General features: G+C 39.3%; 1 protein-coding gene across 2 annotated transcripts; it reads right to left on the reverse strand.

Annotated features, from left to right (window-relative positions):
* Positions 1-6,891: 6,891 nt before the first annotated feature.
* PIWIL2 (piwi like RNA-mediated gene silencing 2) lies at positions 6,892-103,352 on the reverse strand. Of its 2 annotated transcripts, XM_058550560.1 has the most exons (22): positions 103,059-103,352; positions 101,787-101,874; positions 101,506-101,644; positions 100,813-101,019; positions 100,102-100,212; positions 97,220-97,337; positions 96,626-96,750; positions 95,432-95,512; positions 95,012-95,125; positions 63,430-63,618; positions 62,591-62,675; positions 61,765-61,854; positions 60,166-60,306; positions 54,174-54,287; positions 52,720-52,908; positions 50,553-50,654; positions 49,866-49,982; positions 48,978-49,066; positions 47,956-48,061; positions 8,924-9,177; positions 8,371-8,478; positions 6,892-7,740 (listed from the first exon to the last, which is right to left on the reverse strand). In XM_058550560.1, the coding sequence occupies exons 1-22, from the start codon at positions 103,311-103,313 to the stop codon at positions 7,584-7,586; spliced, it is 2,979 nt and encodes a 992-aa protein (XP_058406543.1). In that variant the 5' UTR covers positions 103,314-103,352; the 3' UTR covers positions 6,892-7,583. The 2 variants fall into 2 exon arrangements, with proteins under 2 accessions (XP_058406543.1, XP_058406544.1); XM_058550561.1 differs by lacking the exon at positions 52,720-52,908.
* Between the last annotated feature and the right edge of the window lie 15,105 nt (positions 103,353-118,457).

A 118,457-nucleotide genomic window follows, 5' to 3' on the forward strand; every position in this document is an offset into this window, starting at 1 on the left:
AGCTAGTACCCAAGTCCCTGTTCTAGCTCAGTGACTGGTGCCCAGCTGGCACGAAGTGTCTCTGTGAATTTGCACAGGGAAGGGGGACGACATCCCACTCTGCAAGTCCTGGGGAGAGGAGCACCCATGATGGCAATGCCAATGATGAAAGGAGAGGCGACAGTCTCTGCAGCAGGCCGCAGGAAGAATCCGGGGCTCAATGGCAGCTTGTTCTGAAGGACTGGGTAGAGGGAAAAAGAGAGAGCACTGATACAAAGCCAGAGCCAGCCAGACTGTTTATGCCACTCTTGAAGAGACTAGCTGGGCCCTGGGTTTTTCTAAAATTCAATTATCCTCAACCTGCAATTACAGTGCTCCAGTTCGGTATGGGGTGGGGTGATAGTCCTCTCATTCCAAGTGATTTCGAAGTAGTGCTATTTCTTGCAGAATATCCCTCAGAGCCCCTTCATCTTTGTAATAACCCTTTATATTTGTCTTTCATGGTTAAACTCGGAGTATTTTTCAGACATTATGTCATCCATTGGGGACTCTTACTCCCATCTCCAGTGGGCTGTCAGAAAAGGCCCAGTTTCTACCACTCCTTCCTTCCCTTGAAGTTCTGGAAAAGGAATGAGAAACTCACTCAGAAATTAAGGAAAACAAGCATGCTTCTAACACATAGAGCTCTGAAAATTATGAAGTCTGTAAATACACATTACAAAGGGGTGTTAATCTCGTCATAAAACTGAGGTCAAAGCAATCCCATGGCTTCTCCAGGCAAGATGTCAATACTGCACACAGGGAAAAAAGGCACCTGTCAGAAACAGCAGGGGAGGCCGGGCAAAACACCGCGCCACAGGGCCTATCACAGCATTCTCGCTTGTTTGCAACCAGACCAAGGGTAGAGCTGCCAAAGTCCACCAGAGCTGATAAGCTATCAGTATCCATTAGGGGAAGACAATTAATTATTAACACAGCTCAAAATCAAAAGGTCTTACCTCTCCACATCCGCCTACACACAAAATTCTTTAGATATACCTAAGTCCTACCTTGTCGCTGAGTAGTACTGTCCTTCATGCCTCATACCAGGTATGGGGCCCCAATTCTGTCTCTACCTAATATGCCCTTTTTTCCTCTTATTATCCCATTTCCACTTGTCAAAATTCTAACTCTTCAAAGCCACTTCCCTTCAGAAAGCTTCTTGATTCTTCTGAAGCATATTTATCTACCCTTTCAAACTGACTTGTAACCCGCTTAAAAAATATTTTACACTGCAACTCCAGTAAAAATAACAATATAGCGAACAAAAATTTTACAAAATTTCCTTAGTATATGCAATGTACTGATATTTATATTCTATTTCAATTTTTTAAAAAGTAGTAATAAACCCACTAAATTGATTTCATGACCCATTATTGGGTTGCGATCCACAGAATTAAAACATTTTATATGGTTTATGGTACTTGAATTTTCCCCTTAAAATTATTTCATTTCTATCTCTAACCTCCTTGTTGGATCTTAATCTATCTTGATTATCAAAGATTTCTGTATATACCTCCACCCCCAAATATAACATTTGCACGTAACAGAGTCTCAATAAATATTTGTTGGATGAATGAATAGACTAGCTCACTAAAAGTCTGATGTTGGGCAATATTTAGGAAACTAAGCACAAAAATCTGGCATTTTCTTGACTGTTTCCCTTCTGACAAGATACTACAGCTATCTGCCAAAAGATATGCAGACAGATTTCCTGTAACTGAAGTGAGTGGAAAAGCCTTGGGAAAGAAGCCAGAGAAATGAGACCCCAGCCCTGAGTGTGTAAAGGGTAGGACTGGGGACTCAGAAAACCACAGCCCCTCTATAGTTTGTGTTGACAAGGTAGGCAACTTGTTCAGCAGGGTGGGCCAAAGATCCCCTTTCCACTCCCCAGCTACTGGGCCAGCTTGAGAGAGGCTGAACAGAGAAACCAATGACCAGGTTTCTATGATACTTTCAAGGGAAAAATGAATTTTCCATGTTTTGGCATGGCTTAATGAATTTAAGAGGATCAGAGTTCTGGAACGTGAAGGTTCTAGTTTACCCAAAATCATGTCAGAGGACTAGCACCCCACACTGGGTCAGGCAAGAGTTAGAACACCTTTAGAAGTCTCAGTCATTTCTGTTATCATCTGATGGTTTCGGCAGACAAAAAAGACCAATGGGAAAAATAACAGTTGGTTCAGTAGCAAGTTATCTTTACGAATTTGTCCATTTCATCTAAGATACCTAATTTGTTGGCATATAATTGTTCATAGTGTTCCCCTATAATTCTTTTTATTTCTGTAAGGTCGGTAGTCCCCTCTTTCATTCCTGATTTTAGTAATTTGAGTCTTCTTTTCCCTTGGCCAATCTAACTAAAGGTTTGCCCATTTTGTTAATCTTTTCCAAGAACCAACTTTTGGTTTTGTTGATTTTCTCGATTTCATTAATTTCTGCTATGATCTTTATTGGAAAAATCATTAATTTAAATGAACGTTTGGCTGGGAACAGAACTCCAAGTTGACACTGTATGTTTAAGTTATTATTCCTTTTGTCTTTTTTTTTTAATTTTTTTTTTTTTTATTTCTTTTTCCCCCAAAGCCCCAGTAGATAGTTGTATGTCATAGATGCACATCCTTCTAGTTGCTGTATGTGGGACGCGGCCTCAGCATGGCCGGAGAAGCGGTGCATAGGTGCGCGCCCGGGATCCGAACCCCAGGCCGCTAGCAGCAGAGTGCACACACTTAACCGCTAAGCCACTGGGCCGGCCCTATTCCTTTTGTCTTAAGCATCTGTTGTGGTTGATGACATCTGCTGCTAGTCTGACTACCTTTCTTTGTAAGCAATCTCTTTCACCACTGGTTGTTTTTAAAAGTCTCTGTCTTTGGTGTTCTGTAGTTTCACTACAGTACATCTAGGAGTGGATGTGCTTTTCTTTATCCTCAATGAATTTCTTCAGGTAGAAGATTCATATTTGTCTCTAATTCTGGAAAATTCTGTTTTTATATCTTCCACATTGTGTCGCTCATTCTTTCTATTTTAACCTGCAGGAACTCCTATTAGACAGATGTTGAACCTTCTTCTCTCCTCTCTCTTCTCCTCCATAGTTCCCATTTATACTTCTCTGTGCTGCAATCCAATTGACTTTGCCTTTGTTTCTGCAGGGCTCAGGGCTCTCACCAGTCTGGGCCGATCTTCATGGTAATTTTTCAGCTTGTGGTCCTTCCACGTGCTCGTAATATAAATTCAGACTACACACACCTGTATGTGGCCCAGGCTTGGGGATTTCTTGTGAATGCCTTTTTATCCCTAAGTTTCCTTGCTGCTACCCCCCAGATGGTTGGCAGGACTTTTTACTCCCCTTCCAGGTTCCAGCTCTCTTCATCCAGGAGGCTTCTCTCTAGCAATCCTGCACCTTATAGGGTCTGAGGTCACTTCTTCTATCCTTACCTGGAGTGAAAAACCGAAGTGCTCTTGCCCCTGCATTCTGTGCGTAACTCTGTGAGCTGTGCTGGCATCAACTATTACCTCTGGCTTCCCTTTCTTTCTTGTACCTTGATATTTTCCTTCCTCCCTCCCTCCTTCCCTCCATTCCTTCCCTGGTTCCATTTCCCTCAAATTCAGCTACTTAACAAGAATTTTTTTTTCTATTTTGGCCAATATTTGTCAGTATGGTCAGCTCAGTCTGCCATGGTGCCAGAAGACTCCCTAGTTTACTCATTAAAAAAAAAATAGATTTTATTTTTTAGAGCCGTTTTAGGTTCACAGCAAAAGTGAGCGAAAGGTAGAGATTTCCCATATACACACAGCCTCCTCCACTATCAAAATCCCCCACCAGAATGGTACATGTGTTAGAACTGATGAACCCACATTGTCACATCATAATCACCCGAAGTCCATAGTTCACATGAGGGTTCATGCTTAGTGTTTCACATTCTATGAGTTTGGAAAAATATATAATGACATGTGTCCTCCATTACAATATCATACAAAATAGTTTCCTTGCCCTAAAAATCCTCTGTGCTCTGCCTATTCATCCCTCCCTCTCCCCTGACCCCTGATCCTTTTCTTGTTGCCCTAGTTTTTGCCTTTTCCAGAAGGTCTTATAGTTAGAATAATACAGTATGTAGCCTTTTCAGATTGACTTCTTTCACTCAGTAATATACATTTAAAGTTTCCTCCAGGTCTTTTCATGGCTTGATAGCTCATTTCTTTTTAGCACTGAATAATGTTTCATTGTCTGGATGTACCACAGTTTACTTATCCATTCACCTACTGAAGGACATCTTGGTTGCTTCCAAGTTTTGGCAATTATAGATAAAGCTGCTGTAAACATCCGTATACAGGTTTTTGTATGGACATAAGTTTTTAACTCATTTGGGCAAATACCAAGGAGTGTGATTGTGATAAGAGTATGTTTAGTTTTGTAAGAAACTGCCAAACTGTTTTCCAAAGTGGCTGCACCATTTAGCATTCCCACCAGCAAAGAATGGGAGTGCCTGTTGCTCCACATCCTCACCAGCATTTGGTGGTGTCAGTGTTTTGATTTTGGCCACTCTAATAGGTGTGTAGTGGTATCCTGTTTTAATTTGTAATTGTTTAATGACGTATGATGTTGAGCATCTTTTCGTATGCGTATTTGCCATGTGTATATGTTCTTTGGTAAGATGTCTGTTCACGTCCTTTGCCCAATTTTTTTTTTTTTGTGAGGAAGATCGGCCCTGAGCTAACATCTGCCAACCCTCCTCTTTTTGCTGAGGAAGACTGCCCCTGGGCTAACATCCATGCCCATCTTCCTCCACTTTATATGGGACGCCGCCACAGCATGGCTTGACAAACGGTGCGTTGGTGTGCACCGGGATCCGAACCAGCGAACCCCGGGCCACTGCAGCGGAGCGCGTGCACTTAACCGCTTGCGCCACCGGGCCGGCCCCTTTTGCCCAATTTTTAATCAGGTTGTTTGTTTTCTTATTGTTGAGTTTCAAGAGTTCTTTGTGTATTTTGGGTAATAGTCTTTTATCAGATGTTTCTTTTGCAAAAATTTTCTCCCAAGGTATGGCTTGTTTTCTCATTTTCTTGATTTTCCTCATTTTTTTTAAAGAAAGAAAATAAGTCCAGGCAGGAAAAGTTACTAAGAAACTCAAATAAAGCTAAGTATAGAGCTACAAAGAGAAAGTAAGGTCTTCTCCAATAATCCCACATCAATGAGAAATTTCAGGCACAAATTTTTAACATTTTCAATATAAAGAACTAGTCATTTATAAAACTGCTTCCTTTTTCACACCATTCAACAAAATGTTGCCCAAGTAAAAAGGGCCCTGTAACACTGTATAGAAATTAGGTTCTTTCTAGAATGAGTTCAAGACGTACTGCATCATTTAAGAATGGAGTTTCTGAATAAATAGAAAGGGATCTAGTGGTGAAGCAAGCAGCCAGGGTGGTTTGGGAAGGTATTTTTAAGGGTTATAGACACACCGTGAAGTATATGCAAAGAAGGGCAAGCATCAGAAAAAGGAGAGGACCATCCCTGGGAGCTGGTTCTCACGCAGGCTAATAGAAATTGTCTGATGGGAAAAGAGATTTTAAAAAATGAGACAAAACACACACACACATACACACACACACACACACACACACCTCATTTGTCCCAGAAGTAAGACTGTTAGTGTCTTTTTCAAGAAATCTTACCACCCAGGTCACAGTGAAATTACCTAGCTACTAATACTGGAGCTGCACCTTGCATGCCAAGTAGTAAAATCAATAATTCTAACAAGTGTTGCAGCTCTGTGAAGGAAAAGAATCATATCAATATATCAACGAAACTATTTCAAACACAACTACACATTTATACAAATTTGTTTTTATTTCCCACCCCATGACCCAATAATTTCGCATTAAGACTGAAAAAGAAGGCAAGAAAACCAGGAATAAAAAGTGAAGAAATTTTTGTATTATATTCAAGTATTTGTCTTTTCTGATTATATAAAAGAAAATGAATATTAGGAAATTCAGCTTCAAAAGAGAAATTCAAAATGCTTCCAAAGAGAATCAGAAAACCGGTCTGTTAAGCCAGAGAGCAGTGATCCACTTTGTCCGATTCAGTGGTTGTTGAATTCCAGGTCTGAGCCCTGCCCTGTGTCCCCCCGCTGAACCAGAAGTGCCCCTAGGACCTCAGCACTCAGAGGCCCTTGGCCTCGGCAGGCGCTGCGACAAACTGAAAACCTGCTGCCTTTCTTCTTCTAAGGAGTTTTAAGCTCAAGTTTCTCTTCTCACACATTGTTATATAAAATGGGAATTTCTGCTTCGTCCCCTCCCTGCCATCACACCAAAAAATAAATATATAAATACAAATTTGAAAAAGTTAAATAAAACTGGCTTTTAAAACCCAGTTAAAGCAAGATAAGACTGAATTAACCCTGAAGGGACTGGGAGAAGATTTTTAAAATGGGGAAAAATAAACTCAAAAAACCAGTGCCTCCTCAAAACACTGAAACCCACAGGCATCGTGACAACTTTCTAAACTGAAATGTCTGGACTTTGGAAGGGGTGTTACATTTTCCAACGCTGACTTTGGAAATCTTAACCTGGATTCAGAAAAATTCCAAACAAAATGAGCCAACAGCCGGGAAGAGGTGATTGAGCAAGGGAAATGAATGATTCAATTTACAAACATACATCAAGAGAAAAGAAGGCCACACACCTGGGAGAAAGAGTCGAGAAAAACTCACACCCATTCATGAACTTTCCTAGCTGTTGGATTTCACATGTTGTGATTCTTAATCTAAAAATTGAAACTTACTAAAGATCAGTAACAAAGAGCAAAGGGGTGTGTATGTGAGTGTGCGTGCATGTTTGTTGGGGGGGGGGATTGGACGAAACCAATATGGTATACTGTAAAGCAACTGAAATAAAGAGAAAAAACTGCATCTGACCTCTCTCAGGAGGCCAAGGAATAGCTAAAAACCCCTTTCAAAGCCAGCTCAAGTCAACAGGTGTCACAAACTCAATCCCCAAAGATTCGGGCAGCACGGGCCTGATTACACCACTAGCTAGTTTTACTACACGCTTTTCACACTTGCCAGCAATAGCAATATCTTAAAAACTTTGCCTCACGGGCCTTTTTATTACCTTTCCCACTTGCCCATGTAAAGTAACTCTACTTTAAGAAACTTCCAGTGACTTCATTCATCATCACCTCTGGTGCCAGAGATGGGAACTGCATAGTAAGCAGAGCTTACAGGTGTAATTGCTGCTTCTGCAGATTTCTACAGCTCCTGTTGGCTTGGGAGGCTCTTCAAGGTTCTCCTGTATTCACCCACTACACCTAAGCAGTGGCAGTACTACCCCCATTTGCTCTACAAAGGCAACAAGGCAATTTCCAGCTCATACTTAGGATGGAACTTGCTTCTTGGTGATATCATGTATAAAAGAGAAAAAAAAGAAAAAAAGATATCTTATTCTACTGGGTTGGCAAAAGGGAAAACACCAACACAAAACCCCTTTAGTTTCTTTTGATCCCGCATGAGTCACAGCTGAGTCCAGAAGTCCGCTTTCTCTGACCAGCCCATATCCTGGTTGTCCAGTCACAGAAAGAACAGGTTCTCACACAGCTGCATGGCTGGTTCATGATGCAATATTTGTCCTGACAGAAAAGCTAGCTTGTGGGCATACTTGCAAGGAGCTGGAACTCTGATGGTACCAGGCCAATTCCAGTACATGTGGCACAGTTTGAAAGTCAACCTGTCGGCCAAGAATAAAATATGACCCTTATTACTCTCCTCCTCCAATCTGGGGCATGATTATGTATTTAATAGGAGTGTGACACACAGCAAACTTCCCAGCAAAGTGGGAGACTGAGGAATACATGATGCAACTTTTGGAATCTTTGTTTTTAAGTGGAATTGTTTCTATTTCCACTATTGGTCAAGAGGACATGGGTCAATTCCCTCACTTTAGGTCCCCCTGTTTTTACAGTGAAACAAGGAAAACAACAAGGAGAACATTTTTTTTTTGCCTCAAGAAAAGGCTGCAGAAGGTTAAGTACCCCAGGAAAGTATTCATATAATCTGAGCTCAAGGGCGCTGGGTCTCAAATCTGGTTGTATGTCATAATCATCGGGAACAGTTTTTAAACATACAAATGCCTCAGAATGCTTGGGGGTGAAATCTGGGTGTATTTTTCTGAAAGCTTTTCAAGTAATTTTAATGTACATCAAGGGTTACCAATCTCTCCTCAAAAAGATACTATTATTGTGAAAGACATGAAGACACTCAAGGGGTAGCTATTCCTGGGAGTGGGCAGTGACTCCACCTTAGCTAGCTGGCCAGAATTATTTACGAGTGAGAAAGAGTAAGTTACTGGTCAGCTCACCTCTGCATATGATCAGGGCTCAGGTTTGCAGTGTTGAGAATACAGACATAATGGGTAGGAATGCCACAACCCTGCCGTACATGGTGAGCAAGAAGGTAGAAGTCCACCCTAGTAAGGAAACAGCACAAAGTAAAGATACGGTCAGATCTGGCCAGGTAGAGCTGGAAAAGATCCTGGAGATCACCTAAGGCTCAGAGAAGTCAAATGACTGAATTAAGCACACACAGGGACCAAACCAGGATTAGAACTCAGGTCTCCTGACTCAATAGGCTATTTAAGAACGGTGGTAGAAACTACTGTATCTGTATGCAGAAGGTTAAGCATGCACAATCTTAGGAAAAGAAGGCAGGTTCAATATTTTATACTTAAGAGGTAAAAGCTTTATTGTCGGTTTGTTATTTAAATAGTTTTTTTAAGCTTTATTTTTTTAACAGTAAAATCGCTGAGGATTCCATTCCACATCCCTCCAGGCTACCTCCCCAATTCTAATACCCAGGGAACAGATAACTTCTCCAACCTATTCTTATTGAAATATCGTGTTTTGTGCACTTACCACTCACAGCTTGTTATTGTATGATCCACCACAGTCCCAGGGGAGGGTGTCACAAAGTGCTCAGTGGCAGCCAGGTACAGATTAGTGCTGATTTTCTTCTGAACTACAAATACCACCATCTTGGGCTGATAATTCTCAAAAGCTTCAAAACACTTCTGTAGCTGAGGAATCTCATAGTTGGCGACGGTCTTTAGTTGGCCATCAGACACTCCATCACGGTACACCACAATTTTCTCTGGGAGACAGTGGTTTACCTGAAACGGCACCGTCCTGAGGTAAATGGTGGGGCCCTGGGGCAAACGACCACAGGCACTGAGAGGCTCACTCAGTGCGTGACCTGGACACACAGCAGTAGGTCCCTCTGACAAGATAATAAGCCCAAAGTCCCCCTGTGGAAAGGGCAGGGGGAAAAAGCTTCTAGTCATTTCTAGACTTCCTCAGCCTGGTAAAACAGGCCTGGTACAGCAAATGTGTTATAAAATATGAAAGCAAAATAAGCAAGTTATGAGTCACATACATAAGGCTTATACTGAAATGGTGTGAACAAAGTTAAAAGGAATGTTAGGAAAATTATGGGCTGAATCAATCTTCCTTCTACTTGGATTAACACTAATTACTGTCTAGGCAAAGAACAAGATGAACGGTTAGAGAAATGCTAACTTGACCACACATCACATAGACCATCATCCTCACATTTTCATGTACAGTAACATTCAAAGTTGCTAACAAGTGAAAGGCTCCTTTACTGAATATTATCCTACAATCAGCTATAGGGTGAAACATTTTTACTATAACTAAGTAATTAGCAAACAGTCATGGTAAATTGTCCATGGATCCAAATCAAATTAAACGTCAGCCTGAATCAGTTTGAAGAATAATTTATTCTCCATTTGGAGAATATAATTATGTTCTAGTTGTGTTCAACTTCAATAGTTTAAGAGAATATCTGTTTCATTTTAAACTAAAAGTTCCCTTAAAAGCGTTTAGTTTAATTCACATTTAGTAAGTTACAGTTTGAGTCTAATTGAGTGTAGTTCATTCTAGGTTTTTGTTCACAATTCCCCTCAAAAACCTAAATTATCACTGAATTAAATATGCATATCCTATACATTCTCTCTCTCTCTCTTTTTTTAAAGTGTCCTTGTTGCTCCTTTACAGTGAAGTTTCCTTTTTTTAAATTTTTTTGTGAGGAAGATCAGCCCTGAGCTAACATCCATGCCAATCCTCCTCTTGTACTGAGGAAGACTGGCCCTGGGCTAACATCCATGCCCATCTTCCTCCACTTTATGTGGGACGCCACCACAGGATGGCTTGACAAGCGGTATGTCAGTGAGCGCCCAGGATCTGAACCCGGGCCGCCAGCAGCGGAGTGTGTGCACTTAACCGCTACACCACGGGGCCGGCCCCTATACATTCTTTATAGTAGTTACTCTACATGAACACCTAAGTTTCATTTCAAAGAACTCTTTTTTAAAATACTATAAATAATCACCTAGACTCTTTCTGGAGTTTAAGTCAGAATTGCAAATATTTTATACATGTCCCTTTTTTATGAAACACCTCACCTTATATTTACAAACATGTAATTCATCTTCACATTCCAAGATTGAAATTATTGCCCCAGTCTGTAGTACTTTTGTTTTTGTGTTGTTTTTCACTGTCTAGCATCTATTCCACCTTTTTTGGTAAGAGCATTTTAGTGTCCACTTGCCTCCAACAGGGTACAGTCTGGTGGGACTATTAATTGAGGTGCCTTCCCCTAAACCAGGGTTTCTCAACCTCAGCCCTACCGACATGTGGGGCCGGTTAATTCTTTGTTATTGGGAGCTGACACTATAGGATGTTGCCAGTAGGAATCTCCCCCAGTTATAACCAAAAATGTCTCCAGGGAAGACAAAACTGTCCCCAGCTGAGACTCACTGGACTAACCACAGGACACAGAGATGATTCAAGCCATACCAACAGAAAGTTCTTCCTTCACTCTGAATCTTGAGCAGAGAATGAAAACACCTGGATTTTGGTCCCTCTATAGTGGTGCCTCTTCAGGTCCCTGCTCCTGGAACTCCAGGAGCTACCCTGGGTCTCTCCATTTCCCAGGTTGGCACTCAACCTTCTCACCAATCCTCTGAGACTCTTCATCATCTTACCAATTAATTCCCATTTTGCTAAAGTTAGCACATTTCCGTGACTTTCCAAAGATCCCTAACTGATACACTGTGTTCAAGTGTGGTAACACAGGTATTTAAATCTGGAAGAAACCCTCATTTCATAGGTGAGGAAACAGAGAGGAAGTACACTGGATCTGAGGTCAGGAGACATGGGACTGAGTCCGACTCTGCTGCTCCTCAGCTATGATCTTGAAGATTCAGTTTCCTCAGTTGAAAAATGGAGGTAAATGACCACCTTACCCTTTTAGGGTGGTTAGGAGGGATGAAGTAAATATATACATATAATTTTTTTAAAGCTATACATAAAAGTTGAGAATGAGCTAGATCAAAGAAATACAGATATTCCCAAGCACAGAAAAGGGACATAACGAGATCAATGGAGCAAAAAATAGAATCAAATTCATATGAAGTATCCACTGATGTCACCTCTTACTGTAAAATTTGCTAACCAGCCACTGAGTGTGAGATACTATACTTGGCCCTATGTAAGCTTCCAGGAGAAGTGAAAGACATGATTCCTGTTATCAAGGAGCTTAAATATCTAGTAATAGTCAACAGTGGAAACTTTTCGGGATCATCTGGTCCATTCTCCTCATTTCATAAATGATGAGTATAGTTTAGGGAGGGGTCAGGATATAAGATAAATCACAATATTGAAACATAAATGTTAAATGTATATTATCAAACCACTTCAGTACCAGGGTAAATGCATGAAACAATAAATTAATGAGCACCTTGAAAGCAGGATTGTGCTTATTCAGCTTGCTATCCCCAGCACTGAGTACAGTGGTGAGGGTCAAGTAGAAAATAATTATATCTACTGCAAGTTTGAGCTGTTCTTTTATGTGTGGTTCCATTCATTCATAGAACAAACACTTAACACCCACTAGATACGAGATGTTGTGCTAGTCTAAGAAAATTAAAAAACTATTTTGATACCTTACAAATATTCATGGAACTTAAATTAGAACTGGGAAGACAGACACATAAAGCAAATGCTCTCAATACATTATAAATAAGATGATAAAGGTCTAAGGAAAATGCTATAAGAATGGAGAAGTATGACACGGGTTCTCTGGAGGGAGAAGGAAACATTATGTCTCAGGAAAAGACATGACAAAACAATTAGCAGACAATTCAGTCAGCAAAGAAGGGTAAAAGGACTCCAGGTAGAACATGAGCAAAGGCCCAGACTGTGGCTGGACAAGAGGTAAGAAAATGACTGGAGACCAACCTATATGTTCAGTCTCGTGTTTAAAGGACTACTCTGGCAACCATCTACAAGACACACTGAAGAAGATTAAGAATGGATATTAGGAGATCACTTCCAGTTCAGGATGTCAGAAGACAGAGAAAACCTTCATTCCCATGGTAACACCAGAAAAATAAAGATAATATAAAAATCACACATATATATGGGACTATCAAAGACCAGCAGATGCAAGAAAGCTTTGATAAACTAATTTCCAGAGAGATGAGCCTTCACAGGTGAGCAGTAAATTTCTGAAGCTTCCAAGGGACAAATGCCAGGAGTGAGTGTGGGCAGCAGGAAGAAGAGGCCTGAGGTCTGAGAAATTTTACCAGGTTGAGAAGAAGCCAGACAGATAGAATTCTGAGGGACAAAAGTGGCACATACTCCACCAGGAATCTGCCTCCCCACCTAGATAACAACTGCACTGGCGCAGTGTCTGATGATTACAAAATAATGTAACTATTTTGGAATTCTGGAGTTTGTTGAAGGCTTGCAACTTCTAAGGGAAGACTTGGACAGTAAATTGCAGTTAATTTCAGCTCTTAGCACCACAGCAGCTCCCCATCCCCCACCCTCAGCCACACCACAGGACCAGGTCTTACAAATATTGGCATCTGTGCTTTTTTTTGTTTGTTTATTGTGGTTACATTGGTTTATAACATTGTATAAATTTCAGGTGTACATCATTATACTTCTATTTCTGCATGGATTACATCATGTTCTTATATTCACCACCCAAATACTAATTACAATCCATCACCACACACATGTGCCTAATTATCCCCTTCAACCTCCTCCCTCCCCCCTTCCCCTCTGGTAACCACCAATCCAATCTCTGTCTCTATGTGCTTGTTTGTTGTTGTTATTATCTACTACTTAACGAGTGAGATCATACAGTATTTGACCTTCTCCCTCTGACTTATTTCACTTTGCATTATACCCTCAATGTCCATCCATGTTGTCACAAATGGCTGGATTTCATCATTTCTTATGGCTGAGTAGTATTCCATTGTGTATATATACCACAGCTTCTTTATCCATTCGTCCCTTGATGGGCACTTAGGTTGCTTCCATGTCTTGGCTATTGTGAATAACGCTGCAATGAACACACGGGTGCATGGATCTTCACACACTGGTGTTTTCAAGTGCTTTGGATAAATACCCAACAGTGGAATAGCTGGATCATATGGTAGTTCTATCCTTGATTTTTTGAGGAATCTCCATACTGTTTTCCATAGTGCCTGCACCAGTTTGCACTCCCACCAGCAGTGTATAAGAGTTCCCTTCTCTCCACATCCTCTCCAACACTTGTTGTTTCCTGTCTTGTTAATTATAACCATTCTGACGGGTGTGAGGTGATATCTCATTGTAGTTTTGATTTGCATTTCCCTGATAGTTAATGATTTTGAACATCTTTTCATGTGCCTGTTGGCCATCTGCATATCTTTTTTTTTTTTTTTAAAGATTTTATTTATTTATTTATTTTCCCCCAAAGCCATAGTAGACAGTTGTATGTCACAGCCGCACATCCTTCCAGCCGCTGTATGTGGGACGCGGCCCCAGCATGGCCAGAGAAGCAGTGCGTCAGTGCGCTCCCGGGATCCGAACCGCGGCCGCCAGCAGCTGAGCGTGCACACTCAACCGCCAAGCCACGGGGCCGGCCCATCTGTATATCATCTTTGGAGAAATGTCTGTTCAGGTCTTTTGCCCATTTTTTAATTGGGTTGTTAGTTTTTTTGTTGTTGAGATGAATGAGTTCTTTATATATTTTAGAGATTAATCCCTTATCAGATGTATGGTTTGTAAATATCTTCTCCCAATTGTTAGGTTGTCTTTTTGTTTTGTTGATGGTTTCCTTTGCTGTGCAGAAGCTTTTTAGTTTGACGTAGTCCCATTTGTTTATTTTTTCTATAGTTTCTCTTGCCCGGTCAGACATGGTGCTTGAAAATATGTTGCTAAGACCGATGTCGAAGAGCATACTGCCTATGTTTTCTTCTAGAAGTTTCATTGTTTCAGGTCTTACATTCAAGTCTTTAATCCATTTTGTGTTAATTTTTGTGTATGGTGTAAGGTAGGGGTCTATTTTCATTTTTTTGCATGTGGCTGTCCAGTTTTCCCAACTCCATTTGTTGAAGAGACTTTCCTTTCTCCATTGTACGTTCTTGGCTCCTTTGTTGAAGACTGGCTGTCCATACATGTGTGGGTTTATTTCTGGGCTTTCGATTCTACTCCATTGATCTGTGTGTCTGTTTTTGTGCCAATACTATGCTGTTTTGGTTACTATAGCTTTGTAGAATATTTTGAAATCAGGGAGTGTGATACCTTCAGCTTTGTTCTTTTTTCTCAGGATTCCTTTAACTATTTGGGGTCTTTTGTTGTTACACATAAATTTTTGGATTCTTTGTTCTATTTCTGTGAAAAGTGTTGTTGGAACTTTGATAGGTATTGCATTGAATCTATAGATTACTTTAGGAAGTATGGACATCTTAATTATGTTAATTTTTCCGATCCAAGAGCATGGAATATCTTTCCATTTCTTTGTGTTTTCTTCAATTTCTTTCAGCAATATTTTATAGTTTTCCGTGTACAGCTCTTTCACCTCTTTGGTTAAGTTTATTCCTAGGTATTTTATTCTTTTTGTTGCAATTGTAAATGGGATTGTATTCTTAATTTCTCTTTCTACTACTTTGTTGTTAGTGTATAGAAATGCAACTGATTTTTGTATGTTGATTTTGTATCCTGCAACTTTACCATATTTGTTTATTACTTCTAAAAGTTTTTTGGTGGATTCTTTAGGGTTTTCTATATATAAAATCATTTCGTCTGCAAATAGTGACAGTTTCACTTCTTCCTTTCCAATTTGGATCCCTTTTATTTCTTTTTCTTGCCTGATTGCTCTCATTAGGACTTCCAATACTGTCAAATAGGAGTGGTGAGAGTGGGCATCCCTGTCTGGTTCCTGTTCTTAGAGGGATAGCTTTCAGTTTTTCACCACTGAGGATGATATTAGCTGTGGGTTTGTCATATACGGTCTTTATTATGTTGAGGTACTTTCCTTCTGTACTCATTTTAGAGTTTTTATCATAAATGGATGCTGTATCTTGTCAAATGCTTTCTCTGCATCTATTGAGATAATCATGTGATTTTTATTCTTCATTTTATTAATGTAGGTGTATCACGTTGATTGATTTGCGAATGTTGAACCATCCCTGCATCCCTGGAATAAATCCCACCTGATCATGGTGTATAATCTTTTTAATATACAGTTGTATGCGATTTGCTAGTATTTTGTTGAGGATTTTTGCATCGATGTTCATCAGTGATATTGGCCTGTAATTTTCTTTTTTTGTGTTGTCCTTGTCTGGTTTTGGTATCAGGGTAATGTCGGCTTCGTAGAATGAGTTAGGGAGCTTCCCCCCTCCTCAATTTTTTGGAAGAGTTTTGAGAAGGATAGGTATTAAGTCTTTGAATGTTTGGTAGAATTCACCAGGGAAGCCGTCTGGTCCTGGACTTTCATTTTTGGGGAGGTTTTTGATTACTGTTTCGATCTCCTTACTGGTGATTGGTCTATTCAAATTCTCTATTTCTTCTTGGTCTAGTTTTGGAAGGTTGTATGATTCTAAGAATTTATCCATTCCTTCCAGATTGTCAAATTGATTGGCATATATAGCTTTTCATAGTATTCTCTTATAATCTTTTGTATTTCTAAGGTGTCCATTGTAATTTCTCCTCTTTCATTTCTGATTTTACTTATTTGAGCCTTCTCTCTTTTTTTCTTGGTGAGTCTAGCTAAAGGTCTGTCAATTTTGTTTATCTTTTGAAAGAACTACCTCTTGGTTTTAATAATTTTTTCTATTGTTTTTTTTTAGTCTCTATTTCATTTGTTTCTGCTCTGATTTTTATTATTTCCCTTCTTCTACTGATTTTGGGCTTTGTTTGTTCTTCTTTTTCTAGTTCCTTTAGGTGCATTGTTAGATTATTTGAGATTTTTCTTGTTTGTTGAGATAGGCCTGTATTGCTATAAACTTCCCTCTTAGAACTGCTTTTCCTGTATCCCATAAATTCTGGCATGTCGTATTTTCATTTGTCTCCAAGAATTTTTTGACTTCTCCTTTGATTTCTTCGTTGACCCAATCGTTGCTCAGTAGAATTTTGTTTAATCTCCACATATTTGTGGCTTCTCTGATTTTCTTCCTATAGTTGACTTCTAGTTTCATACCGTTGTTGTCAGAAAAGATGCTTGGTATTATTTCAATCTTCTTAAATTTATGGAGACTTGTTTTGTGGCCTAATATGTGATCAATCCTGGAGAATGTTCCATGTGCATTTGAAAAGAATGTGTATTCTTCAGTTTTTGTATGGAATGTTCTGTATATATCTACTAGGTCCATCTCTTCTAGTGTGTCATTTAAGGCCAGTGTTTCCTTATTGATCTTCTGTTTGGATGATCTATCCATTGGTGTAAGTGGAGTGTTAAAGTCCCCTACTATTATGTGTTACTGTCTATTTGTCTTTTTATGTCTGTTAATAATTGCTTTATATATTTAGGTGCTCCTGAGTTGGGTGCATAGATATTTACAAGTGTTATGTCCTCTTGCTGGACTGTTCCCTTGATCATTATGTAGTGCCCTTCTTTGTCTCTTTCTACAGTTTTTGTTTTAAAGTCTATTTTGTCTGATATCAGTATTGCTACTCCAGCTTTCTTTTCATTGCATTAGCATGCAGTATCTTTTTCCATCCCTTCACTTTCAGTTTCTGAGTGTCTTTAGGTCTGAAATGTGTCTCTTGTATGCAGCATATATATGGGTCTTGTTTTTTTATCCAATCAGCCACCCTATGCCTTTTAATTGGAGCATTTAGTCCATTAACGTTTAAAGTAGCAATTGATAAGTATGTACTTACTGCCATTTTTTAACTTTTTTTTCTTGGTGTTTTAGGAGTTCTTCTCTGTTCCTTTCTTCTTCTCTTGGTCTCTTCCCTTGTGGTTTGATGGCTTTCTTTAGTATTATGTTTGGGTTCCTTTCTCTTAGTTTTTGTGTATTTATTATAGGTTTCTGGTTTGTGATTACCATGGGGTTCATATATAGTAACCTACGTATATAGCAGTCTATATTAAGTTGATAGTCTCTTTAATTTGACCTCTGTCTGAAAGCTCTCCTCTTTAATTCCCCTCCTCCCACATTTTATGTTTTTGATACCATATCTAACCTCTTTTTTGTGCATTTGTATCCATTACCCTCTTATCATGGAAATAGATAATTTTTCCTATTTGTGGTCTTCCCTTTTCCCCTTAAATAAGTCCCCTTAGCATTTCTTGTAGTACTGGTTTTTTGGTGACAAACTCCTTTAATTTTCACTTGTCTGGAAAACTTTTTTCTCTCCTTCCATTTTGAATGATAACCTTGCTGCGTATTCTTGGCTGTAGGTTTTTTCCTTTTAGCACTTTAAATATATCATGCCACTCTCTCTTCTAGCCTATAAGGTTTATGCTGAGAAGACAGCTGATAGCCTTATGGGGTTTCCTTTGTATGTAACTTGGTGACTTTCTCTTGCGGCTTTTAGGATTCTCTCTTTATCTTTAATTCTGGACATTTTAATTATGATGTGTCTTGGCGTGGGCCTCTTTGGGTTTATCTTGTTTGGTGCTCTTTGTGCTTCCTGTACCTGGACGTCTGTTTCCCTCCTCATGTTAGGGAAATTTTCAGCAATTATTTCTTCAAATAGATTCTCTGCCCCTTTGTCTCGCTCTTCTCCTTCTGAGATACCTGTAACATGGATGTTAGTGTGCCTGATGTTGTCCCAGAGGTCTCTTAGACTATCTTCACTCTTTTTAATTCTTTTTTCTTTTACCTGTTCAGCTTGGGTGATTTCTTCTAGTCTTTTGTCCAGCTCGCTGATCCGTTCTTCTGTATCCTCTACTCTGCTTTTGAGTCCCTCTAGAGAATTTTTCATTTCTGGTACTGTATTCTTCATTTCTTATTGGTTCTTTTTTATATCTTCCATTTCTTTGTTGATGTTCTCACTGAGTTCATCCATTCTTCTCCCAAGATCAGTGAGCATCATTAACACTCTTTGTTTGAACTCTCTGTTGCGTAGGCTGCTCATTTCTGTTTCGCTTAGTTCCTTTTCTGGGTTTTGTCCTGTTCCCTGACTTGGAACATATTCCTTTGCCTCCTCATTTTGCCTCTTTCCCTGTGCTTGTGTCTATGTATTAGGTAGGTCGGCTACATCTCCTGCTCTCAGAGAGGTGACCTTATATAAGTGATGCCTTAAGAGGTCTGGCAGTGTGCTTCCCTCTCCTCTTCAGTTGCAAATGTTTCAGAAGTGACCCATGTGTGGGCTACGTGTGTCCTTCTGTTGTGGCAGGGTTGTTCTTCCCGTAGGTGCCCAGGGAGGCTGAGCTACGCCCCAGGCCAGCTGTTGTAATGCTCAGCTGCGTGTAGTTGTTGTGGGCCCTTCAGTCTCTTTATCTGGTGTGGGGTGTCCCAGCACAGTTGGCTGCAAGGTCTAATAGCACATTCCTGTTGCTGTATTTCTATTAAGTGAGTAGGCCCCCAGTGTGGCAGATTGTTAGGCTCATGGGCTTACAATTGCTATAAGCTTCTAGCTTTTAGGCCCCTTGTCAACTCTCTGAGGACTGCAGCCTGGTGGGGCTGGCCTCAGGCACGGGAGCACTCAATTGTTTCAGGCTTTGGAAGGTGGGGCCAACCCTCTATGTCACTCTTTGAGAAGCACAAGTCTTCTGCAGCTGACAAGTCCCACCGCCTATAGGTCCACACACACAGTCAACACAGTCCTGCCCCGTGCGCACACCCCAACCTCCTGAAGTGGACCCAGTCTCTCCAAGGTGGGACCCCCACACTCTCCACCACCACCCCACACTCTCCACCCACTCTTTGCACACATCCTGGCCTAGAGAGGCAGACCTAGTCACCAGGCTGTGGAGAATCCAGGCAGCTCCCTTAGCAGGCCCACAAGTTGCCCGAGGGCTTGTTGTTGGGTGGGGCTGGTCCCTAGGGTGGGCTGCTTGCCCTGGCTGAGCTGGATTAAATCGGTGCTATAGTGGGTGGAGCAGACCCTGGGCTAGCAGGCCCCAGGGAGAACTCCAATGGCGTCTGCCAGCATCTGTGTCAGCACGCCCACATCAGGCCACCACAACGGCCGCTGCCAATATCCTAGTCCCTGGAGAGGTCTCACCTCTCACCGAGATGCATTCAGAGCCTATCAGGTGAGTCTCTTTGAGTTTGTGCGTGGGCCCTTTAAAAGCCGGTTTTAATTTCTTTGTGAACCAGCTTTTCTGGGGGTACTCCCCAATGTTTTAGTAGCAGGCAAAGTCAGATATTATGCCACTCATCTCGATTGTGCTGGGTCCAAAAAATGCCTACAGTGGGGGCACTCCCCAGCTCAGGGCCCCACTCCTCCAGGGAGGGCTGTGTACCTTTGGGCTGCTCACAGGCAGCCATGAAGTGTTGTGGCTTGTGAAGGTGGCGTTTTTTTCTCTCCAGAAGGGAATTTCTGCCTCTTCCACCTCAAATAGGATTGTCGTTTGTTGCAGGAGGTCCTCATATCCGGTTTTCGGTTCTCTCTCAGGGGTAATTTTTCCAAGAGTAGTTGTAAATTGGCTGTGTCCATAGGAGGAGGTGAGTTCAGAGTCTGCCTACGCCACCATCTTGACTTCTCCTGGGATCTGTGCTCTGATTGCTGATTGCTGCTTCTGATCACAGAAGTGCAGACCAAGAGGCTTGTGGCCATTGTTGTTGCACCTCCCTCTTTGTCTGAAGTGATTTCCAGGTGACTTAACAGGCCAGTGTCACTCCACCACCACATTTTTCCTCTTTCAGGAATCAGACATTAAAGACTAGGACATTCAAAAACAACTGCACATACGGGGAAAATTAGAAAGTGACCACACATGCCCAGGGAAAGGCTCAGAAAATACCTGAGAAGACCTTAAGTATACACTGTAGGCTGAGCCCCAGCACAGACACAGCCTACAACAACCAAAAAAACAAAACAAAACCACACACAAAAACAAAAAAAACAGCAAACTCTGGGGAAAGGGGAAAATCTGATTTACAAAGTTAACGCATTATTAGCTTCAAATGTCCAGTTTTCAACAAAAAGCCACAAGATATACAAAGAAACAGGAAAGTATGACCCATTCAGAGGGAAAAATTAAATCAACAGAAACTGTTACTGAAAAAGACCTGATGGCAGATATACTAATCAAAGACTTCAATCATCTTAAAGATGCTCAAAGAACTAAAGAAAGATATGGAGAAAGTAAAGCAAACAATGTATGAAAAAATGGAAACATCAATAAAGAGAAAACCTAGAAAGTAACCAAAAAAGAAATTCTGGAGCTGAAAAGTACAACAGCTGAAATAAAAAATTCACTAGATGGGTTCAGAAGCAGATTTGAGCAGGCAGAAGAATCACTGAACTTGAAGATAGGACAATGGAAATTATTGAGTCTGAGGAACAGAAAGGAAAAAGATTGAAGAAAAGGGAAGAGAGCCTAAGAGACCTGTGGGTCACCATCCAGTGGATCAATATATGCATTGTGGGAGTCTCAGGAGAAGAGAAAAAGGGGCAGAGAATATTTGAAGAAATAACAGCTGAAAACTTCCCCAATTTGATGAAAGACACGAATACAAACATTCAAGATGCTCAATGAACTCCTGGCAAGAAGAATTCAAAGATGGGCCAGCACCGTGGCTTAGCGGTTAAGTGCGCGTGCTCCACTCCTGGCGGCCTGGGTTTGGATCCCAGGCACGCACTGACGCACCGCTTGTCCAGCCATGCTGAGGCGGTGGCCCACATACAGCAACTAGCAGGATGTGCAACTACGACATACAACTATCTACTCAGGCTTTGGGGAGAAAAAAGGGAAAAAAAGGAGGAGGATTGGCAATAGATGTTAGCTCAGGGCCAGTCTTCCTCAGCAAAAAGAGGAGGATTGGCATGGATGTTAGCTCAGGGCTGATCTTCCTCACAAAAAATAAAAAAAAGAATTCAAAGAGACCCACATTGAGACACATTATAACCAAATCTTCAAAAGACAAACAGAAAATCTTGATAGCAGCAATCTAGAAGGAAATCATCACATACAAGGGATCCTCAATAAGATTATCAGCAGATGGTTCATCAGAAATTCTGAAGGCTACTTTTCCTTCTAAAGTGAGGAAGAGGGGCTGGCCTGGTGGTGCAAGTGGTTAAGTGCACGTGCTCTGCTGCAGCGACCTCGGGTTCGCCAGTTCAGATCCCAGGAGTGCACCGACGCACTGCTTGGCAAGCCATGCTGTGGTGGCATCCCATTTAAGTGGAGGAAGATGGGCACAGATGTTAGCCCAGGGCCAGTCTTCATCAGCGAAAAAAAACAGAGGAGGATTGGCAGATGTTAGCACAGGGCTGATCTTCCTCACCAAAAAAATAAATAAATAAAGTGAGGAAGAGATTAAGACATTCCCAGATAAATATAACCTGAGGGAGTTTGTTACCAAGAGACATGCCATGCAAGGGAGTCCTGTAGGATGAAGGAGCACTAGACAGTGATGTGAAACCATGGGGAGAAATAAAGATCTCAATAAAGGTAAATACATGGGCAATTATAAAAGCTAGTATTATTGTAACAATCGTTTGTAACTATACTTTTTGTTTTCTTTTTTTTAAGATCTTTTTATTTTATTTTATTTTATTATTTATGTATTTTTTTTCACCCAAAGCCCTAGTAGATAGTTGTACGTCATAGCTGCACATCCTTCTAGTTGCTGTATGTGGGACGCAGCCTTAGCATGGCCGGAGAAGCGGTGTGTTGGTGCGCGCCCGGGATCTGAACCCAGGCCGCCAGCAGCAGAGCGCGCACGCTTAACCGCTAAGCCATGGGGCTGGCCCTACTTCTTGTTTTCTATATGATTTAAGTGACTAGTACATTTAAAGAAAAAAACAATTACTAGTCTAAAACATAGTATTACTGTAACTTTGGTTTGTAACTCCAAATCTTGTTTTTTACATAATATAAGAGACAAATGCATTTAAAAGAATTATTAGTGTATGTTTTGAGGCATATAATGTATAAAGATGTAATTCTGTGACATCAACAACTGAAAGGGGTAGGGATGGACTTGTAAAGGAGCAGAGTTTTGTATGTTACTGAAGTTAAACTGCTATAAATTCAAATTAGAGTGCTGTAACTTTAGGATGTTAAATTTAATCCCCATGGTAACTACAAAGAAAATAGCTAGTGAACATACATAAAAGGAAATGAGAAAGGAATTTAATAATTTCACTACAAAAAATCAACTAAACACAAAAGAAAACAGTGATGCAATAAATGAGGAACAAAAAAGGTATAAGGCATATAGAAAACAAACAGCAAAATGATAGAAGTCCCTCCTTATCAGTAATTACTTTAAATGTAAATGGATTAAAGTTTCCAGTCAAAAGACAGAGATTGGCAGAATGGATAAAAACACATGATCCAACTACAGGATGTCCACAAGAGACTCACTTTAGATCCAAAGACATAAATAGGTTGAAATTGAAAGAGTGGAAAAAGATATGCCATGCAAATAGTAATGAAAAGAAAGCAGGGGTGGCTATACTAATATCAGACAGATTAGACTTTAAATCAAAAAAGGTTACGAGAGACAAAGAAAGAAGGACATTATACGTTAATAAAAGGTTCAATACAGCAAGAAGTAACAATTATGAATATTTACACAGGGCCGGCCCCGGGGATTAGCGGTTAAGTGCCTGTGCTCCGCTACTGGTGGCCCGGGTTCGGATCCCGGGCGCGCACCGATGCACCGCTTCTCCGTCCATGCTGAGGCCGCGTCCCACATACAGCAACTAGAAGGATGTGCAACTATGACATACAACTATCTACTGGGGCTTTGGGGGAAAAAAAAAAAAGGAGGAGGATTGGCAATAGATGTTAGCTCAGAGCCGGTCTTCCTCAGCAAAAAGAGGAGGATTAGCATGGATGTTAGCTCAGGGCTGATCTTCCTCACACACACACACAAAAAATTTACACAGCTCATGACATTTTGCTTCAAAATATATGAAGCAAAAACAGACAGAATTTAGGGGAGAATCATGAAGGAAATGCAAATCAAAACTACAATGAGATACCACCTCACACCCATCAGGATGTCTAATATAAAAAAAAAAGAAACAGAAAACAAGTGTTAGCAAGGATGTGGAGAAACTGGAACCCTTGTACACTGTTGGTGGGAATGTAAAACAGTATAGCCGCTGCGGAAAAATTTGAGGCAGTTCCTCAAAAAATTAAAAATAGACTTATCATATGATTGAGCAATTCCACTTCTGGATATATACCCTAAAGAATTGAAAGCAGGGTCTCAAAGAGATATTTGTACACCCATGTTCACAGCAGCATTATTCACAACAGCTAAAACATGGAAGCAACCGAAGTGTCCATCAACAGATGAATGGATAAGCAAAATGTGGTATATACACATAATAGAATATTATTCAGCCTTAAAAAGGGAGGAAATTCTGTAATATACTACAACATGGATAAACTTTGAAGACATTATGCTAAGCAAAACAAGCCAGTCACAAAGACAAATACTGTCTTACATGATTCCACTTATATGAGGTACATAGACTAGTCAAAATCATAGAGACAGAAAGAAGGGTGGTGGCCAGCGGTTGGGGGGAGGGGATAAGGGGAAATTACTGTTTAATAGGTATAGAGTTTCAGTTTTACAAGATGAAAAGAGTTACGAAGATGAATGTGGTCATAATTGCACAACATTATGAACATATTTAATACCACTGAACTGTATACTTAAAAATAGTTAAGAGGGTAAATTTTATGTTATATGTATTTTACTCAATGAAATAAAAATTGGAAAAAAAATGAAAGAAGAGACCAGGCAAGCTATTGGCAATGGTGGGTGCAGAAAGGGCAGGCTGAAGTCTGGAAAATTTCCCCAAATAATCACTTGCTCAAGATAATTCTTCACCCCAATCTCCTCCAATTGTGCCGAGAAAAGGGAAGTAAAGGTGGAACTGAAAGCATAAAGAATTCATACACTCACACACTCTACAGCTGCCTGCAACTTCTGATTTCAAAAGCAATACCTTAGCCCACTCCCTTCCGGCTCTAGGGTCAAACACTAGTCAACACCAGCCTAGCCCTATGTAGTCACAGCTGCAGCAACAGCCACGTCAGCAGCAAAAATTGTTGAAGTAACCAGGGCTGAGTTCAATCTTCCTAAAGCTCAGGGCTAGTATCAGATGAACTCAACATCTGGTGATTACTCATCACGACAGAGAAAACTGAGGCAAGTGCCAAGAACATCAAGAACGTAGCTTGGTTTTGATTTTCACACCTGAGTGGAAGGAAACCCTGGCACTCAGACTCTCGTGTTAGGTTTCAGTGGCCCATGAGACATCCAAGCACAGAGACCAAGCAGAAGTTGGAGATGTGTCTAGGAGCTCTGACAAACGGTATGAACTAGAGCAGTGTGTGTCCCCGCAATGTGTGCTCAGGGGTCCCATCCTTCCCCACCCAGGGGTCCCTGAGACATTTTAGGGAGTCCACAAGGTCAAAACTATTTTAATAATATTACTACTACATCACTTGCCATTTTCATTCTAATTCTCTCACAAATAAACGGTAGAATTTTCGAGAGAGTAAATGATGTGCAACATTGTAACAAACTAAATGTAGAATACTTACCTTTTACTGGCCCAAACATTAAACCCACTTGCCAAATTGTAAAACAATGGCCCTCCTCTCACTTCTCATTTCTTCACACATTTTGGAAGTAGTTATCTTTAATTAAAAATGTTATTTATGTTATTAACATGTACTGAGTTTATTATTTTTAGGTAAATTAAAAAACGTTAAGGGCCGGCCCCATGGCCTAGCGGTTAAGTGCGCGCCTAGAGCTTCTCCAGCCATGCTGAGGCCGTGTCCCACATACAGCAACTAGAAGGATGTGCAACTATTACATACAACTATCCACTGGGGCTTTGGGGAGAAAAAGGAGGAGGATTGGCAATAGGTGTTAGCTCAGAGCCGGTCTTCCTCAGCAAAAAGAGGAGGATTAGCATGGATGTTAGCTCAGGGCTGATCTTCCTCAAAAAAAAAAAAAATTAAAAATTTTCTCAGTTTTAACTTCTAATATGGTAATTATCAATAGATATATACCCATATAAACAAAAACTCAATAATATTTAAGAATTTTAATAAAGGGTTCTTTAGGCCAAAATATCTAAGAACTGCTGGACTAGAGACACAACTCTAAATACAGATATTAAATAAAGCCATAGATGAGATTGGAAAAGTTGGACAAAATATAAAAACACCTAGGTAAAGGCCTTAGATCCAGGCAGCATCAGAGGAAGAAGGCAGTTTTTTTTTTTTTTTTAATAATTTTATTTATTTATTTATTTTTACCCCCAAAGCCCCAGTAGATAGTTGTATGTCATAGCTGCACATCCCTCTAGTTGCTGTATGTGGGACGCGGCCTCAGCATGGCCAGAGAAGCAGTGCGTTGGTGCGCGACCGGGATCGGAACGTGGGCCGCCAGCAGTGGAGCGCGCGCACTTAACCCCTAAGCCACGGGGCCGGCCTGAAGGCAGCCTTTTGAATCTTTTTTTCCCTTGGCAGCATTTGCTGATTTTGCTGATTCCCCAAGGGTACCTAAAAGGCTAGGCGGTTCAGGACTGAATTTTTTTTTTTTTTGAACAGCTTTATGGAGATATAATTTGCTTTACCATAAAAGCCACCTTTTTAAGGTATAAAATTCAAAGTATTTAACATTTATAGAATTTTGCAACCATCACAACTTTCTAATTTTAGAACACATTCATCACCCCCAAAGGTAATCTCACACTCATTAGCAGTCACTCCCTATTCCCCCGCCCAGAACACACTAATGTACTTTGTTTCTTTGGAGTGGCCTATTCCAGACAAACAGAACCACATAATATGCAGTCTTGTGACTAAACAATTTCACTTAGCATAATGTTTTCACAGTTCAGCCATGTTGCAGCATGTATCAGTCCTTCATTCCTTTATGTTGCCAAATAACATTCCATTACAGGATATGTCACATTTTGTTTGTCCATTCATCAGTTCATTCACACTTGGATTGTTTCCATTTCGTGCTATTATGAATTAACACTGCTATGAACATTTGTGTACAAGTTTTTGTGTGGATATGTTTCCAACTGTCTTGGGTATATACCTCGAATTGCTGGGTCATATGGTAACTCTATGTTTAACATCCTGAGGAACTGCCAAACTGTTTTCCAAAGTAGCTCCTCCATTTTATAATCGCTCAAGCAATATATGAGGGTTTTCGATTTATCCACATCCTCAACAACACTCATCTTTTTTATTTTAGCCATCCTAGTGTCTCATTGTTTTTATGTTTTTAAATTAAGAGACTTGATTTTTTAGACCAGTTTTAAGTTTACAAACAAATTGAGGTGATAGAGTTCCCATATACCCGCTGCCCACCAGCCTACACACATACAGTAGTTTCTCCATCATTAGTATATTACATTAGTGTGGTACATTTGTTACAAGTGATGAGCAAACATTGATAATTATTAACCAAGGTCCACAGTTTATATTAGGGCTCACTCTTCGTGTTGTACATTCTATAGGCTTTGACACATGCACCATTACAGTATCATATATAAGTTTCACAGCCCTAAAAATCCCCTGTGCTCCACCTATTTACCCTTCTCTTCCTCACCTTCCCAAACCTCTGGCCACAACTGATCTTTTTACTGACTCCATAATTTTGCCTTTTCCAGAAAGTCCTATAGTTGTAATCATACAGTATGCATATTTTTCAGATTGGCTTCTTTCACTTATTTAATATACATTTAATGTCTTTTCATGGCTTGATAGGTCATTTCTTTTTACTGCTGAATATTTCATTGTCTGGATGTACCAGAGTTTATTTTTCCATTCAGCCACTGAAGGACATCTTGGTTGCCTCCAAGTTTTGGCAATTTTGGATAAAGCTGCTATAAACATCTTGGTGCAGGTTTTTGCATGGACATAAGTTTTCAACTCATTTGGGTAAACACTGAGCTGGATCCTATGTATAAGAGTACATTTAGTTTTGTAAGAAACTGCCAAACTGTCTTCCAAACTGGCTGTACCATTTTGTACTCCTTCAAGCAATGATGAACGAGAGTTCCTGTTGCTCCACATTCTTACCAGCTTTTGGTGGTGTCGGTGTTTCGGCTTTTGGCCATTCTAGTAGATGTGAAGTTGTATCTCGTTATTTTAATTTGCAATTCTCTTATGTTATATTGAGTATCATTTCATATGCTTATTTGTCATCTGTATATCTTTTTTGGTGAGATGTCTGTTGAAGTCTTTTGTCCACCTTTTAATCAGGTTATTTTCTTATTGAGTTTTAAGAGTTCTTTGTATATTTTCGATAACAGTACTTTACAGATATGTCTTGCAAATATTTTTTCGCAGTCTGTAGCTTGTTCTCATTCTCTTAGAGTCTTTCACAGAGCAGAAGTTTTTAATTTTAAGTCCAGCTTATCAGTTCTTTCTTTCATGGATCATGCTCTTGTATCCAAAAAGTCATCACCAAACCCAAGATCACCTAGATTTTCTCCTGTTATTTTCTTGAAGTTTTATAGTTTTGCATTTTAAATATAGGTTTGCAATACATTTTGAGTTAATTTTTGTGAAAGGTATAAGGTCTGTGTATAGATTCACTTTTTTTTTTTTTTTTCAATGTGGATAGCCAGTTGTTTCAGCACCATTTGTTGAAAAGACTATCCTTTTTCCAATGAAGTGCCTACATTCTTTTAACAAAGATCACTGGACTCCATTTGTATAGGTCTATTTCTGGGGTCTCTATTCTACTACATTGTCATGTCTATTCTTTTTCCAATATCACACCACCTGGATTACTGTACCTTTATAGTAACTCTTTGAATGATATAAATCCTCTGATTCTGTTCTTCTTCAGTATTGTGTTGGTGATCCTGTGTCAAATTTTTCCTTTCCATTTAAACTTCACAATCAGTTTGTAGATATCCACAAAATTACTTGCTGGGATTTTGACTGGGATTGCTTTGAATCTACAGAACAAGTTGGGAAGAACTGACATCTTAATTATATTGAGTCTTCCTATCAATGAACATGGAGTAACTCTTCATTTATTTAGATATTGATTTTTTTCATTACAGTTTTATAGTTTTCCTAATGTAGATCTTCTACAAACTTTGTTAGATTTGTATCTTATTATTTCACTTTTTGGTGCTAAATGGTGTTGTTTTTAACTTCAAATTCCAATTGTTCCCTGCTGGTATACAGGAAAGGAACTGACTTTTTTTTTCAAGCAATTGACTTTTCTATACTAACCTTGTATCCTGCAGACTTGTAATTCTCACTTAGTTCTAGCAGGTTTTCTGTTGTTGATTCCTTGAGATTTTCTACATAGACATCATGCCATCTGCTAACAAAGATAGTTTTATTTCCTCTTTTCCAATTTGTATACCTTTTCTTTTCTTTTTAGGTTTTTTTTGCATTGGCTAGGAGTTCCAGGATGATGTTGAACAGGAATAGTGAGAAGAAAAATACTTGTCTTGTTCCTGATCTTAGGGGAAAAGAATCTAGTTTCTCACAATTAAGTATAATGTTAGCTGTAGGCTTTTTGTAGATGTTCTGTGTTAAGTTTATGAAGTTCCCCTTCTGTTGCTAGTTTGCTGGGAGTTGTTTTTTTTTTTTTTTTTTTAACCATGAATGGGAGTTTAATTCTGTCAAGTGCTTTTTCTGCATGTATTGATGTGATATGATTTTTCTTCTTTAGTCTGCTGATGTGATGGACTACACTGACTGATTTTCAATCACTCAATCAGTATACAGCCAGGCTTGCATAACTGGAATACAACCCACTTGGTGGTTGTATTCTTTTCCAAGGGTTGCTGTAACAAAGAACCATAAACCAGGTGGCTTAGAACAACAGAATTTACTCTCTAACAGTTCTGAAGGGTAGAACTCCAAAATCAGGGTATTGGCAGGGCCGTGCTTCCCCCAAAAGCTCTAGAAAGAATCCTTCCTTGCCTCTTACAGATTCTGGTGGTTGCTGGCAATCTTTGGTGTTTCTTGGTTGGTAGATACATCACTCCAATCTCTGCCTCCACCTTCACAGTGCCTTCTCTCTTGTGTGTCTGTGTCTCCACTTCTTCCAAGTGGAAGACTTGACTCTGTGAGCAAATTTCCCTCTTCTTATAAGAATACTAATCATTGGATTAGGGCTGACCCTAATCCTGTCTGAACTCATCTCAACTTGATTACATCTACAAAGACCCTATTTCCAAATAAGGTCACATTCACAGGTTCTTCCAGGTGGACATGAATTTGGAGGGGCAATATTCACCATGGCACAGTCACAGTGTATAATTTTTATACAGTTAGATTTGCTTTGCTAATATTTTGTTGGTTTTTGCAACTATGTTCATGAGAAATATTGGTCTGTAGCTTTCTTTATTGTTAATGCCTTTATCTGGTTTTGGTGTGAAGTGGTATCTCATTGTGATTTAGATTTCCATTTTTCATTTACTTCTTTGTCTATTTCTATATGCTCTTCGGAGAAATGTCTATTCAAATGTTTTCCCATTTTTAAATTGGGTTATTTGTTTCTTCGTTGAGTTGTAAGACTTCTTCATAGATTCTGGAAACTAGACCTTTACCAATAGATAAATGATTTGTTCCATTCCATGGGCTGTCTTTTCACTTTGATAGTGTCCTTTGAAGCACAAAAGATTTCAATATTGATGAAGTCAAATTTATCTGTTTTTCATTACTTGCTTTTGCTTTCAATGTGCTATCTAATAAACTATTGTCTAATACATGGTCACAAAGATTTACACCTATGTTATCATCTAAAGTTTTGTAGTCTTAGCTCCTACATTTAGGTCTTTGACCCATCTGGAGTTAATTTTGTATATTGTGTGAGGCAAGGATCCAACTTTATTCTTTTGCATGTGGATATTCAGTAATCCCTGCACCATTTCTTGAAGACTATTCCTTTCCTCACTGAATAGCGCCCTCGTAGAAAATCAGTTTACCATGAGCACACCGGTTTATTTCTGGACTCTCATTTCTACTCCATTGATCTCTAAGTCTATTTCTATGTCAGGACCAGACTGTCTTGCTTACTCTAGCTTTGTAGTAAGTTTTGAATTCAGAAAGTGTGAGTCTTTCAACTTTGTTCTTCTTTTTCAAAATTGTTTTTGCCTCTTCTGAACTTTTTTGCATTTCCAGATGAATTTGAAAATCAACTTGTCCATTCCTGCAAAAAAATAATGTTAGACTTTTGATATGGATTTCACTAAATCTGTAGATTAACTTGCGGAGTACTGCCATTTTAACAATATTAAGTCTTCCAATCCATGAATATGGGATGTCTTTCCTTTTATGTAGGTCATCTTCAATTTCTTTCAACAATGTTCTGCAGTGTTCAGTATATGTCTTGCACCTCTTTTGTTAAATTTTGCCTACATACATTATTCTTTTTTATGCTGTTGTAAATGGAATTGTTTTAATTTCATTTTTGAGTTGATCACTGCCAATATATAGAAATATAACTCATTACTGTATATCAATCTTGTATCCTCAACTTGCTGAACTCAATTATTAGCTATAATAGTTTTGTGTGTGTGTGAGTGTATTCTTTAGGATTTTCTATATATAAGATAATGTCATGTAGAAATAGACATATTTTTCCTTCTTTTCCTGTCTGGATTCCTTCTGCAGTTTTCTTGTGATATTTTTGTCTAGCTTTAGTATCAGGATAATATTGGCCTCATAGTATGAATTGGGAAGTGTTCTTTTCTTTCCTATATCTTGGAGGAGTTTGAAAGATTCTTTAAGTGTTTGGTATAACTAAAAAGTTTTGGTAATTTGTGTCTTTCTTGGAGTCTGTCCATTTCATTTAGGTAATGTAATTTCTTGGCATATAGTTATTCACAGTATTTTCTTATAACCCTTTTTATTTCTGTAAGGTCAGTAGTGACATTTCCTTTTGCAGACCCAATTTTAGTAATCTGATTCTTCTATTTTTCAAGAGTGGTCTAGCTAAAGGTTTGTCAATTTTGTTGATCTTCTCAAATAATCAACTTTTTCAGAATGGCTATAATTAATAAGATAAGATGACAAGTGTTGGAGAGGATGTGGAGAAAAGGGAACCTGCAAATAATCAACTTTTGGTTTCAATGATTTTCCCTATTGTTTTTCAATTCTCTGTTTCCTTTATTTTTGCTACAATCTCTATTATTTCCTTCCTTCTCTTTGCTTTGAGTTTAGTTTGCTCTTCTTTCTCTAGCTTCTCAAGGTGGAGGCTGGGTTGTTTTGAGATCTTTTTTCTTTTTAAAAATAAGTGTTTTCTGCTATAAATTTCCCTCTAAGCACTGCTTTACCTACATCAACAAGTTTTGGTATGTTGTGTCTTTGTTTTCATTTATCTCAAAGTATTTTCTAATTTCCCTTTTGATTTCTTCTTTGACCCCTTGGTATTGAGGAATACTATTTACTTTCCACATTTTTGTGAGTTTCTCAAATTTATCTTTCTCATTAATTTCTAATTTCATTCCATTGTGTTTTGAGGACACATATTGTATGAATTTAATCCTTTTAAATTTGAGTCTTGTTTTATAGTCTGCCATATGGTCTATCATGGAGAATGTGCCATAACACTTGAGAAAAATGTGTATTCTGTTATTGGATGGAGTCTTCTGTAGATATGTTAGGTTTAGTTGGATCATAGTGTTGTTCAAATCTATTTCCTTGTTGATCTTATTTCTAATTATTCTATCCATTATTGAAAATGGAGTTTTGAAGTCTCCAACTACTATTGTTGAATTATCTATGTCTCCCTTCAATTATGTTAGATTTTGTTTCATGTATTTTGGAGTCTATGTTGTTAGGGTCACATACCTTTATATTTTATGTCTTCTTATGGATTGACCCTTTTGCCATCATAAACTGTCCTTGTTTTTAGTAACAATAGTTATCTTAAAGTCTATTTTGCCTGATATTAGTATTTCTACTTCAGCTCTCTTTTGCTTACTATTTGCATGGTATATCTTGATCCATCCTTTTACTTTGAACCTACTGTGTCTTTGAAACTAAAATGTGTCACTTGTGGAAAGCACACCTACATACTTTTCACTTAATCCATTCTGCTAATCTCTACCTTTTGAATGGAATATTTAATCCATTTACACTTAATGTATTACCAACAAGGTAAGATTTACATCTGACATTTTACTATTTGTTTTCCACATGACTTATATCTTTTTTGTCTCTCTATTCTTCCATGACTACCTTATTTTATATTAGATATTTTCTAGTTGCCATTTTAATTCTCTTGTTGTTCCTTTTATTTTTCAAAGTTATTTTCTTAGTGTTTCCCCTGGGGATTACAATTAACATATTAACTTACAACAATTTCATTTGGTTAATTAATACAAAATTAACTTTGGCAATATTCAAAACCTTTGCTCCCATATGGTTCCATTCCCTATGCTCTCTTTTGTGCCTTTATTGTCATACAAATTACATCTTTATATATTATATGCACATCCACTCAGATTTATAATTACTGCTTTATGCTGCTGTATGTTAAATCATAGAGTAGAAAAAAAGTTACAAACAAAAATATATTTTTGCTCTCTTTTATATTTATCTATATAGGTACCTTTTCCAGTGGTGCTTATTTCTTCAAGTGGATACGAGTTACTGTCTAGTGTCATTTCATTTTCACCTGAAGGATTCCCTTTAGTATTTCTTGTAGGGCAGGTCTACTAGTGACAAATTCTTCCAGTTTTTATCTGAGAATGTCATAATTTCTCCATTTTTTAAAAAAAAAATGAGATGTAAATCACATACCATAAAACTCACCATTTTAAAGTGTACAATTCAGTGTTTTTTAGTATGTTCACAAAGTTATGCACCTATCCACACTATTTAATTCTATAATATTTTCATCATCCCAAAAAGAATCCTGTATCAATTAGCAGTTACTCCCTGTTCCTGCCCACATCCTCATTCTCTGGAAACCAGTAATCTCTTTTCAGTCTCTATGGATTTGCCCATTCTGCACATTTCCTAGAAATGGAATAATATAATATGTGGCTTTTTATGTCTGGCTTCTTTCACTGAGCATAATATTGTCAAGGTTTCTCCTTCATATTTGTATAGTAGCTTTCCTATAGAATTTTTATGCAATCTTCTTTTTCTTCATCATTTTGAATGTCACCCTACTGCCTTCTGGCCTCCATGACTTCTGATGAGAAGATAGCTCTTATCCTTATTGAAGATGCCTTGAACATAATGAGTCGCTTTTTCTTGGTGCTTTCAAGATGGTTTCTTTGCCTTTCAGCAGTTTTACTGTGATGTGTCTAGGTGTGAGTCTTCCTTACTTAGTGTTCATTGGGCTTCTTGGATAAGTTGGTTACTGTTTTTTCATCAAACTTGGGAATTTTTGGCTATTATTCCTTCCAATGTTCTTTCTTCTCCATTCTCTCTCTTTACTCTCCTTCTGGGAATCACATTATGTTTATGCTGATATGGCTAATGGTGTCCCACAGACATCTGAGTCTCTATTCATTTTTCTTCTTCCTTTTTCTCATTGGATAATCTCAATTGACCTAACTTCAAGTTTACTGGTTATTGCCTTCTTTTATTATTTTTTTTATTGATGTCATAATAGTTTATAACATTGTGAAATTCTAGTTGTACATTATTATTTGTCCTCACCATATAAATGCAGGTCTTCACCCCTTGTGCCCATCCCCGAACCCCCTTCCCTCTGGTAACCACCAAACTGTTCTCTCACTCCATGTGTTAAGTTTATATTCCACATATGAGTGAAGTCATACAGTGTTTGTCTTTCTCTGTCTGGCTTATTTCACTTAACATAATACCCTCCATGTTGTTGCAAATGAGATGATTTTGTCTTTTTTTATGGCTGAGTAGTATTCCATTGTATATATATATATATCACATCTTTATCCAATCATCAATCAAGGGACACTTGAGTTGCTTCCACTTCTTGGCTATAGTGAATAACGTTGCAATGAACACAGGGGTGCATAACCCTCTTTGGATTGTTGATTTCAAGTTCTTTGGATAAATACCCAGAAGTGGGATAGCTGGATCATAAGGTATTTATATTTTTAATTTTTTGAGGAATCTCCCTACTGTTTTCCACAGAGGCTGCACCAGTTTGCATTCCCACCAGCAGTGATTGAGGGTTCCCTTTTCTCCACATCCTCTCCAACATTTGTTATTTTTTGTCTGGGTGATTATAGCCATTCTAACGGGTATAAGGTTATATCTTAGTGTAGTTTTGGCTTGCATTTCCCTGATGATTAGTGATGTTGAACATCTTTTCCTGTGCCTATTGGCCATCTGTATGTCTTCCTTGGAAAAATGTCTGTTCATATCCTCTGCCCGTTTTTTGATCGGGTTGTTTTTTTATTGTTCAGTTGTGTGAGTTCTTTATATATTATGGACACTAACCCCTTGTCGGATATATGATTTGCAAATATCTTCTCTCAGCTGGTGGGTTGTATTTTCATTTTGATCCTAGTCTCCTTTGCCTTGCAGAAGCTCTTTAGTCTGATGAAATCCCACTTATTTTTTCTTTTGTTTCTCTTGCCTGAGTAGACATGGAATTCCAAAAGAAAGACCAATGTCAAAGAGTGTTCTGCCTGTATTTTCTTCTAGGAGTTTTATAGTTTCAGGTCTTATCTTCAAGTCTTCGATCTATTTTGAGTTAATTTTTGTGTATGGCAAAAGATAATGGTCTACTTTCATTCTTTTGCATGTGGCTGTCCAGTTTTCCCAGCACCATTCATTGAAGAGACTTTCCTTTCTCCGTTCTATGTTCTTAGCTCCTTTGTCAAAGATTAGCTGTCCATCTATTGTGGTTTTATTTCTGGACTTTCAATTCTGTTCCATTGATCTGTATGTCTGTTTCTGTACCAGTACCATGCTGTTTTGATTATTATAGCTATGTAGTATATTTTGAAGTCAGGGATTGTGATGCCTCCAGCTTTGTTCTTTTTTCTCAGGAATGCTTTAGCTATTTGGTGTCTTTTGTTGCCCCATTGAATTTTAGGATTCTTTGTTCTATTTCTGTGAAGAGCGTCACTGGGATTGTGATTGCGATTGCAATGAATCTGTCGATTGCTTTAAGTAGTATGGACATTTTAACTATGTTTATTCTTCCAATCTGTGTGCATGGGTATCTTTCTATTTGTCTATGTCATCACGGATTTCACTCAATGTCTTATACTTTTCATTACATAGGTCTTTCACTTCCTTGGTTAAATTTATTCCTAGATATTTTATTCTTTTTGTTGTGATTGTAAATGGGATTGTCTTCTTGAGTTCTCTTTCTGTTAGTTCATTATTACAGTATAGAAATGCAACTGATTTTTGTAAGCTGATTTTGTACCCTGCAACTTTGCTGTAGTTGTTATTTCTAATAGTTTTCGGATGGATTCTTTAGCATTTTCTATATATAAAATCATGTTGTCTGCAAACAGCGAGAGTTTCACTTCTTCATTGCCTATTTGCATTCCTTTTATTCCTTTTTCTTGCCTAATTGCTCTGGGCAGAACCTCCAGTACTGTGTTGAATAACAGTGGCAAGAGTAGCACCCTTGTCTTGTTCCTGTTCTCAGAGGGATGGCTTTCAGTTTTTCCCCATTGAGTATGATGTAAGCTGTGGGTTTGTCATATATGCTCTTTATCATGTTGAGGTACTTTCCTTCTATACCCATTTTGTTGAGGGTTTTTATCATATATGGATGTTGGATCTTGACAAATGCTTTCTCTGCATCTATTGAGATGATCATGTGGTTTTTATTCCTCCTTTTGTTAATTTGTATCACATTGATTGATTTGCATATGTTGAACTATCCCTGTGTCCCTGGTATAAATCCCACTTGCTTACTTATGTATTGCTGTATTTGGTTTGCCAATATTTTGTTGAGGATTTTTGCATCTATGTTGCTCAAGGATACTGGGCTGTAATTTTCCTTCTTTGTATTGTCCTTATCTGGCTTTGGTATCAAAGTGATGTTGGCCTCAAAGAATGTGTTGGGAAGTGTTCCATCTTCCTCTATTTTTTGGAATAGTTTGAGAAGGATCGGTATTAAATCTTCTTTGAATGTTTGGTAAAATTCTCCAGAGAAGCCATCTGGTCCTGGACTTCTATTTTCTGGGAGGTTGATTATTGTTTCAATCTCTTTACTTGTGATTGGTCTATTCAGATCCTCTATTTCTTCTTGATTCAGTTTTGGGAGGTTGTAGGAGTCTAAGAATTTATCCATTTCTTCTAGATTGTCCAATTTGTTAGCATATATTTTTTCATAGTATTCTCTTATAATCTTTTTTATTTCTGTGGTATCCATTGTGATTTCTCCTTTTTCATTTCTAATTTTACTTATTTGAGCCTTCTCTCTTTTTCCTTCGTGAGTCTGGGTAAGGGTTGTCAATTCTGTTTATCTTCTCAAAGAACCAGCTTTTTGTTTCATTGATCCTTTCTACTATTTTTTTTATTTCAATTTATTTCTGCTCTAATTTTTATTATTCCCCTCTTTCTGCTGACTTTGGGCTTTCTTTGTTCTTTTTCTAATTCTGTGAGGTATAGTTTAAGATTGCTTATTTGGGATTTTCCTTGTTTGTTAATGTGGGCCCGTATTGCTATGAATTTCCCTCTCAGGACTGCTTTTGCTACATCCCATATGAGTTGGCATGGTGTATTTTCATTTTCATTTGTCGCCAGATATTCTCTGATTTCTCCTTTAATTTCTTCAATGATCCATTGGTTGTTCAGTAGCATGCTTCTTAGTCTCCACATCTTTGTCACTTTCCCAGCTTTTTTCTTGTATGTTGGTTATTTCTTTTACCTAATCAAATTTGATGTTAGGCTCCTCTAGTGAAACTTTCATTTACTATATTTTACGACTCCAGAATTTCTATATGGTTCTTTAAAAAATTTTTTTTGAATATCTTTATTGAGATATAAATCACATACCATACAATTCACCAATTTAAAGTGTAAAATTCAATGGCTTTTAGTATATTCACAGATATGTACAACCATCACGACAATCAATTTTATAACATTTTCATCACCTCACACAGAAACCCCATACTCTTCAGCTATCACCACTGTACCCACCCTCCTATTTCCTCCCCACCTCAGCCCTAAGCAACCACTAATCTATCTTCTGTCTCTCTATATTTCCCTGTTCTGAACATTTCTCATAAATAGAATCATATAATATGTGGTCTTTTGTGACTGGCTTCTTTCACTTAGCATAACATTTTCCATGTTCAACTACTGTTTCTGTTTGTCTCACCTGTTCCACACTCTTTTTTTTTTTCCTTCCTTAAAAAAATTTTTTTTAAATTATTTTCTCTTCTTTCATCTTGATAGTTATATATTCTTTTATAATTCTTTTAGTGGCTACTCTAGAAATTACATAATTTATCTTTAGCATATCAAACTGTAATATGAATTAGTACTTTCATCTTTTCACCAACAATTCAAGGAACTGAAAGCATCAAAATTTCATTTACTTCCTCCTGACATATGTCTTTTGTTGTCATTAATTTGAAACTTATACACACATACACAAATATATATCCACTCACAACATTATATTTTTATCTTAGATGGTATGTATTCATTTAAATTTACCTCTATATCTGCCACTTTTATTCCTATAACTATTTCTAGGCTTCTCTCTGGAATAACTTGCCTTCTAGCTGAAGAACGCTCTTCAGTATTTTCCTTCAGTGTAAATCTGCTGGTGACAGAGTCTCTCAATTTTTTATTTGCCATGGAATGTCTTTATTTAACCTTATTAAAAGTTATTTTTTAGTGGACATTAGATTCTATTTGGCAGTTATTTTATTTCAGCACTTTGTAGCTATTATTTTATTATTTGTGGCTTATACTGCTTATTTTGACAAGTTAGCTATTAGTCCATTTGTTGCTCCTTTGAGATTTTATTTATTTATTTATTTTCCCCCCAAAGCCCCAGTAGATAGTTGTACGTCATAGCTGCACATCCTTCTAGCTGCTGTATGTGGGACGCAGCCCCAGCATGGCGGGAGAAGCGGTGCGTCGGTGCGCACCCGGGATCCGAACCCGGGCCGCCAGCAGTGGAGCGCGCGCACTTAACCGCTAAGCCACGGGGCCGGCCCTGTTGCTCCTTTGAAAGTAACCTCTCTTTTTATTTTCCTTTGACTGGTCTTAATATGTATATATATATTTGTCTTTCAAATAAAACTTTCAAAAGTTTTATTATAATCTGCCTAAGTGCACTTTTCTTTTCACATATACTGCTTGGGATTTGGTGGATTTCTTGTATCTGTGCCTTCATGTCTTCTACCATTTTTGAAATATTCTTCACCATTGTCTTTTCAGTTATTTCTTCTGTCCTCTCTAACCTCCTTCTGGGCCTCTTATTATATGCATATATTATATTTTAACCCCATATATCCCATGTCTGTTGCCCTGTTATATTTTCTAACCTTTTACATCTCAATACTTCAGTTTGATTTTCTTATCTTTCAGCTGACTCTTTACTTCCTCAGTTAAGTCTAAACTACTGTTACCCATTGTTATATGTGCAGTTGTTTCCCCAAAATTTGTATGTTGAAGTCCTAACCCCCAGTATCACAGAATGTGACTGTATTTGGAGATAGGGTCTTTAAAGTGATTATTAAGTTTAAAGGAGGTTAATGGGGTGGGCCCTAATCAAATACGACTGTCTTTATAAGAAGAGGAGATTAGAACACAGACACACACAGGGTGAAGACCACGTGACACAGAGAGAAGACAGTTATTTGTAAGACAAGGAGAGAGGTCTCAGGAGAATCTGACCCTGCCAGCACCTTGATCTTGGACTTCCCATCCTCCAGAATTATGAGAAAATAACTTTTTGTTGTTTAAGCTACCCAGTCTATGGTATGTTGTTATGGCAGCCCTAGCAACCTAATACACCCATCCATTGAGTATTTAATTTTGGTTAGCATAATTTTCAGTTCTAGAAATTCTGTTTTTTTCAGTTTCCAATTTTGTTAAAATTAATGTTGTCTTTTACCTCTTTGAACATGTTAAGTGTAGCTATTTTTAAATGTGTCTGACTACTCAATTATCTGAATCCTCTGTGGATCAGGATTGATGATCTGTTGTTGGTTTTCAGTCCCTTCACTTTCTCTCCTTGTGTTCTTAGTTATTATTATTGATTGCTAGACATCATAGAAACACTGTAGAATTTAATGCCTAGGACAATGTTATCTTCCTTCAGAGGATTTGTTTTTGCTTCTGGCAAGTGGGCAGTGAAACTAGCTGTCAGAGTTCACTTAAATCCATATTCAGGGACTGAAATGATTCAGAGTCAGTCTACCTACAATTCTTCTTTACTCCTAGTTTGTAGCCCTTTAGATTCATAGGCCAAAGAGCAAGGCGTATACTCAGGACCACCACTGATTTGGGGGCCCTGGCCTTCAGTTTTGATCCCTAAAAACTTCAAAAGTGCTACATAGCTTTTCCACCTTTCAGCTGTCTCTTCCAGAATCAGCATATGTCCCCAGGGGAAAAGAATCCAAATACAGCCCTCATCATCTCTCTGGGTTCCTGTCTTTTTCTGTCTTGGCTTTCTTAGTCTTCTATGCTTTATTAAATCTTCAATTAAACTCAAGTAGATTACATATATACACACACACGTATATACATGTATATACGTGTGTGTATATGTATGAATGTATACATATGTATGTATATGTGTATGTGTATATATATACATACCTATATATACATACAAATATGTACACATACACATGTATACATTATGTATAATATATACATATTCCTTTCTAAAAATTGAGCGCCAAACACAGTAGTTACAATATTGTTAATAGAAATAATGTGGTGGCTGGAGTGATTTGTGTGTGCATGTGTGTGCGCGTGAGGAAGATTAGCCCTGAGCTAACATCTGATGCCAATCCTCCTCTTTTTCCTTTTTGCTGAGGAAGATTGGCCCTGGGCTAACATCCATGCCCATCTTCCTCTACTTTATAGGGAACGCCGCCACAGCACGGCTTGACAAGTGGACAAGTGGTGTGTCGGTGTGTGCCCAGGATCCGAACCTGCGAACCCCAGGCTGCCGAAGCGGAGCATGTGCACTTAACCACTGCACCACCGGGCCAGCCCCTGGAATGATGTTTTTCATACAGAGAAGATTTAAGTTTGTTTCTTCCAAGTGTCTGGAGTATTAGCACTATGAGAAACTTGGGAACACTAGCACTCCAGGTCATCATATCTCATTTTTAGAATTGAAATAATTCAAAGATGAGCTGTACTTTGCTCTAAAGGCTTATATCCCTCTCAATCACCCTTATTGCTAGGATGTAGCCCTTTGTGGCTCCAAACCAAAATGATGGAGGTTTCCTAGCGCCATCTACCTTTAGTGAGTTCTAGACTCCAACCACTGTCCACCTAGAAAACTATAAGATTGTCAAAAGCACTCCTCAGGAAATACTTCTTGCATGAGAAAGTAGGGACCCCCCAAAATCTGTTCCTCCATAAAAGCAACAAGTACACTGCAAAAATGGTCAACATCAACTTTTTTTAGAACTGTTGAAACTAACCAGAGGCTTGCAACAATCTGAACAGCATTCTGGGTGTGGAGATCTGATTTGCAAATTGCCAACATTAGATTAAAAATGTCTAATTTTCAATAAAAAATTATGAGACATGCCAAGAAATACTAAAGTATGGCCCACTGCATGTGAAAAAAAGTAGTCAATAGAAACTGTCCTGGGGAAAGCCCAGACATTGGTTCTACTCACCAAGGACTTTAAACTAACTATTTTAAATACTGTTCAAAGAACTAAAGGAAACTACATCTAAAGACCTTAAAGAAAGCATGAGAATGTGTTTCACCAAATAAAGACTATCAATAAAGATATAAAAATTATAAGAAAGAACCAAATAGAAATTTTGGAGTTGCAAAGTATAATAATTAAAATGAAAAGTTCACCAGAAGTGTTTAATAGCAGATTTGGTCAGGCAGAAGAAATAATCAGCAAACTAGGAGACAGGTCAATCGAGATTACCCAGCATGAGAAAAAGATAGAAAAAAATGAAGGACGAAAAAAATGAATGCAGCCGCTGAGAATGTGAGACACCATTAAGCATACCAACATACAAATAATTGGAGTCTGAGTAGGAAAGGAGAGAGAGAAAGGGCAAAAAGAATATTTGAAAAAATAGTGGACCCAAAACTCCCAAATTTGATGAAAAAATTGACTGACATTCAAGAAGCCTAAAGAACACCAAGTAGGATAAACTCAAACTTGATCTGCAACAACAGTTCTTCCCTGGGTCTCCAGCCTGCTGGCCCACCATGCAAATTTTGCCCTTTCCAGCCTCCATAAATCACATGAGGCAATTCCTAAGTAAGTAAACACACACAAAACACACACACACACACACACACACCCTATTGGTTCTGTCTTTCTGGAGAACCCTCATATAGAATTAGCACAAAGAAAGAGGAAGAGAATAGAACTGTATGGGAAGAAAGTTTTTGTATACTATTGAAATTACTTTGGTATTAATATGAACCAGACTGTCATAAATATGCAGAAAAAGCATTTGATAAAATCCAACACACTTTCATTATTAAAAAAACTCAGCAAATTAGGAATAGAAGGAAACTTCCTTAACATGATAAAGGGAGTTTATGAAAAACCCACAGCTAGCATCATACTCAATGATGAAAGACTTTATCCCCCTAAGAGCAGGAAAAAGACAAAAATGCCTGTTTTCACCACTGTTATTTAACATTGTACTGGAAGTTCCAGCCAGAGCAAGTAAGCAAGAAAAATAAATAAAAGGCATCCAAATTGAAAAGGAAGAAGTATAACTATCTCTATTTGCAGATGACATGATTCTATATATAGAAAATATCAAAGAATTAAAAAAAAACCTACTAAAGCTATTAAATTCAGAACAGTTGCAGGAGTAAAGATTAACACACAAAACCCAGTTATGTTTTTATATAGGAGCAAGGAACAATCCAAAAATAAAATTAAGAACACTACTCCATTTAGCATCCAAAAGAATAAAATACCTAAGAATAAATTCAACCAAGAAGGTGAAATACTTGTACATGAAAACTACAAAACATTGCTAAAAGAAATTAAGGAAGACCTAAATAAATGGAGATATCCTGCGTCCATATATTGCAAGACTAAATATTATTAAGATAGCAATACTTGCAAAGCAATGTACAAATTCAACATAATCTCTATCAAAAGTCCCATGGCCTTTTTTGCAGAAATGGAAATACCTATTCTCAAATTCAAATGGAATTCCCAGGGACCCTAAATAGCCAAAACAATATTGAAAAAGAAAAACAAAACTGGAAGACTCACACTTCCCAATTTCAAAACTAATTAAAAAGAAAGAGTAATCAAAACAGTGTTGTACTGACATAAGGATGATATACAGACCAATGGGATAGAATTGAGAGTTCAGAAAGAAACCTAAACCTCTATGGCTAAATGATTTTTAACAAGAGTGCCAATACCATTCTACGGAGAAAGAATATAATCTCTTCAAATGGTGCTGGGACAAGTGGACAACCGCATGCAAAAGAGTAAAGTTGGACCCCTACCTCACTCCATATACAAAATATAATGCAAAATGGATTAACGACCTAAATATAAGAGCTAAAGCTATAAAACTGTTAGAAGAAAACATAGACGTAAACCTTCATGACCTCAGATTTGGTAACAGGTTCTTAAGATTTGACACCAAAGCACAAGGAACAAAAGAAAAAATAGACAAATTGGACTTGATCAAAATTTAAAACTTCTGTGCACCAAATAACTATCAAGAAAGTGAAGATGCCCTACATAATGGAAGAAAATATTTTTACAAATCATATATCAGACAAGGGTTCTGTATCCAGAATATGTAAAAACACTCTTGCAACTCTTACAACAAAAAGACAGATAAATTAAAAAATGAGGAAAGTACTGGAAAGGACTTCTCCTAAGGAGATATACAAATGGACAATAAGCATATGAAAAGACGTTCAACATCACTAGTCATTAAAGAAATGTAAGCTAAAACCACAATGAGATACCACTTCACAATGGCTATAATTAAAAAAACGGAAAATAAATGTGTTGGCAAGGACGTGGAGAAATTGGAACCCTCCTACATTACTGGTAAGAATGTAAACTGGTGCAAAGCTCTGGAAAATAGTTTGTGGTTCCTTAAAAAAAACATAGAATTACCATATGACCCATCAATTTCACTCCTAGGTCTATACCCAAAAGAAGTGAAAACAGGTACTTAAACAAATACACATACAATCATGTTCATAGCAGCATTATTCACGATAATCAAAAGGTGGCAACAGTCTACACATCTATCAATGATGAATGGATAAAGTGTGGAATAAACATAAAATGGAATATTATTCATCCATAAAAAAGAACAAAGTAGTGATATATGCTACAACTTGGATGAACCTTAAAAACATGCTCAATTAAAGAAGCCAGACACAAAAGGTCACATATTTTATGATTACCTCTATATAACATATCCAAAATAGGCAAGTCCATAGAGACATAAAGCAGATTAGATTGTTACTAGGAAGCAGGGGGAAGGGTGAACAGGGAATTACCCCCTTCCAGGATCAGAAAGTGGTGGGAACCAGCAAGCGGATATCCTGGTGTGCTTGCTCGAGTGGCAACTGGGTCCATGAAAACCAGTGGACATCGGGGGCTGCAGCAATGCAGAAATGGGCTGAATCTAGACATAAATTTCTCTTGCACCCTCTGAAGTGCAAAATGCCAACAAGAACTGTTTTGTCTGCCAAGAGGAGAGACAGACCGCAGACAGCCCTGGGGCAGATCCCTGAGAGGAAGGCTCTGCACACAGCTGGCACATTGAACTGGTGGCTACAAATAGTTCCTGACAGAAACAGACACCTACTCTGGACTGGGCTTTGCAGACCTTCTGACAGATGCAAATGCTCAAAATACTATAAAAGGACTAAAACAGAAGGCACTGTACCAATTTGGACTGCTCAGTCACATTTCTTCACACCAAGGAACACACTCTCATCCTCAGAGTAACAGTCTGATAGAGAACTAGAATGGGCAACTAAAACATTTATTGTCTAAAATCGAGGGAATAAAGGCATGAGGGGCTGGCTTACACACTTTCATGAGTGTATACTCACACTCAACATGACCTGGGCCAAGGGAATGTCCCCACTAGGTAAATTCTTCCACTTCTCTGGGGGATCTACAGAAAAGGGGGTGGGGGAGGATGCTGGTATAACAATACCCTTTTTGTTTTCCCCCACGTGACTTCAACACTCTTTTTTTCCTACCTGATGCAGTGGGTCTCGGACCAGAGCTGCACCTGCAAGTGCCAGAGCTCGGATGAACCATGTATTCATTTGCTAGAGCTGCCATAACAAAGCACCATTAACTGAGTGGCTTAAACAACAGAAGTCTATTGTTTCACAGTGCTGGAGTTTAGAAGTCCAAAAGAAGGTTTTGGGAGGGTTGTTTCTTTCTGAGGGCTGTGAGAGAGAATCTGTTCCATGATTCCCTCCTAGTTTCGGGTAGCCTCAGGCATTCCTTGGCTTATAGATGGCAATTTCCCAAGGTCTTCACATTGTCTGTCCTCTGTGTCTGTCTCTGTGCCCAAATCTTCACTTCTCATAAGGACACGGCCATACTGGATTAGGGCCCACTCTAATGAACTCATCTTAACTTGATCATCTGCAAAAACTCTATTTCCAAACAGGGTCACATTCACTGTTACTGGTAGTTAGGACTTCAACATCTTTTTGGGGGCGCAATTCAACCCATAACAATCCCTAAGCAAGAAACTGTAACTATGTTTTAAACATTTATGTTAGAGTTCCTAAGGGCCTGACGGGGTGGACCGTGCTTTCACCCCTCTGGCAAAATTAAGGTTCATAGGAAATGCAGCTAGACGGCCTAGTGGTCGAGATAGCCCACTAGTTCTGTACTTATGTAAGCCCACCCTGTATGAACGGGAGTGGACTAAGGGGGAAGCACTTGCTACAACAGTATTGCTGTCAGCAACCTAGAACCAGCACAGTGGCCAAACCTAACGTCCCTCCCAAAGGCAGAAAAGTTCAGGTATAAATAGAGAGAAAGAAGAATGGTAGCTGATGGCTGAGGATAAAGGAAGGATAAATGGTTACGCAATGAGGGAAATCCAATATTACATCGGTCCCTAAAAAAAAGGCTCAAGGTGGGACCGGCCACGTGGCATAGTGGTTAAGTTTTGTGCATTCTGCTTCGGTGACCCAGGTTCGTGGGTTTGGATCCCGGGCGCAGACATACATCACTCATCAGCCATGCTGTGGCAGTGACCCACATATAAAAAAAGTAGAGGAAGATTGGCATGGATGTTAGCTCAGGGCTAATCTTCCTCAAGCAAAAAATGAGGAAGACTGGCAACAGATATTAGCTCAGGGCTAATCTTCCTCAGGAAAAAAAAAAAAAAGGCTCAGAGCAAGAGATGATGTTGTCTGTTAGCTCAAGTATACCGGATGCCTGAAGTGGTGAAGCCACGTTACTGAAACCATTCCTGCTTTTGGAAACTGACAATGTCTAATGGAAGCCTACAAACTTAAGTGGCATAGCACTGGGAAACATTTTGGTCATATAACATGATGATGAATTGGACTAATTATTCATGCCTAAGTGGGACTCTAAATGTGCCAGTATCTTCTGACTCATGTTTCAGCTTATATCTATCACCATACTGCAATGTAGCATGACACTAACCTTGTTGGTAAGATTCAACTATATCATGTAATCAAGTCTTATGATAATACTGATATTGATAATCAAATATATTGGAAAACTGGGTTAAAACCCCCTGAGGATGTAAAACTGATGGAAAAACGACTGGCCTGAGCAAGAACTGGATTAACTAACCACCAGCTAACTTCTACGCTAAAGAGTACTGCACAAGTTTATTGTAAGGTACAAATAGTGGTAGATCAAGAGGGAAGAGTAATTAAATTAGTACAAAAACATGAAAATGTATGTAATGGCTTTTTTAGAGCAGGTTAGTTGTTTCTTTAAATCTAACCATCTCCCACACTGGCTCCTCCAAACGTCAAGGCATATTGAGAATGATGCTACTTGACACACAGCACGCAGTGGAAATGATAATGCGTGACTTTCAAGGCTGAGGTATAAGAGGCAGCATGTCTTCCACTTGGCTTTCTAAGTCTCTTGGAACTCTCATGCTCTGAACCCAGCCACCAAGCTGTGAGGAAGCCCAAACCAGCTCATGTGGAAAGAGCACATGAGGAGGCCCACACCGAGAGAACCAGAGCCCACTGTGCCCTAACCAACCTCACAACTACAACCATCATAAATGCTCACTGCATGCCACTAAGTTTTAGGGGAATTTGTTACACAGCCATCAATAACCAGACAGTGCTTAAGTAATTTACAACACAGAGGGAGAGATAAATAAGGATACAAATATCTAATATAAGGCAGGATGTGATAACCACTACACAGAATATAAACAAAGGGTCCTGAGAGAAGAACATAAAGAAATAAGTCCAGCTAAGGGATAGAGCAGTGGGGGGAAAAATGGGAAAGGCTTCACAGAAGTCATCTTTGGGCTAGGGCCTAAAAGACAGATGGAACTTTGAGGTAAAACAATAGTAACAACAACAAGAGAAAGGAAGGTGTGGTAAACTGGGTGACAAAGTAGCGTATCACATGGACCTCCTTAGAGACAAAAATTCAACTTCTTTTTTACATAATCTCTAATACTGAAACAGTATCAAAGTATTTGAAGGACACTGTAGGAAACGTCTTTCTAAAAAGAAACAAGGTGGAGTTCTAGAGACTGACTTCAATCATACAAAATTATTAAATTTCTTGCAGTTTAATCTCTATGCAAAGGGCTAACTCTGACCCTAAGAAACGAAAGCCACTTATCAGTGCTTCCTTTGATGTACTGGCCAAGGTAAAACCAGTACCTTGCTTGCTCATTGTTCCAGACCCAATATCAGCTTAATGACAGCAATTCCCCATGGTTAGCATTCTGTGGAGTTCTAGGGGTGATTTACAGGGAGGCATCCTGAACCAAAATGAATGCCTAATGACAAGCCATAAAAAGCTGAGTAAATTCATAAGCTGCTTTAATTGCTGTAATTTACCCCCAACTTCCCTGGTAAGGCCATGAAGACTACGTCTATAGGGGTCAGGCTGACAACCTGGGAAATAACCATTACTTACCAAACGCAATCAAAGCATTTAGCTCTTTAAGCTGCTCTGTACGAGGAGAAGTCTGAAAGCGGTCCCTGTGAGCTGCCATTCAGCCACGACTAACTTTCCAGTCTGTTTAGCAGCCTCACCTTCAATTTGGGGTCCCTCCCACTAAATCAGACTTCCTCTCAATGTGGTCAGGTAGGCAGTCCTTAAAAATCCTGAAACTTTAGAATTTCTGTTCTCCTCACCTCATAAAACTTTTTTAAGGAGCCCACCAGGCACAGCTTCAGGCTATCCACAATCTCCTGATGAGGCATCTGGAACACCACTCGTGAATACCATTTTGTGAGAGTGCTGGGGTAGAGGCAGTAAAGAGAGAGAGATGAGGACACACTCACAGAGGAAGACCCACAGTCTGACTGGCAGCACACATGGGCTTCTCTGTGCACCAATCCCACAAGTACCTAGTAAATGCATTTACGTTACATGTAAAAACACACAGAGATGGGGGGGAAGATATATGTAAGCCGTATACAGAATGTAAAAATACAGGCATAATTGTGGATATTTGCTACAAAACTGCCTCCAATTGAAAAAATTTAACAACCTAGATATCCACCAACAGAGGATTAGTTAAATAAATAGTGCCGCAGCATATGATAAATTCCACGCAGCAGTTAAAAAGAACCGTTTGAGATTTATTTGTATTGATATGCGAAAATGTCCAAAATATATAATTTAAATACATAAAACAAACTGAGAATCAGTATACATAGTAATATGCCATTTATGTATGTATACATATACACAAACACGTATATGTGTTAACATATACATAAAATAGAATCTGAAAGTATATATACATCAAACCTTTGTGGTGGTTAACAAAAGATGGGCCATGAAAAACTTTCACCTTCTAAATTTATGCAGATATTTGCATGAGCATGCCTTATTTTTACAACCAGAACAAACAACAAAAAACCCGTCATTTCTGGGGGAAAAAACACCACCACCAAGACAGCCCCCATTCCAAAGGAGATTACACTGCAGCCAGGGAACAAACGCACACGTGACAAATTTGATATATAGATTCCATAAATATCACAGGGAGATGGAGGAAGGAGTTTAGTATACACTTATTTATTAAATAAAAGTATACTGTTTTGAGTATTATAGTATACAAAATACTCAAAAAAATACTTGCTGGATTTATAAGATTAGGCATTAAAATGAGATAACCAAACAAAATGGAACTCTGAATAGTACTTACAGATTGATGCTCGCAACAAAGCCAACCACGGACCGCATGCCCCTGCTGGGGTCATGGTAGACATCCATTCCGATCACCATTAATTGTTTCTGGGTGAGAAAACAAAAAAACACACCAAAAAACCCCAAGCAATCCATCACCCCATCTTTAATTATTATCTGAACCCTAAAACAATATATGAAAATAAGTTCTAGGAAAGGAAGAGAAAGACTGAAATCCATTTGACCTTTTTGTTGTTTTTTTGTTTTTTGTTTTTTGGTGAGGAAGATTGTCCCTGAGCTAACATGTGTGCCAATCTTCCTCTATTTTGCATGTGGGACGCCACCACAGCATGGCTTGATGAGCGGTATGTAGGTCCGCACCTGGGATCGGAACCTGCGAACTCTGGGTGGCCAAAGCAGAGCTTGTGAGCCCAACCACTACAACACCAGGCCAGCCCCTCCATTTGACCTTTTTAAAACACTATGAACAAAAGCCAGAGATCTGAACCAAGGGACAGCAAACTCTCTGTGAAGGACTAAAGAGTAAACATCTTAGGCTTTCTGAGTCACACATTCTCTGTAGCAACCATTCAATCCTGCCACTGCAGCAGGAAAGCAGCCACAGACGGTACATACTGGAATAAGCCTATGTTTCAATAAAATTTCCTTTAAGGACAATGAAAACTAAATTTCATACAATTTTTCATGTGTCAAGAAATATTAGTCTTATTTTTATTTTTTAAATCATTTAAAAACGTAAAAACTGTTCTTAGCTTGTAGGTAACAAACCATTTAGACTACTACACTTTGCGAATAAGGATAACTATATGAGGAAAACTAGGAAAATAGCTGGGTAGGATTCTCTGGAGAGTTGAATTGAATGAAGGCATATCTCAGCATCACTCACCAGGGGAATATCCACTCCCCAGAGCTCACCACCCAATTTACAGTTAATCTGAAGTAAAATCTTCTGGGCCACACTCCGAAGCCTGGCGGGCTGACCAATGGTTCGGACATTGATGACCTATAACGAAGGGACCAAAAAGATATGGGGAAAGAGGATACTATCAGCCTCTCAGACAACGTAAACAATTCTAAAGTGAATACTACATTTGTTTAAGAAACTCCAGTTAGCAGATAATACATTTTGCATTAATAGTTCTAACTCTAGGGTTTCTAGGCAGGCGCATGCATGCACACACACATACCAAAACACCATACGAAAAAACAACCAACAAACCAAAACTTTCAAAAGGATCCTATGCAGAGTAAAATTTTTTTTAACCTCCACAGGAACACCAGCTTTCCCCTTTCAGAGTGAAGCCTATACTCTCCGAGCCCATCATATGAAACCACCTGGCGACTCAGCCTCTGAACAGCAAAAGTGCTCATTTGGGAATACAAAGGCGGCATTTATGAAGAGCACCTGCTGTTCATCAGGCTACTCTAATAAAGGGAATGTTTCACCAGAAGGGTCTACACACGGTGGCTTCTAATAGTTACTTTAGCCTTTTTGAACATATGTACCCCTCTCTTCCAAGCCTCAAGGGAGGCTAGGGTTTCCATCTGTGCCTCCTGCCCAGCTCCCACTCACCTGCGAAGGCACAGGAGCCTGCACACAGCATAGCTTTTTAATGGCCCCATAGAGATCCTCACGTGTGCCCATGATGATGCAAACAACCATCTGTATCTTCCCCTGAGAAGATAAAGCATATATAAGTCAGGCTTTGGAACCTTTGGGGGACCTTGATAGAGATCCAGTCGGGGGCAGTTTGAGAGTCTGCAAAGCCACGGGACCTTTAAGGTAGAGAGGGGACTGAAACAAACACGGTGGACATGCCAACACAGGAAAAGGTCCTTGAACCTGAATGAGCATTTGTTGGGTCCAGGGCTTCTTTGCACAGATACATAATATATTACCATAAATTATAGAGCTGGTTCTGATTACTACCTGATTTATTTATGAGACTTAAGATGCCTAGAAAAGGACCAGGCTTGAAAATATGCAAGGGTTACTTATTATCTGCTGCTTTCAATTCCCTATAATGTTTTTTACCACTCTCTTTAGTAAACTAAGCACCCTATTACATTCATACTACAGAACTTTAACTGAGGAAACATGGAATGCAATACCACAAGAAGGAGTTCAGAGCCAAATGCAGAAGCAAATGAAGCTACTGGCAGATCTAGTAAGTAGCTTTCTCTAACTTGCTAGTTAGGAGAGAGAATGATATTGCCAGCAGTATATCTCGTATCAGCATCCTCTACCCTCACTGCTTAAGAGAGCCAATATTAAAAGCAGAGAATCTTTTAAAGTCTGAATAAAGAAAAGCAGCACTCAAGTGAAATAAAGTTGCCAACGCTTTACGCCAGAAACTGCTATAAATGGTAAATCAATGGTGTACTACTCCAAATCAAGATTAGCATTAGATTAAGACTTCTCAGAGGACACACATTACAGCAATCACATCAAAGAACTTCCAAAGTCACGTAGAACATAGGCTGCACACTGGAAGCCTACGGGCTGGATCTAGCAAACAGATGTGGTATTTTAGGCCTATAATGATTTACAAGGTTTTTTTTTTTGAATTAACATTTGAACATAGGCTGGTGCACACATATGCAAATCTAGATTTTTGGCTTCTATTGAAAAACAAATTAAAAATCAATTTGACAATGCTGGGCTTTTATCTGCAGTCATGGAGCCTACTCTCTTTAGTTCACTACAGTCCCCTCCTGGCCCACCTCCCCTGGTTGTTACTCATCTGGCTCCCACAGACATCTGAGTCTGTGACCCCCTAACAAAGAGAATAATAAAACAGAATGCCCTAAAGATAACAGAGCAACACCAATATGAGTGAGGTTTGGTAAACACTATGGATGAAACTCATATCCATGCTGCATAAAAACTGTTGGCAGTACACTCTCATAAAAAGAACATGAGAAGCTGTGAAATGGGGGAGTTGATGTACTACACTGGGTTATTCTTTTGAAAGCAGAGCAGAACTGATCGATGATCAGGCCCAGGGGAAGCCCATGGCAGAGTATGATAGGCATGGGAAGTCAGGAGCAAACTACAAAGAGAGAACATGAGCATGCTGCTATGAGTGGTGGATCAAAAGAGAAAACTATGATGCCAAGACAATCCAATTCTAGTATTGATCCCACAAGAACCGACTCTTCAATTTAAGGACTAATTATTTCCAAAACCGTTTTCTCCGCTTTTGTTCCCTCCCTAGTCTTCTTCCTCTGTTTTATGTACAAACAGATAAGAACTGCAGGCCTGAACTAGTGAGTAGTGAGGGCTCTGGCCTGCTCAGCTCCACTGGCCCTGATCAGCTACGAGGGCCCAGCTGATGGCCATCTGCCAAGTTCATCGCCAGAGCAATGTGAATCTTGAGCCAGACCAGACTGTGACAGCTCAGTACTGAATCGTGCAAGACAGCACCTGGCCCAGGAAGTTGCTTTCTGAGCACAACATGTTCTATATAGATAACAAACTAAAGTTAAGTCAACTATTCCCTCAGTCAATTACGTGAGGAACAGAACACTAGAGTGAATGCCAACACATAATGAGAGAAGCAAAATTAACCAAAGGGCATAAAGACTATTTCCTTAGTTCAATCTTTTATGTGCACATGAGTAAAATGCAGCTTCCTGGACATCACTGACAGCAGACTAATGACTAAGATAATTTAAAATCAAGAATTCAGGTATTTTACATTAGGCATTCTACAAATTTACTCAAATTAATTTATTACCTCAACTCCCAGCATGGATTGAATGGTTCTGATATAGGTCTCTATTCGATCATCCTTCAGTTCAACCCAGGCTGGTGGGCTCATGTGCATGCCAATGGGGCCAGCTATCTTCTCTAACATGTTAACCAGTTCTCGGGCCTGATCCACTGCTCTCTTTGGGTAAAACAGTGCCCAGAAATGCATGGGGACCTAGGAACAACCACAAGCTATTTTCAGTACTTTCCACAACTTGAACACTCCAAACTCACACCCAGGAAACATTATTCTAGAGAATAAATTGCTTTTCACTCTCTCTTCTTGAGTCCTATCTTATCTAATTCCTATTACTAACAAAGATGTGTGTGATAAGTAAATGGTGGCATAAAGTCAATGGAATACCACACGGCAACAGAAGAACTACAGCCATACCTAACAATATGGATGAGACTCACCTATGTAAGGCTGAAGAAATGAAGCAGACATAAAACATATACTGTGTGGTTTCATGTAAAAATCAAGTACAAGAAAGTTGAAGTGAATCTATGCTGTCAGAAGGCAGGATAGTGACTATTCTTGGGGTGTGTAAGGGTGAGAGGTAGGTAGTAACCAGGAGCATGGGGCACTGGGAAAGTTCTGTTTCCTAACCCTTGATGTTGATTACGTAGGTCTATTTAACTTGTGAAAAATCATCAAGCTATACACTTGTAAGTGTACTTTTTTTTTAAATATATTATATTTCAATAAAAAGTTTTAGAAACAGATGTGAGTACTTTATGCATGGCCATAAAGACCAGGTTAGCCAAAAACAACTAAAAATAATTATATACCATTTTGTTCTTTGGTTGCTTTGGTGGGAGACTGCTTTTTTTTTTTTTTTTGTGAGGAAGATCAGCCCGGAGCTAACATCCAATGCCAATCCTCCTCTTTTTTTGCTGAGGAAGACTTGCTCTGGGCTAACATCTGTGCCCATCTTCCTCTACTTTATATGGGACGCCACCACAGCATGGTTTTTAACAAGCGGTGCGTAGGTGCACACCCGGGATCCGAACTGGCGAACCCCGGGCCACCGAGGTGGAGCGCACGCACTTAACTGCTATGCCACCCGGGCCGGCCCGAGACTGCTTTAATTTTACCTTTTTCATGGATAAAAACACCTTCCAGGAACCCCTAGGGAAAAAGAGGGGGAAAGAGAAAGAAAGAAGGAAGAAAAAAGGGAGAGTGGGTAATAGGCTGGCACTATATGGATTACCATAGCAACTTAGTTCCTCTTCCTCAGTCTATGGTCAAGTAAAGGGCTTACCTCTAACAACTAGTCAACTTGTTCTGTCTGAAGGATCCCTGTTTAGGAGATAATTCAGGATGGGAACTTAGTTGGTACTTTCTCTCAAAAAGAGGACACCAAATCATTCTTGCCACCTAATTTCCACACTTTTAAAAATACTGGTCCTCTCTTTAAAACCTCAAAAATCACTTACAGTCAAGATGGAAAGGTCTCTGGTTACTTCTTTAATCCAGTTTAGTTCCTGAGATGTGACAAATGAAGTATTTCTTAAGTTAATTCTTTCCATTGGCAGAACACGTCCTTCAATCTAAACAGAAAATAAAATATCTCAGACATGAGCCATCTGCAAACATTATTTGGAAAAACACTGATACTATTCTCTGTGAGGACTGGTTAGTTCCACTACACAAACTTGTCCTGTTATAACTTCTGGGAATGGCAGAAAAATGAAACTGCTAGCAGTGATAGTGGATGTCAGTAACACCCTGAACATATACATACAGGTAAAATTTTTATAGGCACTGCTTTTTAATTATCAAAGATTCCAACAGGGTCTCCCAAGAAAGGGATTAAAAAACATTGTCTCTTTCAACCCCCCAGCTGGGAGAAAATATTTGCAAACCATATATCCAACAAGGGGTTAATCTCCATAATATATAAAGAACTCACACAATTGAACAAAAAAAAAACAAACAACCCAATCAAAAAACAGGCAGAGGATATGAACAGACATTTCCCAAGGAAGATACACAGATGGCCAAGAGGCACATGAAAAGATGTTCAACATCACTAATCATCAGGGAAATGCAAATCAAAACTACACTAAAATATCATCTTATACCCATTAGAATGGCTATAATCACCAAGACAAAAAATAACAAATATTGGCGAGGTTGTGGAGAAATGGGAACCCTAATTTACTGCTGACGGGAATGCAAACTGGTGTAGCCTCTATGGAAAACAGGATGGAGATTTCTCAAAAAATTAAAAATAAAAATACCTTACGATCCAGCTACCCCAATACTGGGTATTTACCCAAAGAACCTGAAATCAACAATCCAAAGAGGCCTATGCACCCCTGTGTTCAGTGCAGCATTATTCACTATAGCCAAGAAGTGGAAGCAACCCAAGTGTCCCTCGACTTATGACTGGACAAAGAATATGTGGTATATATATACAATGGAATACTACTCAGCCATAAAAAAAAGACAAAATCATCCCATTTGCAACAACATGGATGGACCTGGAGGGTATTATGTTAAGTGAAATAAACCAGACAGAGAAAGACAAACACTGTATGACTTCACTCATATGTGGAAGATAAACTAACACAAGGACTGAGAGAACAGTTTGGTAGTTACCAGGGGGAAGTGGCTGGGGGGTGGGCACAAGGGGTGAAGGGAGGCATTTATATGGTGACTGACAAACAATAATGTACAACTAAAATTTCACAATGTTATAAACTACTACGACATCAATTAAAAAAACATTGTCTCTTTAGAATCAGAGAATGCATGTCAAACAACTATAATTTCAAGATGAACAGGAGTACACCGAAAACTATAAAACATTTCTGAAAGAAACTGAAGAAGACACAAAGAAATGGAAAGATATTCCGTGCTCTTGGATTGGAAGAATTAACATACTTAAGATGTCCATACTTCCTAAAGCAATCTATAGATTCAATGCAATCCCTATCAAAGTCCCAACAACATTTTTCACAGAAATAGAACAAAGAATCCTAAAGTTTATATGGAACAACAAAAGACCCCGAATAGCTAAAGGAATCCTGAGAAAAAAGAACAAAGCTGGAGGTATCACACTCCCTGGTTTCAAAATATACTACAAAGCTATAGTAACGAAAACAGCATGGTACTGGCACAAAAACAGACACACAGATCAATGGAATAGAATCGAAAGCTCAGAAATAAACCCACACATCTATGGACAGCTAATCTTTTTTTTTTTAATCTTTTTTTTTTTTAATTTTATTTATTTATTTTTTCCCCCAAAGCCCCAGTAGATAGTTGTACATCATAGCTGCACATCTTTCTAGTTGCTGTATGTGGGACACGGCCTCAGCGTGGCCGGAGAAGCGGTGCGTTGGTGCACGCCCGGGATCGAACCCAAGCCGCCAGCATCGGAGCGCACGCACTTAACCGCTAAGCCATGGCGCCGGCCCATGGACAGCTAATCTTTGACAAAGGAGCCAAGAACATGCAATGGGGAAAAGACAGTCTCTTTAACAAATGGTGTTGGGAAAACTGGACAGTCACATGCAAAAAAATGAAAGTAGACCCTTACCTTACACCATACACAAAAATTAACTCCAAATGGATTAAAGACTTGAATGTAAGACCTGAAACTGTGAAACTTCTAGAAGAAAACATAGGCAGTACGCTCTTTGACATCGGTCTTAGCAACATCTTTTCAAACACCATGTCTCGGGCCGGCCCCGTGGCTTAGCAGTTAGGTGTGCGCGCTCCGCTGCTGGTGGCCCAGGTTCGGATCCTGGGCGCGCAGCGACGCACCTCTTCTCTGGCCATGCTGAGGCCGCGTCCCACATACAGCAACTAGAAGGATGTGCAGCTATGACATACAACTATCTACTGGGGCTTTGGGGGAAAAAAATAAATAAATAAAATTATTAAAACAAAAAAAACAAACACCATGTCTGACCCGGCAAGAGAAACAATAGAAAAAATAAACAAATGGGACTACATCAAACTAAAAAGCTTCTGCACAGCAAAGGAAACCATCAACAAAACGAAAAGACAACCTAACAACTGGGAGAAGATAATTGCAAACCATACATCTGATAAGGGCTTAATCTCCAAAATATATAAAGAACTCATGCATCTCAACAACAAAAAAACTACCAACCCAATTAAAAAATGGGCAAAAGACCTGAACAGACATTTCTCCAAAGAAGATATACAGATGGCCAACAGACACATGAAAAGATGTTCAAAATCACTATCAGGGAAATGCAAATCAAAACTACAATGAGATATCACCTCACGCCCATCAGAATGGCTATAATTAACAAGACAGGAAACAACATGTGTTGGAGAGGATGTGGAGAGAAGGGAACTCTCATACACTGCTGGTGGGAGTGCAAACTGGTGCACCCACTATGGAAAACAGTATGGTGATTCCTCAAAAAATCAAGGACAGAACTACCATATGATCCAGCTATTCCACTGTTGGGTATTTATCCAAAGAACCTGAAAACACCGATTTGTAAAGGTACATGCACCCCTGTGTTCACTGCAGTGTTATTCACAATAGCCAAGACTTGGAAGCAACCTAAGTGCCCATCAAGGGACGAATGGATAAAGAAGATGTGGTATATATACACAATGGAATACTACTCAGCCATAAGAAACGATGAAATCTAGCCATTTGTGACAACATGGATGGACATTGAGGGTATAATGCAAAGTGAAATAAGTCAGAGGGAGAAGGTCAAATACCGTATGATTTCCTTCATTAAGTAGTAGATAATAACAACAATAAACAAACACATAGGGACAGAGATTGGATTGGTGGTTACCAGAGGGGAAGGGGGGAGGGAGGAGGGTGAAAGGGATAATTCGGTACATGTGTGTGGTGATGGGTTGCAATTAGTATTTTGGTGGTGAACATGATGTAATCTATGCAGAAATAGAAGTATAATGATGTACACCTGAAATTTTTACAATGTTTATAAACCAACGTTACTGCAATAAACAAAAAATTAAAAAAAAAAAAGATGAACAGGAAAATAATCTTTAAAAATATTTTAAGGGAAAAATTTAAAGTATAAAATAAAAGGTAAAATTTCTCAATAAGGCTGAACATAAACTACTATTATACTTTATATAAAAGAAAAGCTGGAAGAAAAAGGCATAAGTATAATTAAAAAACAAATTAAAGTTAAGAATGATAAATCAATTAGATCTAAATATCCAAAAATAGGAAGATAACTAAGCTGATGATATACCAATATGATGCACTTGTTGCAATCATTAAAATCACTTTCTAACTACATATAACATGATCCTGCTTTTGCAAAAAATAAATAGCAATGTATGTATCATAAAAACTGAATGAGTCCATACCTAGTAATGATTATCTCTGGGGGAAGTGTCATTATGGAGGATTTTTACTCTCTATGACCTCTACTGTTTGCTTTTTTAAAAAAATAACAAATAGAGCCAGCCCTGATGGCCTAGTGGTTAAAGTTTGGCGCACTCCACTTCGGCAGCCCGGGTTCAGTTCCTGGGCACAGAACCACACCACTCATCCGTCAGTAGCCATGCTGTAGTGGTGGCTCACATAGAAGAACTAGAAGGACTTATAATTAGAATACACAACTGTGTACTGGGGCTTTGGGGAAGAAGAAAAAATAAATATTTTATCTATAATCAAAAAAATGTTTTAATAATTTTCTCGATATTATAAAAGTCTAACAAAAAATAACAATACCCATATTGGCAAGAGTGTAAGGAATCAGATTCATCTTATGCTTATGAAAGTAAAAAATTGTTGAACCTTTGCAGAAGATAATTGGCAATATATAATAAAAGTACTAAAAACATAAATGTTCCCTGACCTAATAATTTAATTTCCATAAATTTGACTATGAAAATAATGTGCAAAGATTTAGTTACAAGGATGTTCACTGAATCACTAGTTATAATAGGAAAATACTAAATTCCATTTGAATGTAAAAGAATAGGAAATTAATAAAATGAAATACCCAGCAGCCATTAAAAATATTTAGAAAAATATTAAATGACATGGAAAAACATTCTAAATATACTGAGGGAAAAAAGGAAACCATATGAATACATACTATATGTGTGCGTGCACACATACACGTGGATGTATACGTACAAAACACTGAAGGATATGTACCAAAATGTTAACAGTAGTTATTTTGATACAGCAAGATTATGGATGAACTTTTTCTTCTTTTGCTTAAGTTTTCCACATCTTCAAATAATATTTAATAACATGAAAACATGTTCAAGATATAATAGTAAATGAAAAAGAAGATGCAAAACCATATACAGTATAATCACAATTTTATAAGAAAAAGATTTCTTTTCACAGGAAAAACATTTAGGGGAAGGAAATACATTCAAATGTTATCCTTTATATGTGTCTAAAATAAATCATTGAGCTCTTATTTTTGGGTGATGAAATTACTGATGTTTTTATTTTCTTTATATTTTCTGAAGTTTCCATATTTTCCTTATTGACTATCCATTACTTTTACATAAAAAAGAAAAACAGAAACAATTTTTAACAAGGAGTCAATCCAGAGTGCAAGAGAACTGGAGAACAGATAGAATTAATTGTTTTGGTATAACCTTGAAAGAAAGGTAAAAAGTAGTAATAGCTAATATTTACTGAGCACTTGCTCTGTGTCAGATACTATGCTAAAGATTTTACCATTTAATTCTTTTAACTCAATTATTATCCTCATTTTACAGATAAAGAAACTAAGACATGCTAAGTAATCTGCTCAAAGTAACTAACGCAGCTAGTGGCAGACCTGAGATTCAGAGCCACGTAAGCTGACAGCAAGGGCCAAGGAGGTTACCACCACCTCACACTGCCTCTGCACCACGGATCACACCGCAGAAAAGACAACACGGCGGACTCGGGCAGACTGCAGGCAGAAAGGGCCACAGAAAATTAGACTGTACAAGTCTGAGACTCCTTATGTCCATGGAAAGAATGACAGACTATATTCAAAGAAACACACGTTAATTATTGGGAAAGAAAAAAAAAAACTTGGGAAGAATGAAAAACAAAAGGAAAAAGATGTACAGACCTTTAAAAATAATGTGGATTAGAAAACTGAAAATGAGGTAAAAGATGTATAGACCTTTAAAAATAATGTGGATTAGAAAACTGAAAATGAGGTAAATTTTAAGTCAATATTCCTTTTGCTATCTGTTTGACTGGAAATTAACAGCTTGGATCCCTGGGAAATAGAGGAAAAATCTGTAAGAGATATTAGAAAATTAAATCAAGGATATTAAAGTATTATGACTGAGAACAAAAAAAGAGTATAAAAATCAAGCAAGACTCCAAAATAAAGACAAGCTAAGAAGTTATCACCCAGTCTCACACAGCTCTAACACCTTCGGTTAATGCTGTTTCCTATCCCATCCCGTTCCCTGGCTTACCTTATGCACATCTTTCTGCAAACAGAGTCCCCAGCGGGTCAGTTCCTTGCTGGCTGTCTCATTCTTTGAAATTCTCTGTAGCAAGCATTCCAATGCATTATGGTGCTGTTTGGGGCTCAAGTTGATCTGCTGGGTCAGATCCTAAACAGAATTAAAATGGAAATAATGTTGTAAGTATTACTTTCACCAATATGAGGTTTAAAAAACCTCAATGTGTCTAAAATATTTCTGTAAGAAACCCCCTTCCCATTGAAATCTGTAGAAATTTTCATCTCTCTCCAAGGACTTTAATAAACATCTCTCAGGAGTGTGAAAAAGGTATAACATTAAAATTTTAATCATAAAAGTAAGAATTTTAAATGTTATTGTTTCTTTCTCCCTCATGACAGCTAAATCTTCTCTCTTTCTCAAAGCTATGTTCTGAATTTAAAATTCCTAAGAGATTCTATGAAATAGGAGCAGGAGGGGGCTTGATTACACCTATATAATATTTAGGAAAAATAGAGGGAAAAAATGCCCTGTGCCAGGCACAGAGCCAAACATAACAGAATGGAAAACCATAGCCAGTCTTATACTTTATGTCATACTGTACGAGCCACTTAATGTTACCATAAGACTTTTTTATCCAGTATTTGGCCCATAACAGGTGCTTTCTAAATATCTATTGTTGAATGAATACCTAACAGGTGTGTATCAAGATTCTGAATCACATAAGTGAGTTCTTTCTTCATTCTTCTGGGACTAATGAATTGTACAACTGTTGTTCCCTGCGAGGCAATCAGGGTCAGTGAGTCTATGGGGCTATATATGCAGCTCTGTGATCATAAAGTCATTAGGCAACTGGGAGTTGTAAGGAAGGAGCCTTGACCTACATATTAAAAACAGAAGTATCAGAAGATAAACATGAAAGAAATCTCTTACAGGAATTTTGAGCTTTACTTCAGGCTCTTTATGATTTTACTAAAAACAATATGTGGCATCTGAGACAAGCATGGGTCCAGGGATAGGACAGCAAGGCCTGGAAAAGTGAGGCAGCAGAGTGGCTCAAGTGTGGAGTCAGAGTGTGGAGGCAAAGCACTCAGGGTCCGGCCTCACGGTGCCGCACACACCCCTGCTTCTCAGCTATCTCCTATGGGAACGGAGCCCAACACTGCCAGGGCACTCTGAGCTCCCTAAGATAAACTTCTACCCTTTTACCTCACCCTCTGACTTGCTGACTTTTTGCTGCATTATCTCCTCCACCCCTTCAAGTAAACTAAAGGCTTACAGAAATGTTAAAAACCAATCAGTGCTCTCAAACAATCTCATTTATGATCATATGACCAGTTTATAGTCATCTATCTGATTGGTGAGGGTGAAGACAGAATTATTTGTTTCCCTTTACCTTATAATCCAGTTGGTCTACTCTTCTAACAACCTTCAAAAGGAAGCTCTGATTGGCTTTTTCACAGAGTGTGGGAAGGGACCTGGATCATGTTTCACAGAAAGGAAAACTGGAGCCTGGAAGAAGGGACCCACCCAGGTAAAGACGCAGGCCTGGCCTGGTTCCACTCAATCTGCTATCAAAAAGGTCTTCCGTTCAAAGCAGGCAGTTCTCACCTTCATGGCTCTGAAGTCCTTCTTCATCTTCTCAGGGATTCCGGTCATGAAGGAAAGCTCAGGCAGCAGCAGGATTTCACCTTTTAGCAGCTTTGAAGAGAGAATGGAGAGGGAGAATGGAGAGGAAAAGTAAGGCAGTAAAAGAGGATCCTGTTCCCCCGGACTTGTACAGACAAGCCATCCCCAGGGCTAGTCCTGCATGCATATAAGTGGGACACTAAGGAATATAAAACCCCAGAGAAGAGGGCAGAGAAACACTACAAGTATTTTACCCTTTTTCCTCTCAGTCACAATACATATAGCCTGTTGTATTAGGCAAAGGAAAAAATATTCAAACTGTCAGAAGAGAGGAAAAACTAGAAAAACAAAACAATTCTGTCCCTCTTGGGCTTCCAGACAAGCTAAGACAACACATCCTATCCAACTGGTGCCTCCATCTCATCTTAGACTGTCGCTCTTCAGTCTTCACACTTAAGACTGAGGAGTCAGGCGTCGACGCACCTTCCCCTGGCCCCTAGCCCTATTAAAATGTCTATAACTTCCCTAATGGATCCAGTGTTTTAATCTTCTTTAGCAGCAAATTCTCCTTACTCCTTAACCTAACTTGCTCAAATGGATATTGAGCTCTTCATGATGGGGACTTCAAAAGCAAATCCTACAGTGTGAAGTGACACCTCTGGCTAGAGGAGACAGACAAAACCTTGCACAGCTTTCCCCAACCACGCTATAATCATTGTCCATGGTTCCCAGAGCTGTGAAGAAGGCAAGAGCAGCTGACGGGATAAAGAACTGAAGCTGGAAGTATAAGCCTGACACCCCGACTTACCATCCCTCGGTCATTCTGTCTCTCACTGGGCCTGTGGATCAGCAGTGGCTGGTCCTCTTCCTTAATTGTGATTCCATAGTTTTTGCTAGAGCAGGGCAGAGGCAGGAAAAAATTTCAGAAGCATATCACTACTCTTATAGCAACATAATCTGAGTCTCCTAACCAGGACTGAGGTACAAAATTTGCATAACACCCTTGTCCAGGATCCATCGGAAACTCACCATAGCATACTCATAACTGGAAAAAGCAGGCTCAAGTTAACGTTGCGAGTAAATGGAAGAGAAACAGGCTAATGGTCCAGGAAAGAATTTATTTAAAACTGCATCAGGCTAAAGGGCTTAGGCAACTAGGAATGCAAAATGATAGTCAAATGATTAATGACTTTCATTTTCTGCTCAATTCTAAAGCTGCAAATGGTATTGGAATCGCCTATAATACAAAATAACAGGACAAACTTACTTTTTAGTATCTATTTGGTGATACAGCAATTAAATACACAGCAATTAAAAAGTCCATATATACATAAAAAAAATGATTAATGACTTTGATTTAACCTCTCCAACCAGACTTCTAACCCAACCAGCAAAGGAAATATGATTCAAAGCCCTGAGACTAATTTATGAAGTAATTTCCAAAAGTACTAAAAGGAATGAAGTTGTAAGGGTAGCATATTCTGGTCAAATCCCACAAACCAGCCCATTCAATCTTAGGCGCATTACAAATCCACTTATTTTTGAAGTCTCCCATCGTATGCTACTATGGAACTCAACATCCTGTTGGAGAATGGTAGACTACGTCCCACCCTCGCCACAGGTTCAAGTCCAGCCTCTTCTTTCTACCTGTAGTATTCCAAGAATGTCATCTCCTTTCCATCAGACATTGTGAAGCTATCTTTTGGAGTCTTATTCCAATCCACATCATCAATACGATAGGTACGATTGTTGTATCGAGTTATAACAATATTGCCAACCAGATGCTTAGTACACTCATCCTGAAAGTTTTCTTTGTTCTGCTGATACATGGCATGCCTTTGGAAAGAGAAAAAAGATTTCTGGATCATATTTCTATACACAGAGCAATATGCAAGGGATAGGGGATGCAGATAAGTACTCTAGAGGTATGATCACAGCTACACAGCACTGGAAAGCTCCAGTTGTCTCAAGAGATGAGACTTTCATCTATTTCCTTTTTAATATTACCAAAAACAAAAAAATCAACAAAAAATAATGAAAGGACAAAAATCAAAAACAGTAACTACAAATTAATACAATTCACTGTATTCCTTAAAATAAGGGACTTTAATCATCAAAATAATTATTATTTTGTATCATCATTATTAAGATAGAGTCTACAGAGAAACAATAAAACATTCTTTAAACTATATTTGCCCTCTCTAGCTGAAGGAAGAAATTACAAGTACCTATCAGAAGACAGCACGGTGAAGATGCTAAAGATGCAGAGATGAAAAGACTCACCGTAGACAAATGTACTATCGTGGTAACCTCTAAAACGGTGCTGTGAACAAGGCAACACGGGAAACTCACAGAAAGCATGTCTGAATATGCCCAGGGGGTCAAGGAAAGTTTGCAGAGGCAGCTGATCCTTGAAGGAGCAATCTGCCAGGCAGAAACATCAGGGCAGGGGGATGAGTGATGCTCTAGACAGAGGCAGCAGTACACAGAGGACAAGCAGGGACCTGGGATTGGTGACAGTGAGGAGGTGAAAGAGGAACAGAAGTTGGTAAGCACAGACTGAAGACAGGCGGGACCAGATATGAATTCTCTTGTACGTCAAGGATTAGAGCTTGGGCTTTTTTCTGTGGGCCAACGTCACCCAGGTATATTCAGGAACACTGGTCCCTTGAGAGATTGTGAGGGGGTGAAAAAGGTTCCACCACCAAGAGTCAAGTCCATTCTGCACATTATAACCCCTTAGAGATGCACAACATACAATTACCACATCAGATTGCTAAAGGACGGAAACATATTGAGCTTTATTTATCTCCAATTTATTTAACCACAGACGACTCCTGCCTTTTTCATTTTTACCTCACCAAATGTCTATAACCATTCTGGGCAATTAGTATCCTGCAGAACTTGCCTTAAAGAAAGACTACAATAAGTCATGAAAAACCATCAGAGACTTGAAACAGTTCAACACTGACTGTAGACCCTGGAGCCAAAATGCCTGGATTCAAATCTTGGCTCTGCTACTTACTAGCCTGTGAGACTTGGAGCAAGTTACTTAACCTCTTTGTGCCTCAGTTTCCTCATGTGAAAGCAGGCTCAGTAAAAGCACCTTATTCATAGTGTTGTTGAGAGAACTCAATGACTTTATATACAAGAAACACTCAGAACTGTGTTTGCAAATACCATCTCCATCATCATCATTGGTGCTTAACACACACCAGATGCTACAGTGTATGTGTGTGTGTGTCTGACGTTGCTAAGTGAATGGATCACCAGAGCTGGAGCAACAAAGGCCACGGAAACACATGGCCTTACTCTGGCAGCTAGTCTGAATACAGAGGAGAGATGGCTATAAAGATAGTTCACAATATATACATGTAGTTGTGCAAGTCAAAAGCAACCACTACTGTGGAATCCACATTTAAACACTTCTCAAGTTGTAATTTATTTTCAGACCCCTTATGACAATTTTCAATTTTCTCTCACCAAATCCTTTTCCCCTAATTATTGTCTTCTGCAACAAAAAAGGGAGGTCGAGGAGGAGGGTAGAGGAAGGCACAATCAACAAAAAGCTAAAAAGGGAGGGAGGATCACAGGAGATAGAGAATATAGTCCCATATCTTGTTACTCCAATATTCAACACTGGAGAGTAGATAAAAATCAATGATTTTTAACAGCATCTATTTCACTTTGACTTCCAAAAAATATAAGTGGGGTTTTCTGACAAAATGTTATTTGCTTAAACATCTCATATATTTTTCATTCAAAGAATGCCAAAACACAAATGTTTCACCAAACAGCAATAATGCTTTTTTCTGGGTGGTAGGATTATGGGTAACTTATTTTAGTCTTTGGTCTTGTTTGTTTTTTAAAAATTTTCTGTAATAAGCATACATATAAATTTTGAAATAAAATTATCAAAGCAGACATCATTGGGAGGTACTGTAAATAGTTATAGAGCTTCTGTATGGGATGATGAAAAAGTTCTGGAAATGGATAGTGGTGATGGTTGCACAACACTGTGAATGCACTTAATGCCACTGAACTGTACACTTAAAAATGGTTAAAATGGTAAATTTTGTATTATGTATATAACGTAATTTTTAAAAATTTTAAACGCACACAACTTTTAAAAATTTAAAAAGAGACATCATTGACAAAATCTATTTTTTCTAAAGTGACAAAATTAAGTATATATAACTTGTCAAAAATTTTTTCTAAATCAGTTATGCACTACGATTAATTTATTGCCAATAATTGTAAGTATTAAAATTATGATATATGACGTTTATTATAGAACACCTAACATGAAGAAATTAAACACTACTGGGAGAATTATTCAAACACACATTACATACAGAAGCAGTAAGGACATAAAGTTGCTTTTTAAAATAAGGTTAGAGATTTTATTCCAGATTGTTTTATGAATTTTTGCTTTCTATTTACATAGTTTTACTCATCTGTACACATTTTATGTTTATGTCTAACTCACCACTGTATATAAAATGCATGCAGTGTTGTAGAAAAATAAGTTAAAAGTATTTTTTAATCAAATCCTTCAACTATGTTAATGGTTGCATAATACTATTTCACTGAGTGGAGGGTACCTTAATTTACTGGTCCATTACTTTCTTTTTTTTTTTTTTTTTTAATTTTATTTATTTTATTTTTTCCCCCCAAAGCCCCAGTAGATAGTTGTGTGTCATAGCTGCACACCCTTCTAGTTGCTGTATGTGGGACTCGGCCTCAGGATGGATGGAGAAGTGGTGCCTCGATGCGCACCCGGGATCCGAACCCGGGCCGCCAGCATCGCAGCTCGCGCACTTAACCACCAAGCCACAGGGCCGGCCAGTCCATTACTTTCTGAGTAATGTTCTAGGAACATTCTTACAAATTCTGGATGAACATCTTTTATAAGGATTCTTCTATGTTTATAATTGCTTCTTTGAGATGGATTTCCTAGAAGTGGAATTACTATAGTAACAGGTTAGAACTTGACGGTTTTTGTGATGCTTGGCCTAGCAGCATTAAAAATTATCTTTATTTTTTCTTATTTCTTACTTTGAAATAATTATAAAATCAAAGCAAGTTGCAAAATTTGTACATAGAATCTCATGTATGGAATTGACATTGGTACAACATTGTTAACTATAGGCCTTATTCGGTTTTCAACATTTTTTGCATACATTGATTTGTGTGTGTGTGTAGTTCTACGCAATTTTATCTCATTTATAGGTTTGCGTAGCTACTACCACAATCAGCCCCAGGAATGTTCCACATCACCAGAAAGGAACTATCTCCTGCTACCTCATCAGAGTCACACTCCTCCCCTTTCCCTATCACCTGACAACCACTAATCTGTTCTCTCTCTCTACAGTTTTGTCCTTTTGAGAATGCTATATAAATGGAACTTTATTATACCACCTTTTGAGACTGACATTTGTCACTAAGCATAATGTCCCTGAGATCCTCGCACGTTGTTATGTGCATCAACAGCTCATTTGTTCCTATTGCTGACTAGTATTCCACGGCATGGAGATACCAGACTTTGTTTAACCATTCACCTATTGAAGGACATTTTGGTTGTTTCCACTTTTTTGCTATTACAATTTAACCTGCTACTAACATTTGTGTACCAGTTTTTGTGTGAACCTAGGTGTTCATTTTTCTGGGAAAAATGCCCAAGAGTGTGACTCTGAGGTCATATGGTTAACTGCATACTTAGTTCAAAAGAAACTACCAAAAAATTCTCTAGAGTGGCTGAAGCACTTTACATTCCCATCCACAGTATATAAGGAACAGTTTCTCTACATCCTTACCAGCATTTGGTATTTTCACTATTTTTCATTTGAGTCACTCTAATAGTGTGTACTGATATCCCACTGCAGTTATGATTTGCATTTCCCTAATGGCTAATGATGTTGAACATCTTTTCATGTACTTATTTACCTTCCATATCAACTCTTTGGTGAAATGTCTCTTCATATCTTTTGCCCATTTTCTTATTGTATTGTTGTTTTTCTTTAATCTTTACTACAGTTTTGCTTAAAAAGTGTTACATGCTCATCGTAAAATAAAAACAAAAACACAACTATAAAACAGAGAAATTGAACACGGTTTGTAATCCATTCTTGATAGAGACCCACTTTCCCTCATCTTTCCTTAAATTTGTGAATATAAATAATTTCCAAAAAGTGTGTAATCATACCACGTACACTGTTTTGCAAGTTGTTTTTTAACTTAATAATACAGTTTGGATAATCTTCCATGTTAAAACAAATACATAAGGTTCCTAGAACAAAAGACTACTTTCAAACAAGTAACTGAACTTTGCCAGCTTTGGTTTTCATTTATGAAGAGAACCTGGTACAAGAAAAACTTATGGGTATACCAATGTAGTAATGATCATAAGGAATTAAAAATTTAGGGGCAATAATGACATTATGGTTATGCTTTAAAATGAGAATCAATTTAGGAGATATATACTGAAATATCTGTGAAAAAAAAAAAGATGTTGTCTGGATTTGCTTCAAAATAATTCAGTTTGGTGAGGGAAAATTGTAGAAGACCAGATGAAACAAGGCTGTTCATTAATTGATAACTGTTGAATCTAAAAAATAGGAATAAAGAGGCTTTTTATACTATTCTACTTTTGCAAATGTTTTAAATTTTTCATATTAACTAAACTCTTTTAAAAATAAAAAAATATATAATAATTAAAACATAAATACAAACACTCTGGAAAGAGAGGGAAAAATAAAGAAACCTAACACTAAGTTTTCTAATTCTAGAAAAAAAAAGTTAGCATATATAAAATAGAAAATATTATAACTCCGTAATTTTTATTTTCAATGCTTTTCAAAAGATTACTGAATCTATGAAAGGATAATAATTTGAGAGCAGAGATTACTTTAAGGAAAAATAAAGCATGACCACAAACTTTTAGAAATCTTAGCAAAGATAATGAAGGCAGCAAATCTCAGCCCGGATAATCAAATTTATGACTTAAAAACGGGTTTAAGAAACTGTTTTAATACTCTGAGGAAATAAAGAGATGAGTATGAAAAAATAAAAGATAACCAGACACAGAAGACAAGTCCAAGAGATAAAAGATATATAAAAATAATTTACAGAAGAGAAATAATCAAAGAAATAAAAAAAAATAATTAAGCTGAATAGTTGGGTCCAACTGAAAGAGCTCAAAAAACAATTGGCAGATTAATGAAAAAGGACCTGAATCTGAAAGTTTTGAAAAAACTTACATTTCAAATATAAAAAGGCGTAATGAGTTAGGGGGTTCTCTTTGGGGTAATGAAAATGTTCTGGAATTAGTGACTTTATTTAGCTTTCACCATTTTTTACATGCAATGATCTATGTATGTTCTAAAAACCAGTGAATTACACACTTAAAAATAGTGAATTTTGGGGGCTGGCCCAGTGGTGTAGCAGTTAAGTTCTCGTGTTCCACTTTGGCTGCCCGGGGTTCAAAGGTTCGGACCCCAGGTGCAGACCCACTCACTGCTCATCAAGGAATGCTGAGGTGGCGTCCCATACAGAACAGCTGCAACCCTACAACTATGATACACAACTATGTACTGGGGCTTTGGGTAGGAAAAAAAATAAAGAGGAATATTGACAACAGATGTTAGCACACGGCCAATCTTCATCAAAAAAAAAAAATAGTCAATTTTATGGCATGTTAATTATATCTTAGTAATAAAAATTTAAATTAAAAAAATAAAGGATTTCTCATTATGCAGCATGAAGATATCAGCGATTCCTCTCTACAAAAGTCAAGCATAAAACTAGACAAAGTTGTCAAAAACAACCATTTTAGGATGCTGGAAATCAACCAAAGGCAGACAACAAACTGAGAAGCATTCATTTTTCAACAACTGCTCAAGTTTCTGGTAAGAACAGCAGGAGTTTGTGACCTTGCCTGGGGTGGTCCCCATCTTCTCCTGCCCACCCCTTCAGTCACTAAGAATGATAGTTTTACTGGCCAGAGTGGGAAATACTATCTGAGGGAAGGGATGGGAATGCATGGTAAGCCAGCTACAAATGGCAATGGGGAAAAAACCAAAGTTTTGCTAGCCTGAGGTTATAGTCCAGGTTGGAGCAAGCAGGAAACTAGCTGGAAATTTAACAAGTAGATTCTGGAAATCAGAAAGCTAGAGAAGGGCTTAAGATAAGCCTACCAAACATCCTCGGCTAACTGGGAAACTTACAGATGCTCAGGAGAAAGTCAAGAGAAATGGCTAAAAGTGAAAGCCAAGACAGATGTGAGAACTACATGTAACTCTGAATGAGTTCTTCAACCCATACACAGAGTCATCAGCAGCAGATGGATGCCTTATGGTCTCAACCCAGAAGGTACAATGTCTACTCTAATCACTGCCTGAACCACTAAGCTATAACAAAGGTGTGGTCCCAGGGAAGCTAAGCTAAAATATGAAAATCAGAACAGAAAATTGAGCAGAAATAGCAGCAGCTGCACATCACCAAGGTTAGAGAGTCCACAGTTTAAGTGTGGACAAGTCAGAATTTTTAAAAACTCAAAAAAATAAAGCAGAAGCCAGACTTGCTACAATATTATTAACTGAAATGTTTAGTTTTCAACTACAAATTACCAGACATGCAAAGAAACAGGAAAATGTGACTAATAATGAAAAAAAGCAGTCAAAAGAAACTTATTCTAACAGGGCTAAGATGTTGGACTTTGGCACAAAGAACTCAAAGCAGCTATTATAAATATGTTCAAATAACTAAAGGAAAATGTGATGACAATGAGTCAATAAATAGGGAATCTCAACAAAGAAATAGAAACTAAAAAGCAAAGCAAAACAAACAGAAATTGTAAAGTTGGAAAGTACAATAACGAAAATGAAAAACTAATAAGATGAGCACACCAGCAGACTTGAAACAGCAGAATAAATAACCATTGACATAAAGATAGATTAAGAGAAGGTATCCGATCCAAAGATGGGAGAGAAAAAGATGAAAGACAAATGAAAAGTCTCAGAATCCTGTGACACAATATCAAGATACATGTAACGAGAATCCCAGAAGGAGGACAGGACACAAAAGAAAACTATTAAAAAATGGTCTAAAAGTTCCCAAATTTGATAAAAAACATTAACCTATATATCCAATAATCTCAATGAATACCAAGTACAATAAACACAATGGCAACCACACTTAGACACATCATGGACAAAGTGCCAAAATCCAAAGCCAAAGAGAAAATCTTTTGATAGTAATAAGAGAAAAACAACATCATATACAGGAGAGAACAACAATATGGTTAACGACCTACTTCTCATCAGAAACAACGGAGGCCAGAAAGCAGTGTAATGACATGCTCAAAGTGCGGAAAAAAAATAAACTGTCAAGCAAAAAATCTATATCCAGTGAAACTATCCTTCAAAAATGAAAATGGAGTGACATCAGCATCATGGTGGAGTGAGCTTAACACATTGCACTCTCCCCCTCTAAGACACAACTAAAAGGACATTCATATTCCAACAGAAGCTATTCACACAACACAAGGGACGTCTGAGGCACCTGGCAGCCATACACCCAAGGACTGAGGTGCTGGAATCCTCAGAGTAAATGGAGGGAGGTAAGAGGAGCTCCCTTCCTTCCCAAGGACTGCGACCCTGAGACTGAGAACACATGGCTCTCAGAGTAGGGCCTCTCTGCGGGAAAACTGGTGCTCTCCAAGACCCCTCACAGCCCATGGGGAATCCCCCTACAGAGGGAGCAGAACTGTTGTGTGAGTACTTTCGACAAGCTAGCCTCCCAGAAGAGCACAGAGCGAGAGTGAGGCAAGAGACTTCTGAGAGAGGGGCGGCTAAAGTAAGCGCCCCTCCCCCATCTGGGCCACCCGCCCGGCGCATCAGCACAGTGGCGCTTCAGCGCAGCCCCACCCCAAGAGGCAGCGGCCCTGAGGTGCCTGGGCACCACCAGCAGTGCAGCATGCCCATGCCCCACACCCAGAGGCAGCAGCCCCCAGGCGCCCGTGCCCCACCAGCAGTGTGGCATGCCCATGTCCACGCGCCTCTTGTCCACACACCAGAGGCGGTGGCAGCTCAAGCCCCACCGAGCCACAGACCCAGCTGCTCCACCTGGATCGCTACATGGCCCCAGCTGCCCTGGCTCCACTGCACCACGGCCCCAGTTCCTTTGGCTCAACTGTGCCCGGGCCCCAGCTGCATCAGCTCGACTGTGCCCGCCCCCAGCTCCTTTGCCTCAACTGCTCTGCAGGCTCCAGCTGCTTTGGCCTAGCTGTGCTCAGGCTCCGGCTGACTTGGTGCCAACAACTTTGGCCCAGCTGCACTCCAGTTCCAGCTTCTTCGGCCCAGCAGTGCTCCAGCTCCTGCTTCTTCAGCCCAGCCACACTTCAGCTGTAGCTGCTTCAGCCCACCCACACCTGAGCACCAGCTGCTTCGGCCTAGCTGCACTCCCGCCCCAGCTGTTCCCACACTCCAGCTCCAGCTGTTCCCACCCCCAGCAGCCTCCACTCAGCCGTGCTACAGATCAGCCATGCTTCAGCTCATCCATGCCTCAGCTCAGCCAGGGGGCGACCAGAAGGTTCATGGATCGAGGCGGGCCACAATACACAGCCCTTGACCCCCACCCAGCAGTGGCAAGAGGAAACTGCAACCATATATTTTCACTATGAGGAAAAATAAGCCAACACAGACAGGCACTATGCAAAAACATATTAAATTTCCAGACAAAAACGAAAATGACAAGCACCCAGAAGTCAACCCAGAAAGCACAGAAATGTATAAACTTAATGACAGAGAATTCAAAATAGCCAACATAAAATAAGCTTAATGAAATACAAGAAAACACAGACAAACAATTCAATGGAATCATGAGTTTCTTCACAAAAGAGATTGAAACTATAAAGAAAAACCAATGAGAAATCTTAGAGATGAAAAACACAATAGAGGAAATAAAGACAAATCTGGAAGTCGTAAGCGTCAGGGCTGACAACTTTTTATGGAGGAAAGAATTAGCAATATTGAGGACAGCAATGCAGAAATGCTCCAGATGGAGGAGGAAAGAGAGCTAAGACTAAAAAGACATGAAGAAACTCTCTGAGAAATATCTGACTCAATTAGGAAATCCAACATAAGGATTATAGGTATTCCAGAGGGAGAAAAGAGGGGAAAAGGAGCAGAGAACTTATTAGAAGAAATAATAGCTGAGAACTTCCCAAACCTGAGGAAGAAGCTGGAAATACCACTGAATGAAATAAACAGATCTCCTAAATACATCAACATGAAAAGACCCTCGCCAAGGCATATAGTAGTAAAGCTGGCAAAAGTCAACAAAAAAGAAAAAATCTTAAGGGCAGCTAGACAAAAAAAAAAAATAACGTACAAAGGATTTTCTATCAGGCTCTCAGAGGATTTCTCGACAGAAACTTTACAGGCTAAGAGAGACTGGAACGATATATTCAAAATTCTGAAGGACAAAAACTTTCAGCCAAGAATACTCTATACAGCGAAAATATCCTTCAGATATGATGGAGAAATAATAAGTATCCCACATAAACAAAAGCTAAGAGAGTTCATTGCCACAAGATCCCCACTACAAGAAGTGATCGAGAAGGCCCTCATGCCTGATAAAAAACAGAGAAAGGGGATTCAAAATTTTGAACAAGGAGGAAAATAGGTCGACAAAACCAGAAAAATCGCAGCTCTCTATCAGAACAGATTAGCAAACACTTAATTCTAAAACCAAAGATCAAGGGAAAGTAAGCACAAAAAATAAATATAACCTCATCAGGTTAAACACAATAAGGAATCAGATGAGACAACAACAACTTAGAAGGGGAGAAGGAAAGGGATTGAATCGACTTAGTCTAAGGGAATAAGAGGCCATCAAAAAATGGACTAGTGCATCCACAAGGTTTTTATACAAACCTCATGGTAACCACTAACCAAATAATCAGAACAGTCACACATGATAAAGAAAGAGAAAACTAAGAGAATCCCCATACGGAACAACCAAACTGAATTGGTAGTCAGAAACACATGGGACGGGAAACAAAAGAAACGCAAATAACCAGAAAAAGAGTGATAAAATAGTAACAATAAGCCCTCGTATATCAATAATTACCCTAAATGTAAATGGACTGAACTCTCCAATCAAACACAGAGTAGTGGGATGGATTAAAAAACAAGACCCAACAACATGCTGCCTCCAGGAAACACATCTCAGCTCTAAAGACAAACACAGGCTCAGAGTAAAAGGATGGAAGACAATACTCCAAGCTAATGGCAAACAAAAGAAAGCGGGTGTAGCCATCTTTATATCAGACAAAGTAGACTTCAAGATGAAACAGGTAATAAGAGACAAAGAGGGGCAATATATAATGATAAAAGGGACACCCCCACCAAGAAGACATATCACTTTTAAATATATATGCACCCAATACAGGAGCACCAAGATACATAAAGCAACTATTAACAAACCTAAAAGGAGATATTAACAACAACACAATAATAGTAGGGGATCTTAACACCCCACTCTCATCAATGGACAGATCATCCAGACAGCAAATCAATAAGGAAATAACGGACTTAAACAAAAAACTTGATGAGATGGACTTAGAGATATAGAGAGCACTCCATGCAAACACAGCAGGTTACACATTCTTCTCAAGTGTGCATGGAACATTCTCAAGAATAGACCATATGTTGGGAAACAAGGCATGCTTCTATAAATTTAAGAAGATTGAAATCATAACAAGCATCTTTTCCAACCATAACACCATGAAGCTAGAAATCAACTATAAAAAAAAAACTGGGAAAGTGACAAAGCTGTGAAGACTCAACAACATGCTACTAAACAACCAATGGATCACTGATGAAATTAAAGGAGAAATAAAATCACATCTGGAGACAAATGAAAACGAAAATACACCATACCAACTCATATGGGATGCAGCAAAAGTGGTCCTGAGAGGGAAACTCACAGCAATACAGGCCCACCTTAACAGACAAGAAAAAGCCCAAATAAGCAACCTCAAACCATGCCTAAGAGAATTACAAAAAGAACAAACAGAACCCAAAGTCAGCAGAAGGAGAGAAATAATAAAAATTAGAGCAGAAATAAATGAAATTGAAACAAACAAAAAAAAACAGTAGAAAGGATCAATGAAACAAAGAGCTGGTTCTTTGAGAAGATAAACAAAATTGACAAACCCTTAGCCAGACTCACCAAGAAAAAGAGAGAGAAAGCTCAAATAAATAAAATTAGAAATGAAAATGGAGAAATTACAACAGATACCACAGAAATACTAAAGATTATAAGAGAATACTATGAAAAACTATATGCCAACAAATTGGACAATCTAGAAGAAATGGATAACTTCTTAGACTCATACAATCTCCCAAAACTGAATCAAGAAGAAATAGAGAACCTGAATAGACCAATTACAAGTAAAGAGATTTAAACAGTAATCAAAAACCTCCCAAAAAATAAAAGTCCAGGACCAGATGGCTTCTCTGGAGAATTTTACCAAACCTTCAAAGAAGACTTAATACCTATCCTTCTCAAACTATTCCAAAAAATAGAGGAAGATGGAACACTTCCCAACACATTCTACGAGGCCAACATCACCCTGATACCAAAGCCAGACAAAGACAATACTAAGAAGGAAAAATACAGACCAATATCCCTGATGAACACAGATGCAAAAATCCTCAACAAAATATTGGCAAACTGAATACAGCAATACATTAAAAAGATCATACACCATGATCAAGTGGGATTCATACCAGGGACAGAGGGATGGTTCAACATCTGCACATCAATCAATGTGATATACCACATTAACAAAATGGGGAATAAAAACCATATGATCATCTCAATAGACACAGAGAAGGCATCTGACAAGATCCAACATCAATTTATGATAAAAACTCTCAACAAAGTGGGTATAGAAGGAAAGTACCTCAACATAATAAAGGCCATATATGACAAACCCACAGCCAACATCATACTCAACGGGGGAAAAACTGAAAGCCATCCCTCTGAAAACAGGAACAAGACAAGGGTGCCCACTCTCGCCACTCTTATTCAACACAGTACTGGAGGTTCTGGCCAGAGCAATTAGGCAAGAAAAAGGAATAAAAGGAATCCAGATAGGCGACAAAGAAGTGAAACTCTCGCTGTCTGCAAATGACATGATCTCATACAGAGAAAACCCTAAAGAATCCATTGGAAAACTATTAGAAATAATCAACAACTACAGCAAAGTTGCAAGGTGCAAAATCAACTTGGAGAAACCAGTTGCATTTCTATATACCGACAATGAACTAACAGAAAGAGAACTCAAGAAGACAATCCCATTTACAATTGCAAGAAAAAGAAGAAAATATCTAGGAATAAACTTAACCAAGGAGGTGAAACACCTATACAATGAAAACTATGAGACATTATTGAGTGAAATCAACAATGACATAAAGAAATGGAAAAATATTCCATGCACTTGGATTGGAAGAATAAACACAGTTAAAATGTCCATATTACCTAAAGCAATCTACAGATTCAATGCAATCCCAATCAGAATCCCAAGGACATTCTTCACAGAAATAGAACAAAGAACATTAACATTCATATGGGGCATCAAAAGACCCCAAATAGCTAAAGCAATTCTGAGAAAAATGAACAAAGCGGGAGGCATCACAATGCCTGACTTCAAAATATACTACAAAGCAACAGTAATTAAAACAGCATGGTATTGGTACAAAAACAGACACACAGATCAAAGGAACAGACTTGAAAGTCCAGAAATAAAACCTCAATCTACGGGCAGCTAATCTTTGACAAAGGAGCTAAGAACATACAATGGAGAAAGGAAAGTCTCTTCAATAAATGGTGTTGGGAAAACTGGACAGCCACTTGCAAAAGAATGAAAGGAGACCATCTTCTTTCACCATACACAAAAAGTAACTCAAAATGGATCAAAGACCTGAAGGTGAGACCTGAAACTATAAAACTCCTGGAGGAAAATATAGGTAGTACACTATTTGTCATTGTCCGTAAAGGGATCTTTTCGAATTTCATGTCTACTCAGACAAGGCAAATAAAAGAAAAAATAAACAAGTGGGACTTCATCAGATTAAAGACCTTCTACAAGGCAAATGAAACCAGGATCAAAATGAACAGGCAACCCACCAACTGGGAAAAAATATTTGTAAACCATGTATCCAGTAAGGGATTAATCTCCATAATATATAAAGAACTCATGCAACTGAACAACAAAAAAGCAAACAACCCGATCAAAAAATGGGCAGAGGTCAGGGCCAGCCCGGTGGTGCAAGTGGTTAACTGCGCGCGTGCTCCGCTGTGGTGGCCCGGGGTTCGCCGGTTCGGATCCTGGGCATGCACCGACACACTGCTTGGTAAGCCATGCTGTGGCGGCGTCCCATATAAAGTGGAGGAAGGGGGGCACAGATGTTAGCCCAGGGCCAGTCTTCCTCAGCAAAAATAGAGGAGGATTGGCAGATGTTAGCTCAGGGCTGATCTCCTCACAAAAAAAAAAAAAAAAAGACAAAATCATCCCATTTGCAACAACGTGGATGGACCTGGAGGGTATTATGTTAAGTGAAATAAGCCAGAAAGAGAAAGACAAACACTGCATGATTTCACCCATATGTGGAAGATAAACCAACACATGGACACACAGAACTGTTCGGTGGTTTCCAGGGGCAAGTGGGGTCGGGGGTGGGCACAAGGGGTGGAGGGATGCATTTATATGGTGACTGACAAACAATAATGTACAACAAATATTTCACAATAAAAAAAATGAAAATGAAGAAGCCAGTCAGAAAGGAGCACATATTGTATGATTCCATTTTTATGAAATGTCCAAAACAGGTAAATCTATACAGATAAAAAGCAGGTTAGTGGTTGCCTAGAGCTGGGGAGAGGAGTTTGGTGTCTGGGGGGGACAGGTGGTAACAGCTAAGGCATGTAGGGTTTCTTTTTGGGGTAATGGAAATATTCTAAAATTGATCGTGGTGATGGATGCCTAACTCTGAATATACTAAAAGCCACTAATGGTATACTTTAAATGGCTGAATTGTATGGTATATGATTTAAGCTGCTAAAAAAAATTAAGGTGACATAAAGTCATTCCCACGTAAACAAAAACTGAGAGAATTTGTTGCTGAAAGACCTGCTCCAGAGGAAATACTAAAGGAAGTCCTTCAGGCTAAAGGAAAAATGATACCAGATGGCAACTTAAATCCACAGAAGGGAAGAATAATGGAAATGATACATATGTGGGTAAATGTAAAAGATTGTATATATTTTTTTTCTTACCTTCATTTCTTTAAAAATCATAAGATGGATTAAAACACTGTATTGTTGGATTTATAACATATAGAGAAAGATAAATATACATACACATACATATATATATATCAGAACAAAGGAGGAGAGAGCTATGCCGGAGCAAAATTTCTATATTTTACTGGAATTAAGTATGTATTAACCTAAAGTAGATTATGATATGTGAAGGACGCTTACTGAAATCCTTAGAACGAACACACACACACACACACAAAATCAACAGATGAATTTAAATGATACACTAAAAAATATTTTAACACAGAAGAAGGAAAAAAAGAAGGAATAAAGGGAAAAAAAGACATGAGATATATAGAAAACAAACAGCAAAATAGCACATATAGCCACCAATATAAATACTGACATTTAATATGAATGGATTAAACATGCCAATCAAAAGGCAGTGATTGTCAGACTGGATAAAAAACCCCAAGATCTAGCTATATGCTGTCTACAAGACACACATTTTATATTCAAAGACACAAAGAGATTGAAAATAGAATAACGGAACAATATATACCAAGCAAACAGTAACAATAAAAAAGCTGGATTGGCTACACTAATGTCAGACAAAACAGACTTTCAGACAAGATTATTACTACAGACAGAGACACATTTCATAAGGATAAAAGCTTAACACATCAGGAAGACATTCATGTAAATATAAATATGTGTGTGTGTCTAAAGGAAAATATCTGAAGGAAAAACTGACCGAATTGAAAGAGGTAACAAACAATTTGACAATTACAGTTGGAGATTTCAATGTTCCTTTCTTAGTAATTGATAGAACAAGTAGAAAATCAGGAAGAACATTATTGAACAACATTATTGAACAACATCACTACACCAACTGAACTGAACTGATGTATATAAAACACTACATCCAGGAGCCGGTCCCGTGGCTTAGCAGTTAAGTGCACACGCTCTGCTAAGGTTCGGATCCTGGGCGCACACTGACGCACCACTTGTCCGGCCATGCTGAGGTGGCGTCCCACATACAGCAACTAGAAGGATGTGCAACTATGACATACAACTATCTACTGGGGCTTTAGGAAGAACAGGGGGAAAAATAAAAAAGGAGGATTGGCAATAGATGTTAGCTCAGCGCCGGTATTCCTCAGCAAAAAGAGGAGGATTGGCATGGATGTTAACTCAGGGCTGACCTTCCTCACAAAAAAAAAATAAATAAATTTCAAAAAAAAAAAAAAGAAACAGATGAAATTAGAACACTCCATCTAACAGCAGCAAAATGCACATCCTTTTTGAGTAACATGGAACTTCCTCCAGGACAGAGTCTGTACTAGGATAAAAACAAGTCTCAATAAAATTAGAAGACTTAAAATAATACAAAATATGTTCTCCAACCACATCAGGATAAGACTAGAAACCAAAAACAGAAAGAAAAATAGGAAATATTCAAGTACTTGGAAATTAAACAGCACACTCTAAATAACCCAAAGAAGAAAGCAAAAGCGAAATTGGAAAATATCTTGAAAGAAAATAAAACCAGTATATTAAAAAATTAGATGTAGCTAAAGCAGAGGTCAGAGGGAAATTTATAGCTTTAAATTATATGAGAAAGAAAGACAGAAATAAACTCAGACATTTATGACAAAGATGTCAAGGTACATCAGTAAAAAAGGACAGCCTTTTCAAGAAATGTTGTTGTGATAATTGGATATTCATATGCAACAAAATGAACTTAGATCATTACCTCATATTGTCCACAAAGGTTGACTTAAAATAGATCACAGACCTAAATGTGAGAGCCAAAACTACAGACCTCCTAAAAACAAACATAGAAAATTTGACTTTGAGTCAGGCAACAATTTCTTAGCTGCGACACCAACACACAATCCATGAAAGAAGAAACTGATACCTTAGACTTCATAAAAGTAAAAATGGTTGCTCCTTAAAAGACACCATTAATAAAAATGAAAGATAAGCCTCACACTGGGAGAAAATATTTGCAAATCATGTATCTGATAAAGGATTTATATTTCTTATGTATAAAAAATTCTTGCACAACTCAATGAAAAGATAACAATTCAAGTTAAAAAAATAGGCAAAAGATTTGAATAGGCACTTGACCAAAGTAGATACATGAATGGCAAATAAGCCCAGGAAAAGCAGCTCAACATCAGTAGTTATTAGGAAAATGCAAATTAAAACCACAACAGGATACCACTATACACTGATTAAAATTTCTAAAATTAAAAAGACTGACTATACCAAGTGTTGGTGAGAATATGGAGCAAACTGAAATCTCAGACATCGCTGGTGGGAACGTAAAACAGTACAGCCACTTCGGAAAACAGTTTCTTATAAAGTTAAACACATAACCTACCATGCGACCCACCACCCCATTCCCAGGTATTTACTAACTAAGGGAAATGAAAGTATATATCCCTAGAAAGACTTGTACACTAATATTTACAGCAGCTTTATATGTAATAGCCAACAAGCAAGTGGAAATAATCTGGAAACAAGTGAATAGATTAAAAAAACTGTGGTATATTCATACAATGGAATACTACTCAGCAATAAAAAGGAACGAAGTTTTGATACATACGACTACGTGAATGACTTCAAAATAATCATGCTGAGTGACAGAAGCCAGATTGAAAAACAAAAAAACAAAAATGAGTATATAGTCGGCCATCCATATCCACGGGTTCTGCCTCCGTGGATTCAAGCAACCTCAGCAGGAAAAGCCTACAACGGTTCCGTCTGTACTCAACATGTATGGACTTTTTTTTCTTGTCATTATTCCCTAAAGAGTATAACAACTATTTACATAGAATTTACATTGTATGAGGTAGTGTAAGTAACCTAGAGATGATTTACAGTACATGGGAGGATGCACGTAGGTTATATGCAAATACTACATACACCATTTTATATAAGGACCTTGAGCATCTGCAGATTGTGGTATCCACGGTAGGTCCTGAAACCAAACTCGGCAGATACCAAGGTACAACTATATACTATATGATTCCATTTATATAAAATTCCAGAAAATGCAAACTAACCCCTACTGACAGAAAGCAGATCAGCGTTCACTGCCCATAGAGGACAGAAGAGAAACAGAGGTGGGAAGAGGTTTCAAAGAGACATGAGTAAATTTTGGGAGAGCAATGGATATGTTCATTTTCTTCACTGTGATGTTTTATAGGCATGTAAGTATGTCAAAACTCATCAAATTGCATACTTCAAATGTGCATGGTTTATTGTGTGTCAATTGTGCCTTAACAAATCTGAAAAAAGAAAAAAATTAACAGATTAGAATAAAAGATCCAGAACTAGACTGAAATACAGATTAGGACTGAATGTACAGTAATTACTGGTGGCATTTCAAATTAGTGGGAAAAGGATTATTAAAAAATGGACAGGATAACTTGCTAAACATTTAAAAAATAAATTCCTTAAGAATTTAAGATGAATATGTAAGAAATTAAACAATAAAACTAGATGAAAACATAAACATTCATACACCCCTGGGAATACAAAAAATCCCCACAAACTTTGGAAAAGATGGATGGTACAGTAGCCATGGTAACAAGTAGCCATAAGAACTAGTTCTAAACCTGTTTAATCAACCTACATTAACTCACCTCAGCAAAGAGCACTTTTGCAAGCCAACCAACCAGTGTCATTCCCTTGTTTATGAAAATCAGCCAGTCAGGGAATGGCTTAATCCAATCAACATCCTGCTGAGTGTTAATCAGTCAACAACAGTCTCACCCGAGCAACCATGCTTCTAGAGATGATGTTGACCTACTTGCCCCTCTGCAAGTCTACAGTCCTGAAGTACACACTTCTCAAATACTCTATATCAGATCAGCAGACTCTTACTGTAGCAAGCAGTAAATCAGCTTTCTCTTTACTTCAGATACAATTAGAGGGCTCATAAATCTTTGACAATTCTGGAGGTCTCACCAAGATAACTGTGGAAAGTCTTCCTAGGCAACATTCCAGGGGGTCTCAGACCAACAGATGCACTCATCGGGCTTAAGTCCATCTGTCCTTCAGATCTGCTGCCTAGTGAGTCAGTCCCAAACACCAACCGAGGTCTGACTAGTTTCATTAGGCTCTAGCTGCTTGTATAAAATTCACCTTTTGTTTAGAAATGCATTATTTGCTATATAATTAGACCCTGGTCTTTGTACAAGGTCTTTGGGCTTTTTGTTCTGAAGGTAAACCATTTGAAAATACTGTTGCCATTAACGTGATCATTCTTCATTTGATTACTTTGCTTTTGCTGTTATTTGTCTATATGCATAAAGTCTTCTTTCATATATTTCTGTTTTGTCTTGGATGTCCTTGTCTCTGTTAAATGTACAAAGGAGTGTTCTATAGAGAACAGATGGAGGCATAAGCCAGGTGAGTCTCCAAACCAAGCCAACCTGCTCCTGAGAGATCATGATTGGCGGTCCATTAGACTAGCGACCAATTTGTAAAAAAGCATTTGGTCAAAAATCATGCAGGCACTCCTTATCTTGTCAAGAAGATCACTTTGTTTATTTAGTAAAAATTCCAGGGTCAGTGATAGTTGGATTGCTGATCTCATGGCCCCTTCCTATCTGTGGTTGGAACCTGAGATACCATTCATAAGCACACATCCTTAGATGACCTTAGTACTTCTCTTTCTTGTTTGTCATGGGTTTGCCTATGTCAAAGTCTCAACCTCTCCCTGGAAAAAATTTCTGCTTCTGATATAAAGGCACACTATAATCCTAACTCTTGCACTTTCCTTGGTAAACAGCAAAAAAATTTTTGAGTTAAAATTACAATTCCCAGGGGCCGGCCCCGTGGTGTAGCGGTTAAGTGCAACCGCTCCGCTGCTGGCAGCCTGGGTTCGGATCCCAGGCGCGCACCGAAGCACCGCTTGTCAGGCCATGCTGTGGTGGCGTCCCATATAAAGTAGAGGAAGATTGGCACAGATGTTAGCTCAGGGCCAGTCTTCCTCAGCAAAAATAAGAGGATTGACATGGATGTTAGCTCAGGGCTGATCTTCCTCACACACACACAAAAAAATTACAATGCCCAAAGTGCACATGGAACATCTTCCAGTTTAGATCATATGCTAGGTCATAAAACAAACCTCAAAATAAATATAAAGGATAGAAATAATACACAGTAAGTCCTCAGACTGCAACAGAATGAAATTAGAAATCAATAACAGAAAGAAATTGGGGAAACTCACAAATATGTGGAAATTAAACAACACATTTCCCTAAATAATCAATGGGTCAACAAGAATTCACAAGGGAAATTAGAAAATACTTTGAGTTAGATGAAAATGAAGACACAACATACGAAAACTTATGGGATACAGCTAAAGCAATAATAGAAATTTATCAGTATAAATGCCTATATTGAAAAGCAAAAAAATCTTGGGGCCAGCCCTGTGGTGTAGTGGTTAAGTGCACGCGCTCTACTGCTGGCGGCCCGGGTTCGGATTCTGGGCGCACAAGGATACACCGCTTGTCAGGCCATGCTGTGGCGCCGTCCCACATAAAGTGGAGGAAGATAGGCATGGATGTTAGCTCAGGGCGAGTCTTCCTCAGCAAAAAAAAAAAAGAGGAGGAGGGGCCGGCCCTGTGGCGTAGGGGTTAAGTGCTCGCGCTCCACTGCTGGAGGCCCGGGTTCGGATTCCAGGCGCGAACTGATCTAGGTGCTTGTCAAGCCATGCTCTGGTAGCATCCCATATAAAGTGGAGGAAGATGGGCACGGATGTTAGCCCAGGGCCAGTCCTCCTCAGCAAAAAAAGAGGAGGATTGGCATGGACGTTAGCTCAGGGCTGATCTTCCTCACAAAAAAAAAAAAAGAAAGAAAGAAAAAAATCTCAAATAAATAACCTAACCTTCCACCTTAAAACAATGGAAAAAGAAGAGTAAACTTTATAAACCTAAAGCAGGCAGAAGGAAGGAAATGATAAATGAAAGAATGGAAATTAATGAAACAGAGAACAGAAAAATAACAGAGAAAATTAGCAAAACCAAACATTGGTTTTTTTGAGGTCAACAACGCTGACAAACCTGTAGCTAGACCACCTATGAACAAAAGGAGACTCAGATTACTAAAATCAGGAATGAAAGAGGGGACATCACTACCGGCCTCACAGAAATAAAAAGGATCATAAGGGAACACTGAATAGCAGTATGCCAACAAATCAGATAACCTAAATGAAATGGACAAATTCCTAGAAAGACACTAACTACCAAACATGACCCAAGAAGAAATAGAAAATCTGAATAAACCTCTAACAAGTAGAGGAACTGAATCAGTAATTTAAAAGCTGCACACAAAGAAAAACGTAAGCCCAGATGGCTTCACTGTTGAATTTCTACCAAACATTCAAAGAAAAATGAATACCAATCCTTCACAAACTCTTCCAAAAAACAGAAGAGGGAAGGAATACTTCCCAACTCTTTCTAGAAAGCTAGTATTACCCAGATATCAAAACCAAACAAAGTCATCATAAGAAAAGCACAGATCAATATCTCTTGTGAACAGACACAAAAGTCCTCAACAAAAGACAAGCAAACCAAATCCAGCAACATATAAAAAGAATTATACACCACGACCAAGTGAAATTTGTCCCAGGAATGCAAGGTCAATTTAACATCCAAAAATCAATTTAAAAATCAGATAGGATGTTTTTTAAAAAGATGATCATCTCAATAGACACAGAAAAAGAAATCGACAAAATCCAATAGCCTTTTATGATAAAAACACTCAACAAACTAGGAATAGAACAGAACTTCTTCAACTCGATAAAGGGCATCTACAAAAAATCACAGCTAACATCACACTTAATCATCAAAGACTGGATGCTTTCCCCCTACAATCAGGAACAGGACAATGATGTCCACTCTCACCGCTTCTACTCAACACTGTACTACTAGAGGTCCTAGCAGGGCAATTCAGCAATAAAAAGAAATAAAAGACATCCAGATTGGCAAGGAAGAAGTAAAAGTATCTCTATTTGCAGATGACATGATCTCCTATATAGAAAATCCCAAAGGATCCATGAAAAAACTATTAGAACCAATAGATGAGTTCACAAGGGTTGCAGGATACAAGATCAATATACAAAAATCAATTGTATTTCTATACACTTGCAAAGAACAATCCAAAATGAATTTTTTTTTTTCTGGGAAAGATTCACCCTGAACTAACATCTGTTGCCAATCTTCCTCTCTCTTTTTTTTTTTCTCCCCAAAGCCCCAGTACATAGGTGTATATTCTAGTTGTAAGTTCTTCTAGTTCTTCTATGTGAGCCGCCGCCACAGCATGGCTACTGACAGATGAGTGGTATGGTTACGCACCCGAGAATTGAACCTGGGCCTCTGAACCAGAGTGTGCCAAACTTTAACCACTAGGCCATCCTGGCTCTGAAATGAAATTTTAAAAACTTCCATTTATAAAAGCATCAAAAACTAATAAAATACTTAGGAATAAATGCAAAACTTATACTCTAAAATCTATAACACTTTGTTGAAAGGAATTAAAGAAGATCTAAACAAATGGAAAAAATCTTTTCTTCATAGATCAGAAGATTTAATATTGTTAAGATGGCAATACTCTTCAAATTAATCTACAGATTCAACATATATCCGTATCAGAATACCAGCTGGCTTCTTGGTAGAAATTAACAAGTCAATTCTAAAACTGATATGGAGTTGCAGGGAATCCAGAATAGCCAAAACAATCCTGAAAAAGAAAACAAGGTTGGAAGACTCATATTTCCCAATTTTGAAACTTACTACAAAGCAACAGTAATAAGACAGTGTAGCACTAGCTTAAGGACAGTCATATAGACCAATGGAACAGAAGTGAAAGTCTAGAAATAAACCCATGTGTCTATGATCAACTGATTTTCAACAAGGGTGCCAAGACCATTCAATGGGGAAAGAAGAGTCTTTTCAATCAATGGTGTTGAGATAACGGGGATATCCACATGCAAAACTATGAAGTTGGACCTTACCTCATACCACATAACAAAAACTAATTCAAAATGGATCAAATACCTAAATGTAATAGCTAAAACTATAAAACTCTTAGAAGAAAACATAGTGGTAAATCTTTGTGACCTCAGATTTTGCAATATATTTTTATATAACACTAAAAGCACAAGCAATAAAAGAAAAAACAGATAAGATGGGCTTCATCAAAATTAAAAACTTCTGTGCTTCAAATGACACTATCAAGACAGTGAAGAAAACCCATAGGATGAAAGAAAATTTCCGAATCATATATATATCTCATAAGATACTTCTATCTTGAATATATAAAGAAATCTTACAACTCCATAATAAAAAGACAAATGACCCAATTTAAAAAGTGGGCACAGGATCTAAACAGACATTTCTTCAAAGAAGATATACAAATGGCCAATAAGATAAAAAGATTTTCAACATCATTAATCATCAGGGAAATGCAAATCAAAATCACACCACTTCCCATCCACTTGGAGGCCAGAATCACAAATAAAGATAGTAACGAGTGTTGGTGAAAATGCGGACAAATCAGAAACCTCACACTGCTGGTGGGAATGTAAAACGGTATGACTGCTTTGGAAAACAGTGTGGCAGTTCCTCAAATGGTTAAACATAAAGCTACCATTTGATGCAGCAATTCCACTCATATGTACCTATACAAGAGAAATGAAAACATACGTCCACAAAAAAACTTGTACACAAATGGTTATGGCAATGTTATTTGTAACAACCCAAAGGTGAAAATAACCCAAATGTCTGTCAACTGATGAATGGATAAACAAAATAAGATACAACCATTCAATGGAATATTATTCATCATTAAAAAGGAATGAAGTACTGATACATTCTACAACATGGATGAACCCTGAAAACATGCCAAGTGAAAGATTATTATACATGTATTATGCGATTCCATTTATATGAAATGCTCAGAATAAGCCAATCTATAAATATAGAAAGCATATTAGTGGTTGCCTAGGTCTAGGGGAGGATGAGGGGATTGGGAAGTGATGGCTAAGGGCTGAGGGTTTCTTTTTAAGGTGATGAAAATGTTCTAAAATTGACTGTAATGATGGATGTACGACTCTCAATACGTTAACCTACACTCATAATGGGTGAATTGTATGGTGTGTGAATTGTATCTCAATAAAGCTGAGATACATGTTTATTATCTCTCAGTTTGTGTGGGTCAGGAATTCAAGTGTGGCTTGGTTGGGTGCCTCTGGTTTGGGGTCTTTCATAAGGAAAGTAAGGAAGTGTCAGCCAGGGCTGCAGACATCTCAAAGCTCAAGTGATGGAGGACCTGGTTCTAAGCTCATTTTAGTGCAGCTGGCTTCCCCTTGAGTGAGCGATTTAAGAGACAACAAGAGAGAGAACTCAAGATGGAAGCCATAATCTTTTTATAATCTCCTCTCGGAAGTGACAACCCTGGAGACCAAAAGCAAAGGTAATAAAAACAAAAATAAACAAGTGGGACTACATCAAACTCAAAAGTTTCTGCACAGCAAAGGTCTATCAACAAAATGAAAAGGCAATCTACTGAATGGGAGGAAATATTTGCAAATCATAAAGCTGATAAGGGGTTACTATCCAAAATATGTAAAGAAATCATACAACTCAACAGCAAAAAAACAAACAATTCAATTAAAAAATGGGCAAAGGCTATGAACATTTTTCCAAAGAAGACACACAGATGGCCAACAAGTACATGAAGAGGTGCTCAACATCACTAATCATCAGGGAAGCGCAAATCAAAACCACAATGAGATATCACGTCACACCTGTCAGAACGGCTATTATCAAAAAGACAAGAAATAACAAGTGCTGGCAAGGATGTGGAGAAAAGGGAACCCTTGTGCACTGTTGGTGGGAATGTAAATTGGTGCAGCAACTACAGAAAACAATATGGCAGTTCTTCAAAAAATTAAAAATAGAATTTCCATATTATCTAGCAATTCCACACCTGGGTATTTATCTGAAGGAAATGAAAACACTAACTTGAAAAGATATATGCACACTCATGTTCACTGCAGCATTATTTTTTATTTATTTTTTGTGTGTGTGAGGTAGATCAGCCCTGAGCTAACATCCAATGCCAATCCTCCTCTTTTTTGCTGAGGAAGATTGGCCCTAGGCTAACATCCGTGCCCTTCTTCCCCTACTCTATATGGGACGCCGCCACTGCATGGCTTCGCAAGTTCAGATCCTGCGAACTCCAGGCTGCCAAAGCAGAGCATGTGCACTTAACCACTGTACCACCAGGCTGGCCCCAGTGCAGCCTTATTTACAAGAGCCAAGACATGGAAACAATCTAAGTGTCCATCAACAGATAAATGGATTTAAAATATGTGGTATGTATGTATATATAAAAATATATATATAGGGTGTATATATATAAAGATATTAAGCCCTCATATATCAATAATCACTCTAAATGTAAACAGATTAAATTCTCCAATCAAAAACACAGAGTGGCTGGATGGATCAAAAAACAAGATCCAACAATATGCTGCCTCCATGAAGCACATCTCAGCTCTAAAGACAAACACAGACTCAGTGAAGGGATGGAAGACAATATTCCAAGCAAATGGCAAGCAAAAGAAAGCAGGTGTTGCCATACTTATATCAGACAAAGCAGACTTCAAGATAAAAAAGGCAGTGAGCAATAAAGAGGGGCACCATACAATGATAAAAGGGACATTTCACCAAGAGGACATAACACTTATGAATATATATGTACCCAACACAGGAGCACCAAAGTATATAAAACTATTAATAGACATAAGGGAGAAATGAACAGCAACACAATAATAGTAGGGGACCTCAACACCCCACTTACATCCTTACAAGGAAACAGTGGAGTTAAATGAAAAACTAGACCAGATGCACTTAATAGATATATATAGAACATTCCATCCAAAAAGAGCAGAATACACATTCTTCTCAAGAGCACATGGAACATTCTCAAAGATAGACCATATGTTGGGAAACAAGGCAAGTCTCAATAAATTTAAGAAGACTGAAATAATATCAAGCATCTTTTCTGACCACAATGCTATGAAACTAGAAAACAACTACAAGAAAAAAGCTGAGAAAGTCACAAATATATGGAAACTAAACAACATGCTACTGAACAACCATTGGATCAATGAAGAATCAAAGGAGAAATAAAAAAATAGGAGACAAATGAAAATGAAAATACATCACACCAACTCTTACAGAATGCAGCAAAAGCAGTCCTAAGAGGGAAATTCATAGCAATACAGGCCCACCTTAACAAACCAGAAAAATCTCAAATAAGTAATTTTAAACTATACCTAACAGACCTAGAAAAGCAAGAAGATACAAAGCCCAAAGTCAGCAGAAGGAGGGAAATAATAAAAATTAGAGCAGAAATAAATGAAATAGAGACCAAAAAAACAGTAGAAAGGATCAATGAAACTAAGAGCTGGTTCCTTGAGAAGATAAACAAAACTGACAAACCATCAGCCAAACTCACTAAGAAAAAAAGACAGAAGGCTCAAATAAATAAAATACAAAGGATTATAAGAGAATACTATGAAAAACTATATGCCAACAAATTAGATAACCTAGAAGAAATGGATCAATTCTTAGACTCATACAACCTCCCAAAACTAAACCAAGAAGAAATAGAGAATCTGAGTAGACCAATCACAAGTAAAGAGATTTAAACAGTAATCAAAAACCTCCCAAAAAACGAAAAGTCCAGGACCAGATGGCTTCTCTGGAGAATTCTACCAAACATTCAAAGAAGATTTAATACCTATCCTTCTCAAACTAGTACAAAAAAATTGAAGAAGACGAAATGTTTCCTAACTCACTCTATAAGGCTAACATCACCCTGATACCAAAACCAGACAAGGACAACACAAAGAAGGAAAATTACAGGTCAATATTGCTGATGAACATAGATGAAGAAATTCTCAACAAAACATTGGCAAATCGAATACGGCAATACACTAAAAGGATCATACACCATGACCAAGTGGGATTTATACCAGGGACGCAGAGAGGGTTCAACATCCACAAATCAATCAATGATACACCACATTAACCAAATGAGGAATAAAAATCACATGATTATCTCAGTAGATGCGGAGAAGCATTTGACAAGATCCAACATCCATTTATGATAAAAACTCTCAATAAAATGGGTATAGAAGGAAAGTACCTCTGGGGCTGGCCCTAGGCATAGCAGTTAAGTTTGTGCACTCTGCTTCGGCGGCCCAGGGTTCGCTGGTTCGGATCCTGGGCGCAGACCTACGCACCATTCATCAAGCCATGTTGAGGCAGCGTCCCACAAAGAGCAACTAGAAGGATGTACAACTATATCCTATAACTATCTACTGGGGCTTTGGGGAGGAAGGAGGAAAGATTGGCAACAGATGTTAGCACAGGGCTGATCACCTCACACACAAAAAAATAAATAAATAAAATAAAGTTATTAAAAAAAAAAAAAGACAACGGAGCAAAATTGCAATGGCATTTTTGGGGAGCTCAACAAAAAGATTCTGAAATTAATCTGGAAAATAAATGTGAAAATAGTTATAGGAAAGATAAAGGAAGACAGTGGAAATAAGAGCAAGGAGGAAGGACTTGCCTTACCAATATTAAAATACATTACTAAGTCATAATAAATTTTAAAAAGTGTGTAACATACACAGCATTTAACAGATAGATCAAACCAGAAATAAACATATGGAAAAAAAAAGAAGGGATGAAGCAATGTCAAAAGCAAATTTGGGGCTTGCCCAAAAGTTATAAATGAGGTAAAAAAGATACAGTGATGGTGTAGGAAATGGTTGTTTACTCACACACAGGAAGAAAAAGTGGAAAAGTTCAGAAATAAGGTGTATTGAAATAGAGCATTACTATGAGAACACCCAAAGAGTTAAATTCAAATAAGGAAATAGTCTTATTGCGAAAGAATATATAAATGTAGATAAAGATTATACCAAAAAATAAAAGAAAAAGACAATGGAGCAATGCTTTTAAAATTCTGAGGGAAAATTATCTCCAACCTAGAATTTTATGCCCAATCAAACATAAAATAAAGCCATTTCAAACATGTAAGATCCAAAAACATTTCCTGCAACGTACCATTCCTCAGGAAAATACTGGAAGACATGCTCTACACCAAAACAAGAGAGTAAACCAAGAAGGAAATAGTCATGGGATCTGAACTGAAAAAGATCTGCGGAAAAAGGGAAAGGGACTCGTCATTGCAATGAAGGGGAACCCCAAGACAGTGGTTGTCCAGCCAGCCTGGAGAGCAACCAGTCCAAATGGAAGCCAGTCAGGTTCTAACAGAGGTTTCTAAGATGACACTGAGTTCTGTGGGGATGGGTCATTAAATGAATTACTGAGCACTTAACAGCAACATATGAAACTTAACGTTATTTGGCAAACCGTAGTTGGCGCACTACCTTTTGAGAAGGATGTGAACCATTTCTGGTCCATTCCTGATGAGGATAAAAGCTTGCTGCATTTCTCAAGACCGAGCACTTCTTACCTCCAGGAAAATAACTGCTCTTCTGTGGTTTCCAGTGGTTCATCAGAACATAAAGGGCACACGGGAAGAAAGGTGGCAGAACCCCAAGTCTGTAACCATTGCAAGGGTACAAGGGAGGAGTAAGATGTGCAGAGCTCCACCCCTGACAGCCATGGTCACGCTCTCTATGGCTGACTGCTTGGGCACTGCAGCTGGACTAAGCACAGGATCACAAACACCCCAGGGTTCATGGTGTGATATAATGGGGTGATGCCTCACATAGGACTTCTTACTATCTTGGAGAACAGGAGCTCAAAGCTAGATCGTTTGATTTACATAATCCCAGAAATACGATTTTCAGGGGGAGGGGAAGGGAGGATGAAAATGACAAAATACCTAGTGTTTGCATGTACAGTAAGATTACACAAGTGGGTGTGAATTTGAAGTTGAATTAGTGCTAAGTATATAATATAAAAGTAAGTATATAGTATAAAGGTAAAACTTTAATAAAAATAAAATAAATCTCAATAAATGGAAAGACATACCATATTTGTGACCAGGAAGACTCATTGAATACTCTCCCCAGTCAATGTCAATTGACTTTTTTTCTTATTTTCACTAAATTATTCAAAGGATCACATGAAGGAGTAAGTGGGTGGCATTCACTATGAAAATTCTGAAAACAGAATTCCTTGACAAATATTAAAACCTAATAAAATTACAATAATTAAAACAGTGTCACATTGGTTTTAACCAGTGGATCAAAACGAACTATTCAGAAATAAATCCAAGTATTTTTATCATATGATAAAGGTAGTGATCTAAAGAAAAATGTTTTTCGATAAATTGTGTAATAGTACCAAGACAATCATGATGATCCCAACACCACACCAAGATAAATTCCGTAAGGTTTAGAACATTGGAAAAAATAAAACATAAAATAAGCAGACCTTTCTAAGCAGAAAAGCAAAGGCGGATACCATAAAGAAAGAAATAGTGAATTTGAAGACATCTATTTTTACTTAATAAATATTCTTGAACACTTACTACATGCTAGTAATAAACTAGGGCTGGGTGTACTGTGTAAGAGAAAGAGACATGGCCCCCACCATCAGGGGGAGAAAGTCTAGGAGAGACAGAATAAATAATTACAAATTAACCCAAAAAAGTTTTAGCCAGCATTTGGCCGGAACCGCCATCTTCCAGTAATTTGCAAAACGGCCAACACAAAGGGAAAGAGGAGAGGCACCTACTATATGTTCTCTAGGCCTTTTAGAAAACATGGAGCTGTTCCTTCGGCTACATACATGCGAATCTACAAGAAAGGTGATATCGTAGACATCAAGAGAGTGGCCACTGTTCAAAAAGGAATGCCCCACAATGCTACCATGGCAAAACTGAGTCTACAGTGTCACCCAGCACGCTGCTGGCACTGTTGTAAACAAACAAGTTAAGGGCAAGATTCTTGCCAAGAGAATTAATGTACATACTGAGCATATTAATCGCTCTAAAAGCCGAGATAGCTTCCTGAAACGAGTGAAGGAAAATGATCAGAAAAAGAAGGAAGCCAAAGAGAAAGGTACTTGGGTTCAGCTGAAGCATCAGCCTGCTCCACCCAGAGAAGCATACTTTGTGAGAACCAATGGAAAGGAGCCTGAGCTGCTGGAACCCATTCCCTATGAATTCATGGCATGATAGGTGAAAAAAAATACAAGACCTCTGGACTGTTAAAAAAAAAAAGTTTGAGCTGTCCTCAACCCCTCTTTCTCTCACATCCCACATCAAATCAGAAAATCTAAGAGCTACTTTCAAAATACATCCAGAAGCCAACTACCTCTCACCACCTCCACCGCTGCCACCCTCCTTTCTCCACTGGATTCTTCCACTGGACTCCTCCACTAGCCTGCTGGTGGGTCTCCCCACCCCACCAAGTCTGTTCTCCATGCAGGAATGGGAGGGATCCTGTACCACTCAAGCCACATCACGTCGCTCCTCCACTCTAAGTCCTGCCTTTCACGCGGAGTGAAAGCTAAATTCCTTGTGACAGCCTTACAAAGCCCTATATCCTCAACTCCTCCACCTACTCCATTCCTTCACCGCTCTTACCTCGCTCTGCTCTAGCCACCCTGGCATCCTCCCACTCCTTGAACAAGCCAGGCATATTTCTATCTTAAGGCCTTTCCCCCAGCTGTGCCTCTGCCAAGAACTCCCTTCGCCCATATATCCACCTGGCCTAAGTCCTCACCTCTTGCAAGTGCTGGCTCAAAGGAGCTTGATCACTCTACTTAACATTACAGCTCTCCACCCAACTCCACCCCAACTACTCCTGATCTCTCCCAGCCCATGTTCTACTTCTCCTTTCTTCCCCAGCTCTTATCACTGCTATTACACTATACAATTTACTTATCATCTTTATTACCTATTGTGTATCTCACCTGATGACAATGTAAACTCCATGAGGAAAGAAGTCTACCTTGGTTTTGTTAACTGACATGTCCCAAGACTCTGGTACACAACTGGAGCTCAACAAATATATGTTGAAGGAATGAAGGAATTTATCAGATAAGTAAGATTTATAAGCCTGACAACACCCAGCAGTTGTACATAGCTGGTGGGAAAATAAACTGAATAAGTCTTCTAGAGGGTAATTCATCAATATATATTTAAATAACTTATTACTTTTAAATATTTAAAGTCTTTAAAATGTTCAGCCATTTCATTAAGTAATTTCACTTCCAAGTACACAGCCTAAAAAAAGAATCAGAGGCGCACACAGGTTTATCTCTAAGGTGGGATTTCACATAGCCGTTACAAAGTATACACATCTATATCTACTACAGTAACACATTTAAACAAAAAGTCAGTGTGTGTGTATACTAAAACAAGTCTTCTTAACCACAGATTTAAATACAATTCCTCCTCAAAGTACAGCATCTTCAGATGCCTATCTTGGTAGAACTTATGGAACAGAGCACACCTATTCAGTATTTTTTTTTTTTTTAATGACTTTATTTATTTTTTTTCCCCCAAAGCCCCAGTAGATAGTTGTATGTCATAGCTGCACATCCTTCTAGTTGCTGTATGTGGGACCCGGCCTCAGCATGGCAGGAGAAGCGGTGCGCCGGTGCGCGCCCGGGAACGAACCCAGGCCGCCAGCAGCGGAGCGCACACACTCAACCACTAAGCCACGGGGCCAGCCCCCCATTCAGTACTCTTAATCTGTTCTACCATTTAAAGCCCAAACAGAACAATGGCTGATCTGTATTTATTACCAGTTATTACTGAACTTTTCAGAAAATTGTTATCTTGTTAAGGGTAGATCGCACCATTCACTCACATGACGTCCAGCACAGAATCATTCCGAATGACCTTATGGGAGACATCAGCTAGCAAAAAAAGACCTCCATCCGTCCTCCGGATGCTAGCTGCGTAGCCTGGCCAGATCTGCAATCTGAAGAGATAGATGGGCTTTACCTTAAGGTTCTAAAAGGACCCCAGATACTTCCACGCCCTCACTTGAAACAATACTTTGAGCAGATACTGCCCCTCCCTAATAAGAATGAGAAAGTGCGAAGAAACAAATTAAACATCATTGTGAACTTACTTAAAAAACTAAACTATGGAAGAGACTTAACTGATAAATTGTATCCACTATCCTAAAACACTGCTGAGAGATTTTTGTCCTAGATATGGTGATTGCAATGAAAAATTTCTTTCCAGAACATTCAAAAGTGAGAAAGAGGAAAACACCACCAACCTGTGTTGCTGTAGTACCATAGCACTTGTAGGGTCATAAAAGTTTCTCCCCACAAGCTTCATATCTAAAAGTTTCATTACCCTGAAATAAAGAGCAAGAATGGGTTTTCTAGTAGAAGAATCAAAAAAATTAAGCTCCATTACTCTTAGCTACATTTCCCCCTGGAAGCTTAAAGGGTCAGAAACGTTGGTGATCTTTGCACAACACAGCTTTTACGCTGAGAACACTCTTTCCAAAAGAAAAATAAAAACTACCAAAGCATTTATCTTGGGGTATAAGCAACTGACAGCAGCTTTTCCAACTTACTAGGTAACCAAAAGTCAAGTCGATTTCCCAGGTTCAATTTACATTACTTTTCACCATTAACTAAACGAACACAAGAGAGTCAATTTCTAAGTCTGTGAATATCAGTCTGGCATAGGAAGTTGTTTGTTCCTGGCAGTTCACCTTACCAGGTAGAAATTAGGTTCTGTGTTTCATTAAAAAAGAGGTGGTTTGGGAATAAAAGTTCTAAGCAAACTAAGGAGTCTTAAAAAAAAGTTAAAAAAAATTATGAGCTATCTGTATCCAAAAATTCAAGGTGGGGAGGAGGGGCCGGCCTGGCGGCACAGTGGTTAAGTTCGTGCACTACGCTTTGGCAGCCCAGGGTTCACAGGTTGGAATCCTGGGTACGGACCAACGCACTGCTCATCAAGCCATGCTGTGACAGTGTCCCACATACAAAAAATAGAGGAAGATGGGCAGGGATGTTAGCTCAGAGCCAATCTTCCTCGGCAAAGAAGGTTGGCAACAGATATTAGCTCGGGGCCCATAATCCTCACCACACCAAAAAAAAAAAACTCAAGAGACTAGGAAAAAACTCTTCCAGCAAAATTTTTTGCACACTATCTCCTCAAGTAGCCCCATCACTAACACCATTAAATATGCACAATAAAAATCTGCTCTTAAAGTTCCTGAATGAATCCAAAGGAACCCATCCCCCATCCAGCTACCTCAAACCTACTTTCATATACTCGAATCTGACCAATCACTTGAAATAATTTTTGAGTAAGTTAGCCTTAATATCACTCATTTATAAATGTTTCCAAACTCACTACATATGCGCTACAGGACAACACCATCCAAGTTTCTTGAAGAGCATTGTTACAAGTACAAGATAGGTTAAAGAAAATAAGACTTCAGCTATTTTCTCACCGACGGAAAACAACATTGTAGAAGGGAATGCACAAGTCAGAACAGGGCTCCAGGATCTTTGTCAACTGAATCTTAATGCTGATCTCCGCACCATCAGTTTTTCTTTGACTTTTTAACTCAAGAACCTTCAAATAAATATATGCAAGTAAAAAGAAATGACAAAACTACCAAGCCCTCATCTAATCCAGCAGTGTTCTAGAGAATACTAAAATATCTTAAAACACGTTTCGTACTGCCCCCTCACTTTGCCGCTAGACAAAATACAGCATGACAACTAGGATTTAAGAAAGGATATGGTAAGAGAAACCCAATGGAGAACTAGCAATAGATCCGAATTTGAATTTGAAATATTAAACCATTCTCTGACTGAGGTCAAAGGCTTCCAACCACCCCTCTTATGGAGGAGGGAACTTCTTGAAGAACTCAAATATCAAAGCTTCTCAGTTTGTCATTTCTTTGTCAGGGAGAAGTCTGCCTTCCCTCTAAGAATAGGCAAATACAACTCAAATGTTCAGGGAGTCCATGATTTCCCACCACTCAAAGTACCAGAACACTCAGGTTTCTGCCCAAAGTACATTTCCTATTTGGTCTCACTTGTTGAAGCTTAATTGGCAGATAGAGAATGGATCCATCAAAAGCAGTGACGTTTCCGGTGACAGCTTGATGGTCCTTCAACATGCCAAACCTCATGCTTTTGCACTCCACGTTGGGGCTACAAAATAAAAGAGAGGATTTTACTTCAATTTGACTCAAATAGCAGTCTTGACTACAGCTGTGCAATAGCACTGTTAGAGAAGCAGTCACGCGTAACTACTGCTCCATCTAGTGGTCATATTAAAAAACACAAATACATCTGACTGAAAAAACAACTTGGACCCAATCAGGCATACTTGCCCACAGAAAATAAACACCCACTGATTCCATCACCCAAAGACAACTGCCTTAACATGTCAGTGTACATTCTTCCAGAGTTTAGACAAGAGGTCTTCTGTAAAGAGTGGGATAGTAAATATTTTAGGCTTTACAGGCCATATAGTCTCTGTTACAACTACCCGACTCTGCCAACATCGCACAAAAGCACTACAGTGTTTAAACCAATGAGCACGGCTATATTCCAGCAAAACTTTATTACAAAACGGGCGGTGGGCCAGATTTGACCTGTGGGCCACCACAATATGCCAATCCCTGCTCTAGAGTCTGCAGAGATACACAATTTTTAAAAAACATTTTTTAAAAAATAGGATTTTAGGGGCCGGCCCGGTGGCATAGTGGTTAAGTTCGTGCACTCCGCTTCGGTGGCCTGGGGTTCTCAGGTTCGGATCCCGGGCGCACACCGACACACCGCTTCTCAAGCCACGCTGTGGCAGCATCTCATATAAAGTAGAGCAAGATGAGCACAATGTTAGCCCAGGGCCAATCTTCCTCAGCAAAAAGAGGAGGATTGGCAATGGATGTTAGCTCAGGGCTGGTCTTCCTCACACACAAAAAATAGGATTTTACTCTAACCTCTTTTCACTCATGGCAATTTCAACTTTTTATTGATTCATTGGCATAAATCTTACAGCTCTGAAAAACTCCAGTAGCTACTTTATACAATGACTGTCCCCATTACAGCACAGTAACACTCAACCTCATTCTACAACTGCAAAGTTTAAACAAATCCAAGGTTAAAACGGGTCACACATGTTCAAGTACATGAAGAAACATAAAAAAAAAAAAATCAAGTGGTATCCAATATAGTTGTCCCCAAAACTAAACACTCACATGCTAACATCACATTTCAAAATGCTTCTTCAAAAATATTCATACACATACAAAATGTTATGCCCTAAACACAATATTTAAATCTGTCTTTCTAGACTCCCAACGGGATGACCAGTCCACTGTACTACAACCTCTCAGTATTCTCTCATGGCCTGGCATCATCTTCACACTGTGGCTTCAAAGGTCCAGCTCTACAATCTCAAATTTACAGACCCTATGTCTTCTCCACGGCCCGGTTAACGCAGAGACCTGTGAGCACGCTCACACTCCTTTCTGTTTCACTGACAGTTGTCAATCCGCTTCCAGAGAAAGGGCTCTTTTCTCTTGTTAACGCCCATCTCCTTCCCTGACATTCCAGAAGAGGCCCATTCCCACTATCTTCCCCTCTCAGGGGTTCAATTTCACCCTCCTTTCTGGCTCCTTCTCTTCACTTGTCATATGTGCTCAGCTCTGCTTTCTCACTGCATAGAAACCTTTAAAGTAATCCTGCTACCTTCCATAATCATGCCATTTCTCATTTTTCTTACACTGTTTAAGGGAGCGGCCAAGTCACTGGCTATTTCTCATGGCCTCTGCTCTCCTTTGTTCTTTTAGTCTAGTTCTTTCTCCATAACTTTAACAAAGCTACTAGAAGATCACCAAAGGTGTTCTTTTTTTTTTTTTTAAAGATTTTATTTATTTTTTATTCTCCCCCCCCAGTAGATAGTTGCATGTCATAGCTGCACATCCTTCCAGCTGCTGCATGTGGGACGCAGCCCCAGCATGGCCAGAGAAGCGGTGCGTCGGTCCACGCCCAGGATCCGAACCCGGGCCGCCAGCAGCCGAGCGCGCGCACTTAACCGCCAAGCCACAGGGCCGGCCCCCAAAGGTGCTCTTGAGAGCAAATTCAGTAACTTTTTTTTCTGTGGTCAAAGTCAATCACCCCCTCCTCATTCAAATGGGCCCTTCCTGTGATCTTTATAAACTGTCTTCAGGGTATTTTTCCCCTAACTTTTCCTTTCTTCCTTCACTCCATTTCTTCCTCCTGTACCAATTAGTAGCTGTCCTTCAAAAATTCAGTCTCCCACCTTACTATTTTCTCCACAGATATTCCAAAACACTCCTTTTCACAATTCCAGCTAATAACCTCCAGCTAATGACTCTCCTGAGATTTTAAAAGAGAACACAAATATGAATTCTTAATTTTTAAAAAGTATGACAAATCCTGAAGTTACTGATATAAAATTAAAGTCATTTACCCTAAAATTTAACCCAGACTGTCACCGAAGAGCTGTCAAATGTTGGTATAAGACTCATGCAGGGAGGAGCCAGGTTTTGTGGGGTGTGGATCTCATATCACTGGGGGAGAGGGGGCTCTCTTTAAGAAGAAGAATACAAAATTACGGATAGAAGATAAGTTAAAAGGTCATGGACAAGGTCTATGCAAATAAAAGATCCTGAACTTAAGCTGCATGAACTTCACGGTAAACCCACCTCTAACCTCATACATAAAACTATACCTATTAAGTTAAAATCTGAATTGGTAATACAGCTAAATACAAAAAATAAATAAATACACGTTAACCTTAAACTTACCGCAAGGATCTGAGTATATGTATTATTGTGGGAGGAGGTTCATCAGGACTTATACAGAAAAATATTCAGTTATCCTATGGGAACTATTTCATTACTGCTAAGAAGTGAACCATACAGAGAAAAAAAGCTGTGAATACCTGAAAGTGACATGATACTGATAAACTGCTTCATTATGACATTGTATTTTGATAAGGTTCAATCCCAAAGATTGAGGTGTTCCTTTGGATCCTTGTTTCACAAAAAGCTCTCTGGAAAACAAAAAAACAAAAGCACCCACATATACCAAAAACAAAAAACCAAACAACCCACACCACAAACAAACAAAAATACTGGTGGAAGTAATATTTCATACTTTGCTTACAAATACACAAACCAAGACATACAAAAACAAGCTTGGAAGGCTAAAAGATACACTCAGCAATCTCTAATTACAGAAGCAAGGGCAGCCCATTTGCCCTAGTAATATCACCAGAATAGACCGGGTTAGCTAACTAAGAACACAGCATTAGTTCTAGAGAGAAAGATGAACTGCTGCAATGTTTCTCCTAAATGATTTCCTTATCTTCAACATGACAAAGAATTGTCTATGTCTGAATTGGGAAGGAAATGGAAAGTCAAAAGTCTACTCCCCGGTACATACTATCTATATCATTAACCCCTTTCCCCTTCACCAGGAATTGTCCCACCTCTTTGTCATTCTCCCCACTGGCAAAAAACAAAACAAACAACCCTGCAATACTTACCACCCATGGAGGACTTTAGACAGAACAGAAACAGTGTTTACAATACTATGTGAAGGCCTCCTCCCACATCATTACCAAGCAGAGAAGGCAGCACTCCTGACTTACTTTTCCCTGTGTTCTGCCGTCCCTAGTGGAGGGCGATCGAGAGAGTGCAGTGAGGACGGGGGCAGAGGTGGTGCTGCTGACAGCTGGACAGGATCTCGAGATGTCAGGCTGAGAGCACCGGGAGTCTTATACACTCCTCTGCCTACACCACCAGCTGCTCTTCCCAACGGTAATAAAGACACATCCGAATTCCCTCTTCCAAGCATTCTGAAATGTTGAAAAGAGGGGCAAATGAGGACTTGCTTAATCTATGCCCCATCTAAATTATTCCCTGAAGTCTACATTCTCTTCCTGGAGGACTCAGCAAAATGGACCCAGGACTCAAAGTTCTCTCCAAATCCAATATGCCAACATGACTCATTGACCAGTTGCTATTAATACTGAATCTCAGGGCCAACTTCTACTGCAGAACTGGGGTGCAGGTTTACCTCACCCGGGTTAGAGAATCATCACAATCAACCTGACTTCTTAAGAGGGCAAATGAAGCTGTGAACTACTCAGTGGAGAACTATTCTTTTCCAATGACTGATTGGATTACTAGCTACTGACTATTCTCTGAAAATAACCATTCTTTTATATAAAACCGTACTGTTTATTCATGAGATAATACAACCCTTTTTAGAGTTTTCCTTTGGACTTACCAAGATATTTCATCTGAATTTGACGGTAATTCGGGGAGGCAACTTTACCCACCTATTCCAACCAACGGAGGCCTCTGCCATCTTGCTATCCCCAGCTGCCAACACTGAAGGATCCGGAAAAGTGGGATGGGGTTCTTCTTTGTCCTTGCGCACCATACTGGTACACAAGCCTCGACCTAAAATGCCTCTACCTAAATGGAAGGGCAAACCCCAGCTATAACTGTGAGTTAAATATGTAAAGTACAGTTATTTTTCTGAAGATAAACTGCATGAATTTAAGAACAAAGCAATCATACATACCACCACATTTTCTCAAGTTAGTTTTCCACATACCTAAAGGAGGCATTTCCCGTTTCAGAGGCGTCTGGGACACTGTTTCAAGGCCCAGTCCTCGGAACATGGAGACCAAACCCACAGATTCCTATGGAAAATCAATGAATAAAGTCATTCTACGATATAGTTTATAACCCCAGAAATACTAATGGTTTTTTTAGTGTCTTGGTAAATAATAAAAATCAACTTTTTCAAATTCTATAAATGTTACAATAAAGGATAAAAATATCATAAAAAGGTGTTTAAATCCTTATAATTTTCAAAAAACACTTAACTATGTCACATTACGTGTTTAAGTATAAATAGGTATAGTCCATGATTTGATGTACATTTATAAAAGAATGCAACAGAACAGAATTAACTTTCCTATTTTTCTAGTTTATTTCCTGTATACCCGAAGCAAGAGGAAACAAGTGTTGTGGTTAATAAATTTTCACAAAAGCTGGATCATTTAAGAATATCAGACGTTTGGGTTTTTTTTTTTAACAACCTCCAACAAAACTTGCTACTGTTTTCCCGTAGCAGTCTTGAAAGTTTACTGCTGTTGCACCAGTTAGAGCTGCCACATAAAGACTCAAGCAATTCATCTGAGTAAAAGTATAAGACCACTGTCATCAAGTTTTCTTTTTATACAACATTACATTTGACACTGTCAACTCTACTTAAAATTGTCATAAATACATTATTAGGTTCTTTCTACATTTGCTCTTTATTCTTTGTGATTTATTAACTATAGACAAATACATTCTTGTATTTGTCTTAATCTACAAAAGTAGATTAAGAATGCACATACATGCAAGTGTACACATGGCAGAAGCAATAGCTGAAGATTATCCTTTTCTTTAAGATTTGGGCAAAGAGCCCTCTGAAAGGAACCATTCTCAACAATAATTACCTCAGAGGCAGGAGTGGCTGCTAATACCATAGAGGCAAACCCAGAGTGAAAATCTAAACACTCAGAAAAGAGCCAAAGGCTGTATCTTTAAACCCATCACTTATGTATAAATGTATTTATATTTATGTTTATAGAAGCTAAGGCATTAACCCAAGTCCATCTAGCATTCATTATGTTATGAGGCACTTTTTCTAGACTTGCAATTCTTAAGATGTGAAATCTATGCCCAGAAGATGTAACTACTTGTTAAAGGAAACAAAAAAAAACCAAGCCCTGTTTTCCTATAGGGCTTCACAGTTTTCCAAGCACTTTGAAATCCATTATTTCCTCTGATGATAACCTGTAATCTGCTGTTATGCTTCCAGACACGGTCTTACCCTTTGTGCTGGCCCACTCTGTGGGCTTGGTTCCTCTGGCTTTCCAAATATATGGCCTCTGCCTGCAGGTCCTGCCCTGCCCAGAGCTGAGTCCAAAGGTTTAGGAGCTTGTGGCCAAGCACCTGGCATCCGTACACACTGAGATGGGTACACAGGAGAGGGGCCCCTGAAGGGTGGTCGGACAGGATCCATTGAAAGGCTGCAGAGGACACGGGTGTTGATCCTGTTCTGGTTAACTACCTGCCAGCATTTCATAAAGATTAATATTCCCAATTGCTTCCTTTTCCTTTAAGACAGACTCACAAAGCACTAAAAAAAAAGTTACTTTGGGTCAGACCAGTGATACAACCAACCTCTTATATCATATTCACTTCAAAAGCTTCTATTTAGCCCATAATATTCTAAATATTCTTCATCAGCAATCCCTTAGACGCCAAGCCCTCCCTGAATTTACTTATATTTTCTACCCAAACAGCCGCGTAAAGAACTCAGTCTTGTAAGATAATCACCTGTTGTAGAAGGAAGCACTTTTTATGTATGGGCATGATTTTGGTTTATAGTTAACATAGCCATATCATAAAATTATTCTGTCAATAAATATTGATTGGTTTTGCACCTCTCTTTCCTCTACCAGAGTCCTAATTTTTTTCCAGTCTATTACTGCATTACACTATTTCATCTCCTCCTCAACCTCCTTAGTTGCTTCTCTGAATCTTTACCCAATTCCTTTCTACAAAACTCGCCTTTCAAATGCCACCAGAACTGAGGTCTCCAGGGTACAGACCCTTTATGCTTTGAGCCTCAACACCTGCTGAGTCTCACAGGTGACACTCAACACTCTTTTCTCCTCCGGTGACCAGGGCTGAGGCTCCTCCCGGCCTCCACCTCTCAAGTCCACTAGGCCTCTTCAAAATCATTTTATAACCTATAGATTTCAGGACTTCTTCTTCACTGTCCTGACCCTCTGCCCATCCCTGAAGAATCTTTCTCAACTGAAAAGTTAAGTGAGCCTCTTTTCAACTTTTGCAAACCTGACTTAAGTATTAGCTACAGAGAAATCAGGCCATGCACATTAAGACTGACACACAAGTCCTAAGTCAATATTATAGGTGGAGGCAGTTCAGGAGCCAGCAACATTTTTCAATAAACTATCCTCTTTTACAATATAATGGCAGGACATGCCTGCCTGCCTCCCTCCCTCAAAGACGGCAACAGTTCTCCCAACTGCTTAACTACTTTTCAATTAGCCTGGACTCTTTGCTCACACCTTCCCAACACCACCCAAAGAATCCAGAACAATCAGTTGCCTAACTGGTTCACCCTGCGAGGCACTATAACACCCACCAACTACAAGCTTTCTGGAATCTTCCTTTCTCCACCCCTCCCTCGCCTCCATCATCACTTCTATAGATTCAGGCACCTCCTCCAGAAGACCTTCCCTCAATGTGGATTTTCTCCTTAGATTAGTTGTACCAGATAGTTGGCTGACTATAAGATCCAACAGGGAAGGGTCCCAGGACCGGGGAGACCTGCCTTCCCTGGGCGCGTGCTCTCGGCTGGGGCAATAGGCCTGGGGCCTAACCGGAAGACTGGCGGCCGAAGGCAAACCCTACCCTCCTCCCACGCGAGAAGATTACTATTCCAAAAGCCAACAGCTCTGCTGGAGGTCTTGCCCACCATCTCCGTCCCAATAACACTCCAGCCCACTGAAACCCCACATGAGCCCCCTCCCTCCCCGGGCCACAACCTCCCACCTGGTCAAGGTCCTGCGTTCCTCCTACACACCCCGCCTCGAATAACGCCTTCCTTTCCCGGCCCCCGGCCCCCGGCCCACCCGGGGTCCACAGCCTCGCGCGCCTGGGAGGCGGGTCCGCAGAGGGCCCGAGGGACCTGCTGGCTGCCACGAGCTTAAGCGGAAGCACACCGGACCCTCCACGCCCACAACCGACCACTCACGGGGCTGCAGCCCTGACCAGCTGCGGGGGCGCTTCTGGGGAACCCGACGCACCACCCAGCCACGCCCAAGGACCCACGTGCTCCAACCCCAATTTCCGGTCCTCTGCGGCCCTCAAGGGCTGAACCCATTGGCCAAAAGACATGCCGCTCATAAGATCCAGTCATCTCATTGGCTGTCTGGAAAAAGAGCCTCTCTTTTTCTAGCAGCCTTGGTCTATGAAGAGGTTCGTCTCAAAGGAGTACCGAAAGTGGGATCTAGAAGTTAGGAGTGAACCTAAACGTGAAGATGTTACGTTTTTAAGATCCCGACTCCCTTTCTGTGGGCAACTCCCGTAAACAGATTTAGCTTACGTGCTCTTGTTGAAACTGACTTGCTGCATCCTTCCCAGTTAGAGGATATAGGTGGTGAAAAAGAAAAAATAAGCTTGAGGTTACAGTTCAAACACCTGATATATGACCTCTGGGCCTCACTTTCCTTATATATAATATAGGAATAAAAGCATCCGTTCATGGGGTTGTATGGAAGCGTACATTATGTACATTAGTGAGATGATGTATGTAAAGTATTTAGCACAAGAAGAAGATAGCCTGCAATAAATGTTGCCTATCATTATTATTTATTGGTGCCTGAATCTGCCAGCTGATGTAACAAATACACAAAAATGTGGCTTTGGAACTAGGTGATGGGTATGGACTGGAAGCGTTTTGAGGTACACGCCAGAAAAAGCCTAGATTGCCTGAAGGGACTGCTGGTAGAAATACAGATGTTAAAGGTGCTTCTGGGAGGTCTCAGAATGAAATGAGGAACATGGTATTGGAAACTGGAGGGAAGGTGATTCTTGTTATAAAGTGGCAAAGAACCTGACTGCGTTATGATCTAGTGTTTTCTGCAGGGTAGAACTTACCAGCTATGAACTTGGATATCTAGCTGAGGAGATTTGTAAGCAAAGTGTTGAAGATGTGACCTGGCTTCACCTTACTGCTTATGGTAAAATGCAAGAAGAGAGAGAGAAATTGAAGGAAAGATCGACAAAAAGGAACCAAAACTTAAACATTTGGGAAGTTCTCAGCTTGTTCTGGAGAGAACACCAAGGGTGTGGCTAGACAATCACTCCATTAAGAGATTATCCATGATTAACTATGGAGTTAATCAGCCATCTCAGCAGAAGCTATGAGTAAAGATGGGATTATACCAGCAGAGACACTGCCAGTTTGGACCAAAGGGAACAAAGACTGGATGAAATAAAGGAAGTCTTTCTAAAGGAAGGCTTTTGGACTTCTGGGATTCTAGGACAGGACAATAGAACTATTCAACATGCTTTATCCTTTAAGAAAAGGGAAGAATAACCCCAAAGATGATTCAGAGATCATCCGGGCTGCCCCTCCCACCACAAACCCAGGAGGCAAAGCTGTTTCCTCTTCACAGGTTCACAGCTAGAGAAGAATATTGCCTCAGGATGAATCATACCTCAAGTCTCACCCATACCCAATTTAGATGATATCTAGATGACACTCTGGACTTGGAATTAATGCTGGAATGGGTTAAAACTTTTGGGGCTATTGGGATGGGATGAATGTATTTTGCATGTGAGAAGGACATGAATTTTGGGATACCAGAGGACGGGATGTTATGGACTGCATTTTGCCTCCACAAAATTCATATCTTGAAGCCTAGCCCCCAATGTTACTATATTTGGAGACAAGGCCTCCAGGGAGATAATCAAGGTTAAATGAGCCCGTAAGGGCAGAACGCTACTCCAATAGGATTGAGGTCCTTATAAGAAGAGGAATAGATACCAGAGATCGATCTCTCTATGTGAGCAAAGAGGAAAAACCAGGTGAGGACACAGCGAGAAGGTGGCTGTCTACAAGTTAGGAAGAGAGGTCTCACCAGAAACTGAATTTGCAAGCATCTTGATCATGGACTTCTAGCCTCCAGAACTGTGAGAAAATAAATGTTGTTTAAGCCACCTCATCCGTAAAATGTCTGTTGTTTAAGCCACCTCATCCGTTGCATTTTGTTATGGTAACCCTAGCTGACTAACATGATAATAAACGTCAGCAAAGATGCTGTAGTGTAAGTGTGTGACATTAAGCTTTTGATTGCTAAGGCACCCATTTCAAAGACATCCATCTAGAGTAAACATGTTGCCAGGTAACAACTAGATAAGGAACCAGGACACACCCACCCATGGCTTTAGAAAGCCCTGGGTAACCCTGACCTCTTGAGGGCCGCTGCTTTTTCCCTTCTTGCACCCTAGTTGCTGCTCTTATGTTTTAAATTTACTAATAAAGAGTGAACCTACGAAACCTAGGCACCCCACCCTTGACAGTAACAAAGGCAGAGCCCCAAGTCCGTGTGCTCCCGCGCTCTCTCTCTCTCTCTCCCCACATGACCTTGCCGTGTGGCCCTCAGGCATGCCATGTACCCCCAGAACCTGTGAGAATAAACCTTTTTTTTTTTTTTTTTGAAGATTGGCCGTGGGCTAACATCTGTTGCCAATCTTCTTCCTTTTTTTTTCCCTTTTGTCTCCCCAAAGCCCCAGTGGATAGTTGTATGTCATAGTTATACATCCTTCTAGTTGCTCTATGTGGGACGCCACCTCAGCATGGCTTAATGAGCAGTGCGTAGATCCGCGCCCAGGATCTGAACTGGCAAACCCTGGGCCGCCAAAGCAGAGCACATGAACTTCACCGCTATGCCACAGGGCCGGCCCCTAAACCTTGCTTTTTCAAAGTTCCCTGATGGTTGTTGCTGAGGTATGTCTTGTGATCGTAATAAGAAACACAAGGGTCAGTCCAGCCACAATATTGGATCTGGTCTGGGAAATGTCTGTGGGGGCTCCACAGTACTATAGGCCCAGGTGAGGGCCTCCAGGCATTCGTAGCTGATAGCATCACTATCAATAGGCTAAGACCAACACAAAACAGATGTGGCAAAGCCAGAACACTAATACATTGCTAGTGGGAATGTAAAATGGTGCAGCCACTTTGGAAAACATTTGGCAGTTTCTGAAAAAGTTAAACAAAAATGTTACTGTAAGAACCAAATCCACTTCTTGGTAACTACCTAAGAGAAATGAAAACATATGTCCACACAAAATTTGCATGCAAATGTTCATAGCAGGATTATTGATTAGAGCCAAAACCTAAAAACACTCTAAATGTCCATCAATTGGTTAATAAATAAATAAAATGTGGCATATCCAAGCAATGGATAGATTCAGCAATAAAAAGGAACAAACTACAGTAGACCCCCCCTTATCTGTGGTTTCTCTCTCTGTGGTGTCAGTTACCCACAGTCAACTGTGGACTAAAAATATTAAATGGAAAATTCCAGACATAAGCAATTCATAAGTTTGAAATTGTGTGCCCTTCTGAGTAGCGTGACGAAATCTTGGGCCATCACACTCCATCCTGCCCAGGACATGAATCATCCCTTTGTCCAGCATCTCCACTCTGTATACCTACCTGCCCGTTAGCACTTAGTAGCCGTCTGGTTATCAGATCAACTGTCAGGGTACCGCAGTGCTTGTGTTCAAGTAACCCTTATTGTACTTAATAATGGCCCCAAAGTGTAAGAGTAGTGATGCTGGCAATTTGGATATGCCAAAAGAAGTCATCAAGTGCTTCCTTTAAGTGAAAAGATGAAAGTTCTTGACTTAATAAGGAAGAAAAAAAATCACATGCTGTGGTTGTTAAGAGCTATAGTAACTTTTATTACAGTGTATATTGTTATAATTGTTCTACTTTATTATTAGCTATTGTCGTTAATCTCTTACCATGCCTAATTTATAAATTAAGCTTTATCATAGGTATGTATATATAGGAAAAAACAGCATATATAATGCTCAGTACTATCTGTGGTTTCAGGCATCCACTGGGGGTCTTGGAACATACCCTCCACAGATAAGGAGGGACCACTGTACTATGCTACACCATGGATGAATCTCAAAAACATTACGTTAAGGGCCAGCCCCGTGGGTTAGCGGTTAAGTGCGCACGCTCCGCTGCTGGCGGCCCAGGGTTCAGATGCCAGGCACGCACCAACGCACTGCTTCTCCGGCCATGCTGAGGCTGCGTCCCACATACAGCAACTAGAAGGATGTGCAACTATGACATACAACTATCTAGTGGGGCTTTGGGGAAAAAAAGGAGGAGGATTGGCAATAGATGTTAGCTCAGAGCCGGTCTTCCTCAGCAAAAAGAGGAGCATGAGCACGGATGTTAGCTCAGGGCTGATCTTCCTCACACACACACAAAAAAAAAACATTATGTTAAGTGAGTGAAGCCAGACACAACAGACCATATATTGTATGATTCCATTTATATGAAAAGTCTAGAAAAGACAAATGTATAGAGACAGAATGTGGAAGAGTGGTTGCCAGAACTGTTACTGGACTTGAGGGATCTTATTAGAGTGATGAACATGTTCTAAACATGACTTCTGGTAAGGTCTGTACCACTCATTAAATTTATCAAAAATTATTGAATTGATACTTAAATAGGATACATTTTATGATATGTAAAATATACCTTAATAAAGCTATTTTTAAAAACACACATTAGGAAACAAGCAGAAACTACAAGGAACAGAACCAGGCCCATAAAGATTTCAAAAAAGGAATCACTGGAAATAGAATATAAATAACTCTTTAATATGTTTTAAGAAATAAAGGTGGCAATTAAAACCATGAGTAAAGAGCAAAGGCTCTCAAAACTAACTAGGTAGATTTGAAAAAGAATCAAAATAAAACTTCTAAAAATAAATCATATAAAAATTGAAATTGAATATTCAGAGGGAAAATTACACAATAGACACAGCTGAAGGGAAACATGAATTAGAAGATAAGTCTGAAGTAATTACCCAGAATGTAGCACAGAGAGACAAAGAGCTGGAAAATATGAAAGAGAGGTTGAGAGACAGGGAGAACAGCTAGAATAGAAGGCACAACACAGTTTGAGAAGGAGATAATATGGAGAAAAGAGAAAAGACAATATTTAAAGAGTTAATGGCTGAGAATTTTTCAGGATTGATGAAAAATACAAATCTTTAGGATCAGGCAGCCCAGTGAATCTCAAACAGAAAAATAAAAAGAAATCTACACTTAGCACATCATAGTTGTATTGCAGAATACCAAAGCCAAAGAAGAGATCCAAAAAAGCAGTAATAGAAAAAAAACACATTACCTATAGATGAATGAAAATGGGCTCAATAGAAAAAGCCTGGAAGACAGTGGTATAATATATCCACAGGCCTGAAAGGTTAAGGAAAAAAAACCCATCAACCTAGAAATTGCATATCCAGTGAAATTTTCTATCCAGAAGAAGAGTAAAATAAAACATTTTCAGATAAACACAAACTGAGAGATTTGCCTCCAACAAACTCTCTGTAAAGGAATTTCTTAACACTAAAATGAAGAAAAATGACCCCAGAAGGAAAGTCTAAGATGAAAAAAGGAATTATAAGTAAAGTAGTTGACTGAATAAAGTAATAATAATAATGTCTAATAAGTGGGTGGCTTAGCCTATATTCCTCAGAAGGCAGAGCCTAAGACAAGGTTTAGTGAAAGTGATTCAGTCAGTCTCATCAGAGAATGGACCCTCTCCATGGGCACCTACATGAGTGACCTGGACGATTCCATCAGCAGCCATGATTTGTTTCCATGGTTTGTGGCCCCGAAGAGGAAAGTCTTTAATCTGCCGGTCTGTAGTTTTCCAAATGGCAGACCAAATAGCTGGGCCACTGTCAACAGCCAAGAATCAGTACAAATCTAGTAAGGTTCATCAGGAGTACTGGCTGGAGCTAGGCAGACGGCTTTGCGTTCTGCCTGCTGAGCAGAGCGGCCACACCTGTTTTCTATTCCACATAGCTGGCGCTGATGCTGAGCAGCCACAGCAGCCCTGTGGACACCTTGGGTTTTGGCTCAGTCAAATCATCAGTGAACCAGGCCCAGACATTTAGGGAAACTTCTGTGGATTGAGAGCCCCCTGGAGACAGTGCCTTTGCTTCAGGCTGTGGAGTGGAGGATAACCTTTCCCCAAAGGGATCGCTGCCTTTTTTTCATGTAAAGCTGAAAATGCCCCTGGGGCCAGGCCAGCTGCAGACTTAAATATATCATTTCCATCTGACAAATGAGGCTTGTTGGTCTCTTCCCACATTGTTAGTTGCGGTTCCGAGTTAACCTACTCCCCAAGTATCAGTCTCAAGGCCTCTATGGGTGCATATGTTAATACTCTCAGGTGTTCAGTTTTGATAAGAACCCAACAGCAAGCTAAGAGCTGCTTTTCAAAAGAGGTGTACCTCTCAGCCAGATCAGGAGGCAACAAAACCCCCAAGGGGTGCCTCTGGGTGGACGCTGCCTCCCTTTGCCAAATGCTCCAGTCAGGAAAATGATCAATCAGAGAGATTTTTAGCTCAAAGGGGTCAGAGGGTTTTGGGGTCCCAAAGACACTAGTCTGCATGCAGCAATTCCCTGCTGGTATAATCCCTCGGGCGTTTATGAACGTTCAGAGTACCTTTACGGGAAAACCAGTGCCAACTACACACTCAGCAGCAGAGTCACCAGGACAGTCCATTGAATTGGCCTAAAGCCCAGCCTAGAAGGTCAGCGAGATCCTTTCTTCTCCCTGGAAAAGTGAGGAACATTCTTCCCTTGGGAAGAAGCTAGGAGACTTGAAAAGTCTTTTTTGCACTCAGAAATGTGGTTATCAAATCTTTAGCACACACTTACAACCTTCATACAATAGTCATTTTTTCATCGAACATTTATTTGGTGCCTATTATGTGCAAGGAACTATTTTAACATCTGGGGATACAGTAACAGACAAAACAGTCTCTACTCTCACACAACTTATGTTCTAGTGGGACTATCAGACAAAAAAAGAAACAGATAACATGTCAGATGGTAGTAAATGGTATGGAAAGAAAGCAAGCAGGAAAAGGGGCGTAAGGAGTGTCAGGGATGGGACTGTACTAATCCATGTAGGGTGGTCAGGGAATGTCTCAAGAGACTGGAAGGGAGTAAGGAAGCAAGACAGGAAGATGTCTGGGGAAAGTGGGTTCGAGCATGGGGGTAAATAGTGCAAAAACCCTAAAGCTGGAGCCCACCTGTTCTGTTACAAAAGTAGCAAGGCCTGTGCGCTGGAATGGAATGACCCGGGAGAGTGGGACACGAGGTCACAGAGGCCATGGGTGGACCCGGTGAGGTCCTGTGGATTGAACAGACTTGGCTTTTACTCTGAGATGGGAAGTGGCATGACGGGGCACATCCTACCAGCATCGCTCTGGTGGCAGTGTTGAGAACAGGCTGGGGGGCTGGGTAGGGGGTCGGTGAGAGGGGGTGGAGAAGCAGGCAGACAATTTAAGAGGCAAGTGTGAAAACCCCACAAGAAAGGATATTAGTTGGGTCAAGAGTGATAATGCTGGAAGTGGTGAGAAACAACATTCTGGACAGATTTTTTTTACTATTATTTTGAAAAATATAACCACAATACCATTTGCACAGCTCAAAAAAACCTAACAAATAACTAATATTATCAAATATTTAGTCAACATACAAATATCTCTGATTGCCTAACAATTTTTTTTTACATTTTGTTAGAAATGTCAAAGATAAACAGAGCCAGATATTAGTTAAAGTGGTGAAAACAGATTTTATTCCGTTAACTACTGTCAGTAGGGGAAAGAGTTGAGCTCCATTCTGATGTTCAAAGAGGTGACTGGTTATTTTAAAGGGAGAATGGAGGCATGGGGGTGGGGGGGATGGGGCGAGGGAGAGGAGGGACTCAAGTGGAAAATCACAAAGGGTTGGTCACTGCACATGTGATTAGGCCAGCAGTGTCTGCTAGCTGGCCAGTATGGAAGTTAGGATTCCATTGTCCCAGAGACTGGGGGACAGAAGCCCTCCTCTTCCTGATGATTACATTTCAAAGTAATGGCTGTCAGGTCCTTGAGACAGACACCCTGGAGTGATAGAAGACACACACATCTCAAAAGGATAGAGGAAGGATTCACAATTATAAGCCCTTTTTTAGTAAATGCTCTAAGAAAGGGAGGTCAGGGGCCTACGTCAGGTGTTAGCTAGAACAAACAGCAAATTTTTTTGACAGCTCTGAGCTTTTCAAAACAGGAACTCAAAAGGTGCTGGGTTGTTCCAAGGACGTGGCCTTAAGCTGCTAGAAGCTACTTTAAAATGTGGTCAAGACTCTTGGTGCAGGAGTTTGAATGGAGTCTTCATGCTGAGTTTTTTGCACTTCTCAGAATCAGTATCCAAATAAGGTCCATACATTGCCACTGACTGACATTATCTCTTAAATCTCTTTTAATCCTCAGGTTCCTCCTTCATTCTTCCCTTTTTTCCCCCTTACAATTTATGTGTTGAAGAAACTGGGTCATTTGTCCTGCAGACACCATCAAGATTTTGCTGACTGGACTTTCATAAACTATTTTAACATGTTTCTTGGTCCCTGTATTTCCCAGGAATTGGTACTTAGGGTTGAGTTGCCTACTAGACATACAAGAAGAGACAGGAGAATAGGTAGTTGGATATAAGGCTGGGAGACAGGAGAGAGGTCCAGACTAGAGATAATAAACTGGGAGTCATAGACATAGCGAGTTTAAAGCCATGATTCTGGGTGAAATTGCTGAAGGAATGAGAGTAGACAGGCAAGAGAAACACTAAGGCCTGAGCCCTGGGCTCTCCCATGTTTGGAGTTGGGGAGATGGGGATGTACATCCCATGTACAAAGGAGATGAGGGGTACATCCAGTGAGACAAGAAGGGACAGTTAGGACAGCAACCCTGAAGCCAAGAAAAGAAGGTATTTCAGGAAGGAAGGAGTGATCAAATGCGTCAATTGTGATAAAGATTCAGTAAAATAAGAACTGCAAATTTACTACCGAATTTGGTAAAGACGTCACTGGTGACCTTGAGAAGAGCTATTGGGTGGAATAGTGAAAAGCTGATTGGAATGGGTTCAAGAGAGAACAGATGAGAGGAGGTGGAGACACAAAGACAACTCTTTCAAGAAGTTTTGCTGCAAAAGGAAGCAGAGAAAAGAGGTGATAACTGGAGGCCAATACAACCTTGAAGGAAAATTCACTGTTTTCAAGATGGATCCATAAGAGCCTATTTGTATCCTGTGAGACTGGTCTAATAGAGGGGGAAATTGACCTGTGTGTGTGTGTGTGTGGAGGGGGGGTGATGCTGGAGCAACATCCTTTGAATAGATAAGAGGGGATGAAATCTATGGCCCCAGTGAAGGGTCTGGTCTCAGGGAGGAGCGCAGACAATTTGTTCATAGGAGGCACAGGAGGCAAGACTGTGCGCCTGGACACAGATGCAAATAGACCAGTAGATGCAGCAGTGGGAACGTGTGGAGTTGTCTCTGATGCTTCTATTTTCTTAATGCAATAAGAAGCAGGGCCATCAGCTGAGAGTGAGAAGGGGAGAGGTGTTGGAGATTTGAGAACATAGGAAAAGGTGTTAGATAGTACACTGGGGAGTGGGGAGAGTAAATGGACAAGGAAAACGTAGGTTATTGGTCTTAAAGTGAGCCCATTCAGCTGGGGTGTGGGTGTTTCTTCAGCCCAGTTTAAGCCCTCAGGACAGATGCAGAGTAGGCAGAGATTCAGATTCACCCAAAGTGGAGTTTTGCCTGATGAGTAAGACAGGAGAGAGGGGCAAGGGCACCTCGAATGTATGCAAGGAAGTGGTTATAACAACAGACACGATATTTACGCTTGCAGTTGAGGGTTTGCTTATGTAAGTGAAGTATATTGGAAGCTCTTTTCTGTCACGATTGGGACCAGCAGCTGTTCAGTTATTCTTTTTTTTTTTTTTTTAAATAAGACTTGTCTTTATTTATTTATTTTTCCCCCCAAAGCCCCAGTAGACAGCTGTATGTCATAGCTGCACATCCTTCTAGTTGCTGCATGTGGGATGCAGCCCCAGCATGGCCGGACAAGCGGTGCGCCGGTGCACGCCCGGGATTGAACCCGGGCCGCCAGCAGCGGAGCGCGCGCACCCAACCGCTAAGCCACAGGGCCGGCCCCTGTTCAGTTATTCTTAAAGTAAGTTAAGTATATGTGACAGAGGCTGCTGGTTGTTCCTCAGAATCCACTGTTTCCTTCTTTCACGATAACGAACCTTGACTTTTAGGAGGGTACAAGCTTATTCAAGAAAAAGACCGGAGGGGCCCGAAGGCCTACTGGTTAAGTTAGGCGCAATCCGCTTCTGCAGGCCGGGTTCGGTTTCCGGGCTCAGATCTATAGCACTGGTTGGCGGCCATGCTTCGGCAGCGACCCACGTACAAAATAGAGGAAGACTGGCACAGATGTTACCTCAGGGTGAATCTTCCTCAGAAAAGAAAGAAAAAAAAAAGATAAAGACCACATTTCTCAGCCTCCTTCGAGGCCAGAGGTGACTACGTCACTACTTTCTGGACAATGGTATGTAATCATAAATGTTATGGGACAGCTCCCAGGAACCTTCCTTAAAGGAGATGATACACACCTTGTCATTTGCTAAGGGGTGGGGGATCGTGCTCAGATGAATGAACCTTTCATTCACCTGGCTGCGTGGGGTGGGATGCAATGATTGGAGCTCTGGTCTTCAACTCAGAACTGGAGGATGAGGGCCACACCCTAGACACCATGGGAAGATAAGCTGGAAAGAACCCAAGACCCTTGGGTCTTTGTGGAGCACAGCTACCACACTGGCTCAGACTGTGCATCTTTAGATTTTACAAGAGACAAATAAAATTCTATTTGTTTAAGCCACTGCTATTTTGGGGCTCTATTTTTTATAGCTGAATTTAATCTTAACTGATATTTTGGGGAAAATTTTTAATAAAAGAAACATATCTATTTTAACTATTTTTATTTTAACTTAATATTTATAAATGGACACTTGTCCACTAATCTTTCGGCAGAGGGACAGGTCCTTTTCTTTGAGTATGGATCCACCGATCAGCATCCCACAGAAACCACACACACCCTAATGCACTGCTAAGATCACCAGTTTTGGTTTCTTCAAAAGCAGATGAGAAGTCAGAGCATCAGAAAACCAGTGATGCAATGAGTGCAGAATTACCCTGGATGTTTACCATGTTCCCCATCTTTACACTTATCTTGCCTAAACTTAATTCAACAGCATTTTTAGTGACACCTTTATTAAGTCTTTCCAAAGCATTTACCTTAGTTTCCACAGAAATAAGAACTTTCTAGCACTTATATGTCATCAGTTTATATAATATTCAATTAAATAATGTATTTACCTTATTTTCATCAAAACCACTTTCTTTTAGATCATATTTTATTAGTTTCTACGATGTTTAATTGAATTACGTAATTACAACAGTGAACACAACTGCAACCTCGGGAAAACCACAACTGACATCTGGAAAGCATGTAACCCAGCTACGGGAGCAGTGTGTTCTTCGCACGCCAACCCTCTGACGTTTGATGGAGGGAAGAGAGAGAAAGCTAATTATCTATCCAGAGGGTCAGCTGAGTAGGTCAGGTCTCCTACTCAGCATCTTTTTACATTTATGTAGTTTGAAAACAGAACCCTGGGAGCCGGCCCCGTGGCTTAGCGGTTAAGTGCTCACGCTCCACTACTGGCGGCCCGGGTTCGGATCCCGGGCGCACACCGACGCACTGCTTGTCGGGCCATGCTGAGGCGGCATCCCACATACAGCAACTAGCAGGATGTGCACCTATGACATACAACTGTCTACTGGGGCTTTGGGGAGGAAAAAAGGGGGGGGAAAAAAAAAAAAGGAGGAGGATTGGCAACAGATCTAAGCTCAGGGCTGGTCTTCCTCATAAAAAGAAAAAAAACAGGACCTTGGTACATTTACCTTTACAAATGCATGAGTAATTCTTACACACTGTTGACGGGCACGTGAACAGTGCAAGCATCTGGAGGCAGTGTCTACCAAAAGCCTTAAAAATGTCACGGAATTTGATTCTGCAAGGCCATTTTTTTTTTTCACTTGTTTTTGAGGAAAGTTGGCCCTATGCTAACCTCTGTTGCCAATCTTCCTCTTTTCTCTCCCCAAAACCCCAGTACATTGTTGTGTATCATAGCTGTAGAGCTGTAGCTCTTCTACGTGGGATGCTGCCTCAGCATGGGTTGATGAGCGGTGAGTAGGTCCGTGCCCAGGATCCAAACCGGCAAACCCTGGGCCGCAGAAGCAGAATGCTCAAACTTAACTGCGACACCACTGGGCTGGCCCCAAGCAATGCCATTTTTAATAAAGAATCCCAAGGAAATAATTGAGGATATCAGCAACAATTTAACCACAAGATTGTTGATCACAACATTTTTTTAAATAGTGAAAAATTGGAAAAACCAAAACATCCAGGAATCAGGGATTGTTTGGGTGACTTTTGATAGTCCAAAGATGGATTCTACTATAGCCATTAATGTTATATTGTAAAGTACAAGAGACATTTCCAAAAGAATTCCTACGATTATGTTGCCCTGGGGAAACATTTGCGAGTCATACTGAGTATGGTTAGTTTTAGGTATTGAGTGTATTTTCATTTGGAATATACTGTCAGAAGGGAATGAATCAGAGAGAACTTTGTATTGGCAGCATGACACAGTTACAGAAAGCTTTACATTCAAATTCTGGATCCTTAAGCCAACTGTGGTGAACGTGGTTGACCGGCACTCATCACCCACCACTTTAAAAGTGCCAGCTTGGATCACTGGGGCTAGAAAGGGAATATTACATTTTCCAAAACCTCTTGTGCTAGGGTTCTGATCTGAACTATGTTTTGCCAATTGCGATTTGAAAGGTGGAAATACAGGCTATCTTCTCACCACTCTGGCTGTTTTCTGCTGCCAAAGCTGTGGAGTCAACTCGATTCTTCTCTCTCTCACACCCCACATCTACTCTATCTACAGATCAAGCTAGCTCTACATTCAAAATAAGTATCTAGAATCCAAGCACGTCCCAACACCTCCACCATGACCACCCTGGTCCATACCACTGCCATCTGTTGCCTGGATTACTGTAGCAGCCTCCAAACTGATGCCTCTGCTTCTACCCTTGCCTCAACATAGCAGCTAAAGCGAGCCTTTTAAAACCTAAGCAACATTTGCAACAGCTAATCATTTCACTTAGAATAAAGCCAAAGTCCTTACAACGGCCTAAAAACCCTACATGTGGGGGACTGCCCATCCCCAGACCTCTTCTACTGCTTCAGCTCCAGCCAGTCGCCTGTTTCTGATTCTAGCTGTCCTCACTGACTACTGATCCTGCAGGTTCACGTCCTCAAATGATATTTTCTCAACAAGGCCTACCCTACTTGCTGCGACATGCCCACTACCACCCAAAGACTCCCCTTACCCTTTTAAAAAAATTCCGAAGCACTTGTCACCATCTCAATACTATGTAACTTACTTACTTAGGCTTCTTGTCTGTCTCC

The sequence above is a fragment of the Diceros bicornis genome, chromosome 11 (genome assembly GCF_020826845.1).
Source record: "Diceros bicornis minor isolate mBicDic1 chromosome 11, mDicBic1.mat.cur, whole genome shotgun sequence".
Lineage (NCBI taxonomy): Eukaryota > Metazoa > Chordata > Mammalia > Perissodactyla > Rhinocerotidae > Diceros > Diceros bicornis.

Bases quoted from the DNA above. Each gene is read 5' to 3' on its own strand.
- PIWIL2 (XM_058550560.1), bottom strand. From the start codon at position 103,313: ATGAAATGCTGGCAGGTAGTTAACCAGAACAGGATCAACACCCGTGTC. The intron at 97,338-100,101 runs GTATTCACAGCT...TTTATTTTGTAG, and splicing joins CAGTATCATGTCACTTTCAG to CCCCAACGTGGAGTGCAAAA. The intron at 52,909-54,173 runs GTAAGTGATTTT...GGTTGTTCCTAG, and splicing joins GAGACCTTTCCATCTTGACT to GTCCCCATGCATTTCTGGGC.